Raw genomic sequence first — 144,179 nt, 5'->3', positions numbered from 1 at the left:
ATGGGGCAGAGGGGCGGGGTCAATCATGATATAATTACGAATATATGTAATTTTCCAGACAATATTGAAACTAAATATACTACTCCGATAATACTCCGATAATGAGCAGGTATAAAAAAACATGTTAAATATATATTTATTTATGTATACCTATGTTTTTGTTTATAGGCAAAACGTGGATACTGTATAGCCAGATAATTATAAGTTAAAATGTATAATGGATTCATATCAGTTCAACATATAAAGTTCCTTGATTTAGATCAGTTGATATTGATTTGAATTTGATTTGAATTTGGATCCCTCAATATCACTCCCACACAAGCCATTCGTAGTGACCGAGCAGTACCATAACGTCCATAGTGTTACCAATGAGTACTGGTCCTAGTTATTTTCAGGAATGTCCAGAGAAAGAGCCATACTGAGGGAGTATATTAAAGCATATGCATATGAATTAATTTCAACATTGGAGAAAATGGGTTTATAATATAAAAATATGAGTGTTATAAGGGTTTACCTACGATCTACTCCTGTCAAAGAACTTGGTACAGACAACAGATAAAACTTGTAATATTATATCTAGGTAATTCATTATAATAAAATGTAATATCAATAGTTTAATACAAATTTGAGAATTAAATTATGCTAGATAATGAAAGAAAATAATAACGCTTATGATTCACTAAATCCTCCAATACTCTTCATTCTTCATATTTTATGAAACAGTTAGTAGATTATGTTGTATAAGACGTTATAAACATGTTAATATTAATATAATATTGGATAGTACAATATGGCTTATTTTGCAAACTTTTATTATATACTTTTATATGAATAGATCACAGTTTACACATAACAAATATTAAAGTGACTTGAACTTGTGTAATGACTGTTCACGACTTTTACAGTATGAAAACACTGAAGGAGTCGTCATATCATATACATTTACACACACATATATATACCAGTGTATTCAAATTGTATGTATATTTATGTTTTCTATATTTGTACTTGATGTTTTACAAATACTTGAAGTATGACTGTTTTTATGTTTATATAATAGTTATGGTGGGCTCAAAGTCTGCCAGATGATTCAATAAAGGTTTGGACACAGGCACACAGGTTTGAATCTATGTCATGGCTAAGGTGATTACTTCCCTTTGTTAGAATATCAACATTAATATGTAAATGTTGAGAAAGATTCAGGTCTAGATTCAGATTAAGATTTAATTAAATGTCAAGTTGTAAATGAAAGTAGCTGTTAATAGGGCGTTACTTAATCAAACAAACAAACAGAAAAGTTACCAAGCTCTGTCGTTGGACTGCATATCTAGGACGGAAGAGAAAGAAGTGATCAACATCTCCAGTAGAGTATCCACAAATACAGGATGGACTATTAGAAAGATTGTCTTTATAGAGATCAGAATTTAGGTGACTTGCTCGATTACGAAGTTGACACATACAAAATGTAATAATATTAAAATACCTAGTTCCATCATACTTAAAAACATCAATACATTTATTATCAACATTGACGGGGATGGCATGACGGGTCAGGCTCCTTTTGAGTTCGCTTATTGAACCCATATCATAGAAGACACAGTCAGGTTTATTCCACCAAGACATCATATAAGGATAAAAACTACATGCAAGATCTACAAATGGCCTCTTGTAAAAATTGAACTTCAATGAGTTATCTTCTTACACAATCTTTACCACTTTACAAAACGTGCAGAACTTGCGTGTGTTGTAGTCCTAGCTTATCACTAGTACCAAAGGGGGCATAAGGGGTAGAGCCAAAATAGATTTTATTATTTCACCAAAACATTCGATCTTAATATGATTTCAATCAAGGAGACAACAAGTGATAACACATGTTTGTGTCATTCTGTGCCATAACTCAGGTGGCGTTGGTATGACAATAACCAACTAATATATTCCAAAGTACAATAAAGCTGAAATCATCGTAAATTATTATGATTATTTGTTTTATTCCATAGCCTCCTCAATCAGTATACACCATACCCTTCATTTATTATAAATGGCGGTTTTATTCAAATGTACGATATTCATAAAAAATATGGTTTTATCAAATACCCTTTATTCATCATAAATAAACGTTACTCAACAAAAGTAATTGATTTTAATACTTGTATTGCAGATAATTTCTAACCATGCTCTTATTACTCGCACCAGTAATGATATTTATAATGCTTATTTCACAGCCAATCATTAAGTCTTGAAGATATCCAAACAAAGAATGCTATCTTCATACGAAATCTTCGTGAGGCATGGAAAAATAAGTTCAGTGAATATGAAGTCCGCGATTGCACAGACGAGGAAAAAACCGCAATATACAGATCCATTGATGGTTCATGCAACAACCTCGATCATCTTGACTGGGGCCAATCTGTAACTGCCAGGCCTAGGTTTATGCCAGCTGCCTACAGTGACCGATTTGGTGAATATAACTAGTTTAAAGATGAAGCCTTCGTATGTTACTTAATTAAGACACTCATAACCATTTCGCCATTAGTATGTTTAGGCACTAGAAACCATTTTGTCATTACTAAGTTTAGGCACTAGAAACCATTTCGCCATTACTTAGTTTAGACACAAGTAATCATTTTGCCCTTACTAAGTTTACACACTTTAAACCATTTTGCAATTACTTAGTTTAGACAGAAGTAAGCAATTTGCCATTACTTAGTTTAAACACAAGTAACCGTTTTGCCAATACTTAGTTTAAATAGTAGTAACCATTTTACCATTTCTTAATTTAGACACTAGTAAGTATTTTGCCATTACGTAGTTTAGACACTTGTAACCATTTTACCATTTCTTAATTTAGACACTAGTTACCATTTTGCCATTACTCAACTAAAACAATTATTACCAGTTTGGCATAACTTAGTTTTAGACACTAGTTACCATTGTGCCATTACTTCTTTTACACACTTCTGACCATGGCTACTTGATAAAAGTAAGGTCTGCACCTGCAGCATGTTTATTTAGATATTTGTTAGGAAAACAGTACTTGTCTCAGGTTTGCCTTTGCATGTATCAAGAATTTATTTGTAATCATGATTATAATTACTTTATTTAAATATGTATGATTATCGCTTGGATATGTAATGAGTGTTATACGAATATAACAAACCAAACAACAATTTACCTCACTGTAACTAACCAGTTTATGATATGAGATTATTGATGGTAACACTTACAATGTACTCATAACTATGATGTGAATAACATGATAATGATATCCATTTACCAACACAGGCGTGCAGCGATACGCCTATATTATCAGTGCTAAAAAGATAAATCAGAATATTATCATAACACGTACACAAGGATAATGACATACATATTAATTACCGCACCTGTTATTGATCATGACCAAAGGTTGAGACGTTGGCTAAACAGCTCATGTTGTGGAAAATCATAGTTGTTACAATTATATCTTACATGAATAAAGAGTTCCACAAAATTATTTTAAGAAACGATAACTCTAGACATGTAACTCGACCATAGCTGTTAATAGGATGTTAATAAATCAAACAAACAAATCAAACTTCGAATGTTCTAGCTTGAAAAAATAATTGACAGTGGTACCGAAGTACTTATAGACTCTGGTAAAAAACCAGACATCGCAGTATGAGAAAAATATTTCAAGAGTAAATGTACTAAAAAGCCATTGCCAGCCTTGGACTTTACCATATATTGTGATCCTCGCTTATACCAACCTATCATTCATATTTAGATATTATAGAACGTTATACAATTTTATGTCAATAGGTCTAAGCGAGATACGGAAGGGTGAGAACAGTAGAGACCTACCATCCCCCAGACTTATTAGCATCGTTATGAGTCGGTTCAATGGAACAGAAGAAACGCCCAATGACGATGTCAGAACTGTAGCACTGACTGGCTTTGGTCAATTTCTTGATCATGAATTCACCGACACAGCTTTATCTATAGGTATGTATTTAAATAGATGACATGCATTATGGGGAAAGTGTTTAGACATGTTCTCTGTTCTCTAACAATAAAATGATTCATGAGAAATATTTAAGCATTTGAATCACGGAAACCCTCGTAAATACTAGCAGCAGAATACCTTTCGGCTTGAGAGAACTTCTCTTGATTAATCTCGATTGGTTGAGCATCAGACTAGTAATCCAGAGGTTCAGAGTGCGATCCATGGCGGCGACAATATAATTGTTTATATAAAATCATATGCTCTGATACATTTTTGTAAAGGTAAAAAATATGGTGTAATCATTAAGCCATTGCTATATGAAATTACCCGCTGAAAAAGGTAAATGAAGGAGGAGTGGATTTTTTAAAATCTGAAAATGACCAAAATTTAATGTTTCATAGCAATGTTTAAAGGTCGATTGTAAATGAGATTTTTGAGATCATTTTGTTATCGTAACAAGCTTACTTCATGATGGTGTTATGGAATGGCCAAAACCTCAATTACCTTTGGATCATTGGTGTTTAAATATAACACATTGATATAACAAAGTTCTAAATGTGATAAATCACGTGTCACAAAAAGTGTTACCATGGAAACAGTCTTTGTGTATGGATCGATGGATAGTATGTTTACTTATGAGGAATTTCAGGTACAACAGTTCTTTTTTTAAAGATAATAACATTTGATAGCCATCGTCTCGAACGAGAGATAGTGGATGGTATTAGTAAACCACAGTCCTAATACTGTAAACGTGGGAAGTTAAGCGAGGACAGATTTTACGCTAATTATTCGATTCGACGGATAGAAACGAATTTTACCTTTGAAAGAACGATTTGTCCATTACCTGATTTATCAAAAAAATATGTGTATGTAATCAAGACTAAATCACAGCCTATATACGTTGATTTCTATTAATTGACATCCAAACAAAAATACAATAATAACAGTTCGTAGGGAAACACTTTTGCATTGGCAAACAATCAATTGATGTACGGATAATACCTTGACTGATAAACAAAAGACTGGTAATTTTACCTTCCCCGTCAAATGTAAATCTTTCAGTTAGAAAACAAAATATCGACAGTCTGTCTCGTGTTCACGGGTCACTGCACGGCAGGTATGTATGCACGGGTGACATTGGTCAGAACGGACAACGTTAATTAATAGTAGCCAGATTGTATGATATGATTATATGTATTCATTTTACAATCATACCGTCCGTGGAAATCTAAGTCAAACAGGAATCAAGGGAGGCAACTAACGGATTTGTATATCGCCAAAAAGTCCCATGTGTAAATTTACTGAAGGAAATCGCGAAATCAACAACCCACGGAAATGTCAACGTCAGTAGTGAAATGATAATCGGTCGCTAGGTAGAATCATTGTTAAAAGTAGCATTCATTGAAATATATTAATTAATTAGATTCTTGCTCAATGTTTTAGTCAATAAAACATGGTGTAACTAATTATAACAGGATATATTAGTTGTATGTACGAATATTAAAATAACCAAATTTATTTTATATCTTATTTTAAGCACCATGCCATCAGATGACCACCAATAGTTCAACCCACAAAGTGAGCTTACAAACCACGAACTAATGTATCCACGAAAATACCTGAATACAGTTACCATATCTCTAAGGCAAATATTTTCTTGTTTTTCTTATAACTACAATATCTACAATATACTTTTTTCTACATTTCAGGATATTTAGGCGCTACAATTGAATGCTGTAACCTTTCCAGGGCTGAGCGAAATCAAAGGTTAACGTTTCATTCTATTAAAGCTAGTCTTAATATTAATACATATGCCAAATGACTATTTTTTCACTTATGCTAAGAAAATCCTTACATCATCAGAACCTGGCTGACGCCATCAGGACGTCATTGGGTAAACAATTTCAAAATGTCGAACAGGAAGGTTTATACCTAATTTATATTACCATTTTAAGTCGTTTCTAGGTGAAGTGTATTACATGTACAATGTATGATGCACTGATTTGTAGTATATTTCATTACATATCTCTTGTTGTTCGTAAACAATCTGTACAATGCAGTATGAAATGAATATTTCTTCATAAGGATAAATGTATTGATATTCTAGTCCAAAGTTGCAAATTTAAGAAGACATACTTAGACTAAAATCAGCCTATGGCATTATGATAAGCCTATGGCATTATGATAATGATTCAGAAGCGCGCACTATTTCAGACTTAAGAGTCATTTCACGGTTTTAAATCATTTGCTTGTCATACAGTCTTATTCAATCTCGCCCAGAATTGGGATGCATCACCTTGCACGGGTCTAACATGCTAACTTTAAAGGTTACAATGCTATTCAGATATAGCTTGACAAAATTAGAATTTTAAATATATGGCTAAATAAAACGTAATAAAATTGGAATAATCATTTTGTTTCTTTACAACAGACCGGAGTGTATTGATATTGATATCCCTCCAAACGATCCAGCATTCCAAGGCCGGAATTGCATTGAGTGTGTACGCACAGCAGGGACATTGAGCAATTTCCAAGAACCGGGTAAAATGTTAAATAAAGTTCTGTATCTAAAGCTGATTATGTGTGTGATATTACACTAAAATACTTAAATGTCTTAAGAGGCGAACAGAACTTTAACAAAACCGAAGTCGGAAACGTAATAATTCATTACAATTTCAAATCCTCATAAAAACAACGTCGACACTATTAGAATATTAACATAAGAGTTGACAGATTTGTGACGTCAAAAGCTCGATTGTATACCGTCAATAAAATACACCTCAGTAACTGATCACATTTCTTAATAACTTTTAATTCCCCAATTGACACAATAACATGGCAGTGCATTCAGTACTTTGATCATATTAGTGAACATTATTATGCATTGCAAATCTTATAACATAGCGATAACGGGTCATACTTCTAAGTTATGCTTTGGTCACATCGGTCATAAAAAAATGTCACACATCATTTGCATAAAATGGAGGCCGTGTTGTAATTGTACGGCGTCTGTTTAGAAAGAGAATGTTTTGGGGACCGGTGAGGCAGTTAATATCGACCGAACATATAATGCTTATCAGCCGTTTATCATATGATGTCCGGGCGAAAACTGGCCTGTTCAACGGACTTCGTACGAATATCGCCATAGTATCTTACGGGCAACGAACAAGAGTTGTACCAGTCCCGGTTGAATGTCGGACGGTGTGATTACAGTTCGATTCCCGGCCGAATATCGGACGATACCTTAACGATGTGTGAAGAATAAGTAGCCGATTATGAAAATCTACGGGACATCGGAGAGATTTTAACTTCGAGTCGAAACTCTTCGGGCATCTCTCTGATGCTTCCTGAGAGCCCCGGCCACAGGCCAGCCATGTCTGGTGTCCGGCCGGGGACCAGGCAAAAATGGCTAACAACCATGCCGGGAGTACATAATATGCCTAATCGGAAGGGATTGTGACCTAAGTATTACAGTCCGTTCCAGTTGTGCTGTATACAAAGCTTCATTAAGACCAATTAATATTTACTCGGCTAACAGTGTTTAAATCTGTCAAAATATTAGATTATTTAATAGGTAATGTTGCTTAAAAGTTTCACTAATAATTATTATTGCGAAGGGCAATCCTTAAGTTATTGTTAAGTTACCGAACTTATTTCAAAATGGCGGGATACGTCGAGGTATAAAAGATGAATATTCTTTCACATGTTGATATGAATAATAGGAATGTTCTACCTTCGATATTACAAAAGACGAGTTTTACATTTTGTGACCCGAGGGTCAAATATCACTACAATTCTATCTTCCATATCTTACAAGTCGTTGGCGATCTTACCGATGGAATTCTTATTAAAATTCTTCAATAAATTTGGTATATCATGATCACTATATGTAAACAATCCTAATATTCCGAAGCGCATTAAATGTCAGTTAAATGAGATTTTCAAATCCATTCAAAATCTAACCAAGCTCAAGTTACAAATGTCTCGTGTTCACAACGTACATCAATAATTATTATTACAAATAAAAATATCTCGGTAAGTAACTGTCGGATAAGTCAGATGTTGGGAATATTACTTATGTTAGGATGCTTGCAGAGTTTCATATTGATTATGGTCAGTCGATATTAATGAAACCTTCATGTCCAACGGAAAAGTTAATGCAGTGTACGACGATTTTCGCAAGTCAAGCTGTCATATACAAAACGGCATCGAAATAAGTGTTGTTTCTTCTTGTGAATCACAATATAACGAAGCAACGATAACGGATAATTTGTACCCATGGCGATAATAGTGCAGTCTATAAGCGATAAACATAATTATTTCAGTAAGATTAATGTTATCGGCTGCGTTTCTTTTACACTCAAACGTTAGGTCGAAGAGAACAACTGAATGACATCACAGCCTATATTGACGCCTCTGCTGTTTACGGCAGCGAAGAAGAAAGAGCAGAAGAACTGTGGGACCACATGACAGGTACAGTATTTTCCATTTGTACTTCAGACTAAATACCGACAGTCTTACAGCCGCTCTGCTATTCTGTAGAACTGTTTTACATAGCAAAACGACAATCGTTTTACTATAATTCGGTTTCCTAATATACTTGTTATGTACGTGTAGCTACATGCATTATTGAGGTAGGCTTACTCAAGCTAAAAAAGGTTACAGCACAAACATATACCAAAATATACCAAAATCTTCCTAAAGATATGTGCTCTGACCACACTGATATACAATTACACAAAGAGGAGGAGAGGTTGACCTTCAATGTAATGTGACCAGAAGCTAACTGCACTTTCAAATTGACATGAATACCTTAGAAACAACCTAGTATTCATATTTTCAAATAATATTCCTACTACAAAGTCAACTTGGAAATGAACAATGAATAAAAAAATAGCTGCATTATGGATTATATTTAAATGCGTTGTAACTTTGCGGAATTTTTGACATGTATTTTTTTCATTCAAATGGACAAACAAACAAGCACGATACATTATAAACATAAAGTTAAAATTTGTTTGTTTGTTTGATTAGTTTAACGTCCTAATAACAGCTCATGTTAGGACGGCCTCCCATGTATGCAGTGTGTAGCATGTGTAAAGTGCGAGGTGCGTGTTTTGGGAGACTGCGGTATGTTCGTGTTGTGTCTTCAATGAAGCATGCCGCCGAAGACACCAAGCAACACACCCCATCCGGTCACATTATACTGACAACGGTCAAACCAGTCGTCCCACTCCCTGTAAGATTATTGCTTTTGTGTTTTTAGATGAAAACATAGCTACAGAAATCACTTTACAATTACTTATAACAGTGTAAAAATGTGAAATGAAATTATAGACCACAAATTGGCTTCATGGTGTGTCCGTATGTACTCAATTTAGTGCACTGAATATGTATATATAATGATTTTGAGCAGTAATGTCAAAACAATTTTCAGCTCTTATCTGTACTTGAAAACTAAATCTATGCATTGTAAGTGTTGTAATTCTCAAATTGTTGGTGATTTTTCATGGTGAATAACATATTAAAAGCTCTTCTGGATTCGTGAGTATGAAACTTACGGCACATACATGTTTAACTTTAAACTATCAGTTAATACAGGTTTGTTAAATTCTCACAGCTAATCTCTTTTGTAAATAATGATTTCAGGCAAACTGCTTGAGAAAAAAGCTGGTTTTCCTCCCGAGGATACTGATGCCGAAGCATGTGTAACGAATTTCGATCACTTTGAGTATTACTGTCCAAAGGCCGGTACGACATTTACACCTTTTTGTCATAGTCAAAAATACATTGTACACGTATGCATTTTTTTATTGTCCTACCCATTTAATGGTGTGGTTTTCAAATGGGAATAACTCATAATACTTGTAAATCGTAAAATGCATGGATTAAATAAATAGGGTTTTCCTGCTAAAAGATTGTTTAAAAATGACTGGCCACTAAGATTCATTGATCTCGATTGCGTTGACTATCCAAATTAGATTAATAATATATGTATAGCAATTGTGTTTCCAAATGCTCAATCTTGGTAGCTTTCATGTATTTAGATAATAATACAATTTGTTATAGCGTACAACATTTTTGATTTTGCAGGTGACAGAAGATCGAGTGACATCTCCCATCTGACTGTTTTTCATATTCTTTTTTTAAGAATGCACAATGATCTTGTTTTGAAATTATCCGATATGAATCCAACGTGGGATAGTGAGAGATTGTATCAGGAAACAAGGAAAATTATAGGAGCTGTCCTTCAACAAGTTACATTCCAAGAATGGCTTCCTCTTTTCATCGGAGATGACTTAATGAGAAATAACAATCTATACCCCGGCAAAAGATACACCTACGACAATACCGTGAATAGCGGTATCAGTAACGAGTTTAGTATTTGTCTTCGTATAGGACATTCACTGGTTACCCCAGTTATGGGAAGGATGGATAGTGAATATCAACTGGTGGAAGAAGTGATAAATAGCGACGCATTTCTCGACCCGTATCTGGTATTCAACAACGTAGTTGAGGTGGCACGGTGGATGTCAGTAACCCCGTCCAAATCAAGTGACAGGTACACACAGGTTTATACGTCTCTATCCTTTAGAAATAGTTTCCATAAGAGAATGTAAATAAAGTTTGCTGCTAGAATTAATAGCAAATTATGTCTTAACTTTTTAACGGATGTTCCTCTAGGCTGCACGAAAGAAATTTAACTTTAGTTTTACGAATCGAAGATATTGATTGAAGAGCCCAAACATAAAAGTGCATACACTGTTGCATCAGCTCGTTTTAGACGTCATGTTAAAATGCTACTTTCATACCTTGTAATTTCTTTATGTTATAAAAGTCTTTCAAGTGAAACTTATTTCAATTATTGATTTTCAGATTTGTCAACAACCCTTTTCTCGATTCCCTGTTTGCAAATATGGGCGTTCCTCTTGATCTGATAGCAATAAATATCCAAAGAGAACGAGAGCTTGGACTACGGCCTTATGCTGACTACCATGAGAAGTGTCAACTTGGACAAATTAACGACTGGGGTGATCTGGTGAATCATGACGCTGAGACAAGACAAAAGTTACGGGAAGCTTACAGGTATAGAGATGTCATTGTTAGTCTCAGTAGGAAAGGTGTTGATACACCCTGAAATAACAAAACCAAACTTCTTTAATCGCTGCCCATTTGAATTGTTGAAAATTCACTGTTTAAATGTTAAAATGCATGTTCGTGTATATTTAAAACGGTTGTTGATTTATACGAAACAATATTAGAATTCTGTAATGTAACTGATTCAGAATGATACATACTTAAAGATGCTCCACCGCTGACAAATGGTATTTTTTCACTGTAAAAACAGCAGCAGACGATTTGGTATTTTTCTTCAGTTACAAAAGTTACTTACTTTACACCATTACCACCGTTGAAAAGTTTGAGCTCCTAATTTTACTTCAAGTTAAAAATATGAAAAATAATTAATTGCATCCCGAAAAAAATCAGTACCACTATATCCTATATGAAATGAACTACTGAACGCGCATGTACCAAAGGCAAAATAAATTATTTTATATTATTTTTTGTGTTAATTAGACTATTATATACACGATTAAACACTAATTATTGTTCAAATGATGAATATCATTTTTGGTCTGTCGGCGGTGGAGCATCTTTAACACTAATACTGAATGAATACAGGTCGTATTAAGATATTTGTAAAACAAACGATAATGTTTGTATCTGTTGATAACCGACATGCTTAAAGTAACTTTAATAGAGTTTTCTGATATTTAAAAGTCCCCTTAAATTTACAAGAAAATTATGGTAAATTACGTAATATTTACATTTTCACTGCAGTTCCACTATGTAACTTCACCAAGCGCCAACTGAACAGAGGCAAAATCAACATCGCGCTTCATGGAATTTGCCTCTGTCCAATTAGCATTCATATTGGCTACGAATGCCAACTGAAAGACGTTCAATGCTTAAATAAGGCAACAGATTCAGACGGTCATTCAATGTTTCAAATATAGAATTCAAATACTGTATGAATTATCCTAATATCAATAGGAATTCGTTCTTAATGAATTGATGTGAGATTGCAATCACTGAAATGTTAAATTAAGATTAGACAGAACTTGAGGAGAGCTTCGTGTGTTAATCTGATAAACAGATGTGCTCAAATATTGTCATGATTAACTCACCAAAACAGCTGAATTATAAAAAGAAACGTTGATCGTGTTGCTAGCTGTTTTCAATTACAGGACACCACTATTTATTTTCTTTAAAGGACACCAAGGGAGGTTGATCTGTTCATTGGCGGCATCTCAGAGAGAAAAATGGAAGGTGCTAACATGGGTCCAACCTTTGCCTGTATTTTTGTCGATCAATTCACTCGTACTAAATTTGGAGATCGGTTTTGGTTTGAAAACCAGAACAACGGCGTAGGTTTCACTCAAGGTAATGTATTTGAATATATGTCTTAGAGGGATACATGTATTAAATCACAATATATGTTGAAAAATCGCGTTATGCTAAAATTTATGTTTTTCCTTTCAACTTTTAATTATGAGCATATATAAATGATTATTCGCCTTGGCTACTCATCTCATCTATCACTTGAGCATAGATATATAATGAAAGATGTTTAATGCTTACATGTATATCGTACGCGTTTATCATTATGCCTAATGATCACTGATTAAAATCTGTTAGTGACATTGACTGTATCTAATGCAAAATTCGGATTTGCTTTCTTTTGTATATGTATGTAACTGACGCATTTGATTGTATTTTTGACAGAGCAAATAATGGCTATCCGGAATGTGACGCTGTCCTCGATATACTGCAGATACTATAATCTAAAACAAATACAGGAAAACGTGTTTAAAATTCCGGACCTCGACAGGTATGTTAACATTGACTTTAAGATGCTCCACCGCCGACAGAGCATAAATGATACTCACCAATTTAACAATAATTGGTGTTTAATAGTGTATATGTATATATCTAATTAACACGAAAAATAATATAGATAATGTATTTTGCGTTTTATGCATACGCAATCAGTACTTCATTCCATATAGAACATAGTGCCACGGAACTTTTCGGGATTAATTATTTTAAATACATATATATAGAAGTAAAAGGAGAAGCTCATAACTTTTCAATGGTGGTAACGGTGTAAAGAAAGAAACTTTTGTACTGAAGAAAAATACTAAATCGTCTGTTCCTGTTTTTGATAGAGAAAAAATACCACGTCAGCGGTGGTGCATCTTTAAGTAATAGATGAAAATCAGGTGACAATGAGAACTATACTCTTTCTACACTTTTGATACATTGTGTTTATTAAAAAACCAATAAAAATCTAGTTTAAAATTATCCATTTTCTTTATAAAGAATAGAATCTTTTACCCAACGGACCATTGTTTAATTCCATGGCGATAAATCTACCTAAGATATATGTTTACTAACAATTTATTAAACCTTCAATCACTCGAACCATACTGAACGTTTTATGATCTTAAATGTAACACAATTCGTAATATTTAAATCAGTTAAACTAAAAGATAAGTGTTCGTGTCGTTCTCAACGTCTAACCGAAATGTTGACACTTACATCTACACATAACCGTTATATAAGTAACCGTTACATACGTAACCTAGTGGCATTATGCATAATGTATTATATTATTTGATACACTCTAAGTAAATTGTAATTAAACTTTTGACATATTACTCATCATAATAACCGTTGCCATGCATTATATATCGTATATACACTGTGGTAGATAAGGTATTAAGCGGATTGTTGACTTTTATCTTTTTCAGTGATCTTCGCGACTGTTTTGGTCTGCCATTTCTTGATATAAGTCTATGGAATGATAACGACGACTGAGCACTTGTAAGACCAAACGATGGAAAACTATGACTTGTAATCCTATGGACTTGAATTCCTAAAAACACTTTTCTATGCTGCATATATGTTATTGTTTTACCCCATTTATTATAAAGGGGATATTTCGTATTAACATTTCCATGCGTGTATATGTTTGTGTGATTGATTCTCCACGTGTGCATGTGTAACACAGCAACAAGATGTGAACGTGTGTGCGTTCAGTGGCCACAATGGTTAAATCGTTAAGATGTCCAAAGACCAAGGCATTATTAAAATATTCCATGCAACCAGCCGTCTTCAAAAATGGATCGACCATAAACATAGGACGTCATTTTAAAATATCAAAACCTGATCTAGTTTAAATTGTTGTATCCCCTTTTTTGGATGGATGCAGGGTTATATATATTGTAGAATGTCGATGAAATAGCTTGAGGTTGATTTACACAACATATTAGACATTCGAATAATGACACGTGAAGAAGGGGGACTTATTTTTATACACTAGTATATAAAACAAGGTTAGAACCGGTTGTCCTGAAGGAGTGATGGTTATCGCTGTGTCATTTGGTGAACAATGAGGGTCACGACAAACAAAAACAAAACAAAAACATTCAGTCCCAACACAACCATCTTGGTATTTGCTAAATTGAATGATTAAGCTGCTTCTATGTGAGAGTGGTTGATTACTATACTAACTTCTATAATCTGCTTTTGTTTCTCAAGCATGTAAATGATTTTGAATAAATTTTATTTAAAATCACAACAGAAGTATTGTTATGACAAAGAAATATGTTTGTAATCCAAGTCGATATAACATGTTGCTGTTACAACTAGGAAAGTGTCACAATTAGAATGGATATAGATGTTGCTGTGGAGATGGTGTTGACCGTTTGTATGTTCACAGAGCTAAGCTGGTTGGTTAAAATTTGCCATTCGTCGGCGGTGTAGCATTTGTAATGAAACTTTAAAAACAATATCATGAGTTGTTTGTTTGTAATAAGGCTAGACGTTATCTCTTTTTAAGACACCATGCAATATGGAATACCATTATTCCTTTTTGCACATGAACTAAATCTGGTTTACAAATAAATGTTCCCTGTATAGAACCAAGGCATTCAGTGCGTATCCGTATTGACGTGATTTTTGTGACGTCACAACCACTAAACCGTAAGACAAATCGGCTGTAAATCACGTCACGTGCGAGTGTACATAAGGCAATTAAGATATAAAAGCGTATGAACAAAACACAATGATTACATGTATTTTTGACTCAATTTCTGTCTTTTAGTTTCTGTGAACATCTTTGTCAGTTCTTTCTTATACTGGCACCAGACTACATCTAGGTCATGGCTGTTACGCCGTGTCGCTGGGACGGTGATAGCATGCAGTAAAGTGTCTACATGTAGCATTACGATTCTGCGCATTGATCACGGCGAGGAAATGAAAATAAACCCATGAATCCTCCTGTTCATTACCATTGGAGATACTTGTATGGATTTTAGTGCTTAGCAATGGCCGTTAATCGGACGATAAACATCTCAACATCCAGACGACTTCTTCTATATCTTGTTATAGTAACATGATCGCCGGTATACACTGGTGGGTTCGTGGGATAACGCCAATCCACGATTTAAAGTCAGCTTGACATGATGAAACCTTGGGGGATAGGGCATAGCTTCGCAATTAACCGGCCACCGTAGAAATCTTACATGATTACATGTGGCTACAACATCGTAATGATACTGGTAAATTATAGGATGTAACTCACTATATAACTAATACTTGTATGTCTGAGAGTGAAATAAAATCTGAATACCGCTATTGGGTGATTGTAGGTATAAGGGATTACGTTAAGTTTTGCTATAACTTTTAAATCTCCATTTACATGAATATGCAAACAAACTTTCACGTCGCTTAAATTCCTAATTATTTAGTGGTGTGATGTCTTTTATGAAGATATGTACAATATAATAAACCATAGCAACTCGTCTTAATTAACTTTGATAATGGTTTAATAAAATGAATAGTTAAATATAATAATTAAAAGTCTGATCTAATTAACCAATAATTAACAAATAAAGATATTCGAAAGCTATAGATAGAATGTAGAAAGCAAAATAAATGCATAGAATGATATTAATTTCAAGCATAAAGCAAAATGGTATTTGTATAATCAAAATGATATGAAATAGCCAGACGTAACAAGACATTATTTTGAAGAAGCTGTTTCGGATGTACATGTATATTACCAAGAACACAGTGTTTTATCCGAGTACATTAGTGACTTAACGAGGGACACGTGAGGAAGTTATCACATACTCGCTATTACATATATCTGGATGTTATGCAATATAACAATAATACCAGTGTTGACATTTTTGTAAGTATTTCTGATTTACTAAGGCTATTGTGATGATACAATTGTAGCAATGGCTGGAAAAACAGGAATCAGTTATAATCACCCCCAGAACTATCATTGCTATTTTGAATAGTTAAAAAAAGTTGTTGTCACGTACAAATTCAAAAGGAGAATCGGAAGTTAGTAACTGATAGAGACCAACGACTATCTGTCAGTTGTTAAATTATCAATCCGCCTGTTATCTTAATGTAATAATTATAGCATCTTTGTACGTGGCTACAATATATATATACATTTACGGTGCCAGATGATGGTTAAGAGATATCCGGTGATTCTCTCTTACCTTTAATATGAACCTTTCTCGTATAAAATGCAAACCAAGGAATGTAAAAAGTTGTAATAATATAGTGTAGGTAGTTCCGCTATTTTTATATTTTGGTATTTTTATATTCTACTGCAGTTTTATGATTTATGGCAAAGTCAATTCAAAACTTCCCTCTGCTGTCATTCTAATTAACCTCTGTACCATTCGGTTATATGTAATCACATAGTTTAATTTTGAGGCACCATCAATGTCGAAACTGTGCATTTGAAAAAAATAATAATAAAGTGACATTATGTTTCAAGTAAGCATTCATATTGCTTAGGTATAGTGATGAACAAAGCAGAGATTTTAAACTATTTTAATCACAAATCAAAGATATCAGCTCTACAATTCGTGACACACATCCATTTGATTACGTTCAAACCAAAATGAAGTGTATAAATGAAATCCAAATTCAAAACAATAACCCATTTCAAGATTGTCCAAATTTTAGAGACGTAACGAGCGTCGTTATTGCTTACTTATGAATATTATCTTTAGCTTTCTATAGTGTTGATTGACTGATTGTGATATTTTATCTGCGGTAATAATAAAAACAAGACTTTGATATTAAACACATGCATATACCACTGATTCCAATGTGATATTTTCGTGCGAAATAAACACACACGTGGTTATTGATTAGATCGACCGGAAGTCGACCATTACATGGCTCCTTAATGACTGGAATAAAACCGTTATATTAACATTTTTATTACAACTTGCCGGTACATTTGAAAATAAATCCATCCTTGTTAATGCTGCAAGAACACGGGAAACATCCACCTGTCAGAAATATGATGAAGTATGCTGGTTATTACTTGTCTGCACGGCAATCCGAGAGACACAGAGCACAATGATGAGAATACTTTAATATCATAACATGGCAGGTTGGTCTTAATAAAGTAACAACCGAAAGTTTTGTTTTTAGGTTTACATAAACTTGCAGCTTAAATGACTCACCAACACTTTCGTTTTACACACACTAGAAGAAGTAATCAAATATAAGCCGATTTTTTTATTTTCTTTGATGATGTTACCGGTTTTAGCCATAAAAGGTCAGCCCCTTCGTTGTGACCGATTGTTCAAGATAATTTTTTGAACCTGAAGTACAAAATAATATCGTGACATTATTAATTTATGCGGCTCATATTGATGACGCACCCTTGATGAAACCACGATGCCTTTTTATCAATAGTAGATAAATGATAATTTACCACCTTGAGGCGTGGCAACTGAAACACAACTCTCGGGGACATTAAGCAGGATTTTTTACGACTGCTTGCCGGTTATTATAAAGGGACTACTATGCCTGATGTAAGTATAATGTGGACCGGGTGGGACTTGTTTGTTTGTTTGGTGTATTTGGCGTTTCCACATTTGCATCCTTACACTAAATTGACTTGGTTGGTAATTGTAGATATTGATGATATTAGATAAACACTCCTAATTCGTAACTCTCTTAGGAAACAACGTACGATAACCATTCCCTCCTGACGTCACAAAGTGTGTTACTAAAGGAAACGAAAAGCGAACAAAACACAAAAACAGGATACTATATTGGTCGATACATAATGGCAGACCATAAGACTATAATGGATACATCGCAATTTAATCTCCAGTTTATTGGATCATGCTATAATGTCGGAGTTGTTTCCCTTTCATCGCTATGAACCGCAAGTTGGGAATTCTTTCTGTCTTATTTTGAAACGGTAGATACAAGAAGGTCGCTAGGATGTCGCATTGAATTGCACTCAGGCAAATAGCCAAACAACCAGTTTGATTGCTTTAAAGACCAATAAAGCCTTTTCACTAACAGTGGTCTCAAGAGAGAAAAATGATTCTTATTGTCCTGGAAAAATAAGATGTAAGTTACGGAATTCATTTAGAGAAGACGTGCTTTTGAGACTGTTTAACTGCATTGATCCTAAGTCCAGTCACATTGCTTCAATTTTGTGTTTACTAACAGGTTCTTTTCAGTATTTCAATAACACATTATATAGAAACATTTATCTTTATTTACCCAAACCACAACCCTTACTGTTTTGTAAAAGGAAATGTGTCTCAATACAACCAAATGCCTAGACGACTTCCCTTGAATATAGTCAAAACAAAACAACGTGACGTTTACGGTAACTTTGATGGATACCATTTGCATCACAAGATCAAGTGATGTCGATGTCAGTGTCCATTAGCCACAATTACCAAACATTTGTACGAAACACTGTGCATGTATCAGATAAGCTTTTCGACCCCACAGGTCTCTATACGTAACCTATATCAGCGTAAATTTGCACAAGGATAAACAAAGTTGGAAACACTAAAGGAACACCAATAGCTACTTAAAGAAATTTCTTCATCAAATACAGCAAAGACTTTCTCTTAGACAATATAACTATATCGACAACGGGAACAGATCGCTTCAACGTGCATAAACTGTTACATCGACAGTACTTAGAAAATAGAGGTAATGATGTTAACCCCAGTACTGATATTCCGTTTATGTATGTTACAGAGTTACCTCCCTTGCGGAAAGTTATCCATTGTGACGTCATTATTTTGTGAGCGATGGCTGGGTTGTTTTCTTCGAAAAGTATGACGTTACAGGCCTAAACATGACGATACAACCAATACCTACCCGCAAGGGCACATATCTCTGTATTATGCAGATACAGAATAGATCTACCAAGTTAATGGACGATGTACAGACACGTGATACACTTAAACATTCCTGTCATATATATACGTCTATGATAATACGTCCAGCTAAATAGTTGTTTTCGCTAGCAACGCATTGACCACGCACTGACCACTCACTGACCCTTTTAATGGCAAGGACCACCAGACGCAACCTGGAGTTGAGAGCTACACATTGATACGTAGACAAGCAATCCATACTCAATATACTATACGCACCTAGGACTGTTCGCGGCTTCATTTTTAGCAGTGCTTTATAGTCAACACTTGAATATATCCATGGAGATAATGGTTGGTCACCGGCTTTATCCTGGTCACGTCACACACGATACACATACACATGTCCATACTGAATGGACTCACTTCATGAACAACTGACTAATAGTCAGAATTGCGCAGTAATGATGAAAAACGTTCTGAATTCCTTGACAGTTTACTCATACACATACCAAGTACCTTCCAAAATCATCAAGCTTAAAATACACCAGGTATCAGATCTCTAGACCGATTTTACAACCGCAACACCGATTTTAGACCCATTTATGATATGGGATAGGAGCTGGTTCTCTTTCTGAGCTCGGGTATAATGACTGTTCCCCGAGACGAAATATCATCTAACATTATACTGCCAAAATCTAGAATGATACGCTGTAAAAGTGAACGAATAATGGATATGTCTGATTTTTTTTTTTTAATTCCAATTAAAAAATATATTCTAAATATATTATATATATTTAGATGTTAATATATTTAGATGTTTTAGTTCAAACAAATGAAGCTGGTACAATTACTACGGACTTATATTGTAAAGCAACAGATGCACACAATTACTTTTTTTTATTCTAATCACAGTAGACATACTAAGTGGATATTAATTTTTATCTCGCCTCAAGGATTTACAAGATATTAGACTTGGTCAGTTACAACAATATCTTAAGGCTCAATGTTATCCTGTTGAGGTAATAGAGCATGGCATTAGAAAGACAATTGAAAAAGGATCTTTTATATCCCGTATACATGAACAAAAGTTAATACGGCTTTGATTCCTTTTGTTTCTACATTCAATACCAAAAAAATCAATATTTTTCCAGTGATTAAAAATAAATGTAATAAGTTAATGCAAAGTAGTGATCGTATGAGAAAGATTTTTGAAAACCATACAGTTTTGCGGAGTAGAAGACAGACAACCTCAAAATTTAAAACAAATGTTTACAAGTTCCAGGTTCAATATCTCTATTGCTGACTCCGTGGTGTCGAAATGTAAGACACCTAGATGCGGTACATGTCCAATTATTATTAAATGTAGTACATATGTGTTTAAAAATGGTTTGCATCATACTGTAAAAGCAAACATGAATTGCAAATCGAAGTGTGTGATATATGCTTTAATTTGTTCTCGATGTGATGATTTTTTCATCGGACAAACTAGTAATGAACTTAGAACAAATATGACTGTTCATAGGAAACAAACAAGAACGTAATTTGAATGTTAATTAGCATAGACATGATTGTGCAGGTGGTCAATTTAATGTTATATCTTTTTATCAATTACATTCTTGAGACACTTTTTGTTGGAAAATCAGCTTAAAAAATGTTAAAACCAACTCTCAATAGGCCATAATACACAAATATAGCAATTTGATGAGGTCGATACATGATTATATCGACCAAATAAAAAATATTAACCGAGGACGTAGTGGTTGATATAATCATATATTGACCGAAATTTTTCTGGATTTTTTTACATTTTGAAATGAGTGTGAAACTAAATAAGCATCGCATAGTAATTTCTGTTTCGTGATGACAGTTAAAATCTTTTGATTTTGTAACAAGTTTAATTTAAAACAAAATATGAAAACAGTATCAATTGATGCACTTCACGCTTTTATTACATGCACCCGGTGCGTGCGTGTTTGTAAATTGCATACATGTACAGGTACTCCATTATACATGTAGCTCCATGTCTTAAGGACACAGTCAATTGAATGTATAGTTTGTTCTTCGTTGAAATAATCCACTTTGACGTCAAACATATATTTACAGATTCAGATTGACATTAAGATACATTCTCTCAAGCTTAGTACTCCATTCCGTAAAATAAAAATCGTATATATACAGTAGGATTAGCCTATATGCCTAATGTTGTTACTAGCCTAGGTGGAATTTTAGAAATAAACATCAAACGTATTCACTATTCAATGGCTCCAGATGCTTAATGAATGTTATTCGATTATTTCTTACACTCCTACCGTGTTTATTTTGAAAATTCAAAAGTTAAAATTGTAGTCATCATTATCTTTGATAGAAACCCAAACAATCAACGTCGTCTGTCACATTTTGAACTAAGGTCATCAAAGCTTTTGTTTCAAAGCGTCAAGAACACGAAGCGTTTCGGTAACGTAGAGGATACCGTTATCTAAAATAACCGTGCAATATACTTTTTTTATAAACTACTTCCGGAAAAATTGTGCAATATAGTTTTTATCGGTGATCACGTGGAATATTTTTGACCAATGAGAAGTGACAAAAATCCAGAAAAATGATAAACATTTATATTCCTGAAAAGCCATCATGAAATAGTGAATGTACAAGAGGAAGGTGTTAATGAAAACGTTGTCGGTTCTTTGTCATTTCGATCGATAGCTTTCTTTATCGCACAGGTTATATAATAGATTCATATATATTGAAAACGTTAAACAAAGCCAACCGAGAAACGTATACTTTTGATTAACAAATCCCAGTTTTAGCAACGACAGCACTTTCACGCCTTGAGCAGTCTTGATATATGGCTAGATTAAAGGGAGAAATGAGCAATTTATTTGACATCAATGACGAAAGGATATTTTCCCTGTAAGAACACGTCATCTATCCATTCTTCAGATTGATTTGCTTTTAGTATTACGTTTGATTTCTACAAATTTTTATTCATCGGCATTCGAAACGCATACTATAGCTACATGTACCTATTTTTCACTATGTGGTATTTTTCTGTTAAAAATAGGAAACACCAAAGGACATGACCTCGATTAACATATTTTAATATACTTTTTTTTATTTGATATCATGATATCGGGGATTATTTCTATATAAAAAATGGCTAATATCTTCCATCACATGCATCGCGATACCTTGGTCGAATGGCGTATTGAATTTTTACGTTCTCTTTTCTGAAGCACGAATGTACTATTTGTAAGGATATGTCTAGCCATTCCGCCCCTCAGTGACGTACAGACGGTGTCGGATTGTATCTCAAGTTTAATCTGACCACCAAGCTGATTTTGTTGTTGTATCTCAGCAAAACTGCACCAATTAATTGGATTTTATTTTCTTTGTTGTCGTGCAGCAAGCCTACCAGACAGATTGTATGTCGTTACTGTAAATACTTCAATTTCGATGTACATGAACATACTTTGAGGTAGTAATATGCTGATCAGCTTTGTTTAGGATGTTGACCTGTAACTGAAGCATGTTTAAAGATACTTAAGCTTTAAATGTAGATCCGCCATGTAACATTTAAGACGCCTAGCTTTTTAACAACACAATACAGGAAGAGGAGTTATTTACTAGGTGATTAGTTTACTGATGCCTATGATTGAAGCCTTCAACGTGGCATGACTAAGCGATATAACAGACTGTTCCAAATAATAAGAAAATGACACAAATTACAATTATTTGAGTAACTGTATCAATTAAAAGTAATATAAGAAATAATCATGAATTTATTAGTATGTAAACATATCCCTTCATGGCTTCGTTACAATAGTGTATCGTTATTGATGGGCCGGAGTTTAAACAAGTTCTGGGCGAGTTTTGAAGACAAGAAATTATTCGACAATTGTCAGTACTGGAAGTGGTCTGTCTGTCACGGAACCGTGTCCTGCCAAGGGAGTGCAACATAATTAAAACATCAATAGCAGCTGTGAGGCAACATAACATAGACGGAGTTAATATAACCCTGGCCGGCCGTAGGACGACTAATCACGATTGTAACACAATCACGCAACACTCTCTATGGTTTATGTTAGAACTCTCACCAGGGATTTACTCATCTGTAGCCTGAAATCATGCTCATTCTATCGGCGTGATGATTACACTCTAATATAACTGTCAAAATGTACACACAGGAGCTATATACAAGAATACTGAATACTCATGGGTATGCTTCATCCCTGGCGCTTGCGTAACAAAACAAAATCACGATTTATATATTGTCGCTTATGATAGACAAAAAAACGTATGTATGGCCATGAAACGATCGTTGCTGTTTATTGCTAGTAAGACGTTTGGTTTGCCTCTACTACCTTACGTGCTAGCTTCTGCGTGTTTGACGGAACAACAAATAGTAGACGCGCTCTAAATTGATTATGTAATGATCGCGGAAATGGTAGACCTTCAATACGAGTTTGGAAATACCAGTATTTTCTTAAATGAGATCAAGTCACAGCTTTAAGTATATGAATGTTAATACGAACATCTCTAATTACACCTACTATTATCCCCGAAGGGGAACGTTATCAACCGATTCGTGATTGGAAATATAAAAGCTTTTCCTACCGGCCTATGATTACCCATAGGTATACAATCGTAGCAGTTTCCTTCATTTGGTTCAAAATGTTAACATTGCATAAGTTGGGATGAACTTCCGGTTATGACGTCATCAAGATGGCCGCCATCTCGAATTTCACTAAAAAATGAAAAATAGTCATAACATTGACATTTTTCAACCAAAGTAGACAAATGAGGTATCAAAATGACCACAATAGAACAAGAAATACATATCGGGATCAAAACATCCAATATATGTAGTGATTTCCACGCAGGAAATGGAAAAATCTGATTTTAAGCTCAAAAGTGATGATTTTTCAGCAAATTTTTCATATTTGGCTTGACGTTATTTAAACTCCTATCAATCAGTAAAATCAATAACAACAACAACAACAATATATTGAAATGCAAAAAAGAATTATTGTTATTACAATCGTAGCAGTTTCCTTCATTTGGTTTCATTCCGTGGCACATTTCATTTCCGTGGCACCATAAATGTGAGAATTGTGAAAGGGATCACCCGACGCTTGTATCATCGACAAGTATATAATGAACAGCAGGTGTGTGTTCATTCTATTGTTTGGTTCATCAATGTTAATATCTAGAGAACATGGCACGTGTTACCCGGATTATACAGTTCATATTACTTCTTTGACCCTTATCTACAGATCACATGGGCATATCGTATAAACACAAGGTCACTAATAATTAAAATTTAATTTTAATTCGATCACTTTAATCTATTTGGTGTTTGGTTGATCAGATAAACGTCCTATTAGCAGCCAGGAGCATTTGAGAACGGCCGCACGTGTTTGCAGTGTGTTGCGTGTGTGAAGCGCCTGTGTAGTTTGGAAGACTGCAGTACGTTAGGGCTTTGGCCCTTTGGGTTTTTGGTCACATACAATGGGCGAACAGTTAATTTTGTATGCTAAATCTTTACGTTTGGTAATTTTACTTACATAACCGATTTGATAATGAAATAAAACTCACCACCCATTGATATTAGATTCACATTTGAGTCTTAAAGATGTTCTATCGCCGACAGAGCATAAATGATACTCATCAGTTTAATAATAATTGGTGTTTAATCATGTATATATTTGTCTAATTAAAACAAAAAATAATATGAAATAATTTATTTTGCTTTTAGTGCATGCGCTATCAGTACTTCATTCAATATAGGACATAGTGCCTGGGAATTTTTTCGGGATGCAAATAATTATTTTCAATATTTTTTTAATCTTTTTGTAAAATTAGATGCTCAAACCTTTAATGGTGGTAGTGGTGTAAAGTATACGAAATCGTCTGCTCTTGTTTTTGATAGAGAAAAATACTATTTCTCAGCGATGGAGCATCTTAAATGTAAACATATGTACATGTACCATTATTTGGTAGTTCTTGACAAAACGGTAGTTCACCTTAAATTGTACTGATTCGTATTTAATGATCTGTAGCTTTGTTCCACCCAGATAACACTATTGCATTAATGACAATAAAATAATAGAATATTAAACTTCCCGATTCGGGGTCAAGGCTCTCACGATCCAGCTAACCACATAACAGATACACTAATTCCATTGAAAAAGTGCATAGGCGCATTTAGTAGCCATGATGATAGCTATTACATTTAAGATTCCATTGATATTATATTTTATATATTTTATATAAAATATTTAATAACATTACATAAATGTTTTGATAATGTTTTAAAACAGTTGGTCTCTGGTTGTGAATCTATGTAAAGGTATTAATGTGCGGAAAGAAAGAGTATTTCAACTATAAAGTTACTTTTCTTATGCCATGTATGTGTGTGTACCTAAAAGCCCTAGCAACACAGCTATTATTTACATGTGATAACTGTAAGTCAATCTTGAGTTTCGATGTGACAGTATACCAAACATAGACAAAAACAACTTGGTTTAGATAGGTTTGATTTTTTAGGTTTAATGTTCTTATCATAGCCAGGGTGTTATAATATAAGACTCTTTCATATGTGGATATGAAGGATAGGGATATTCTACCCGAGGGTCACAAAATGTAGTAAAACCCGAGGCTTGCCGAGGGTTTTGCAACATTTTGTGATCCCGAGGGTAGAATATCCCTATCCTTCATATCCACTTATGAAGGAGTATTTTTCTTTCATACCACGACGTTTTACTGCAATTTTACAACTATAATATCCCGCCATTTTGAAATAAATTCGAAGAAATCCACGACTGGAAGTCAATTTCCATACATGAAAAATTACGTGATATTTTCAACACAAATTCCGTTGCTTGCATCTTTTATAGTAAAACCAGTCAATTTTGTGAAAAAAAGTTAAAATTTTACCGAGGAAATAGAGATTTTGTTGACGCCGTGACGTCACGAGGCTTTATTGCATGGGTAGCCATGCAATACAGCCTCAGGCGACATGAGTGTATTGTCCTAGACCAGCCAGTATTACACGTGTAGGTATGAAAGAAATATATATATATATCCCTTTCAAGCTGGAGGAATACATTATTTGTACAGTAAACACATTATGTTTTCAGAGTAAATTATTCCGTCAAATTAAAATCGCTGATTGAATTTGAGTACCAAATTTTGGTCCTATTCTTACTGAATATCTTTTTATGATGCATAATTAGAAGATAAGATCATAATGCGGAAATTCAATCCGCAATTTTACCTCGACAGAAACATAATGTGTTAGTGATAAAAAGTAAACTTAATTACATCGTCCCATGTGTGGACCTCCAAAATCACGAGCATTGATATCGGTGTATTTACTTTGATTGATATAAACTTATATCGACTTCATCAAAATGATACGTTTGTACATTTGAAGTTGTAGTTGCGGATAACACAAACTATATCCTCGTAAATTCTTTATCTAATTATATCAAGTACATCATTGTACATATGTTGTTATGCAACGTCTGTCAAATTTTCAAAGAAATTGAACTGCCATTTGCTGTAGATAGATATTTAAATAGGTTGTTTTTTAACATCATCTGTGCATGAAAAACCAAATCTGTCCATGATAAATCGCCCCATAAAATATGATACATCAATGTCTTTTCAAGAAAAAAAAACCCTTTTTCTCTTCATCACTAATTTTCAGTTGTTATGAGGTAAAACGATGCTCGTAAATAACATTAACATACAATTGCAACAGACGTTCAATAAATATATATTTTACAAGAAATAATAATAAAAGGTTGATGGGATTATTAATGATGTTATCAACTAATCAACACTTTTTTTCAGAACTTTATAAGCCAAAATGTTAGAAACGAAGGTTAGATTGAATCACGGTTATTCAAATGCTTGAAGAGTTTGATGCATGTGTCATAATACAAGCAATGGTTTTTAAAGACGACCTTCCCTGTATGTAATGTGAGTCTATGTTTGTATGATGCTTTGTAGGAAAAACGTAATAATTCTACCTGCTGCACCAACATGTATTGCATGATCATAAAAAGCGACTAAATTTAGGACCTTTTAAAGTTTTCTTTATTCTTACCTTTCTTTCACCCTCTTAACGTCTCCATTTACACCACATACTTTTTGCCTTCTTTTGTTTGCTCACCCCTTTGAGGAAGGCTCTGGGTTCTGTCCCCTGGCCGAGACACACCATAGTCTTTAAAAAGTGTCAGTTTCTGCTCCTGCTTAGCACTTAGCATTCAGGGAGTAAATCTACTGGTTCGCCCGTTGTCAGTATAATGTGACCGGGTGAGGTGTGTTGCATGGTGTCTTTAACGGCATGCTTCAGTGATATAGCACTATAAAAAGGGCAACAGTTCCACTATAAAAGAGGACACACAACAGGATTATGTTAGTTGTAACACTATAATGTTAATAGGACGTTCAATAATCAAACAAACAAACGAAAAAGCACTGTGGTATTTCTACGTCTCCATATAATAATGAAAGGCCAGATAAACAACAGTTGAAGGTCCTTATATAAAATTTAAATTTTTACTAAAATTATCAGTAACGTTATCGTAACGAGATATAATCAGTAATGTTTCGATTTGCATTGTGGTCAGTGACCTTATTTTCTTCAAATGGCGGGTTGCATCCATAACGGAAGAGATCATTTCAGGATTTATATTAGGACATGTTAGTCTGGTCTCATCGGAACAATCTGACAGCAGAGTAGACACTGCAGCATGGCAGATCTATCTGCCCCAGCTAGTGTGGACGTTTCCTTGTATCCTTTAAACACAACAGGAGACTAGGTGGACACGGCATTAGGCAAGTTGACAGGTTATATATTACGTGTATATAAAATGTCGCCAGTCCCGGTCGATCATAATGACAAACAACGCAAAACAATCTTACTATTTGCTCTAGAGAAATACATATATTTTGAAGGGTTTTAGACACAAGAAGTGATAATTTGTCTATAGGATGTGTCTGTAATCCTGACCCAGGGGTGGCGTGTACACATACCGAGATATGGGGCAAAGCATATACAAAAATGATACTACAACAAAGAGGCATAACTGCTACTGCACGTCGAAGGTTCACTGGCGATAAGAAGGACCAGATGCACAGGCTGTATCCGAAACGCCTACATTGTAAAATACATACAGTCAAGTATGTTGTTATAACGATTATATAGCGGTTACATAATGAGTGGTAGTTGAATATTGAATTTATTCCACACGAGTGAGTTATCTTTTAAAAGTTACAAAAGACACGAGCTCTAGCAAGTGTCTTTTGTAACTTTTAAACAATAACTTACGAGTGTAGAATAAATTCAATATTCAACAACCACGAGTAGTGTTACCTGTTTCTACCACAATCATATTCTTTTTTAGCCGATAGAAATACGGCAGGGATACGGTAACGTGTATTTACCGAAGTATGATTGATGACGGTGACATTGATGACACGACACTGAGAAATAAGTAGTTCGGTCAAAGTTCACCGAGTCAGCCATCAGAAAGCGTACAAAGTTTATAGGTGTATATTTAATTTTGAACAATGAACAACAGAAAAATAATCAACACATGTATCAACTTTATTGAAGTTAAGTTGGTGGTGCGAAATATATCTTAATTTTCCATTTCTTACATTATAGATATAAAGTGTCAATTAGGACAATTGGTCTGTATTGTTTATATAGTTCCTTATGGCTAATGATGTCAGTTTATGATCAGCTACTGTAAACGACTCGTCTCGAAAAACAACAGTTACAAAGTAACATTAAAATCAAAAGGTACATGTAGCGTTATCTTATTTCATCATATCGACTACATTCTAACAACAAAATGATTTTCATTTTTGAATACTCAACATATACATAATGAGGATGGCATGCTTTTGTTTTGGCAAATAAATGACTATACTGAGATTCACAGAGCTGCACTCCATCCGTAACCGTGCATGATATATATCTTACCCTTGCGGATGCCACCACTGTAAAAGACAGGCGTGATCAAGCAGACGTAGAAGAAATTGAACGATTGCATTATGGTAGACTATTCCATTGGTCTATAACAGACGGAACAACAGTCTGCTTATAATAGGGGTTTTATGTGATATAGGTGTACTTTTAAAAAGAATGGTTTGAGCTTATATGGATAACCTTCAGTATATGTGATCAGGATATGCAGAAAAATGTTTTCTGATTCACAGTTGGCATACGCGCTATTTCCTTTTGATGTTTAACGTAAGGAAAGAACAAAAGCAAAAGTTTTTGATAAATTTTTATTTGAAACCGATTTTTAAGCAGAGAAACCATTATATACATACATGTATTATATATATCAACCTTCAAATATGTCTAATATTTCGTGCGCAAAGAATATAATATTATTTAGATACACATTATAGAACATATTAAGGTTTGAGAAAACAAAATGACCATAAATCTAAGTATTGATTATTAATTGGGTTGTTATTTAAGTAGTTAAATCTAAAACTGTTGATCAATATATAAAAAGTATCTGAATCACCCTGTGACAACAGCATTTTTGTATCAACATCTTACTCGTGGGATTTTTATTATTTTTTTGTTTCATTTCTTCCGTTTACAAAAGTTAACACAATAGTGTCGCTCTGTTTGAAGTATTTCTCTATATAACACATAGTATAAACAGATGACGCGATCGTACCACGTGACCTAGCTAATTCAATTAAAACAGGTTGCCCCTTATTAAGTGTCGGAAAAGCTGTATCAGTCAACATTTATGAGGTTAACCTACCAGAAAAAGTTTAAATAACAAGGTATGTCACAAACCCTTCCAAACGCTTTGATTACGTATTCCTGTCATTATAACAACGTATACAACAATGGTTTTTATGTAAAATTTCCGATGAAATATGCTTCCCATGGTTGCTTGAAAAAAAACCCATTTAAATCGAAAGGGAAACATAGTAGTGTTCGATATATATTTATATATATATATATATTTTACATTTTCAAGTTTTATTTAATAATGTTTCGTCACATATATATTTTAGTTCATACATTCTCAATCAATTGTTTTGTCATTCTAAAGGAGTCTCCAAAAGGCAATAATAATGATACACTGTGCTTATCTTTTAGATCTATACGGGTTAAATAAACATCGGTATATGTTTAATGATGTTGGATTAGAGAATAAACATGAAACGGTACTTAAAAAGCCCGATTAATCCGTACAACGATGCAGGTATTATTTAATCGAGGGATTTCATCAATATGTAGTCTAAAGATTTAAAAACCACCAAAGGAAAAAGTAATCAAACAATAACATGTTTACGTGTTATAGTCGAATACTATATAGAGATATTTTTAAATCCGATGATTGTACACTGTGGTTTATTTTTATTTTTAAATTCAATTTCAAATATTTTTTTAATTTTCATATGAAGGGAAGATAATCTTATTTGGATCTTATGACTATGTTTGCTAAAGAAAATTTATTTATTTCCAACATTTTATTTTATTTCTGATATATTACCAAATATCAGAATTAGTTGTTAAGCTTTGTTGTCCTGTTAGGGGACATTATACAAATATAGCATTTTGATGAGGTAGATACATGGTTATATCGACCAAGAAAAAATATTGACCAAGGACGTAGTCCGAGGTCGATATTTTTTTTCTGTGGTCGATATAAACCATGTATTGACCGAAATCAAAATGCTATAATTGTTTTATTATTTTTCTGGATTTTTTACATTTTGAAATGAGCGTGAAACTAAATAAGCACGCATTGTAAATTCTGCTTCGTGAAGACAGTTACAATCTAACAAGTTTAGTTTTAAAAAAAACCATATGAACACAGTACCAATTGACGCACTTCACATACAGACAACAGGCGAACCAGTCGTCCTACTCCCTTAATACTTAGCAGGAGCAGTAACTACCACTTTTAAAAACTTTGGTGTGTCTCGCCCAGGAGACAACCTTTAACGCTGCAAAATGCATTTAACTATTCATTTAAAAGAAATAGGAGCATGGGCGGATTTCTCATTAAACATTTTCCCTCAAGTTTACACAATTTACCTTTATCTCTATAAAAAAATCTTTTCGAGCATATCTAACAAAATGATGAGTCACTAAAGACCTACATACTTACTCAAAGTCACGGTATATGTCCGCTTTCCTTATATATTTCCTTCAAAGACCAACGCAAGGTCGTCATACCCATGATGGTTCTTTTGTGATTCCTAATGGTTCCTTGTTTAGTCCTTATATTAAAACATCCATCAATGGCATCTATCTAAGTAATTAAATTCAAAATCAGTAAAGATAAACGAAACGGATAAAAATGTTTGAGCGTCTACATCAATTACATCAGGTCTATAGAGGCGATGCCTCTATTCGATCACGAATCTGGTTGTATACTTTGAATTATTGAGGGTCGCGTATCGTTTCTTGATGTAAAAGTAACTATATGGCCCCTCTGCCATGCAAGGTATGGCGTAAGAATTTTACCTGCTGCCCCTATTGCATGATTGTAAAATGCGACTAAATTTAGAATAATATTTTTGCTCTTCTTCCTAACGTCTTCCGCAACACCGCTTGACTTTTGGCCTTTCTGTTGAGCCGTCCCTGCGTGGTAGTTTCTGCTCCTGCTAAGTGTTCAGCGTACAGGGAGTAAAACGACTGGTTCGCCCGCATATTGTGACTGGTGTGGTGTGGTGCTTGGTGTAAGAATTGTTCCTGCTTCCCCTATTGCATGATCGCAAAAGGCAAATATTTTTAAAACTGCTTATGGCTGAGCCAAGCGGCTTTTATTAAGATAGGTGCGTGTTGGAACCATCTCCGGTTGATGCGTGCGCATCTGCTGACTTCTGGTTTTTACAGTTCGACAGCGATATCCATGTTACCATCCTGTTCATGTTATTATAATCATTACTTGATGCTTTTGCAAATTACAAATAGAAAAGGGATTTTCCTGATGCTTTTCTGTATTATTAGTGTGTTTCCCGGTCGGTATGTGACTTCAGACGATGATGTAGATTTTGTCGCTGGCAGTACCCTGAAAAATGGCGTCGGGTTGAAGCCATACTTTCACATTTTCACACCGGGTCGTGTTTTGAAATTCGATCGGTATTGTTATTGATACGTCAACAGTTTGACAATATTTCAGAGATTAATGCAAGTACTAACGGCATTAAAACATCGTGGCAAGTATTTTTGTATTCAGAAAAAAATACGAAAATATCCGGCTAATCAAATTATACTGAGTGCGTAAACAAAACATGGCGGTCGAAAAGTAGAGTATTGTTTCTTTAACTGGTCGTGAACTACAGGTACGTTACGTTCACAAATAAATAAATTTGAAACTGTAAATGCCTTTCGAAGATGTTTTAGTAAATCATTGTATTAAATTAGAAACAACGACTGCAGAAACGATGTGCGTCAATGACGAATATGTGCCGATTCATGTAAAAAATGACAAGCCGTGTGAACACTAAAACATGTTGACCATGCCGGGTTGAAGTGAATACGGTGTACATGAAAACAGATGTCGGCATATCTGGTCGAAAATAACCTTCAGTTAAATATGAACACTGTCCACAATTCCTAATTCTTAATAATTAAAATAAAGTAAACACAAACAGTTGCAATGTATTCAACACATGTGTTTCGTAGCTCATCGGATCTGTAGAATAGATTGTTTATAAAATGAATAAGCAATAAAAATTGTTGTGTTGCAGCGACTTTTCATGTTATACTGCCATAATTCCGGTTTTGTCTTTCTTCCTACCTTACTTCATAACGTCTCCCTTGATACCACCTCACTATTGGCCTTCTTTTGAGCGTTCGCCCCTGTAAGGAAAGCTTTTGGTTTTGTCTCCTGGCCGAGACACACAATGGTCTGTAAAATTCGCAGTCTCTGCTCCTGCTTATTGCTCAGCTGAAAGAGAGGGGGACGACTGGTTCGGCTGTTATTAGTATAATGTGACCGGATGAGGTGTGTTGCTTGGTATGTTCAGCGGCATGCTTCATTGATATAGCCGGCGAGGCAGTGAATACTGACCGAACATCTAATACGAAGTGGCCGATTAACATATGATGTCCGGGCGCTAACTGGCTTATTCATGGAACATCGTACTAATATCGCCCAAATATCTTACGGACAACGCACGATAGTTGTACCTTGCCTAATGTCGGGTGGTGTGATTACCGCTAGATGCCCGGCCAGATATCGGACGATACTTAACGAGGTTGGATGTGTGATTGATGATGAAAATCTACGAGACAACAGGATTTTAACCTCGAGTAAAAACTGTTCGGGCACCTCCTGATGCTGCTTGAGGTCCCGGGCCAACGGCCGGTCATGTCTTATATCCTGCCGAGGACCAGATGAAAATGGCTAAAACTCATGTCGGGAGTAGATCCTTAGCCTAATCGGAAAGGATTGTGACCAAAGCCTTAAAAGGGACGTTACTTAATCAAACCAAAAAAACTCCTTGTTGTTAAAATGATTTAATAATTTTGTCTATAAATACTAGAAACCGACAAGTCATGTCATCTCCCTCTGTCAGAATAAATTTTAGTGATTTTTCTATACACCACTATGGACATATTTAAGATGGTGTTGTGCTCCCTATATTGTGGGTGTTATCGCCCTTCATCAGATTTGAAGATGAAAAAGAACACGCTGAACGCTGAAGCAGGGCAGCGTTAGTTGGGAGAGTGACAAGAACGAGTGTCGGAGACAACGGCTCAAGGAGCGGTGTATCCATGAACTGTATGTGTATGTGTCTTAGAAATGAACTGAAGGAGGTTGCCTAACGTCATGAACGTGTGTATCAACTTTAATGTCGGAGTAGTAATACGCGTGGAACTTTTGTGACGGCTGTGTGTACACCGTGTGGAAATTCGGTCACAGCGCGGGCGGCATGGAGGCCTATAGACTGCTGGTATAATTATAAAATCATTGTGTAAAATCGACACCCCCTATTGTTTTGTTATTATGTCTAATTAAATGTTAAATTATCTCAACGTCTCTGTCGTTATTTCATAGTCCACAAATAGTTAACAAATATCTTCCAATATACCCAAAGATTGATCCCAAAATAAATTAGTCTAGGGAGAAGGTGAGCGGAATCGTCTTTGGACATTGTCTGTTTCGTCTCCGCCCCATTCTAGATATGTATCTAGATCTTTTTCTCCTGACACCCTCACTTTATGCAGGTACTACGTTAGAATTGTACCTGTTGTCCACATTGCATAAAATCGGAAAAGGCGACTACATTTCTCCTTCCCTAATCACCGCTTGCCCATGTGAGAAAGGGTCTAGGTTCTGCCCCTTGTAGGAACACATCCTGTTTATAAAAATCCTGCTTACCGCTCAACATAGAGGTGATTGACTGGTTTGTCCATAGTCAGAAGAATGTTTCCTGGCGTTGCGTATCTTTGACGCCATGCTTCAGCGAGATAGCTCTCTTACTCGGACTACACCCACTATTATACAGTATGTCAAGTATACATACATTATCTGGTATGACTTGTTTAAAAGGGCGTTTGGACCAATCAACGCTTGAAATATCTACAAAACTGGACTTTAATACTAAATCTCTGTGATGTATAGAAATGTATCTATAAAATGCATATGCCTATTTGACAGTACAATATGACCGTACATATGTTTTCCTTTAGTCAGTCTCAACATTTGACCTGTATAATGACTTATATGCTTCCTTACACTATTTCTTAGTTATTCATAAGCTTCTTTAGTACCCCTGTGAACAAAACTTATTTTAGGTAAGTCCTTGTATGACGCGAACAAGGTTATCGTGGTGACGAATTAGGACACTGACAACACGAATCGTTTAAAAACCATATAAGTAACAGTTGTTTTCAGTGTAGTCTCATGAATGTATAAGTGTTGATGTCGTTGTTTTTTTTTAAACAAACTGGCAGATTTCTTCTTAACTACCGGAGAAATAATGAGAGTTAATTGTTTACGATAGACGGACGTACAATCGACTTGATACCAATAAATATGTTATGCTTAAGAATCATTTCCACTTTATATTATATGGGTTTGTCAAATTGATTCAACTGCATAACTTTATTGTCGTATGTTTCCTGTAATTACTTAACATCACAGTTGATTTCCAGAACTGATGCGGGATTCAACATGATATTAGAAAGTAATGTTGTGCAAAAAGGAAAAATGGAGAATCCATCATATTTAAATCATTCTTTATTTTTTACCTAGTCCCAGGACTTCCAAAACCATCAACACATATACAAAATGATTACAAATATACATTTAAAGTAACAAATTACAAAATGAAAAGAGCCAGCCTTTTACTAAAAGCATTTAAAACCAATACCGATATACCGTTGACGACCTAGTGTTGCTTCTATGTTCCAATCATCTCGACACAATGCATGTCGTTGTATGTTTTGTCTCCCGGTACGATCCTTAAACCCACCTATCTTTGTAATAATACACACGCTAAATATTGGTACAAACATAACGTTTGATAATATCGTAAAACATAGCCAAATTATAACAACAGGGCTACTGATCAAAACGTACGCGTTACTGCCTCGGGCTGTGCAACTGGTGTATAGGGCATTCATACAGCATGTCGTTTTTTCTCCAGTACATACCTCATCCCTACAGGGATTCAATTTACAAAACTGTTTTAAACATACGCTAGTGATTAAATGTCGATCATGACGCTACCAGCGAAATCTGTACAATTATTCGACCTTTAGATACCAACCTCAGCCAAGATAAGCATGTTATCTGTGTCTTTTGTATCCTCAAACCAAGTCATGAACCATTCAAAGTATTACACAAACGTCATGACACCTACATACAACTGAAGGTCATGTATCGAGAAAAGTACAAATAATGATCGAGTGCTTTGTTTTGTATGTCTCATGTCCACAGCTTTTGGGATTGGACACACATAGACACTTAAAAACAGGTACATGAATTCAGTAGCAGGTGGTTTTAGAGAAGGGTATATATAGCGAAAACGAGAACCCCTCCTGTATTGTACCAGACCGCCGAATCGTACTCTGGGAGACTAGCATCACAGTTATATTGTACCGACATCTGGCAAATCACTTGCCCAATGTCTTAAAACTGATTGTTATATTGTAGCTAAAATTGTAAGATGCTTTGCTAATGACTCAAAGTATTAATCCCTGGTTTGTCAAAATGTGGCGGGGTCAAAGGGTACGTTACGATGAACTATATCGTGAATATATCAGCTACTTAGCACGTTGTGGTATGAAAGCAGCAGGTACGATTCCTATATGCTGACAAGAAGAAGGTGCAGGACGCCAGTAAACAGGTTGAAAAGTATATTCAAATATTACGCTTATTAACTATTCTGTTATAGAATATAAAGCGACTTAACAACAAATTTCAGATTTACGGTATGTACTGCCTGTAATTTCAAAGAAACGTGATATAAGGTACACAATTTACTATACCCTTTTTAGAAATGAAATATTCGAAAAGTTTAATTGCTCTGTTTTGTACAATTTATGCAGGTTTTTACCGTCAATTCTTTTAATTGTCAGATTTATTGCGAGTCGAAATTATAGCTTTTTCCTTGGTGATTTGCCATGGTCAGACTCTTCCATGTCAATAACCGACTACCTCTATTCTGTTTCTACAGTGTTTCCTCCTATGTTGAAATGCATATATTGTTACGTTTTTATTTTGTGAGCGAAAATAGCGTCTGCTTCGAAGAAAACAGACGTTATGCTTGCGAACACTTGACGTCACAATCAATGCCCACCCTACGCGATCGGCCCTGTAAGTAAGCCGGAGTTTATGTTCCATAGTTTGACCGTGGTATACCATAGTGTGTAACATTAATATAAAAGTTTTTGCTTCTGCTTAGCGTTCGCCATAAAGATCAGTATAATGTGACCGGTTGAGCTGTGCTTGACCGGTGTCTTCGACGGAAGTCTTCAGTGATACAAAAAGGCAAGAGTTCCTATACCACAAGGTTACACAACACGTAACACGGTAGCTTCTCAAAACATACAGACATGCACACACCGCAACACGCTGCACAAATATGAGAACATTCTTAAATGACCATCGTTGTAAATAGGACCTTAAACATAAAAAAACAAACAATTAACAGAATAAATGTTAATGTGCTTCGTTTTACGGTCCATCGAAAGCTAAGGTAATTTAGGGCCAAACTAGAAGTCATGGATTCGTTTTCTATATTCAAATGAAAAATGCATAATGACTGCATCTAAAAATAAAGAATAAGACATGGGCAAATAAGAACTAAAACACAGATTGTAAATTTGAATTTTTAAAAAAGAATGTTAAAATAACAGGTTCGTTCAACCATGACGGGACACAGATTTTATGGTTATACTTCTTATCTTAGTGAAGATCGGTCTGCGTTAAAATAGGATTGACGATTACCAATTACCCTTGTGTCACACATTGCGCGCAACAAAATGTTGCCAATGCTTTGTTTGTGGCTAACCACCGCTGTGATCGGTCACCATGAGATTGACCTGTGGTATCACAGCGAGTAGGAAGTCAGCATCACACTAGCCCATAGCTGCTGGAAAATGCCTACTAGCAGAGAGCAGCCTACATATATATAACCACTGCTGTAGCAGCTTGCACGAGTTTAGTGTGGGCCAGCGCTTAGGATGGAGTTCCTTAAGATTTATGTTACGTAGTTAGACGGACATGTAATGGTACCCAGTCGATGACATGTTTGGATCACGAAATAACAATAGAGTTAAATAGCTGTGGAGGAAAGCCTATAACTTGGGTGTTGCTTCACATAGAACCTATTTTACATCGCGTGGGTATATATCCAGCATGTACTCTTAAAGGATACCACAAACTGGAGCTGTCTTCAATGTACTCACATACAACCGTCGTTTTCCATAACGAAATATTTGTGTTTTACCAATGTGTGTTATACAATGTGAATCATTTACTCGATGTCGCAAAAACAGACAAACATTCAAAATTATTAAGTTTATATTGCACTAAAATTATTGCGAATACCATCAAGGCTAATAAACTTTTAATGACTTTGTGTTCATAACATTTCTTCATACTCCTTATGAAATTAGATAATAACAAATAAGAGTTGTGTAAATCACTCGTTTAACAATTCATCATTTCAAATCATAAAACAGATCATCGCTCTTTCTCGTTGAACAAAAACGTTGTGACACTCCTTAGAGACAATAGAGATTGGATAGATGTGTTAGACATGAATACAATAACTAAGGCTTTTACCTGGACAGTTTGCTTGTGATTAAATCAACCACATTTTCGCTTCGGCCAAACAAGGTATGTATACTTTTACACAATTTTCACTGCTTATATCCTTAAGACTTCTGTTTCACTCATTCTGTTGATATTTTACAAATATGAAACCTAAATAGAATAAAACCTTGAGAAAAGCAAAACGCTAGTGTTGGAAAAAAAATAATAAAACAAACATTCAGTAATCACGACAGTGCATCTAGAAGGCAATTTGCTCATTTTGATAACGAAAGCAGCCACCGATAAGATGTCTATCAGAACTCTGGGTACTATGGATTTTTCACAACAGACGGTTATTAAACCAAGTGCAAATATCGTCCATGAATGAATATGATACAAGTGTTTTTCAAATAAAACGCCCTTAACAATATTTTTCGATTATGTTTCTATGCGTTCGATACAATTTGAACCTTATTTACATACGATTGTTAGTAATTAACTGGTATAAGACATTAAGAGGACGCAGAACTCGTAGTTGTAGTGCGATAGCTAATGGCAGTTCTAGTCTATCACCGTATCATCCGTGAGTTAATGTTATACTCATCACTTAATGACTTTTATCTATACATAGGTCTGTTACCTGTGTGTTTAATCAGGTAAATGCAAACACGTCCACTGAAGTGTACCTAAATCAAACACTGGCAACAGTATCTGATGTTTGATACCCTATTGATTCGATAATGAGACCGGAAAGGTTGGAATCCAGTACATCGTACCATTGTAATTTGTATATTTGTATATAAATATTTCATTGACACGAATACATACCACGACATCTAAACAACATGAACTTTATTCAAAATGAAAAACGAGAAATTACGAAAACATTGCTAGCCGTTTCCGTTATCAGTTTGACATGCTACATATATTCAGCCGCCATATGTTCTTATTTAAAATATTTACCTTTTTATTCGAAAATAAGCTTTTCAATGCTAAGACATTCGTTAATATAAAGGGAAAGAAAATCAAATTACTAAAACCATGTAATATGTATGGAGAGTAGATATGGGAATGCTTTTTACTGAGCCTTATGAAGATCGAAGCAGACAATTTTCTAGAGGCCAGAATCATTATTCAGACCTAGCAATTACGTTTGATTGTGTTAGTACATGTATCGCAGACATAATTCAGTATTTTCAAAAACGTAAAAAACAAGAAGCATCGCTTGATGTAGATATATTTTCTAAATTTACTATCTAATGATTTTAATAGTTTATACGAATTGACAGAAAAGCACAGAAATTGGTATTAATTGTAAACCTGGTTTGGCGAACTATGACGTCTGCAAAATTCATCCATAGATGAACACTGATTAATGTTTGAGTTGAAAATAATTTCGGATTAACGACTCGTGGTTTGGCTGTTTCTTTATTTGTATCGAATCTGCTGAAATATTGCAAATAAAGAAACTTCTGTTAATTGATATTTTTCAAAATAATTTTATTTGATTTTTTTTTTTTGCAACAGTAAATGCGATCAGCAATCCGTGTATTATTACACACGTCAGAGTTGATTTAAAATGTCGGCGCAACCTTTCCGACGGTTGTACAAATGATACCAATCATAGGTAACGCTACACCTTCTGCGTGTAAACTTTGAGGAATTTCTCTAAGGGTCACGATATTTCGATCTGATTAGTAGTGTGCTATTTCGGTGTTTTGTCTGTATCCTATATATGTATAACTATGGCCTGGAATGAGGCGTTTTTGCTGTATCATTTTGACATTGATCAGAATACTCTCTATGAATATGGACCAACACGGCTCCGGAGAAATGAAAACCAGTTCTGGAGTATCTTTTTCCGGTCAACGCTTTTAATCGAAATTGCTTCTAGGTTCACGGGAACAATACTTGAGATTTTATGTCTACATAGTCCGTTATTAGTGTGTAGCCTAGACTATCTACCGCACTTTAACATCGCAGGGCGAAATGAACGTGTATGTAAACACTACAAGGGTACAAGAACGCTCAAGAGTCGCCAATTTATGTCCACACACGATGGTCTGCCTGGTCACCAATCACTGTAAGTCATGGTTTAATAACACTGGATGACGACCTAATTCACAGTATTACCCATGTGCATCCTCGTAGTAATCGCTGTCCGTTGATTCATGTCCAAACACCGGTCGTCACCCAGTCAATAAGGTTAACAATCTTGTTCGTATTACTATTCATTCTTCTCATTCGGCGGGCGTCATTTTCTGATATACGAACAACTGTTAGCCGTAAACAGAAATCATACAATGATTGCCATTGGTGCTTGTAATTAAATATAGATTTACCGCAATCCATCGCGAAATAGGTCGACTTGAAACAGAGCATTTATATTCATAAATATTTCATGTGAGGAAATGTGATGCTACATTCTGTTTCGGTCGATCAGTGAGTAAGAACATACTACTCATGATAAAAATACAAAATTAAAAGACTCTGTTATATCACTAGCATTACACATACATATATATACGATATAAAAACATTTTTGCCTTTTACTTACAATATATAGATTCCGAATTATATATTGACACATTTTGGAAAATGTTGTTTGTTACAGCCAAATGTGTATTCTACATAAATTATTGATATGTATCTAACGATATTGTAGGATCATCTGTCAAAAGACGAGAGTGGTTTCTTTCCTCTTTTCTTCACGAAACGTCTTTAAGATGTGTTGATATGTTACTTAGTTTGCGAAACCCTTCTGTCTGGGGTATCTCTGTTTAAATATTGTACATTTTGTTCTGTTTTAATGTGTATCGACGAAAGCTTGAGGAGTAACGAGAAACCAGATCGATACTCCATAACACATCGCTTATAACTAATGTTCATCACCCATTTTCTATTTGCAATAAATCAAAACGGTAATATTTTATGTGTACGGAAATAATGTCTGTATTATATTTCCAACTCGCCGTTATTATACTAACTTTGTATATTGAGTTGAGTTCCAAACAAGAGATACTCGAGTGTCTAGAAAAGGATATATTTGACTTATGCCGATTAGTATATTAATCTGCTCAAAGTTCTAGCTTTCAGTATTAAGATCATTTTTAAGTATGGTCTACACGCAATCCTCCCTTAACCTCATGTGCTTGTAATAAGTATATATTTTTTTAAAAATAAAGACTATGACAACCTTAAGCTTTTCGATAAACTTATCTGGTCATGGGAAATTTACTTTAATTCATAATCTGCAATTAAATCTATATAACAACGGATACATTGAAGTCAATGAAAGCTGCAAAAGGAGAAGATATAAATATTGGTTCTAAAAGAGTAAAATTGGTATATTTTCCCTAGCGACACCCACCATATCGATGAGGTTCGAATCCGGTACTTACAATATCTCCCTTACCAATAATGCTGCCGATAAAGTGCAGTTCATGTGAAAGGACAACTCCCATTTGCGTTGTGGCTCAATCATGTTAAGTCACATGAGGCGAAATTTTAACGGATATATTTTAATCGATATTTGTTCGTTTATCTCTCCGAAATCGGTAGACCTTATTCGAAAAATTATTGTTTTGCCAGTGCCAAAAGTTACATAAAAAGTGGTTGCCTTCACCCGTCTCCTTTGTACAAGGTATCTACGTCACCTAGCGTCAGTCATTGATATGCCCGAGATCAGTAGATTTAAACCTTGGATGTATCGTGAGTAGTTCCAACTTTAAAAAATAAAACCATTTTAATTTTGAAACTCAATTCGACTTTCTGATTGGTACATTATTTTTCTTCATGCCTCTATGAAACAATCCGAGAATGGCGCAAAATCCCGACGTAATCATGACATCAAAATATGTATATACATTTATGTATGTTTTTGATAACAAATGCATAGAAAAATCAATGGAATCGTGCGCTTATATGTATTTCATTTTATCAGGGAGTCTGCAAAAGAACTTAAAATCATTGGAGTCACTATTTTGTTAATTTCAAGGGGTTATGAAATAAATTCTGTTAGAGTTGTAATTCATTTTGTTTTTCATTTTTAGCATAACAAACTGTCATAAAACATACTATTTGTGATAATGGATGTTTATGTATGATTGTTCAGATCCATAAAATGCATAAAATATAACACGTTTTGAAAAAACGCCACAGTCAAGGCCATTTTTCAAAATTGGGTTTGTTATCGGAAAACCGAGTTGCATCACGTGACTGACATGGGTGATACCCGTATAGATCGGAACCTCCCGAGTCGTAGAACGTGGAAAACATCGGCAATACCCGTACAGATCGTAACAGTTCGGAGACTTCCGATCTATTTTAAACTCATACACGTTAAATAGGGAAAGTGTAAAACTTAGAGAGGTGGAGAAAAATATGTAGAGCACTTCAAATACTTTTGCTATGCCAAAAATACAACATGTCACAGACCATACAACTGTAAATTTTGCAAACCTTTGTGAAAATCCGCTACGCGGATTCACGCAGTTGGCATACAAAATGTCTTCCATGCTCCAAGAAATAATAAAAAAAATGGTGGCATAAATTCTTCTATAAAATAATATTCGGATATTAATAATTTAATTTGATGATGAATCTTTTAAATGTTATTGTAATCAAACATCCACAATTCTTTTTATTATAAATTATTATAATAGTCATCATTTATCCTAATGTGGAACGAGGGTCAAATTTATTATTAGTTTTTTAAGGAAAAGAGAACAATTTCTACTCATCTGAGTGTTGTTGGATTACAGACGTACTAATGCAACCAAACACAATGTTTAATTCCATTAACAAGTTCAAATTACGTAGGGATAACGTAATCAAACGTGGTTTGGAGAAACTGCAATACCGTTCCGTGTAGAATGTAAAACACAAGGGAGAATTGATCACGAAAACCGAAGTACAAGCATATTCCATATGAGTCTCATCTCAGTTCACTATTTAATTGTAAGAAACTCCTCCATTGAAAACCGATTCAAAACCAATTTAACGTGTAACAATGCCTGCTGTCGTTTTGTTATTTGTATCGTTCAAACTTTGACATTCCTTTGTGTAAGGTCGTTACAATCGATCATACTACTGGCCTATATTAATGGCACTTCAAGGAAAATATCTCTCAATTTGGCTGATGATAACGCCGACAAGTGAATGCAATTTTAGTAGCATCATTAAATTGTGACTTATTTCTACGGAAGACTAATACGGTTATATGGTGGCCAATACAACTTGTTATTGGTTTTGCTTGATTTCAATCTAACTTTATTTAGCCTATGGTTTATGTACACAATCTCTGCTAATATGGATTTCGGAATGATTATGCGATTTAATGTTATGGCCATGGTCGGGATTACAATTACAATGAAGGGGAACTGGAACTACACCCTATGGATCAGTTTGACCTCAGATTGATAAGACTTTGCGGACAAGTACCTGTCTCTGTAAATCACTGTTACTATAAATACTAGTTCTACACGATAAGCCGTCTGTGGATATCGGTAATTTAGAAACACGTTATTAGCTGTAAATTGGTCAAATTCAGGAAGACGTCTGAGTTGACGAGGAATGGCAGTATAGGGACAAGTTTAACGGAAAAACAACCGGATATTTAGGTTAATGGATTTTAAGATTTTAAAATAAGGCTTCGTCATAAACTCTCTTATTGGAACAGAAATATAAAAAACATACCAGAATAGCACAAAATACTACGGAAGTTCCTTTAACTCTTTGCTTGGCATGTGCAATGACTACAGGGACGGTCATCGTTCACTGACGCTTGTCCTGATGTTAGATAACGTAAACAGAATCATTACACTTTAATTTATTACTGCAGAAATATTTAGAATCTTATTCAGATCCGGACATGCTATTGTTTGTTTAGATGTTGGGTTTTGTAATACACTTATGCACGAAATGACGTTAAAAATGCAAATGATGCAAAAATACAGATTTATTATAAATGGTGTACTCCAGGAAAATGAAGCTCGTCTGATAATTTATTAAAAGCAAAACGCAAGAAGGGATATGACATCAGATATTTCTGGGATAGTTTTTTTTTAATTATTTGGAAGCGACATAAAATTGGTTGTTGAATGTCATCACAGTAGGTCATTTAGATGATTCCATGGAGGTTGTCATTTAGTATAACCAATTGTAGTATACTTTCGTTCACAACATTTTCGTAACGTATTTTATAGCTTGAAATATAGCGTCATTTATGACCTTGAAACATAAACAGACCACGATATGAAATCGGAAATAAATGATTGACTTGGTTGGAGCGGAAATGTTTTTACAGAGAACGTCTCGTGACAGAAGCTTATTGAGTGGAACTACGGATGCGATTGCAGGATTTACGATCACGTTCTTCTCTCATAATTTTCTCCATTTCTTTGTCATCAATCAGGTCTATTTTTTGATATTTGAATTTTATCTAAAATATTTTGCTGTTTCGAAAACTCATTGTGGTAAACCCAAAAATTGTTATATCTATTGATATTTATCAAGGCATTGTGAAAGTGGTAATGACTGCTTTAGTGCATGTCAACATTCAGACGGATAAATATATAAATAAGCATTTCGATTTTATACGATATTCTTTTAGATTCCAAACTGATACCTTTGTATTACAAACTCTTATATTAATGTGTCAAATTAATGTGGTTAATGAACTCAGATTAAACAGGGAATAACAACAACCGACGATCGCAACATTGACGTGGAGGGCTAGTGAAAATATATCGGGACACCACCAGAGCTACGCTTTCATCTTGGTTCTCAATGTTATGAGGAGGCGACTAACTAAACATATTAAGCAAAATAGAAACGTTAATGGTACATAATTAGGATTTTGTATTGTAACACTTTTCATTTGCAGCCCCACTATATAACCTTACCAAACGCATTTGGCATTTATCAGTCTTGGAATTGACATACGCTTATTATGATATTATTATCATAATTGTCACAATTGGCATGCGTACGATCACAGATGGCTAATTATATGACTATTCCGTCTTTGACGATAATTAAACCTTAATTCCTTTAGATGCATATTCTTTTGCGATTTCATCATAAAATGGTTATCAAATATAAATATAAGGATTTAACTGCATTCAGTTGTCATTAATGGTTTGGTTTGTTTATTTTTACGTCCTATTAACAGTCAGGGTCATGTAAGGACGTGCCAGGTTTGTTGGTGGAGGAAAGCCTGAGTACCCGGAGAAAAACTACCGGCCAACGGTCAGTACCTGGCAACTGCCCCACATGGGATTCGAACCCGCTTCCCAGAGGTGGAGGGCTTGTGGTAATATGTCGGGACATCTTAACCACTCGGCCACCGGAAGTATAAATGCCAACAGGATAGCGGTAAATTCAACATGATTGTTTTTTATTATTAATTAACGTGCTATTGACAACCATGGTCATGTGACACGGCCTCCCGTGAATGAATTGCCGGTGTTTGTTTTAGAAGACAGCGATATATTTATGTTATGTCTTCTTATATAGTGTAATTATTGCCCTTTGTTTAGTGCTATATCAATGAAGCATATCGCCAAAGATACCAATCAACCCAACCCGGTCACATTATACTGACAACGGGCGAACCATCCGTCACACTCACTCCCCTAATGCTGAGTGCTAAGCAGGAGCAGAAACCATCACTTTTATAGACTTTGGTGTGTCTCGACCAGGGGACAGAACTCAGAGCCTTCCTCACAGGGGATATATGTAGAAAAAGATGAGGAAGGCGTTAGGAGGAGTAAAAATATTTAGGAGCAGGGGCAGCAGATACAATTCTAACGCCTTACCTGCAAGGCTCAAATTTATCATGAAGTGCTCGCGTGCTTAATTTGCCTCTGTCCGGTTGACATTCTTGCTCCATAAATGCCAACTCAATGTAATGCAATGCTCGTTCACATGTGTAATGACAATGCCAATGGTTAATATATAGTAGCCAATGTTATACATTTTCTTTTTATTCCTATTACTCTATATTTGAGTCCAAGAAATGTTGACCGGTCAATATTAAAATATTGACTGCTAACGTCACAGTTAATTTATATCGATGGTTATCGGTTATTACGTTTGTTCTTAAGCTGCAATCAATTGATACACTCGTCAAGTCTGGGCAAATTCCCTACATACATGTAGGATGCCGGACGCAGCCGTAGTTATCCAAATACGATGAATTCTTAAAGAAGAATTACTTGAGTTCCGTCAACTGCCGTGTCTGAAGAGAAATATGTACAATTCGCAATTTATTGTTCATTATTGTTAATAAAACATTGTTAATAAAACTTATAAGAAAACCGTTTATCTTTGTGTGGCAGTACACATCAACTAAGATATCATACCGTGGACTCCCAAATAGGCGCGTATGCATCATTCTTCCGGTCTGCCTGATCACATGCTGACAGCATCTAAACACATGTACCTCGAGAGTACAACCAAGTGTTTCCTGGAATGAAAACCACGTCGGTCGCTTATAATACTAAAGAAATCGAAAACTAATATTTAACTTGCCACAATTAAACTATTTGTCACTCCAATGAAAAAACATCCATCCTTTCCTATATATTTAGGATATTGTCAGTTGCAAATGAGAAAGGTAAAAAATTAAACTGATTCTGAAAGAGTGGTCACAAAGATCTGAATGGCAGATTATGTTCATGAGAGTGTTGAAGTCTATTTCTAAAATAGGGATAAATTAAAGAAGATTGTCAAAAGGAATTTGAGAAATGTATCATTAGATTTGGCAAAGGAAAGTTACAACAATTGATTGATGACAGTCGGATGGATGTGAATTCGAGTAAACCATCATCTGTTGATGTCTGACTAAATATCATTTCTGAAGAAATTACCTGAATGTGCATAAATGCTATAGCCTGGCACTGAAATAAACCTAGGTATGTGTTTGCAGTTATTTCTAGAAGTCTTCTTGTATTTTTTAATCAGTTACGACTCCTTTATTATTTACGTAAACCTATTACATAATGTTACACGCACATAACATGCCAGGACTCCGTCATTTACCTACATCATAGCGACTAACTACATTACCTAAATTAATACATTAACTACGAATCGGAAAACAAATAAATCTATCTACTGAAATTAAGATCATAATTGCTATATTACGCACAGACTTGATATCGTGACGTCTCCTGATCTATCCGACAGACGTCGTATACAATACTATTGTAGTTGATAATAATTTGTCATATAGTGCGGGAGTATTGATTAACGTTCACAACAAAATTAAAACACGTTCTGGAAAAACATGTATGGTGGATCTATGTCATTGTAATCTATAACTTAGATTTAACATCCTGTATGTTTATATTAAATACTGCTTGATAGAAGAACGTGAAGAGAATATTACGTTAATGATTTGATTCGTTGCATGACTGATTTTAAAAAAAGTTTCCATAATGAGTATGACGGAATGAATCATCAGGTAATTGTCCACGATAATATAACCCTAATACAAATGGTTTTGATATTTTAATTATACTATTATTAATATATATTCTTTTTATCATGAATATCCTTGACATGGTGTATATAACATAGCCAGTCTGCGAGAGTCATTTTTATTAAAAAGTTAACATATTCTTTTGTTTAAATACATCGATGTAGAAATACTGATTTGTTTACAAAAAAACAAAAAATCTAAAAACTGTTATAAGTTGGTTGGTCGTTTTCATCAGAAAATTTACTCATTATTCATTGACATCACCATCAGTAGAACATAAAGTAAACTTGTCCATTCACATTCGATTGATGCGATTTAGGATGAATAGAAACATTCATCCTTCACATATCGTTTCATGGACAGCCTAATGTTAATCTTATAAATACAGCAATGTTTGGCTCATTCTGAGTGTCAACACTGACTCCATTTATACGCCGGGGTGTTTCTTGTATTACTTCAAGCTTTATAATGAAGGATCAATGAAAGGCTTACGTTCCCGGGGTTATCGTTCCATGTAACACTCGATACAGTTTTAGAGCTCATTTAAACACTGCAAATATTGTTCTTCTGAAAACATTTTTAGCAGCACATATTTTGTTTTCAAATCCGGCTTAGTTTTCTAAAATATATAGAATCAGTTTTCGTTTAGAAGAAAAGACTCTTTGTTTGTACCTAAACAGAACAAGTGATGATGCAGTATAAATATATATATTTAAAGTACAAATGGCGCTCCATTGCCAACATACTTAACAAAGGTATTGGTATCATATTATTGCCGTATTTCCCCATACGATTCCTGCTCTGTTGTGTTTTTATAAGTTTTCCAGACTCTTGGTGATTTCAGGTTGCTTTTGTTGATGTTTTATACCCTTAGCTAGGTGCTGATGGCGGAATAACCGATAGTTCACGAAAAGGGATAAAAGTTTTTACATGTATTTATTGTATAGTTGAATATGATTATTTTTGGCAATCCTGCTTATTGTATACCACATAAAGGTTATCGATTTCGACATTGAGAGATCAGGTAAAAACACAACTTTAACTGCCTGTTAACACCGTGTTACACTCGTCATGATTTGATTGTTTCTGGATGTCATGTCAACATTTAAAGCACCTAATATGTAATTTCAATATACATGTATGACTATTGTTGGTTTTTGAGAAATGCTGAACAAGATACAAATGAAAGAAAGCACATCGAAGTACAACAGCACTGATAAAACACATCTTAGTTTTTCATCAAAATTATTGGTGTCTGATTAAGAATGCATTCTAATGATAAAATGGGAAATATAGAATCATTGCTTGTCATGTCATCATTTGATTACAGTAAACCTATAACATGTCTGTTATAATGACGATATGAAGCACAGTATTGAATTCGAAATATTATTATTCAAAAGAGACAGCTCCAAGGCTATTGAATGACCCTATTTCAGTCGTTTTGTTCCATGTAAATCACATCAAATTATATTTCAACTAATCAATTATACAACAGAATCCTATACATATAGAGCTGAAGTATTGAAACTGTGTTTAGCATACACAGTTTCAAACATGAATATGAGTGTATTCGGAATATATTAATATTTAACTTGAAACATGTGCTCTCGGGAACAATAATCGATATCAATATTAAATGTACCTGTATCAAGTTAAACTAGCAATTAATTTAATACATTTCCCTTTATTTGCATGTCATACATAGATTAAAACTGTGAAATTTATAGCTGTGTTTCATGCGATAAAACAAAGTATTTTTTTTCAAATTCATCTGCTTTCCTAATCTCCCACCATAATATACTTGTACTGCAAAATACAAAATATGTCATAGCCATTACGTGCGGCTCTGCGTTGTATTTATGTGTTATTTTGCTGGTGTGGTAGGGTTCCCATATGGGAGAGAAGAACTTGTGTCGTGTCAGTGCTCTCTATGCATACTCTTATAATGGAGTTGTTTTATTTTAGATTTTCTTGGAGAAAGCATGGTGACTTGTTTGTGTTGAATATGCGTTTGTCCCAGCTTGGGTTTTGTTGTTGTTTGTGTGAAGCATTTATTAATAATGTGTGACTTATAACAGTTTCTTATTATGGGATGATTTCTATGGTTTTGGTGTTTTACTAATGATGAATGACATAAGCCAGTGTAAAAGTGCTGTTGTGATTACGTCTTGCTGTAACTACCGCGCATTGTGTCTGTTGCGTATTTACTTGTATATGATGTTGTTATCGTCACAAAGTAGTATTGTGATATGTTTGAAGTATTCTGGGAAGTCTATGTAGATGAGAAGTAATATTGGTTTCAAACAGGTTCCTTCGAGGACCCCCAGTGTTACGGAATTAATTCTGAGAAAAGAATAAATCCATTAATTTCATGTAAATGTAAACATTATATACTGACGGTTGTGAAGATTTTAATTATAACATCAAAAATTGATAGATTTCCTTTTGATATTTCTTTTTCTCGAAATTGCCAATTACTGGGTACAACTGTAGATTTCATAAAATGTGATTGAAAATCAGTCAACCAATTTAATAATTCCGATTTAATTATAAAACTGGCAATTTCGCGATTAAAGGTTTATTGTCCTAGAAGACTAGTTTGCTGAAAACCTATTACATTTGTAAAAATAACTAGAAACCTCACGTATAGATTCTACCCTCGCGCAAACGGACATACTGATTCGAGTATACCCGTTAATTACTTATAATAAAATGAGTAGTTAGAAAAATTGCTTTGTACTTTGATCACGTGTCTTTGCCAGTTACACTTAAGGGGTTTACAGTGGTCATATCTCCGTTCTTGTATAAGCTCTTTTGAAAAGTTAAACACATTACTTAATTAGTTGTTAGTGTAACTCTTGAGTCTGTCCCTTGGCTGAGACAGGCCATATTTTTAAAAAGAGGTAGTTTCTGCTTCGGCGTAACGTGGCACCCGGTCATGTTTTTTCCCTTAGTATAAAAGGAATACAATATGACCGGGCGGGTGCGCGTGTTGGGTGTCATCAACCGCATGCTTTAGTACGGTAACACTATAAAAGAAGGAAAAGTTTCAATATGACAATGAGACACAACACTCGAATATATCACAGCCTCCCAAAACATATTCCTCACAAGACTTCCGTCCTTACATGACAACAGCTGTTACCAGAACGTTAATATAAACAAACCAAATTACCAAGATAATAACTGAAAGATAAAAAGGGAAGATACAATTGGTAACGTAACACCCGGTTTTATGCCCACATCATATAAACACCTTTATTGTTGGTTAGACGATAACATTTTAGATTTTAAGAGATGCACATCGGATATGTGTAAAAGCCGATTGAAGTGTAATTTGAACTTGTGTAAAAAGACAGGCACCTTAAATTATAAAATAAGAATATAGACGTACAGTTTGCAAGTACAACGGTAACGATTTATTAGAGATTAAACAAATTATGCCAAACATCTTTACAACCCGTTAATCTGAACAAAATCTGGGTAGCGTAGAACCAGTAACAAATGCTCACGACAGGTTTTATATCAATATCAAAGGCGCATGCATTTATCGTATTATGAAATCAAATCAGTTAATAATCCTTTACTCTCCATGTATATGCGAGTTCATATCGTAATTTCGATGTTATTGTGAAGTTTGTCGGGACGTTTTGATGAGTGGCTGTTGACTGCATGTTTTATGCACAGGGACGCATTAGGCTCTTTTTATCAGATTAACGTAACACTAAGGACTACATCACACCAAATTAACCGATGTGGAATCACTGAGGCAGATGTATGGTTTATAGGTTGAGGGTATTAAACTGATGTACTTAGATAAAAGTAAGATTTGTTCGTTATTCCCTCTGTGTTCTGTGCTTCTGACGCTGTGCTATGATATTATGTAATATTTACAGACATACATGTTTCTGTGCTTCTGACGCTGTGCTATGATATTATGTAATATTTACAGACATACATGTTTCTGTGCTTCTGACGCTGTGCTATGATATTATGTAATATTTACAGACATACATGTTTCTGTGCTTCTGACGCTGTGCTATGATACTATGTAATATTTACAGACATACATGTTTACGCCACATTATATTAATGTCAAAGCTTTTATATTATTGTGCTATCTCTTGCATTTAAGTCACCAATTCTCAATCCGTATTTGAATCTTGTTTTGTAGATGGATGACGTGACAAAAAGCTGTATGATGTCATGTTCAATCGTATGACAGCATATAAATCATAGTAAAAGCAAGTTAGTGTATTGAGTCGGGTATTCTAGGCCTAAAAATTTGGCGATGATAAGGCACGGTAAGAGAAATCATTCCATAAACCCTTTAATGTAATCAGATTGTACAAAGGCTATTCTATATTTGCGTGGTACAATTTGTCACTTAGACGGCCAGCTAACTTTAGCTGCGTGTAACCACGGCCAGATTTTGAGTTCCACACAGAATTTACCGACAGCTAAAGCACCGAATGGGATCCCATGGCGTATTGGTCAGGTAATAGAACCGTACGCTCTGTAACATTAGTTAACGAGCACAATATGACGCGAAAAGATAAGAAACCATCATACTTAGAATAAATTAAGCTGTTATTTAAAGATATGTTTTTTTCTACAGATTAATGCGAAGATCGGACAAGAGATCCATTGGACCTTAACAGTCATCTGACTTCATACAATAAACATATAGTTGAACAAAATTGAATGAAGGTCAAGGTCATCCTTTAAACAGTCCTTTACCCCAGTATGATATGTTATAGTCCCACATGTCTTCTTTCTAATTGACAAAAAGATGTTAATTTTTTTATCCTTTTTTACCCATAATCTTGAATAATGGTCAATGCTATTTTTGAGACCAACATACCACCATGCTACAGGTCCAATGTTTCTTGGGCATATTACCACATAAAGGTCAAGATAATTTGAACAAACTCGGTAGAAGCCATTCATGCCAGCATTCAGCATTCTGCAGTCCCATTATGAGTACCCTAGGCCTTTTGGGTATCCAGAAATCGTTTGAATGAAAAGGTAACGGACGGCGCAAGACACGGATGAGGCATCATGACTATAAAACATGGTACCTTGAAGAAAATATGTGGTAATTTAAAAAATGTGTTTCTCAAACAGATAGATGCCTTCTCATATACAAACTTATGTTCTGTCATGATATTTGAGGTTACTTGATACCGTTAATGGTCCTACAAATTGACATACTCCAGTATGATCTATGTAACTGCCTTGTTTAATTAAGCAACTATCACACGAACGCCTCGGGACAGCATACATTTGTAATATGCTGTCAAAAGTATAATACAATTTCATCTGGGTACAGTTTGATTGATGAAGAAATCAACAAGTACAATGTATGAAGAATAAAAAAAAACATCTACATCATGAATATTGCAAAGGTTGTCGTATCTTTCTGTCTTAAATATTTTGCCGGTTGCCTAAAACAAAGAAGTAGCATTTGAAAGTGAATGGCATTCTACAACCTATTACATTAAAAACTTGTTGTACAGCATGTATATCTTATATTCATCATTGTCCATTATTAAAACATTAGACCAGGAAGAAAGATACCCCCGAGGGCTTGCACGTCTTTCATTAACCTTGCAATGTGTGGTTCAATAGATTGCAACATACATCTTGCAGCAAGTCGGATAAAAGCCTAGTATATATATGTAATGCTACTGGGTATCGTTTAGGCTGTGCTCGCCGGTTGATTTAAGACTACACGATATTTCCATGTGTGTTTAGTTGCCATTGACCACAGAACTAATGTAATTGTGTAAGGTGTGTCCATGTCCACATACCACTGATAAGGATGATCTAAGTATCGATCCTTTGTTTCAGTGTTACAGCTATATGGGTTGTGATATCCACCCAATACATTTTGTTCAGGAAGTGAAGATAAAACAAAGTCTGATATGACTCAACTGAGCAATTCAGCAATTTTCTACGTCATTTGTGATAATTATTGTGCCTAGCATCAGGTGGAAATCTTTAATATCAGACTTTCGTTTTATTTCAATTGAATTGTGTAATGATGTAAGACTGCCCGCTTCCATACATAAAGTATCTGTACTGTTCCATATGCGTTTATTTTGACGTTTCCCTCGACACCACGCGCCATTCTGTACTACACAATATACGGGACGAGACCTTAGGAACGACACCCGATTAAATTTTCTGTATTAAACTCGTTGAATATTTGGTATAATTTCACCTATTTAGATTGTCATAGTCCATCGTTATATTGTTATACGGGCTGGGTTAAATTAGGTTTGCGCAATCATGCAGGTATCGAGTAATCAAAAGACAGCGCCGAGCTGTGATATATGACGACGTCAATTGTATATTGACCTTTTCACAGTCCTAAAACCTTGCTCATTGACAAAATATCGACATTGTCCATATGTCAGCAGTTAACAGTTTTAATAGGAATTATTCAAGTGAAGCAATTCTCATGGTTATCTACCATTTTGCATTAAGGTGAAACCTAATACACAGCGTATTTCCCTCCATTGCTAGCTCTGTACATGTCTTAAATAGGATAAATTGATCTTGTACCAAATGTAGGCCATATTTCATCCGCGGTAATGTCCAATGTTTCTAGTACTAGATCCTGTATTCATGATGAGGTTAGAACGGTTGATCCGTAACCCAATCATAATTACCTAGAGCGACTACCAACACGCCGCGGAAACATTTCTAATTGAGCGGGCACCTGTCTTATAAAAATGTCGAGTCTTCAAAGAAGGTTAGAAGATGTGGTCCGCTCGCTTTAATTTAAATGGGCCATAATAACATCATAACAAGACATTTTGGTCGCAAACAGACGTAAATTAAACTGTATATATATATAAAACCAGACATCGGAGTAAATCAATCACTACCAACATTTATAATAACAAGTCCTAGTAAACACAAAACCAAGGTAAGATGTGAGCTTCGATGGATGCCGGTTCTGTGCCCGTTGTTTTTATTACATAGAGCCAAATGTAATTTGCGATATGATACATATATCGTTTGATTGCAATAACTTTATTTATTTGATATCCACTTCCAGCCACCGTAGTTTTCAAAATATCTTCTGTATATTTTCGTTCAAACATACCGACATTTGAGTATTGGAATAAGTGACATTTTAGTCTGTAATACAATGGTAGAAAGATAAAAAAATATGCATAAACGTATGGAAATTAACATAACAATACTGAGCAGAGGTCTTGTCTTTGAATTTAAAGTTTAACGTTCTAACGTTTTACATATACTTCCAATGTTGAATGGTTTTAAAAAAAACGCCTGAAATTTAATTCCACCTTGTTGCCGTATCAAACAGAAAACTCGGTATAATTAGAAGCCATCAATTTGTTTATTGCATTGACCATTCAGAGTCCACTTGGTAAAGATCTTCACCAATGTGTCAGCCCTCTCGCGCTTTAATAGTAATGAAATGGTATTAACTACTGAGTCAGTTGATGCCGTCTATTATCAAATCAATCGCGAACTGTCGGCACTTTCCGTATATGCCGACGCTTCTCCCTACGTCATGGAAAGCGACGTCAATAGATATGTCACTGATTCCTGCTTATTCACCATACCTTGTTTGAGCAACTCCCAATTAACAATGTTTCGCCGTATGCTATATCCTTCTAATATGGATGTTTGATAAATATATCTAGTCCGTCGCGTTCGTATAAAACAGTAAGGTTTAAAGACGAAGTTAGTATCGTGTTATCATTGCGCATAGCTGTCAGCGGTAGCCGTGATGTAATACAATTACCTGATCCGTGTAAATAATTCCTCCCGGATAGATGCACACCCTTGATAGGCTGGCTGTCTGACTTGATGTCTGTAATTGCATCTTCTGAGTAAGATATACGTACGCCTATCTCACCATGTCTGTCGTGTCCAATAACGCAGGGTGTAGCAGTTAATCTTTTAATTGAGATGCACATTAGTTCAACACAGACTCAGTTGTCAGTCGTAAATCATCTAATGATATCTGCGATGTTATTCAAATACGACCAGATTTAATTCTTGTGTAGTATTGAAATTATTGATAATGAAATAATACTTTTAATACATATCAGATTTTACCATGTCTGCGATAGAGTCGAGTGACAAGCGATAACAATCAAACTTTAGGTTGGTTTGATGTAATTCAACGTCCTACAGAGCCATGGTCATTTACATTGTTAAGATGTGCTACGTTTAGAAAGTGGAAGAAAGCCATAGTATTCGGAGAAAAATCAAATAAAAACAAACTATTCAGTCAGTACCTGGCAATGATTTGTGGTAACATGTTAAGACATCTTAGGAACTTGGTCTCTCCATCAAACTATAACAAAAACAATATATGCCAATGACCTTCTAATTACTACTATGTTTACATGCACTTCAGATTGTTTTAATATCTATCTTTCGAAGATTATTGATGTAAATACTCCACAAATACATCATTCCGTCTTTCTTTTATATGTTCAAACACCTTACTCAAATGCATTCAAAGTACTTAAGTGTCTACCGAAATTACAACAAAATGTCTCCGGAAAACTGGACAAAACTAATATAACCAGTTTCAATTTCTTCAGTGCCCTCGGATAGAGGTCATTTTTGCAATTATGCCATTTTGCAATTATGTTCTTATATTTATCATTCTAAGATAACAAAATAATGGATGTAAATATTCCACAACTTGACTGACTTGATGTCTGTAATTGCATCTTCTGAGTAAGATATACGTACGCCTATCTCACCATGTCTGTCGTGTCCAATAACGCGGGGTGTAGCAGTTAATCTTTTAATTGAGATGCACATTAGTTCAACACAGACTCAGTTGTCAGTCGTAAATCATCTAATGATATCTGCGATGTTATTCAAATACGACCAGATTTAATTCTTGTGTAGTATTGAAATTATTGATAATGAAATAATACTTTTAATACATATCAGATTTTACCATGTCTGCGATAGCGTCAGTCGAGTGACAAGCGATAACAATCAAACTTTAGGTTGGTTTGATGTGATTAAACGTCCTACAGAGCCATGGTCATTTACATTGTTAAGATGTGCTACGTTTAGAAAGTGGAAGGAAAGCCATAGTATTCGGAGAAAAATCAAATAAAAACAAACTATTCAGTCAGTACCTGGCAATGATTTGTGGTAACATGTTGGGACATCTTAGGAACTTGGTCTCTCCATCAAACTATAATAAAAAACAATATATGCCAATGACCTTCTAATTACTACTATGTTTACATGCACTTCAGATTGTTTTAATATCTATCTTTCCAAGATTATTGATGTAAATACTCCACAAATACATCATTCCGTCTTTCTTTTATATGTTCAAACACCTTACTCAAATGCATTCAAAGTACTTAAGTGTCTACCGAAATTACAACAAAATGTCTCCGGAAAACTGGACAAAACTAATATAACCAGTTTCAATTTCTTCAGTGCCCTCGGATAGAGGTCATTTTTGCAATTATGCATTTTGGTACTCTTCATTTTGCAATTATGTTCTTATATTTATCATTCTAAGATAACAAAATAATGGATGTAAATATTCCACAAATACATTGCTAAGTGTCTGTGACTTCTTGTCCATATAAAATGATATATGAGATTGTGTGCTATCACTGAAATGTTCTAACATCTACATGATACAAAAATAGCACAGATATTATTAACCGTGCCATGTACATATACTTAGGTCCCCAGACATCCTCAAAGCGACAACCTGTTACATCAAATGACAACAGGCAGACTTATCGAAGTTGATCTACAAATTCCATTAAGAAAATGGTTTTCCTTGTTCCTCCGTGGATTTCCGTGTGTGCAAAGTCAGTTAAATGTTCTCATTCGTTGAGTAGGATTATTTAGTCTGCACCAGACGAAGTCTGTAAGTTGAGGGTCTGCCTGTCGTGTTCGGTCAATTCAAACCACGACGACAAAGATAGCTTGGATGATTAGGCTTACACAGTATCTCGTAAAGTGTCACAACTATGTGCTCTACGTCTTCTGAGGCGGCCAATAATGGCATCTCTTATATGTGCAGAACTGTTGTCAAACTTACCAGAATAATATGTATGTCCTTTGTTTTCATTTGTTTAGGAAAATGTATTGCTTAAATTGTCAGGGAAATACATATTAATGAATTTTCTTACACCAATGTTTATCAAAAGTAAGATATTTTTTTTAAATAAATATAAATCAAAATGTGTTTTTATTATTCAAATGTGCTTCATTATTATCTTGTGTTATTGTCGACTATTCCAATTGCAATTTATTTTAATCCCACTTTCCAAATAGTTTAACCCTGCTATCTTCTTCATGGTATTAATTTGAGGTCATGATAACTTTCAAATTTGACAAGTCGAATTTTCTTTTTGTCACTCTACCCTATATAAAACATCTCCGATTACACTTCCCCTTTAAAATATCGTAATAATCCACTAGGGTTTACCACAGAAAACATGACCGCACTGAACTCGTACATGCTTCCAAGACACTACTGTTAAAGTATGTTGAGTACATATACATCAGCGAACACACCGAACTTGTCAGAGTTCCGTGTAGGCAATCCAATTACAGTGAAGATTTTTTGCAAACAGTATAATCACTGATTGAATTATACCACCAAAGGTTAGCTCTACTTCAGCAAAACTTAAGTTGATTGACATTAGCAAGAAACCAACGCAATAACTTTTTCAAATTTGATTTAATTGAGAAAACCATTGTGTGATAATAACACAGATCAGCAACATAATACATGTATTTATGAAACTTTCCAAAAATAGTTCAATTTGAAATATTACCTTTTCTTAACTAATTTTCCATTTCTTTCCGTCTCGCCGACGTATCATATTAGCCTTGAGTGTTCATGTTAGTGAATAAGCCGTTGGATATGGCTCCATAGATGATACATAACATAGTATTTATTCATTAGTGTTTCAAGCTAAACACCTACCACAAAGAACTTAGGAAGCGTGACAGATTAGGACATTCTGTTGGGAGCCATAGGTAGTATAATTCAGTTAGATAGCACTATAAAATGGGCAGATGTTCCATCGTTACACGTCACTCCCACTGCAACAATATAACACATTATCTCACTCAATACATGGGTTGCCTTTCTTCGATACTGTTTTAATGAAAGTCAAACATCATTATGGAGCTGTTCGGTACTCAGGGTTACGGGGTAAGCAGATTAGATTTATCACAAGGCGACAATACACAGGTTTCTTTCGAGTCTGGATTTATATTGCATTTTGTCAAGACCTGATCAAGCAGTCAAGAATACTGCAAAAATTATAAATTTAGAATCTTAGATAAGTTTTCATTTCATATGATATTTTTTGAAACGAGTCTTTGAAGTTTTATGTTTGCGAGCCTTGGCGAGAAATTTAAGATACTTGTCATCAAATAAATACAAGCTGCATTTCAGATAATCTCTACGCGAAAATGAGAAACACATAAGCTATAGAGCCATTTCCATCGGTTTATTCACTTGGATGAACACTCAAGGCTAATATAAGATGAAACTCAACCGCGATTGTATTACACTAGTGATCTATGTAAAAAGGTATATGCAAATGTTTTAAGAAGCGAAGTCGCGGTATTGTATGACATTTATGAGATCCTCGGTGATTCTCAAGTTAATGTAATGTGGTCGGCATGCAATCGTAAAAATGAGGAAAAAAATTGGTTTAATATTTTAGTTGTAAGCTCAAAATTATGAACATCTTGAAGCTAATTAGTAGTACATTGAAAGTGAGACTTGATGGCAGATTTAGTAAACAAGAAAAATTGAAAAATTAAGGTTTAATGGTTCTGACATATAGTTACTTGTACCTGCAGGCATATCACAGGTCGTTTGGCATTAAACGCTACGATTTGTATATGGATATTTACTTATATAGAGGTTTGATGAACTCTGCTGACGTTATCAGATTGTATATAACAAATACTCCAATACGAACACTTATATATGTGACAGGCGAATACGAACAGTACCATTTAAGCGAACAGTTTTCGCTAACGCTATTGTTTTAAGTTTGCGATAATTGTACATGTATTATTCTGATGATGTATTTTACCAATCATGAGATTTATCGCATAGTCCGCCCCGTATATAGTGACTTGGCCCATGCAATTTACGTTTTGCATATTGTACTAGTATGATATAACTTTTCATTTAGAACCTTACCCTCCAAACTGACTTTTTTCTTCATACCGTCTCTTGTCTCCGTCTCATTTTGACTTTCTGCTGACACACCATAGTTTATAAGAAGGATAGCTTCTGTTCCTGCTTAACGACTAGTACGAAGAAAGTGGATTTTCCCATTGACAGTATATTAAATGTTCGTTATCTCTGAATGCATGTTTCAGTGAAATAGCACTAGATCTATTCCAAGATTTTCACTGATAACAACATACCATAGCCTCCCAACATATTCACACTCACATGTTGCACACATGGAAGGCCGTCATAAATGACCACTCAATAGCTTGATATTCATTGTGACGCCCAGACGTGTCTTGACGTCACTTAACAATGAAATGATGTCAAGATTAGTAGTGGCAAAATGGCGGCCTCTGCTGCAACACAGGATGACGTTGAGGTACTTCGGAATTCAGATCGATAAATTAATTTGATAAAAAGTTTAATGTTCTTGTTCATTTCATACGACACTCGTCAAGGCTCGGAAACAAGAGTTTTTAAGATCTTATATGAAATGAACATTTACTTAAAATCCTTTATTTCATAATTGGTAAATAGCAGTATTAATTTATTTTAAGCATAAGTCCATTATTATATAGTTGCTCAGATAGCCAAATACAACAGTTACTTAAAATTTTCTAACCACAAAAAATCAATTAAGTTTTACAGATACTTTTAGCACACCCTCATGTTTATAGCAGAACCATTTGATATATCAATCAAGCTTTATTGTTATATGACACGGACACGTGGGTGAAACCTCAAGGTTTCATGCTGTTTTATTACAGATAAAATGACGTGAGAGGTTTTTGTCCAGTGATGCATGACGCCAATGTCCGCTGGATGGCGGATCATGTAATTGATGATTCCAAACTATAACACAGATTTAATGGCGCTATGGAATGTAAGCGCGTTCCAATACTCGTTATTAATTTGCCGTAATATCGATCATTAGTTTAAATATCAAACCTAATTGTATGTGTAGATCAGAAGCGTTCCTGTAGTAATTGATTCGGTGCACAAAGCCATCAACCAGTGATTAATATGAACAGCTTTTTACATAAACCTTATTAGATATACATGGAACTACTCGGTTGGCGAGTCGAATTTTAGAGGAATCCGTCATTCCCCAAATATTGGTAGTTTGTGAGATTCATTTTTAAATGTCATAGTGTGACAATTTACCAGATCTGATATATGAAGCGTTTCTCTGCCATTTATGTTACTGAAAGTTCGCTGTCATTAATTTTAATATATACTTTACACAATCATCCGTATTAATATAAACTAGTCATCGAGACAAACACTAACGTTCTAATGCCTAAGATGTTGCAAGGGAACAAACATCCACAAATCTGAATTTCTTTATGATTTTAGTAAGTATAAGAATTTCTAAAATATGTAGGGATGGTCTGGTGCTTGAAAATCTACCGAATTGTCAGAAAGGCAAACGTTTCTAAACAAGATTAAATTGGAAGCACGTTGTGTTAAAGGTGAATCAGTCTCAGACCGGGACGTTTCCTGAACAGAAAGAATGTATTTCTCCTCTGACGATAGTGCCCCTTTAGGAAGAAATGTATCGATAATCCGATAAAAATGGCTAACGAATCTGGTGAAAAGGCTATCGCAGAGAAACTGGTTGGGAAAGGATTGAATGATGTTGATCAAATCTCATTGTAGATATATCATTGTCTGTTGGATGTACCCTTGTATTAACATGTCACATCAATCCATATGGAGTTTAAATATAAAATGGCTAAATCATTATTTCTGGTTTTCGTATTGATTTGTATCTACGAACAGCTACAAATTTATGCCAAACACAGCGCCCGCTTCATCAGAGATTCATCAGAGATTGAAAAAGCATGCGATTTAACCGTCAAATACATGTTATGCAAATATGTATGGTTAATCAAGCGCTTTTAAATTCACAAATAATATAGTTCATTTGAGCAGTGTATTATTACGTTAGCGTAAAACATTTGTACATGTCTAGGCATATTATACAGCTCAGTAATTTTTCCTTGGGGTCCGATACAACATGTAATAGTAATTATACGATAATCAAGAGTTGTCGTTTTTTCAGCTTAAGGATTCAAATGTTTCATAACACCATGCATTTCTATGCATTTAGGAAGTATGCGCGAATGATTAGGAGAGGTAAAATGCATAATTGACACAATGTTGGCACGGTCTGTTTTTAGAATTCCTATCCGCATATCCACATCCGTCCTGTCATTGAGATGGAAAATATGTAGATGTGCTTTTTGCTGTTGTAATTACAATCGTTAGTTCTAGGAAACACAGCGGATTTGGCTATATTTAATGCATACACTTCAACTACAAAAATTCTTTAACGTCTACATTACCATTCATGGGGGGATTGCTTGGAGAAGGCACTGTAAATCGATCACGACTGACACTTACGTCGTCAATGGGGATCTTTTAAATTAGACGGTGTTACGCAACGGTCCGGTCGATTTGAGATAAAGCTTCGTTTCGTGATACGATAATGCGGGAGATCTACTTAAAAAAGATAAAATCCTCAAGTTATGTTCGCAAACGTCTAAATTCGGTTATATTGATCCTTAAAATTGCCCTTAATTAGCGATGAAATGTCTCTGAAATGTTCTTTGTACACACAAGTACAGGCGCCTTATGTTTTAATGACATACTTAATTTTGGAAGTAATTAGGTAAAACTGGAACATCGTAGGGCAAATTATCTATTTCAATTACTAATCCTGGGGATTTAATTTGTCTAAACATCAATTAATTTTCCGGTAAGGCTCTTGTTAATAAAACGAGATCATTTGAATAGGCAATATGGCGTGTAATCTGGTTATAATATATAGAACGACATTATATAAAACTTCGTGATACCATACAAACTAGAAAACACAAATTACGATTTCTTACTGAAGAGGATTGCAGCTTGATTAAATCCAACCTTTTCGTCATTTTCTGTCCCAGGTGAAAGAAATCGCACAGACGTTAATTTACCCCTGGGCACATAGACTATTGGATGTGGTATCGTGAATAATTCATCACTCAAATCCTCATTTGATAGGCTCCACAAGAAGGTGAGGCGGAAATCTTCTCCAGTCAGCTCTTGGAGCAGATACCATATGCGACAATAGACGCAGTTATCTTTTCTGTTGATATCGCATGCTGGTTTAAAATTGATGAATATTTATTAGAAATGCAGCCTGTGTACCCCGGGTTTTAAGCAATGTTCAACCTAACGAAAATCATGGTTCAAAATTGAAGCAATAACTAATGATGTATTTCACAATTAATTTGAATTTTGCTATTATTATTTATTAGTGAAACTTGAGTAATCAAAAACGTGAATGAAAGACTTATTTGTCGATAAATGGATATATCGAGATCCTCTATATAGGAAACGAAGACGGTGGATGAAGATTTTTTAAATGCAACAACAATACTGTCATCTGACCAATAGCTCCACAATTACTATGAGACACATCGCCACCTTCTCAAAGTCTGTAAAACCCCACAGTATCCCCACTACATAGCAACTCCATTGATAAGACCTTACGTAAGAATTTTGGTCGTACTCAGGATAAGCAATTCACATAAAAGACAATTCTTATCACTTATCATGCTATTTGTCGCTTGAGACCTGAGTGTATATTAGTTTCACTCCTGATTATCATGTGTATTGTGGCCACAGTGAATTACGATAATAACATAACAAGTCCTTCGTATTGGTATTATAGTCCTATCATTTAGGTCTGGCAGAGAAGCTAATGGTATTTTGCCATCATGTCGTATCAAATCACGGATATCCTTAAACTGCTCCTCTAAACCTCGTCGGCTCATACTGCCGTCAGAACGGATAATCTATAATCAATCGTCCCCGTCGAGAAGGAACGGAGAGTTTTATGTAACATTTATATTGGCTGATACACTTCTACGTTTATAGAAAGCATGGGAAAGCTTAACGATATGTATACTTGGTCTATTTCTATCCTTACATTGTCCTGGTGATACACATGGAGGATTTCCTCAGACTGGTAGCTTTATCATTAGTGTGACCCGCATGCATTGTCGTTATAGCTTCTTTGGTATCGGACGGACGGACGGATTTATTTTTCCTATGTAATGTTAACTCATACAGGATAAAGTATTCAATACAAATAACGTAAAGTAAATCCTTCTCTATGGTAATTATACATTGAATTACAATGTTCTTATGGGATAAAATTTAAGGATGGGACGATATTTAGAGGCAATGTCAGGTGAATCAGTTGTGGGTGTTCGATAATGTAGTAGAGCTCCATTGAAATAAACGTCGCTAACGTTTGTCGTTACAGCTGACAGTATGCCATGATATGTCGTAAGGCAGCCATTATCTTGTTAGGGAACATCACTTATAATAAAGCTCTCTGTCGTTACATCCACAAATAGATTTAAATGACTGCAATTTGTAGTGATTCGACACGGACATATGTCGTTCCCCAATTCAGTATGGTCGACGTAATCTATGATCTGTCTATAACGATAAGCCTATTTTCTGTTTTGGTGTTCGTTGTTCGCATCCGGATGTTATCTGGGACATTTTCAGAGATCCTATGCATTTGCAGCAGTTTATTTGTATCATTGAATACATTTTATGCGCGTTTGTTATTGTCTAGATGTCATAACACGAAGCCATGGGAAATTAATGTGTATTAGATGTACGGATACTGTAATAATAAGATAAATAGGTTATGCGCGCGCAGCATACATAAAACTGCCATTGATGATAAACGGATAAAAAATTTAAATTCAAAATACATACATAACGTATATTTTTGTTGTATGATATAATGTGTTTTTACTATCTTAATTTTTTCTCAATTTCCTCCAGTTTTTGTCGAGCATTCCCAGTAGTTCCTGTGTGAAGTCCACTTCATATTATCAATTTCCTTTCTAAAGGTTAAGTTATCAAAATCCATGTAACATTACAACATAATTTCGAGTGGGTGTTGCATACACGTTTAGAATTGATTGAATTATTCTAAGAACTGTACACTGATGAGATGGGTTGTCTGTATATACAGATATACATAATAAATACCTAAGTGATGACTGAAATAGCCAACCAGATCAATCGCCAAGGAACACGTCTTCATAACACCCGGCACAAATGATGTCGATGGACTGGTCATACTGTCTAGTCTATTATTAATTGTTATATCCTCCAAGATACTATAGTAATTCTGTTCCGTACTTCTGTACAATCACAACGAAACAAATGTTTGATTTTTGGAATGGACAGAACGTAAACTAACGAGAGGCCAATGGGCCTTAACGCCCACCTGAGTTCGGATACAGAATGAAACAAAGACATATAAACACTACATATTAGCTCACCAGGCCCTTGAAGTCAGTTAGTGATATTATGAATTTGACTTTTTAGTCTATGAAGAGTAACTGGTTCAATCTAATCCGTGAATTGAGAAGATTTTTGAAATTTTAGCCATTTTTGACCTCATTTGGCATTGCCCATCTGGACCCTGGGGGTCCACCAGGATCAATATGGATATTATATTAAAATGCTATCTCAGGCTAATAATGCTAACCAAAATTGACTCATTTCTTGTAAAAGCTGAGCAATTATATAATGTTCATAAATGTGTTTCCCAATTTAAATTATAGTAAGTTGACCCCCATCCCAGAGGGAAACGTCAGGCCCGAGGGTAATACAATGCACAATTTTTATAAAGGACCTGATGAACTTTCCATCTTTGTTAATAAGATTAAATGGCCATCTCATACTGATAATTCTGACAACCTTTGGCTCTTACCTATTACAAATTATCAAATAATGCTCAGCAATGTGTTTTTACTTTATAAGCAATAGTTAAATGTGAAAACGTGAGACCCCAGGGTCATATAATTCACATTTTCGTAAAGGACCTTACAACTTTACCTAAAAACTATCTATGAAAAGTATTAGATTTTATCACATCTGTGAGTGGAGAAAAAGAATTTTGAAATCATAATCAATATAACCCCTGTGGGTCCCTTCCACGAACTTAGAATGTTTGTGCAAATCTCATTGACATTGCTTCAGAGCACAGTCTTCGTCTCATGTGACCTAAAATCAATTAAACTTCTAAAGTCACAATAAACATGTGTAAAGTTGATACAATACATTTGCGACTTTGGTTTTATTTTTTCAAATTTTCCTCTCCAAAAGTGATAATTTCCGTGTTTAAACGATCATCATATAAGGAATAGGGCCACTGATTTCCCCGGTGTTCTATGAAAAGGGAACAGAATACAGCTATCCCAAAACACTTGTCCTTTCACAGGACGTTAAGGGGTCTACATCACAGAGGTTAGGTTAGATATAAATCTGCAAAGCGTAACTTTTATTAATCATATTGAAAGCAATAACGTCATCCTTGGATTTCTATCTATTTAAACGTATGCCTTGTAAAAAACGGAAGGCAGAAATTGGTGCCCCACTTTGGTCACTGTTACCATAACGTGTACACACCCCTGCAGGCGAGTAAACTAGGTTGAAAACGCCAGGAGGGACTGCTAGAATAATCATTGTTGCACGACATGGGCGCCTGTCATTAACTTTGTTTTACTTCATTACTAGAACAGGGACCACAAAAGGTCTATTGTCTTTTACATCTTCGCAAGCAAACCCCGTGATAGTGAGGAATCAGACTAAAATGAGATAGCAATTCAGCAAAGTAATTTGTTAGACGTCGCTAGAGGACCTGTTTTGCGTGGTAGGCAAAACGTCAATTGTTCTTGCTGATAATACCCTTGTGCATTTAGCGTAATGTAACGAGATAAAAGAATATGTTTTCCTATTTTGTAATGAGGTTCCATGTTCTGAATTAGACCTACTACAACTTTAATACAATTACAATCACTTAATCTATTTCCGTTGGGACTATTTTTTCATTACTATATATTGTATTTGCGGCGATATGATAACCCTTTATTGTTTTTTACAATGGACCTCACGGTATAGTGTGGTGGTATCGCCATGCACTGTTTTCAACACAACTGGTACGTACTACATATCTAAATGTACATTAGTAAATGTCTTCGTTCTTCAGTAATTGGTTTAATGCGTTTAGTTAACAGCGCTAAAACGATATTAAGCATAATGCAACGAAAGTAATAAATTGACGGTTCCAAAACAAAATAAGACTAAAGTCATAATACAATGGCTAACGGTTTTAGGAGAGCGTGGTAGTCAGATAGTACTGGTTTTTGTTTCCGAGGTGACCGTAGTTAAAGCATGTGACACGTCATATTATAGACAAGCATATGTGCACGAAATTTGGACAAAAAGATTACTTAACTATAAAAAGATCACTTTAGGATACCTGGGTAAAATGATCTGGTTACTATGGCAACCAAAATTTCTGCAAACATTATCTACATGCACATCTACACATAGACATGAACATTGCTGCCAAGTTTCAATGAAATGTCTCCATAGTTGAGGACAATTTTCTGCGGACAGACGGATTCCAATATACCCACTAATTGCTGGGGTATAGTGTATAGGGTAGTGTATGCATAATGGTACATGTTAACGGAGTACATCACTCCTTAGCTTTACATTGAAACATAACATGCATTTTCAAACTTTAATTATATTTCAAGTAAATGCTACTTAAAATTATCTTAAACTGCAGCACATGAATGTATTTTTTTGTTCTGTATGCAACCTTAATTAAAGGATTTTGATATATTGTAGCAGTTCATGCTTGAAACAAATAGAAAACATAATTAGTTCTGTACAATTTGTCTAGAAACGACCTTGGATGTACGTAACAAATAAGGTAAATGGTTAGACTCAGAGGACAACTTTGGAATAACATGCTATAGAGCAATAGCTACCTAAAAGTAATTCTGCAGACATTCTGAGAAGTTTCCTGACGTTCTTCCGTCACTTAAAATTCATTTTAATTACACATTCAATTGATTTGCCTGTTTCTGGTATATAATCATATAGGTAGCAGTCAAATGCGTACGTACTCCACTAATCCTATAACCGGCTTGACGTGCTTTCATGAAATTCAAACACGTCATTACTGTCAGGCATGTAAAAACAGACTAAGATGTTGTTTTCTTTATTAGATTTACATTTCACCGTTACTCGAAACATTGTTTTCCTTTGTATATATCAATTACTTTTCATATTTTCCTCAGTCGCTTGTGTCACTGAGAAGTGTTCAAAGAGAGAAATCCATCCCTGAATAGAGACGAGGTATGGACCTATCATCTGTGTACAATCTTCTTCTGGTGTCACGTGACTGTCCATGTACACATGACACTACACTGGCCACTTCTCAGTAACGAAATATGATGACGACTGGGAGAAACAATCGTAATCACATTACTCATTCACATAGGATACTGTAATTCAATTTCAATGACAGTGTCAGCATGAAGGGAGTAGGTAACTAGTATACTCATTGCCAGTATGATGTGTCCAGTTCAGAAGTGACGATTTGACAAATGACAACAAATCAAAATATAGATATGAACTTGTTGTTATGAAGGAGTATTAGAATACATAATGAATCGTATCGGACCTACGAAGGCAATTCGTTAAATTACTTGTTTAACGAATTGCCTTCGTAATATAATTATTGCGTATTGAGATATTCAAACATTCAAACATTTAGTTATATAGATGAAATATTGAATGTTTCTCCAAACATTACATTGAGGATTGTTTGTGGCGTATTTCTGAATAATCGATTGCAATTTCCTATTATTATCTAAATTGTAAATAGTAAAATAAAATAATGAATTAAGGGAACATATAGAGGAATGGAACAGTCTAAAGTTGTCACCCTGTTCTGGAGTTAGATATATATACGAGCAAAATTTTTAGCATACTCAAATGGGACACCTTTTCCTCCAGGCTGAATAAGTATCTTTTATGGCTTGCTTAAGAGGTCACTATTGCCTCATAGCATTGTCGAATGATAGAATTCCGCTCGGGCACTATCCCATCACGAGACAATACTATGAGGCAATAGTGCCCTCAAAATGCAACCAGGCCGTAATCGGTTAGTACATGTACATCACCCTAAAAAAGACTCGTTTTATATCATCGTAACAGAAGCTAATCAAGCGACATCTCGTGGCGCTATCTTCATTTCCACGTACCGCGTGATACCCGATAACGTTTATGCGGGTCTAGTGCTTCTTTTGGTGATGGAATGACGTCAAAAGATGATATCCCACGCTAACGTCATTTTAGCGGGAAGATTTCAATGAGATACGTTCCATTTCTACTTGGGATGCTAGTCTCGCGCAAAACGTAATCGGGTATCACGTGGTACGTGAATTAATACCATTGTCGCAGAAGTCCATGTTTCTTCTTTTAATGAAATTATATTGAGATCAATATAGATCATGAGTGAACTACATGCGGATTCTGTAGAAAAGCAGAATTTGCTTCCATGCCCGCACATCTGTCTGCCTGTCCGTCATCTTCATATCTTGGTCGAAGAGCAACGTAATGATGACGTCATGTAATGGTTTCGCGCCACTTCAATATTGCTTGCTTCCCCATACACTATTGCAAATTGTACCCATGTTTGTAGCCGATCAGAATTCAGTATTTTGTCACGTGATGTACTAATGGACAATAGTTTCTTTATTTATTAGAACTCGTCACTGCTTTTCTTAAGACAGTACAGTTAGTCGTTTTCAAATGCATTGCAGGCCAATCGATATAAATGATAGATATAGATAAAAATAGTTAATTATGCTCTTTTATTTAAAATGTACATCGAAACAAAATGAGCGAAATAGAGGTTGACGATATCGATTAATGCTAACACCCACGACGCAGTGGTCTATCGCCAACGCCTAGAATCAGGGTAGTGATGATTTGTAGCTGGAGAAATGGTGTGTCAATAGATTGAAGACGCTGAAATCCCTCTGATGGAATAAGTTCCGAGTCTCTCTACAGATGAAGCTTTTAAAACGACTTCCGAAAGCGAAAAACAAATTGGTAATAAAATCGTAGCGGCGGGTATTTGGCCTTGTAGCACCCGATCGTGTTATCTTGATCAGACCATACCAGAGCAATGCGGAGCAGAACTTAAATCTTTGGCATTTGTAATATGGAGTGCACATGTGCTATGCCAACCATATCCAAATTGACTTCACTTAATTTAAGGTACATTTTGGTAGTGCCAGTTATTTTCGATGATGTTCGTTTTCATGAAATATTGACGTGGTCGTGAAAAGTTTTATATGACCTATCTTTTGGTGTTTCTTCGTCTTCATTTAAAAATTTAAAGTGAAAAATACGACTTCCACTATCCGCGAAAATAAGCAGCTAAATAGCATATGACAGAATAGAAAGCGATAACGCGATAGGGGCAATTAAACTGCCAACTATGGAAGCATGAAGGAGATATTGAGATTACTTGAGTTTTCATTTGCGTATATGTTCACCAAGTTGTAAGGAACAAAACATGTCAACTCTTTACATCTGCACGTACTTTATTTTGTTGAACGTCAGCTTCACCATGTGCGTTTTTCTCGTTGTGTCAAGTTTTATGATGATACAAATCAGTTATGATGGATTTTAATGAGACGTTCAGCAATATTAACGAGAATTTTATTTCATATTATTCAACTGGCAATGACAGTATATAGCATTAATGACGTCAATTTATGTTATCCAGTGTTCAATTTAATGCTAAAAACATGTCTTACGACAGCCGTGCAAAATTCGAAGCGATTACGATGTTACTTAAGTCAGTAAATCAACTGAAAAAAATGTTGGTTGTCTTTGTGTTTCAAATAGGCGGATAATTACATGAAAAATGGAAATTGTTTTTAGATTTCCGTATACAGTTCTCTAGAAAATAAAGTACAAGTTTCATTAACGACATATTCAAAATACGTTTCTTCCGAAATAACACGAAACACTAAACCTTTTAGTCATTTTAATTGTGTACCGGACAACACACATATCCATGGTGACCTATTAATTAGGTATGCGTGAATGTAGGACAATAAGAAGATATTTTCTATTTTGTTGATTTATCAGTTGAGATGATTTTGTACATAATACAAACCAGTGTTATCTAAAAGTATCTCTTTTTCCTATCAAACTTTGTTCTTTCTAATGTTTCTCTTGACACCGCCACTCATTTGGACTTAGAGCTGAAAAAGCTATGGATTCTGCCATCTGACCAAGAGAGCACGATGGCAATGGAATTCCTTTTTTGCAAACAATCAGTGTCTTCTATTTTTACAAACAAGTTTGATGGACCTTCCGACTGATATTGGTGTGTCTGCTTTCCTCTTCTGGACTCTTATCACAAATATTGAGGTTTCTTAGATAAGTAAGTCCGCAAAATAATAATCAGTTTTCAGAAAGTTAGTGACATGGCTTTATTCTGGACACAATATACGCAAGTAGCACTTGAAACTACCAAATTATGCAGTAAAATAACAAGTTGCGATTCACAATACATATAATGATTTATTAAATCATGACGTGTCCGACATTTGTTAGGAAGACAGAAAGTCGTATTATACAAATTCAAAAGGATTTAAAACTGCTTGTTGAACCCACAGGGACTTGTAACGTATGTTGTGAGAAAATCTGCTGTGTATACATGTGTACTATATACTATATAAAAGGACAAGGGAACCAACGGCTCGCTTGGAAGAGGTACACCTGCCTCTACAAAAGTCGCCCGTATTCCGTCAAACATTGATAAATATGTACATATTTATTACCAATATATTCTTAAATAAATTTTCGACATGGAAAACACAACTTCAAACACGAAATAATATATTAACATACCTTTATTTCACTATGAACGTCGAAAATGCAGTCAGATATCACCGATGTCGTTTTGCCTGTCCACTGAAATCTAGGTTAAACACGTTTGTGTGGATATTATGTACCCCATACCCGGACCCGGACTGGAAACACCATATACCCGGTGTCTGTACACTAAACGCTACAATATCAATGTGGTAACGGTCAAGTACAACATTAGAGTCTCCATTTAAGTTAGATTCTTCAATTAATGATATATGTATCTCAAATAAAGGTTCTTCTAAGAACCTAAACCATGAAACTTAATTTATACAGAGTCTGAGTACAGAATTTCAGTGTAGTATCGGGTAAGGGCGAGTACACCAAAAAGGTACCCATCATCAATTACAATATGGCGGATTATACGAACAAGAGTCGAGTGCTGGATAAAAAAGTGTGATTCCTCGCTTAGCTGTTGGATTGAATTAATGAAAGAGCAATCAGAGATAGCCTATTTGTATTTGCAATGGAAAAATATCACCAGAAAGTGAAATGAATGCATACAAAATCTGTTACAAGGGAATATGAGTGCTTTTGACCTAGATTTTACTGGACAGGCAAAACGACATCGGTGATATCTGACTGCATTTTCCACGTTCATAGTGAAATAAAGGTATGTTAATATATTATTTCGTGTTTGAAGTTGTGTTTTCCATGTCGAAAATTTATTTAAGAATATATTGGTATTAAATATGTACATATTTATCAATGTTTGACGGAATTCGGGCTATTTTTGTAGAGGCAGGTGTACCTCTTCCAAGCGAGCTGTTGGTTCCCTTGTCCTTTTATATAGTATATAGTACACATGTATACACAGCAGACTTTCTCACAACCTACGTTACAAGTCCCTGTGGTTGAACCTTTGCGGATAGATTACAGGTAACTATTAGAATCGTTTATGTTTGAAGTAGAGTTAAATTGCTGTTAATGCAAATTAAAGTTAATGAGGAAAAGCATATGCCATAATTCCTAAGATAATATATCTGTTGTTTGCTGTTTGGTTGTTATTTGCCAGACGTTCAAATACTGAATTGCCAAACCACATGTTGCCAATGTCTATACATTGCTGCTTAAACGTCGTTATCGTAACACGATTTCGATATGTAATTATAACCTTATGCTGAAGTCCCATTTAACCAATTTTAAATGGAATACATTTAGTGATTCAATGTTTAACATCTGTAAACAATATCACGAACGTCAGAACTTTGCATGAAACATTTAAATCAAAGAATACCGTTATTAACCTATCGGGGTTTAGCTCTATAAACCATTGTTTTGTTTAGATTTGTGTAACGTTAAAAAGGGCGGGGGCGTATCTAACCGATATTAACATATGAAAGGAAACACTATTAATGAATACCAGACTATTTTAGAAATCAGTAATGTGAAATATTTCTTAAAATTATAAGTTATCATTATTATTATATAACAGTAAATATTTACCAATGATAGTTTAAAACCAGTTTTTGTATGCCTCTCTTCTAATCAACAGGCAATATACTAAGTTAATGGTTTGATTAGATTTAATGTCTTACTAACAGCTAGTGTAATTGAAGGACGGCCTCCCCAATGTTCTGCGCATGTGGATGTTTGTATGTTTTAAAAGGCTGTGAATTAAACATGTTGTGCCTTGTAATATTGGAACTATTTGAACTTTTTTATAGTGCTCAATGAAACATGGCACCGAAAGACATCGGACAATACATAATACTAACAACAGATTAACCAGATAGTAGATAACCTAGATATTTTGCTTTTACATGTTGATATGCAATAATGATTTTGTAAGTATTTCAAATCTTAATTGTCGCAGAAAATAGTAATATTTGAGCCAGTTTGTCTACCATCTGATCAAACGCAAAACATTTATTGGTTTTTAAAGTTGTGTTGAATAAAATTCTGCTCCCTCTATCTCCCTAATTCCATCCCAATAACTTTATTACGCAAATATATAACTTAATGCAATATACATGTAATATGATATACAACTGTATTTACTTATTCAAACGTTTTAAGCAATCGGTTATAATGATTTAATATATATCGCGGATATTTCTTTTAAGTATGATAATTTTGTTGTGTATTATATAATAATCTTAGCAAGAAGACATAATAGATTGAAATACCACTTTGCTCGATGTTTGTATTTTTGAACGGGATAGTTTTTATAGGATTGAAATATTGTCCGATTTTTGTGGTCATAAAATCAGACACATAATACATTTTTATGATCTGAAATATTTTTAAGGATACATATACAATTATCCGGCTATTTCGATTAAGAATGTTTGACTCAAAAACATAAACGGTCAATTCAAAGACATTCATGCAATTTAATCTCGAATATCCTTGTCATGAATTGTCGTGCTATAATATCATATATACCTGATAATAGTTTAACACGCACTAGGAGACCCTATAAATACCGACGAGTACACACAGATCGCCATGTAAAGTTATTTCTGTGTTTAACAGCGGACAATAAGCCGGATGATGTTGATGGTGTGTCGTCCCTTGCCAAGGGTTTCAGACACTGTCACATCTGAGGGACAGGTTCACTGGTCCGAATCGATGGCGTGATAGGTTCTACAGATAGTGTTTGATATCACTCCACCTTAATGACGTGGCAGGGAATTAATTATCGCCGGTCTTCAAAGACACCAAAACATCATTTGTAGATTTATTTCCACGCCAAGACTTTGACATGGACACTAATGTGTCAATTGTAGGTCTGCATCTCCAGCATACCCTACAAAAAGCTCGCTTCATTAACAATCGATAATACGTCTCGTGATGTTATGACCTTAGTGGACTGCGCCGAATCTATTAGTGATCTCTCCGAGAACTACTGGAACAAGACACAAACTCTAATGTATATCACTGACGCTGAAAACATATTCATTAATATTTGTATGTCATTTTAGCATTGCATTTATTTGTTGCAAAAAATAATTTTGTATCACAGGCATGCCTTGGGTAATTCAAAAATAACGTTAATTCAGTGTAATACATTACAATAGTAATTGAGGTAATTGAGGCAAATTTTAAAATACAATGTTATGGTAATTCAATCAATTACATTACAAACAACGCATGTAATACGCTATTATTTTCAATTAGATATATTATTACTTTATTATCATTCTCAATAGAATAAGTGTATCATTCGACTACATTTTCGAAATTTCAATTTGTTTTATTTTAGATGTTATTTGTGTTTAGTTTTCTAGTATACCTTTTCTGTAACATGTTAAAGTTAACTTTGCGCTATGCCATGTATACATGTATGTACGCGCATTTATGAGACATTTCGACTTGATCGATGTCGCATTTGAAGGAGTGTCATTTTGGGCCATATAGTGGCTATGAACGGTACATTTAGGGCCATATAGTGGCTATGAACGGTACATTTTGTTTACAGATATCAGGTTAAGACATCATGATATGACATACGATTATGGTCAGGCATTCATAAGGTCTGTTTGGTATCTTGATTTCTTTGAAAAAATGTCGTATTTAGAAAGTAACAAAACCAGAATATTGAGTAAAAGAGGTAATTTCAATAATATAACACTATAAAAAGGACCGGAGATCCAATATACCACATTTACCGTGCACCGAGATAAGACCGCCCTTAAAGATGGCCCACCGCTAACAAATGGTAGTTTTCTCTGTCAAAAACAGGAGCAAATGTTTTAGTTACTTTATTCAGTACAAAAGTTACTTACTTTACACCATTTCTACTATTGAATAGTTTGAACTTCTAATTTTACGTCAATATAGAAATATTAAAAATGATAAAAAAAAATATAAAAAAAAAAAAACGAAAAAAAAAAAAAAAACAACTCGTAGCACTATGTCCAACACGGAATGAAGTATTGATTGCGCATTCAACAAAAAAGCAAAATAATTCATTTCACATTATTTTTGTGTTGAACACATATATACATGATTAAACATGTTAAAATGATGAGTATTGTTATGCGCTGTCGGTGATGGAGCATCTTTAAATGACTTTAACTGTAGAATGTTAACAAACTAAACATAATTCAGTTAGTTTTCACGGGTTTAGTGTCGATGACGGTTGATTGGACATGACTAGGTTACAAAATAAAACATTGTGACACGTGTTAAAAGGAAGTATTTAAAGGTCATACGGTAATACCGTGTGTTAAGTCTGTAGTGTATTTGTGTAACGTTTATATAATAATACAATGTGACACGTGTATAGGACAAGTGTATAAAGGTAATAAAATAATACAATGTGACACGTATATAGGGCAAATGTATGAAGGTTATAAAATAATGATTTGTGACACGTGTGTAGTTTATTGAAGTTTTGAAATAATACACTGTGACACGTGTATAGTGGAGTTGTATAAAGGTCAAACAAAAATATAATTTTAAGTGTATAAAAGTCATATAATAATACAATGTGGTATGTGTGTATTCCAAGTGTATAAAAGGTCATACTACAATACAAGTGTTTAGGAGAATTGTGTAAAGGTTATAAAATGATGCAATGTGACGAGTGTGTAGTGTATAGAGGTCAAACAATAATACAATGTGGTACGTGTGTATTGGAAGTGTATAAAAGGTCATACTACAATACAAGTGTTTAGGCGAATTGTATAAAGGTTATAAAATAATACAATGTGACATGTTTGTAGTGAATACTAAGGTTATAAAATAATTCATTGTGACACGTGTAATGTATACAATATTTAATCCATAGGGGGGCGGACCCGGCGTACGCCCCCCCTAAAATAGGAGAGAGAAAAAAAGAGAAAAGGGAAAAAGAAAGAGGGGAGGGAAGGAAAAGAAGGAAGAAAGAAAAAATAGAGGGAGAAAGGAAAAGGGGAAAAAATAAGGAATTAGATAAAGAGTGAGAATTAGACAGAAAGCTCCATTTCCTACCTTTACCGTTTGATGTTATCATTTTAAAATCTAAATGTATTCGACTTTGTGGTACATACATGCATGAACATAAGATTTTATCTCCATCGCTTAAAAGGTACAATGTAAATTCCTTCAAGTGTTTACTTTTTCCTAAAAAAAAACCCGATAAAATCCCAATATATTAGATAATTTATTGTCATTAATATTCAATATTGACAGGTTATATCTCGATATCCTTAGCAAAGAAAAGAAAAGGGGGAGGGGATGGGTATAAGGAATTGTAGCTGGCCATGAGTCTTCGCTAGTTGACTATATGTCATGCCCTTCGTTTTCCAGGTTGTAAATGATATAATACACATTTTTGATTCAGCATTAAAGTCATGTATTAAATCCGACTATCAATTCACAAATGTGTGCGTACTTTCAAAACGCCAGTTACAAGATTTTACTGACGTCGAATGCTTCTAGAAGCTTTTTATTTGTCCTAAGAAAATGTGTGTAAAGAAAAAAGTGGAAAATCAAAACAAATGGAGAACCAAATGCGACAGAAAATGAGAGCTTCTAGGGGTCTGGGTGCACACCATGGCCAGATGCCTTCTTTTTTTGTTTCAACAAAAACATATCTTACCGATAATGTTATAAGATGGGACAAACGTTGTTAAAAAATTAATGCACATGACAAAAGGCTCCCTATTAGAAAACAGGATGATAGTAATAATTCCAGGCAGCGTCTGGCCATAGACAGACCACTAGCCTACTTTTCTGTCATTGTCCAATACACGAATTATGAAGATTGTGTATGTTAGTGAAAATAAATTATCTAATCCGACAAATAATGTATAAAAGTAAAAGCTTATATCGTTAAAAAAGTTCACATACATTTTTATTAGTCCTATAAAAAACTAAAAAAATAGGCGACCCCTAGCTGCAATATTGTAGCTCAAAAGTATTTTAGACTGAAAATGGTGTCTTCTTTAGAGCTACAATTGTTCCTTATTACTGCAAATGGAGCAAAGTGATGATTATGTAAACCATTATAAAACGTTTGTTTTACATTTTATCGTACTTGTTTGATATAGTTTACCTACTAGGCAATAAAAACGAACCACATAAAATATCAAATTCTCATCGAGGCATTATTTGTTTACATTATACATATGAAGGTCTTTCAGAAGGGAATTTATACGGCAAGTTCACAAAATGTGATTTTGACGTTTTATGAGCGGTACGGTAGATAGTAAGCATGGTATTTATGTTTGTTTTGGACAAAAATAATATGTAAATGCATAGTAGGCCGGGTACGTATATTCGTTCTAGGCGGCCCCCAGACCCCCATCCTTTTCTTTGCTTCGTGCCTCTATAAATATTTAGATTTTAGGCAGTGCAATTCTGTAACTTTATATTCAAAATATGACATTAGACGTCAAAAATAATAAACGAATATTTTTACATGGCTTCAAATATTTTTTGGGAAAAGTGTACATGAAGTCCTCAGAAAGCAGGATTTATTAGCATTTATTCGAGGGCTTCTGGGGGCCTAGGCGGCCCCCAGACCCGCACCCTTCATCGCTTTATGTCCATATAAATATTAAGATTTTGATATTGCAATTCTGTAAGTAAAAATTTAAATCAAAACTTTAAATAAAAAATATGACACTTGACACGAAAACCATAAATTATTTTCTGGAAAATGTGTTCATGAAATCCTCAGAATGCAGGATTTTGCACCATTTATTCTAGAGCTTCTGGGGGCCTAGGCGGCCCCCAGACCCCTCGCCTGATTTGCTTGGTCACACGCCCCCTCTAACCTCAAAACCTGAATCCGCCCCTGTAATGTATACAATAAATAATACAATGTGAAATCTCCCCTGGTTTCAATGTTTACTGTCATTTATCCACATGGTACTCCTACACTAAACTATAGTTAAGTTCTATCCGTGGATTGATATTACTTTAACCTACTGTATCTCTGCTTGTTAAGAAACCGAATGTACTATACCTTTACAACTACTTTTACACTATTATTTGTCCATGAAAATAGTCAGCACTTCTTGTATAAACGTTGTAGTTGTCTTTTCAGATACGAGATACCATTGATATGTATAACACATTACTTTAAACCTATTGTCAATTTATAGCCTTTTGATAGCGAGCTGCTACCATACATCAATAATCTATTGATGTTAATACTAAATCGTAACATTAATATGTGGAAGTTTATTATTTTATGGTCACTGATCGACTTTTAATGCAATGTAATGATATAACAGATGTTTACAAGACACCGCAACTTATATGTTTATCAAGAAATATCGGCTATCACAAGGGCATTTGTGTGATACTATGTTTAATATAATCTTATTATTATTATTTTAGATCTTAACTCCACGATGACGACAATAGATTTCGGATACCCGACCAGTACTTTTCAGCCCCCAAACATGACAACATCATCAAGTGGAGAGGACAATATGACACAACCGGAAGAGGCTCTTACAGCTGACGGCATCATTGTACCGGTGATCTGGGCTCTTCTGGTGATTATAGGGACGATTGGAAATGGCATAGTGATATATATACTTAGTCGATACGGCGAACGAACTGTGACTAATATATACGTTGTCAACCTTGCCTTCTCCGATCTCACCTTCATTGTAATAGTGCTGCCGATCACCGCCATTCACTTCGTTATACCGACGTACATGTTCGGCGAGGTGGTCTGTAGGATCAGTATCTATCTTATATACGTAAGTAACTTTCATATAAAAAGTCCTCTTACCCAGTTTTACTACTTACGTTCATGGAATATATGCAGGTAATTCGTGTTTATAACGAACTTGCTCTTATGCATCCTCCATCTTGTCACATAAACAACAAAAATGATTTGTGTAAAATGGCCATCTGGTGATGACATTTAATATTACATGAAATATATTGTAAATGAATAATATGTCATACTGACTTAGGCATAGCATTATTTCATATCGGAGACACTTAGTAAAATATAGAAAAGCATTAGCGAGTTTTACCAAACCTCTGCTGTGACAAATTCAAAAACATAAAAACACAACAAAGAAAAAAGCATAAGATAATAATTAAACAACCAGAGTAAAATAATAGAGCATGGGTGGAAATATAAATTTATATAAGAGAAATTATTATCAATAAAAGGATGAATTCAGGTTGGAAGAGGGTGTGCTATTGCCAAAATCATAGATTTGAGCTCGCACTTTATCAACAAAATGGCGCCTGAAAATTTTTTGTACCCATGATCCTTTATTCCTATCGGTAAAGGGAAGTAATCCCTTCAATAAATTCGGCTACTAGAAGAAAGGGAGAAAACTCCTACAAAGTATTTATGAAAGTATCAATTATGCATAAATTAAGCTAAGTGCTAAGCTCCCTTTTATGCACCCTCCATCTTGTCACATAAACAACAAAAATGGCTACCGGATGGTGACATTGCATGTGTATTCTCGCGAATTCGTCTGATGTTAACGCTACCACTGTTCTCTCCAATACTTAACCGTTAGACAAAATAACACAGCAATAACAATGACATTATTTAATGATATAAATAGTTGTTGACGGGTTCACATGTACCCATCAGGTATCACACTCTCATTCAGAAAACGTATTAGCTATTCTACACGACCTTCATTATTATTAAGATAATTATTGTTTGTATAGTTTGATGCACTAACGCTGAAAGACAGTCACACGTACCCAACGATTGTTTTTGATGCCCCATTTCGCATGATCGTAGATATTGACTAAATTTAGAATCTGAGTTTTTTTCGTCAGCCTAACGTCTCCCTTGACATCGTCACCACACTTTTGGATTGACGTTAAGCACTGTGTCCTGCCTCCTCGAAAAGACGAATCCTGTTGCATCAAAGTGGTAGTTTCTGCTCCTGCGTAAAACTCAACATTACTGGAGTTTGACAATTGTTTCTCACGGTTTTATTACATGTGATACACAATCGTACACATCGCACCCACACAATGTAGAAACGTATGACTATGAATGGATTATGATAATATGCTAACTCTGTTTCATTAAACTCCTACATTGATATCTATATTTTTTTCGTGTTCTTGTAATAGTGAAACCAAACTGTTCAAACAACAACAATCTGGCAATAAACAAATCAAACTATCATTATTGCATGCAAGTCGCAGCCTATAAATGCTGAACAAAATGCATAAGGCCTGCGTATTAACAGAATACCGGCGTATTTTCAAAGATTAGCATGCTGCATGGTATATATTTGACCTAAGCATTAACGAAAGCAAGTGGCGACTGGTTCCTATCACATACTACTGTATAGATAAACACTGCAAACTATACAGTGCACGTCGTATAGATAAATACTGCAGACTATACAGTGCACGTTGTAAAGATAAACAGACTATACAGTGCACGTCGTATAGATAAACAGACTATACAGTGCACGTCGTATAGATAAACAGACTATACAGTGCACGTCGTATAGATAAACAGACTATACAGTGCACGTCGTATAGATAAACAGACTATAACAATACAGACTATACAGTGCACGTCGTATAGATAAACAGACTATACAGTGCACGTCGTATAGGTAAACAATACAGACTATACAGTGCACGTCGTATAGATAAACAATAGACTATACAGTGCACGTCGTATAGATAAACACTACAGACTATACAGTGCACGTCGTATAGATAAACACTACAGACTATACAGTGCACGTCGTATAGATAAACACTGCAGAATATACAGTGCACGTCGTATAGATAAACACTGCAGAATATACAGTGCACGTCGTATAGATAAACACTACAGAATATACAGTGCACGTCGTATAGATAAACACTGCAGAATATACAGTGCACGTCGTATAGATAAACACTACAGAGACTATACAGTGCACGTCGTATAGATAAACACTGCAGACTATAGAGTGCACGTCGTATAGATAAACACTACAGACTATAGAGTGCACGTCGTATAGATAAACACTACAGACTATAGAGTGCTAGTCGTATAGATAAACACTACGATATAAGTGCTATCGTATAGATAAACACTACAGACTATACAGTGCACGTCGTATAGATAAACACTACAGACTATAGAGTGCTTGTCGTATAGATAAACACTACAGACTATACAGTGCACGTCGTATAGATAAACACTACAGACTATAGAGTGCTAGTCGTATAGATAAACACTACAGACTATAGAGTGCTAGTCGTATAGATAAACACTACAGACTATAGAGTGCACGTCGTATAGATAAACACTACAGACTATACAGTGCACGTCGTATAGATAAACACTACAGACTATACAGTGCACGTCGTATAGATAAACACTACAGACTATAAGTGTACGTCGTATAGATAAACACTACAGACTATACAGTGCACGTCGTATAGATAAACACTGCAGACTATAGAGTGCTAGTCGTATAGATAAACACTACAGACTATACAGTGCACGTCGTATAGATAAACACTACAGACTATACAGTGCACGTCGTATAGATAAACACTGCAGACTATAGAGTGCTAGTCGTATAGATAAACACTACAGACTATACAGTGCACGTCGTATAGATAAACACTACAGACTATACAGTGCACGTCGTATAGATAAACACTACAGACTATAGAGTGCACGTCGTATAGATAAACACTACAGACTATAGAGTGCTAGTCGTATAGATAAACACTACAGACTATACAGTGCACGTCGTATAGATAAACACTACAGACTATACAGTGCACGTCGTATAGATAAACACTACAGACTATACAGTGCACGTCGTATAGATAAACACTACAGACTATAGAGTGCACGTCGTATAGATAAACACTACAGACTATAGAGTGCTAGTCGTATAGATAAACACTACAGACTATACAGTGCACGTCGTATAGATAAACACTACAGACTATACAGTGCACGTCGTATAGATAAACACTACAGACTATACAGTGCACGTCGTATAGACATAAACTACACTACAGACTATACAGTGCACGTCGTATAGATAAACACTACAGACTATACAGTGCACGTCGTATAGATAAACACTACAGACTATACAGTGCACGTCGTATAGATAAACACTACAGACTATACAGTGCACGTCGTATAGATAAACACTACAGACTATAGAGTGCAGTCGTATAGATAAACACTCAGACTATAAGTGCACGTCGTATAGATAAACACTACAGACTATACAGTGCACGTCGTATAGATAAACACTACAGACTATACAGTGCACGTCGTATAGATAAACACTACAGACTATACAGTGCACGTCGTATAGATAAACACTACAGACTATACAGTGCACGTCGTATAGATAAACACTACAGACTATACAGTGCACGTCGTATAGATAAACACTACAGACTATACAGTGCACGTCGTATAGATAAACACTACAGACTATACAGTGCACGTCGTATAGATAAACACTACAGACTATACAGTGCACGTCGTAGAGTGCACGTCGTATAGATAAACACTGCAGACTATAGAGTGCTAGTCGTATAGATAAACACTACAGACTATACAGTGCACGTCGTATAGATAAACACTACAGACTATACAGTGCACGTCGTATAGATAAACACTACAGACTATACAGTGCTACGTCGTATAGATAAACACTACAGACTATACAGTGCACGTCTGTATAGATAAACACTACAGACTATACAGTGCACGTCGTATAGATAAACACTACAGACTATACAGTGCACGTCGTATAGATAAACACTACAGACTATACAGTGCACGTCGTATAGATAAACACTACAGACTATACAGTGCACGTCGTATAGATAAAACACTACAGACTATACAGTGCACGTCGTATAGATAAACACTACAGACTATACAGTGCACGTCGTATAGATAAACACTCAGACTATAAGTGCACGTCGTATAGATAAACACTACAGACTATAAGTGCACGTCGTATAGATAAACACTACAGACTATAAGTGCACGTCGTATAGATAAACACTACAGACTATACAGTGCAGTCGTATAGATAAACACTACAGACTATAGCAGTGCACGTCGTATAGATAAACACTACAGACTATAGAGTGCACGTCGTATAGATAAACACTACAGACTATACAGTGCACGTCGTATAGATAAACACTACAGACTATACAGTGCACGTCGTATAGATAAACACTACAGACTATACAGTGCACGTCGTATAGATAAACACTACAGACTATACAGTGCACGTCGTATAGATAAACACTACAGACTATAGAGTGCACGTCGTATAGATAAACACTACAGACTATACAGTGCACGTCGTATAGATAAACACTACAGACTATAGAGTGCACGTCGTATAGATAAACACTACAGACTATAGAGTGCACGTCGTATAGATAAACACTGCAGACTATAGAGTGCTAGTCGTATAGATAAACACTACAGACTATACAGTGCACGTCGTATAGATAAACACTACAGACTATACAGTGCACGTCGTATAGATAAACACTACAGACTATACAGTGCACGTCGTATAGATAAACACTACAGACTATACAGTGCACGTCGTATAGATAAACACTACAGACTATACAGTGCACGTCGTATAGATAAACACTACAGACTATACAGTGCACGTCGTATAGATAAACACTACAGACTATACAGTGCACGTCGTATAGATAAACACTACAGACTATACAGTGCACGTCGTATAGATAAACACTACAGACTATACAGTGCACGTCGTATAGATAAACACTACAGACTATACAGTGCACGTCGTATAGATAAACACTACAGACTATACAGTGCACGTCGTATAGATAAACACTACAGACTATACAGTGCACGTCGTATAGATAAACACTACAGACTATACAGTGCACGTCGTATAGATAAACACTACAGACTATACAGTGCACGTCGTATAGATAAAACACTACAGACTATAGAGTGCAGTATAGATAAACACTACAGACTATAGAGCAGTCGTATAGATAAACACTACAGACTATACAGTGCACGTCGTATAGATAAACACTACAGACTATACAGTGCACGTCGTATAGATAAACACTACAGACTATACAGTGCACGTCGTATAGATAAACACTACAGACTATACAGTGCACGTCGTATAGATAAACACTACAGATATACAGTGCACGTCGTATAGATAAACACTACAGACTATACAGTGCACGTCGTATAGATAAACACTACAGACTATAAACAGTACGTCGTATAGATAAACACTACAGACTATACAGTGCACGTCGTATAGATAAACACTACAGACTATACAGTGCACGTCGTATAGATAAACACTACAGACTATACAGTGCACGTCGTATAGATAAACACTACAGACTATAGAGTGCACGTCGTATAGATAAACACTACAGACTATACAGTGCACGTCGTATAGATAAACACTACAGACTATACAGTGCACGTCGTATAGATAAACACTACAGACTATAAGTGCACGTCGTATATATAAAACACTACAGACTATACAGTGCAGTCGTACGTCGTATAGATAAACACTACAGACTATACAGTGCACGTCGTATAGATAAACACTACAGACTATACAGTGCACGTCGTATAGATAAACACTACAGACTATACAGTGCACGTCGTATAGATAAACACTACAGACTATACAGTGCACGTCGTATAGATAAACACTACAGACTATACAGTGCACGTCGTATAGATAAACACTACAGACTATACAGTGCACGTCGTATAGATAAACACTACAGACTATACAGTGCACGTCGTATAGATAAACACTACAGACTATAAGTGCAGTCGTATAGATAAACACTACAGACTATAGAGTGCACGTCGTATAGATAAACACTACAGACTATAGAGTGCACGTCGTATAGATAAACACTACAGACTATACAGTGCACGTCGTATAGATAAAAACACTACAGACTATACAGTGCACGTCGTATAGATAAACACTACAGACTATACAGTGCACGTCGTATAGATAAACACTACAGACTATACAGTGCACGTCGTATAGATAAACACTACAGACTATACAGTGCACGTCGTATAGATAAACACTACAGATATAGATTACATGCTAGTCGTATAGATAAACACTACAGACTATAGAGTGCACGTCGTATAGATAAACACTACAGACTATACAGTGCACGTCGTATAGATAAACACTACAGACTATACAGTGCACGTCGTATAGATAAACACTACAGACTATACAGTGCTAGTCGTATAGATAAACACTACAGACTATACAGTGCACGTCGTATAGATAAACACTACAGACTATACAGTGCACGTCGTATAGATAAACACTACAGACTATACAGTGCACGTCGTATAGATAAACACTACAGACTATACAGTGCACGTCGTATAGATAAACACTACAGACTATAAGTGCACGTCGTATAGATAAACACTACAGACTATACAGTGCTAGTGTCGTATAGATAAACACTACAGACTATACAGTGCACGTCGTATAGATAAACACTACAGACTATACAGTGCACGTCGTATAGATAAACACTACAGACTATACAGTGCACGTCGTATAGATAAACACTACAGACTATACAGTGCACGTCGTATAGATAAACACTGCAGACTATACAGTGCACGTCGTATAGATAAACACTGCAGACTATACAGTGCACGTCGTATAGATAAACACTACAGACTATACAGTGCACGTCGTATAGATAAACACTACAGACTATACAGTGCACGTCGTATAGATAAACACTACAGACTATACAGTGCACGTCGTATAGATAAACACTACAGACTATAAGTGCACGTCGTATAGATAAACACTACAGACTATAAGTGCACGTCGTATAGATAAACACTACAGACTATACAGTGCACGTCGTATAGATAAACACTGCACGACTATACAGTGCACGTCGTATAGATAAACTCAGACTATAAGTGCATCGTATAGAAACACTGCAGACTATACAGTATCGTATAGTAAACACGACTCGTATAGATAAACACGCAGACTATACAGTGCAGTCGTATAGATAAACACTCAGACTATACAGTGCACGTCGTATAGATAAACACTGCAGACTATACAGTGCTCGTATAGATAAACACTGCACGACTATACAGTACACGTCGTATAGATAAACACTGCAGACTATACAGTGCACGTCGTATAGATAAACACTGCAGACTATACAGTACACGTCGTATAGATAAACACTGCAGACTATACAGTGCACGTCGTATAGATAAACACTGCAGACTATACAGTGCACGTCGTATAGATAAACACTGCAGACTATACAGTACACGTCGTATAGATAAACACTGCAGACTATACAGTGCACGTCGTATAGATAAACACTGCAGACTATACAGTGCACGTCGTATAGATAAACACTGCAGACTATACAGTGCACGTCGTATAGATAAACACTGCAGACTATACAGTGCACGTCGTATAGATAAACACTGCAGACTATACAGTGCACGTCGTATAGATAAACACTGCAGACTATACAGTGCACGTCGTATAGATAAACACTGCAGACTATACAGTGCACGTCGTATAGATAAACACTGCAGACTATACAGTGTACGTCGTATAGATAAACACTACAGAATATACAGTGCACGTCGTATAGATAAACACTACAGACTATAGAGTCCACGTCGTATAGATAAACACTACAGACTATACAGTGCACGTCGTATAGATAAACACTACAGACTATACAGTGCACGTCGTATAGATGAACACTACAGACTATAGAGTCCACGTCGTATAGATAAACACTACAGACTATACAGTGCACGTCGTATAGATAAACACTGCAGACTATACATAGTGCACGTCGTATAGATAAACAGACTATACAGTGCACGTCGTATAGATAAACAGACTATACAGTGCACGTCGTATAGATAAACAGACATACAGTGCACGTCGTATAGATGAACACTACAGCATACAGTGCACGTCGTAACACTGCAGAATATACAGTGCACTTTTTGAAATGATAAACGTGCCCGCAGTGTATGTTTGATTTCAAAGTTAACATATATACACGCTATTTGGAAAAGGAGGAGTGTCAATATGGGTCCTCTGATGGTCATGACCGATAAGCATTATTATACGTTTATAGATACTCGGGGGTTAGGACAAAATGATATGAAATAGGATTAAAGTCAGGTCTGAGTCCTTTGTGAGTTATGGTGGGGGTTTAAACAGGAGAGGCATTTTCCTGTTTTGTCCAGTTTTATTGGAAACAAATATATTTTTGAATGATTTTTAATGACTTATAATGCATTTATATGTTTGAAATAAAACATTTTGGAAAATATAACTTAGGGACTAAAAATAAATCAGTGACCTTATGTTGTAAAATGTCAATTATGTAAGAAAAAAGTTTATCTGTCAGTTTTAAGACGACCCATCCTACATACCATGTATAGTGTGTGTGTGTGTGTGTGTGTGTGTGTGTAGTGGGAGTCTTCGGTATATTAAGTGTTGTGTTCCAATGTGAGAATGGGACTATTTCCCTTTTTATAGCTTGCTGATGAAAATGCTGTCAAAGTTTGTCGAGTTTATAACCGGTCACATTACACTGCCAACGGGTAAACCAGTCGTCCCAATCCTTTAATACTGAGCGATAAGCAGGAGCAGAAACTACCACATTTATAGACAATGTTGTGTCTCGGATGTAACTGATTCTAGTACCCTGTACCCTGTACCCTGTACCCTGTACCCTGTACCCTGTACCCTGTACCCTGTACCCTGTACCCTGTACCCCCTACCCACTACATGAGTTGCTATTACGGACTATCGGCTTGCGCATGCGCGGGTTATGACGCCTTAGATGTTTGAGTGAATTACAATAGATTATGAAGGAATCTTATTACTTGATATAAAAGCAATTTTTCAATTACTTTCATACCAATGGCAGTCGGTAAATATATTCCGAGTCATACTTGCATACCCTGTACCCTGTACCCTGTACCTTGTACCCTGTACCCTGTACCCTCTACCCTGTACCCTCTACCCTGTACCCTGTACCCTCTACCCTGTACCCTCTACCCTGTACCCTGTACCCTCTACCCTCTACCCTCTACCCTCTACCCCCTACCCACTACATGAATTGCTATTACGGACTATCGGCTTGCGCATGCGCGGGTTATGACGCCTTAGATGTTTGAGTGAATTACAATAGATTATGAAGGAATCTTATTACTTGATATAAAAGCAATTTTTCAATTACTTTCATACCAATGGCAGTCGGTAAATATATTCCGAGTCATACTTGCATACCTTGTACCCTGTACCCTGTACCCTGTACCCTGTACCCCCTACCCACTACATTAGTTGCTATTACGGACTATCGGCTTGCTCATGCGCGGGTTATGACGCCTTAGATGTTCCGAGTGAATTACAATAGATTATAAAGGAATCGTTTCAAGGAACATCTTATTAATCAAAATCAAGATATTTCTCAATTACTTTCCTGACAATGGCAGTCAGTCATTAGATGTATTGTCATGTTGTATAGCACGAGTTGGAAGGGGTGACCGCATTTTGATGTTGATCGAAAATTCAATACGGCTGCCATAACGTCATACCACAAAAGTTTGAAATAACTATAAATAAAAAAATGATTGAGATACAGGAAAAAATTTTCATGATGAATGTAAATATGATTAAAGACTTACTTTTTTTCTAATATATCGTTATTAGATCAAATAAAAAAGTTCGCTATCGGGTCAAAGTTCACCTTTTTTCATTTTTGAAAAATATAGCCTGTATGCGGGGCAACTTCACCCAATATAAAAATGTACGTTTATACACACGCGCATGCGAGCGTCATTGATGTTTCAATACCAATACTGCTGTATTTAGCACTTTGCTTGTTAAATTCATCGAAGACAGCAAATAATAAAAACATGCTTTATTTGACTTAATATCATTAATTACAATTGTACATAGGTACATGTAATATGTAATATTGCTCTCACATCTTCAAACTCAAGAACATGTAATCATTAACGGATGACGAAACGTCCGCAATGCACTTTCCCAATTTAGCATTTACATTAACTTTGTCAAAATTACACCATGCACGCATTTTTACACAGATTCCAAATCATCATATTCTATATCCATACAGTTACAAGCTTAAAGATATAATGTAATGATCTACAGAATGTTAAATCAAATACATTGCACAACTTTTATTGTATGTCGTTCAGCAGGTAAATATATTTTCGCGACTGTATATGTTACAATTTACATTTGTTAAGAAAGATTTAGCTCTTGCAATATGTATTTTGAACAACAAGAGGCCCATGGACCTTAACAGGAATGTGACAAGATGTTTTAAAAAGTTTTCCCTGGGGGTCAATCATGGACGATATGTGTATAGCGTGAAACTGCCATTGCATACTGATAGTTTAAATAAAGTATGTGCTAATTCGAGATGCAATTATAATAAACCATGCTCAAAAGTGTTCATGTATTTTACATATCCTTTAACAAATAACAACCTTATTCTATGAAAGGCAATAGGAGTGTAGGTCTTGAAAATATTCCGAAATAAACCAAAGTAGCTTTGTAAATTGGTTATAAAACAAAAATATTTTCAAAGCTTTTTAAAGGCCAACACTTCTTGGAATAACTTGAATTGTTTGGTAATTTAACTAACTACAAAATCAAATGTTTTGAAATTAACCAAATTAGATGTGTACATTGATAATGAAACAACAAGTTATACAAAGCTTCTTTAAGGCCAACATTTCTTGGAATAAATACAATTATTAAATAATCTAAACAAACCACAAAACCAAATGTTTTGATAGAGTATGTGAAACAAACATTAAATCTTGATACAAGTATGCATAACCACATGACATAATCTCTCACTTTTATTATTATTCCAGATGCAATTCTTATTGCAAAGTTATCAAAATATCATATGTATTTAGTAAATATAAAGGTATATTGTAGAATATGTCCTATAAACATTTTCTTATACATGTTTTATGTACATCCAACTAAAACGTGTGAGGCCCATTATATAAGTATGCCTCTTATAATAATATTATAGCAAGGAATGACTACAGGGATCTGAGAAACAATTACAGATTATAGTTATATTTGAACCACTGGAGTGTCTATATGTAATTGTGGAAGATTTAAATTCGTTAAAGCATGCTCTAGATGTTGCATAGTAATCTATGATAAACATTTACAGCATGGTTTTGAAGATTGTTTTATCTAGACCAGAAATACTTCAAACAAGAAGTGCAGTCCTATGACATAATGTTTTTTTCAATGTGGTAATTTTAGTGAATGTGGTATCAATCATGGATTTTAATAACTGCACTGCTTGAGCTGCCTTCTTTCACATTAAACCAATTTTAATCATTAGTGATTAGAACACCTTTAGATGTGCTTTTAAAATGGCACCATGACGGTTATTTTAATTTCAGATTGTACTGTAAACATAGCAACACTGGGTCTATGTTATATCAGGATCATTCCAGGCAAGCTTGAGAAGAGGTTCAAAATACGTTTTCAAAATAGTGGCCATCCTGGCTTTAGGATAAATCGAAAACAATAACACTACTTGGTCATGACCAGGTCAGGATTTCAGGCAAAGTTTAGCTTAATGAGAAAAAAAAGTATAAAAAAAGATATGATAACTCACAACTAAGCATTCAAAAATTAAAATCTAATTATTGATCAGACTATACAATTATAACAAAAACCGACACACAACCCATGTTTACATTATACTTGTCGCACAGTATCTACAGAACAGAACCATCGTCAGTAACCAATGTAATTAGCCTATACTATGACGTCGCGCACAATGTTCGGTCACTTTTATGTAACGTTATTGAATGTAAAAGACGTCATTATCTTATAACATGATGAGCGCAATTAATGTCATTTCCGACATTCGGCAAACCTGCAAGACAAAGAAAAAACGCAATTTTTCGAATACTTTTTTGAATTTTCAGTAGAGATTTCGCACACGTGTATTTGAGCAAAAACGTATTTTTTTTATTCTGAATAGAAAACATAATTCCTAATATAAAGTCATTTTTCAACGTCGTGAACTTGCGTGACAGAACAGTCAATCTAAAAATTTCATTTTGTGTCATTTCTGCAAGACAAAGGTTTTGTTCGATAAAAAAGTATGACGACGTCGCAGTCTATATTTTTCTGACATGTTATTAAAATAGAAGAAAAACGTATTTTTATATTAACAATTCATGTCTCTATCTCATGAATTAGTACCGTTTTGTACTGTGTGTATTTGTGTTTTTTTCACTTTTTTATCTTTTCTCTTCGGATCTGTCGATCGGCAAGTCTACAAACAAAGTCCACCATTTTGAAGTATGACGTCACAATTAATTATAACGAAATGACATCATGATAGTTCGTTTTTGGGGAATCTTCTTTGTCAAATTTTACCGCCATGTGGTGTTCAGTATGACCACAGTGACACTTTAACTGAAACCGCATACAGGTGCGTGTTACATCTGTCGCGCCAAAAAACGTCATTTTCTCAACAAAAACACATCAATAGAAAAATATATATTACAAATATTTTGATAAAAGTCCTCCCGTAATTGAATAAATATATCCTTTCTGTTTTTCAATTAAAAAAATAGTATTGCGCTTATATTATTTTACTGTTCAACGCTTTTTCCAATGAAATTCCGGCGTGACGTAAAAGTGACCGAACATTGTGCGTTATGTCTATGTACGTTGCCGTCTGGTTCCGGGTGTAAACGGAGCAAGATATATCACTACGATAAGTTTGGTTAGTAATGGAATGTATTCGTTCGAAAAATTATATCCTGGAAAAAGAGGTCCATGTGTATTAACGGTAATCTTATTATTGACACAAAACACAGAAAGACTATAGTTGAACTGTGACCTCAACTGATGGTAAAGGTCATTGATTTGAACACATTTGGTAGCCCGTCCTCTATCATGCTACATAGGAAATGAAATATCTCTATGGCTCTTACATATTGACAAGAAGTCGTTTTAAAAAACCTTTTCGACCCTTGTGCTTCGAATGAAGGTCAAGGTCATTTATTTGAACATATTTTTTAATGGAAAAATTATCCACGGTGGACTGCACACGTCGATTGATGACGCATTGCCTAAAAACGCGACTTTGTTCCCAAATAAATATGCAAAACTTCTGACAAAAAAAAAGACACTAAAAGTTAAATTTGAGGAAGCTAGACCTTTTCAGTACTTTCTGACAAAGTGGCAAAATTCAAGATGGCTGCTAATCAGTCTTATTGTTTACTTTTAATATTCAAAATATAATTACAATGTCTTAGGACAAATATAAACCCTAAATTTGAAATTTCAGAAAGATGGCTTTATCATGTTTTAAGAAAAAGCAGTAACAAACTCCTAATATCAAAATTCAAGATGTCCAACTACCGGCCTTCTTGTCCGATTCTTCCAAAATTGCAATATGCAATATTGCCTATTAGAGCGGACTGAAGGGTGGACAGGAGACCACGGACTGAAGGGTGGACGGGAGACCCTGGACTGAAGGGTAGACTGGAGACCACGGATTGAAAGGTGGAGGGGAGACCACGGACTGAAGGGTGGACGGGAGACTCTGGACTGAAGGGTGGACAGGAAACCACGGACTGAAGGGTGGACAGGAGACCCTTGACTGAAGGATAGACGGGATACCACGGACTGAAAGGTGGAAGGGGGACCACGGACTGAAAGGTGGAGGGGAGACCACGGACTGAAGGATAGACGGGATACCACGGACTGAAAGGTGGAAGGGAGACCACGGACTGAAGGGTGGACAGGAGACCACGGACTGAAGGGTGGACGGGAGACTCTGGACTGAAGGGTGGACAGGAAACCACGGACTGAAGGGTGGACGGGAGACCCTGGACTGAAGGGTAGACTGGAGACCACGGACTCAAAGGTGGACGGGATTTTATTCCGAATGCAAACAGCATATAGGATTACAATAAACATACATATGACAACATATTAAATATTTGCAAGATGGCGGAGAACACAGCCAATGTAATACAACACAAAATATGATATACATTACAAAAAGCATGTGTGAATATTAATAAGTTTGCCATAAGAAAACAAGAAACAAAATATATGCGTATCATGCAGTTACAGTTAATTTACAATTGCAGTTTTCAAACTACATGAATTATAGAAAAGACAATAAGCATTGGTAAAGATAAATTTGTGTTCCATACATGTATTATATAATTAAACTGCTTAACAATTTAATAGTACCTTTCTTCTAGTCGTGGCCTGAATTAGATATTTACCAAAATTTCTTAAAGTTTTTACATGGGTACTACAAAACAATTCAATCATCTTGAAAACAGAAGGTCGACGATAAAAGTATGGTTTTAAATATTTTACCCTTAAATCTAAAAATCTTGGACAAAATAAAATAAAATGGACTTCATCTTCAACCTCATGACTATCACAACAAGTACACAACCTTTGTAGTCTAGGGATACCGGTGTATCTACCAGTTTCAATGTTTAAAGAATGGGCACTTAATCTGTATTTGGATATTATTCGCTTTATTTTGAAAGTCAATGGTTTACTGAGATAATCCTGTATCATAAGCTTATCAACGATATGTTTGTATATAATGCACTTTGAAGAACTTTCTAAACTAGATCTCATTTCTTGAATAAAAATGTCTTGCGAACGTTGTTTATACAATAACAAAAAATACGTTTCATTTTTAACGTTCTGTGCATACCATATATCACCAAAACCAAATGAACATAAACTTTTTTCAAATGATATACCCAATTATCTTTGCAATTAGGCTTTTTAATATTAAGTTCAACTAATTCATCATAACAAGCCCTCAATATGCAGTTTTCGGTCTTTAATAAATGAAGCCAATATTTCGCAATATTAATCTTTCTCGTAATGTGAAAAGGAAAACGTCCCAATTCAAAATAAACCATGGGATTGTTAACAGAGATAGCAGATGGATAGAGATATAGGAGATATAGATAGGGTGGGTCAATTTTTTAAGGATAGAGATATAGGAGATATAAAAAGGGTGGGTCAATATTTTATGGGTAGAGATATTGGAGAAATAAATAGGGTGGGTCAATATTTTATGGGTAGAGATATAGGAGATATAGATAGGGTGGGTCAATATTTTATGGATAGAGATATAGGAGATATAGATAGGCAGTGTAAAATCATAAAGGTATATACACATATAGCTAATCATATAGCCCCAGGGGGTCATCCCCACACTTACAGGTAAGTGTGACACCTTGTGTATTACCTGAGCAAACTCATAGGTACTGATGATATTATACTTCTAAGGACTACAATGTATATATTTAGGGTGCAGTATATCAATAATTATACTGCATAAAGGGGGGATCATTATTTTACAGGGGGGGGGGGTCAATATTTTATGCATTAAATATTCATCCGGGTAAGTATTCTATGGGGATCAAAATTTTATAGGACACCTGTCAGGTTACGTCACAGTTCTCGTTTACGGAAAGTGCCGAAGGTTCCCGATTGACCTCGAAGTTGAATAAATTTCGGCACGTGTGCTTGTGACCATATTTTTCAAGCCACCATTCAAAACCATCTTTAAATGTGTCTTTAGAGAGTGTTTAGATGTGAGTGTGTGTTATTTTTAAGATAAATAATCAGCATATAACAATGATGAAACACGGAAATAAAATGCATTATAAAAATAACCTTGAATACCCTGTTTGCATGCTTCAGTGATCTACCGACATCTGAAATATGGAATACTATATATATATATTACAGATGTTCCATTTAAGAATATTCAACTTTCTACATTGTTAAATATGGTTCGAATTGATGAATTCTGACAAATGTATTCTAAGCGAGACTTACAAATCACTGTACATTATAGATGCCGAGAAAGACAATCCAAGGCAGATATTTTATTCTGCAGTCAGATAAATAATTATTGATCCACGATTAACTTGCCGGTAAACCACGTAACTGTTATGCAGAAATACGTATTCATTTGATATCAATAAAATGGCTACGTCAATAACCATAACAATGTTGAATAAGTACCTTCGATTTTTTGTTAAAGATTTGTGACAGATTTGGATTTATATATGAACAATGCTACGTCATCCCAATCTACCCCCCACCTCCCGTCAATAACCTGCTATTATTGTATATATTTGCCTTTCATAAAAGAAAGAATTAAAGATCAGGCCTGTCAGACAGTTTTTAACTCATTACATACATGTATGTCGAGTAAATGTGATCTATAAAAGTATATGATAAAGCATCTCTAAATGATTATTACCAGGATTTCCCTAATTTCTGTATGTTGACTTGTGTATTTACAAGTATAAGTACTATGAATGAACGCATAGTTTAACGTCTGTAGTGAAAGTATATAAAACTTTCTAGTAATACACTGTAAGTATATATAATAAATTAACTTTTTGCAATCTAAATTATGTTATAATGAATGTAAAAAATATGTATACAATGTATATGTATATATTTTTGTACAGATGGGTCATTGACCCAAAGTCAATCAAGAATTGAAATGAATTGATAAATTGAAAAACCGAGTAATGAGAGGTTCATTCAAATGATTCCTTTATAATATTTTGTAATTCATTGGAACAAATAAGGCGTCATAACCCACGCATGCGCATGTCGCAATAGCAAATCATGTACAGGGAGTATGGGGTACAGGGTACAGGGTACGGGGTAGAGGGTACGGGGTACAGGGTACGGGGTACAGGGTACAGGGTACAGGGTACAGGGTACAGGGTATAGGGTATAGGGTACAGGGTACAAGGTATGCAAGTATGACTCGGAATAAAATTACCGTTTGCCATTGGCATGAAAGTAATTGAAAAAATTGCTTTTATATCAAGTAATAAGATGTTCCTTGAAACGATTCCTTCATAATCTATTGTAATTCACTCGAACATCTAAGGCGTCATAACCCGCGCATGCGCAAGCCGATAGTCCGTAATAGCAACTCATGTAGTGGGTAGGGGGTAGAGGGTAGAGGGTAGAGGGTACAGGATACAGGGTACAGGGTAGAGGGTAGAGGGTACAGGGTACAGGGTACAGGGTACAGGGTACAGGGTACAGGGTACAGGGTACAGGGTACAGGGTACAGGGTACAAGGTACAGGGTACAGGGTACAGGGTATGCAAGTATGACTCGGAATATATTTACCGACTGCCATTGGTATGAAAGTAATTGAAAAATTGCTTTTATATCAAGTAATAAGATTCCTTCATAATCTATTGTAGTTCACTCAAACATCTAAGGCGTCATAACCCGCGCATGCGCAAGCCGATAGTCCGTAATAGCAACTCATGTAGTGGGTAGGGGGTACAGGGTACAGGGTACAGGGTACAGGGTACAGGGTACAGGGTACAGGGTATGCAAGTATGACTCGGAATATATTTACCGACTGCCATTGGTATATTACAGGTAATAGCAATATATTACAGGTAATAGCAACTCATGTAGTGGGTAGGGGGTACAGGGTACAGGGTACAGGGTACAGGGTACAGGGTACAGGGTAGAGGGTACAGGGTACAGGGTACAGGGTACAGGGTAGAGGGTAGAGGGTACAGGGTACAGGGTACAGGGTACAGGGTACAGGGTACAGGGTACAGGGTACAGGGTACAGGGTACTAGAATCAGTTACATGTGTCTCGGACAGAGCCCAGAGACTGAAATCAAGTTAATATCAAAAGAGACATATGGCGAAGAATAAGTTAGGAAGAAGACAAAAGATAATATATCAGATTTAGTCTCCTTTTACATCATACGATGGAGGCATCAGGTACAATAATTACATCTCGATGCATAACGATTCCCATTTGACAACCAAAAGAAGCTAGAACGTGAAAAACCAACGCATGTTAATCGATTTTCTTCTGAAGTTCAGTTAACACTTATCTTATCTAGACAGTGGGTTTTTGCAATCTCACGCTTCTTGGTGTGTAATACATCGCCGCTTTGAACAATTAGTCCCTTCCCAGAGGAGCTGTAGCTTCACAAGAGTACATGTTCTGTAAGAAATTACTACTTTTTATTATCTCGTTGATTTGTATGTCCTTTCATTTAATTAACACAACTTCAAGAAAAACCGACGCCCATTTATCTGAATTATTGGGGTTAATTCTTATTAAATGCGTTAACACTGCTGCCGAGTACCGACTCCCTAGTTAGCCGTAACTAAACTTAATAGTCTCTGTTCGACGATGAGCCGAAGTCGTTCTAGTCAAATGTGTCGGAAATTATTGTTCTATTGATCACAAAGGTGTTTATTACCTTTACTCAAGGAATGATTCTAACTATAATAAGTGGATAAATGTATTAAGTATCACTCGAATTGAGTAATAAGAATTGTAGAAATAAAAAATTAAAATTAATTAAAACTATTCGATATTTGTCCTCTTTTAACCTTTTTTGTGTTTAGGAATTTCAGACCAAGGTTACGTATCGGTGTATTTTTAATTTTGTATCAGTGTTACCTTATTGCTTTGTCTTTTTCTCATTCGGTTTTTTGTCGAATCGTGAATTTCGCGAAGACAAAAAGGGAAGAAAATAATGCTGATTTAAAATCGACAAGAACTACTATGAAAACAAAATTTCTTTGATTTTGTGTATTACTTAACGATGTTACCATGTATTTATATTAATCAAATTTGGATAACTTATATATGTTGGTTCCATCCTTCTAATTACATTAAACATATTGCAGCCTTATTTGTACATTGTATTTGAGGCTTTATTTTACGTTGTCTCTCCATCTCTTTAATGTCATTATACATTATACTACCATATAATGTAAATAGTTTGAGACTTTATACATTCTACAGCAGTGTCATTGTATCTACTTGATATGTACTGTAACGTTCTATTGATGAACGGGTTGAGTTTTTTCTTTGTTAAGTTGGTACTCCGTTTCAATCACAGAGGAGTTGGTACTCCGTTTCAATCACATATTTGACAGTGATTTGTATAACTACTGCGTTAGACTTGCTACAATATATCGATGTGCATTCACTAAATTTTTGTTCACAACACTTTAATCAATATGAATAGCATTTTCGCAACTCAGTTAGGCATTGCATCATATGGCGTTGCATCTTACAGTGGCGCGTAATGATTGCTTCACCACTCTCAGCCAAATAAATTCCAATCAAGTGTTCTCTGATTCCTTGTTTGACTTTAATTATTAAGATTACAGAGCGCATCAGCATTGCATTCCAACACTTATTACATCATGTAAAGCACCCAGATTATACCGCGTTATAGCACTTCATTAATAACGAATTTATCATAGATCCTCAAATAGCGTTAACGGATAATTAAACTAGCAAACGTTTACAGGAATGCCGACCCAATAACAAGGTCACAAAAAAAGCGTTTATAAATCTAAATTCCGTGTGTATGTTAGAAGCAGAAAGTCACACTAATCTAGTAATTCTCCAATTTTTGAACTTAATATTGTTGTTAACTATAGGGGTATATTCTGTTTCCGTTTTCATGAGTAAAATGAAATAAGAAATAAATAATAAGGAAACACATTAAATCACAGAAATACATACGTTGATCGATTGTAGAAATTTCTTGAACACAATGAGTTCTTCGTAACTACAGCATAGAAGTTAAACAAACGTATTGAATGATGCACAAAGTATAAACATAACGTATATGAGACCCTCATCGTATTACAGAATTTATAATTTATTACTTAATTTATACAATTCCTATTGCTACATTCCGAGTTCATTCAAAACCATTCTTGATCTTGTTTTACTTTTTTTGGCAGCGGACATTCCTGGGGCAATCTGCTCTAAGTAATATCGCATTTCCATGTTAAATGACGGGGAAAATAAAGTTCAATAAAATTACCATACTGTATATGTTAATTTCTATTTTATATTTACATTTTCACTTCGCTCCGCCTCAATGAAACTTGTAAACTCCGATCATTTCATTACCCAATGAGGATGCTTGGTCACGCGCTGACCTCTGACCGGCGTAAGAATACATTTTGACGTTGTTAACATTGTGATCTAGTTTTACGACGCTTCAGTATTGAACTTTGTATGATATGGCCTATAGTAATATCTTGCTTAATATCTTGCCTAATATCTAGAAACACAGATATTTTGTTTGTTTGTGGTATTATTTTAACGTCCTATTAACAGCCAGGGTCATGTAAGGACGGCCTCCCATGTATGCAGTGTGTAGCGTGTGTGAAGAGCGAGGTGCGTGTTTTGGGAGACTGCGGTATGTTCGTGTTGTGTCTTCTTGTATAGTGGAACTGTTGCCCTTTTTATAGTGCTATATTACTGAAGCTTGCCGTCGAAGACACCAGGCAACACACCCCACCCGGTCACATCTCGATAAAGTGACATTATAAATTGTCAGTTATGTAACATTATACAGATAATTTTCACCACTTTGATAAAACGCCGACTTAATTTTTATTTGATATTATCAGTTTAATAAGGACATATTTACTCTTTTCAAAAATAATTTTGAAAGTGATTGGCAGTTAGATATCAGTTAAATAAGATTATTCTAAAGTGAAGACTTATGAAGCCGATATCATAAATACCGTCCCACATTGTACTGTACTTAGTGACAATACGATCCCAGTATTCTCCCGATTCCAAGTCGCTCTTTTAAAAAAAGTGCATACGTTGATGTATTTCCTAGGTCAGGATCAATACCAAACAGTTGAGCACAGATAAATCCTCTAATTTTTATCCGGATTTAGACGAATCCCTCCGTGTTCAGCTGTACTATTATCACGAAGAGTGCTTCAATATATGATTCAAACAAACTTGTAAGGTGCACACTGAGCAAGACGTAGAACAACAATAAAAATCTTAACATGTCAGTTGTTATTTTTTTCTTATTTAAATGTTGGTCATAGTTAATTTGTTATGAACTATTATCGGATATTTTAGCAAGCGATTTTGACAGATTGGTTGGTGTTGACTTCGTCAAAAACAAAAGTCAGTTAGGAAGAAAAGCAAGGATAAAATTAGAAATTTACTCGCCTTTCCAAGACATGCCATAGGGACAGCAATTACAAATACACAGCGAACTATGGGGGCCAACTAAGTCGAAACAAAATAACTTATATTAATAGTACTTATTACAAACCGAAATTTAATCATGCATTACTCTTAGAAGTATATTTATGTCTATATATATATGTACCTGATAGTACAATCCCACAAAATCTCCCGGAACGTTAAATCAGACATATCTTAATTGGAGTACAATTTATGGCTAAAGTGACACTCCTCGGATCATTATATGAACAACTATTAGATATGAGTTAAATTGAAAATACTTTCCTAAATCTGGTTGATCCTATGGTGCTAACACAACTCTTCAAGTTTGAAGCGTGGGTCTAATTTACCGCCTGTACCAAGGAAAAATAGCTATCAGATGGCCTTATCAGAGTTAAGTGCTCAGCAACCAATGTCGATATTTGAATTCGATGTGTAATTTCTAAAACCATACTTGAACGTATCTAGGGCACTGCATTGTTAAAATTAAAGCTCATGTTAAATAATAAGATAATTATATACCTTAATTTGAAGGAACGGATTTCATACGCATTATCCACTGCTGCCATGGTATCAAAACAAAGCTTCTATTAAACTCATTCTTATACCAATGTAGCTAAATTGATTCTTCCTTTATTAGGAAAACGACTATCTATCATGCTTTCAATCTGTAGACAGAACGTATTCTATCTCTCTTTTTGATATTGTGAATATTAAATCTCGTGCAAGTATATATGTCGTCATCATGTCGTAGACAAAACCTAACCAGATAACCTAGATGATCTTACTTGTACAATTTCACTTTCCCAGAACCCCCTTCGTTTCTAAGAGAAATAGTGAATTGCTACACTTTTATCATAAAACATATATACCCCATTATTTCAAGAGTTTGGAATCACACTCTGATAGTAACTCGATACATATAACTTTTCGTTATCGTCGTAACTAAGCTATGTAATGGAGCATTAAATAAACGATCACCCGTGGTCTGCCCGTTAGCAATACGTTACTATGACAGTGTAGAGGGCGGTTAATGAAATTTAAAAGTCATTTCAGATTGACGTGTCACTCCTGTTAGAGCCGCTATTGCGTCATACGTGCATGAGCTACGGTAATTCGACGTATGTGATTGTTGTGTGTCGTTTTATGGTCCCTGTAGATGGCAGGGGTCCCAATTAAGAAAGAAAATGATCAAGTTACATCGTTACACAATATTAATAAAATATAACAAAAGCGTGTCCAGTAGCAACGCATATTGAAGACCGCACACAATTAGGTTTGTATCGGAAACACTTAAAAGCAAAATGAAAAGTTGGCTTAACCAAAACAACCTCTCGCTTGGAAGATATATGAGACGTATCAACATAACGTCGTTTGAAGATAATATTTTTAATAAAACCTGAAACGTTGTAACATACCTTGGATGGCTTATCCAAATTAAATCTTGAGATATAAAAAGACGTTACACACTCGTGAGTTATTTCAAAAAGTTACAAAAGACACGAGCTTTAGCGAGTGTCTTTAGTAACTTTTAAAAAATGACTCACGAGTGTTGAATAAATACCATATCCAACATCCACGATTCGTGTGACCTGTTTCACCACAATTATATCAGCTTTTAGCCCATTGAAATACGACAAGAATAAGATAACTTGTGTTTGCCGCAATATGCAAATAAGATGTAGTAATATTTTCATCAGTAGAAAGGCACTAATTAATTTCCAAAAAGTCATTTATATAAAAAAATCTTCTAATAGGGAACAATTTTAGGATAAAACATTTCTCATTTAACGTATTATTAAATTATTTTTTCAAAGTTATTCCAACAATATATCACTCACTGTCGGACTATATAAAAGCATTCGTACGGCAGAGCCGTGCCGTTTAATTTCCCGCAAAATTATCATCAAGCCATTGTTATCAAGTTCAAATCCATTACAGACTCGTTTAATCTACTAAGATCCTTTTCCGTCAAATCGAGTTACACAGATTATCATACTACACATACAAAACGTCACGTTTTTGACACAACAACCACGTCACATACGGTACGCTTTCCAACAGCAGTTTTGACGTCAAGCAGCGATCACAACATAGTATGACATCACTCGATTATTCATGACGTTGACAAATAATGACATGACACTGAGAAATGATTATATAAGTAGTTTGGTCAAAGCTCACCGTGTCATTCAATCAGAGTGCGTACAAATTTTATACCACGTGCTGTACATTTGTATACACAAATTGTTAATCAACAGCTGTATCGTTTATGTGATACCCTGGGAGTTAAATAACACTGCCTATTGTAGTAGAAAGTGATATAGACTTGATAATTACGCGATGTGCCCAAAGCGCGGAGTGTATCACTATGATTGTGTACGCTGTCCGTTAATCAACATTGTCTTCATACATCTAAATTACACATGTTATCAATCCGATGATACGAACACGTATGGCGATGTCTGCTGAGGTGCAGTCGTCATAGTCGTGATGGACGGTAACACAACTTTATAAGAAGTACTTGAACATAGCTACAGCAGTGTAGAATTTCAACACACGTCCCGCATCATCATTACTTTTAAACATGGGGATTGCTTTATGATTTCTATTGAACTGTCCAATCTTCCGTTATATATACAAATACTGCAGAACTTTCTGTTACTATTATCATAGAGAAGCAATACAACAATGAAAATCGTCTATCCTGTTAGGCGCTCTACAATAAAACATTAAACAGCGTGATGGTTGTAAAATGTACAATATTATACTTTGTTGACAATCTTAGAAGGGACAATACTGCGAAACATACAAGTGTGTCCGCTCTTTTCCATTCTAGCCAGCTCTAACTGTATTTCTTCGATATGAAAGGATTCATTTGGGTGTATTGATCACAAAGACGTCACTAACATGTCATCATGTTATTTTGTAGGGGAATATAATAATTAATTTTAATATTACCAGATATGAAATTCAAAACAAATTAAACAAAATATTACTTGACATGAAGAGAAGCAAGGACACTGAACCATCGGCACTGAATAATTTTATTTTATGTATTAATCGATGAGGACATTGCAGCAAGAAACCAATAAACTGCATCAAATATTTTATATCAATTACATTCTCGACAAAATATGGCTATAATTTACCTAGTGAACTCCTAGATGTCAGTCTGTTTTAAAATAAAAACAAGTCAACGACCCTAAAACAGCGTCATATGATATAAACCAATATTCTGTTTTATGTCATACAATACTAATTTGGCATTTTGGTATTGTTGAAAAAAAAAGATTGAAGATCACAAAGTTCCAGTAATGCCAATTTGTTTCAGACACATTTAGTCTTGAGACATAAACATAACACCGTAATGTTCCGCTATAAAATGTTGATGTAACTTTTCAAACAGTTTCAAACAATTTATATCGCGATCTTTTTTTAAAGAGACCCTTTTATACAACTTACGATCAACCTTATGTATTCGGTATTGTGTGTTGTATACGCTTTAATCATATGTCATAAACTACCCCATTATGTTGTTAAAGACATACTTCAATAACAGGTAACTAACGGCCTGAATATGTCTGATTTTGAAACTTATTACAAAATGATTAAAACATGTCTAACTCATGTGTTATTCCAACAATTAAATCAATTTCTTCAAAGCAAAGATGCTTCATTTACATGCACAGGTACGTCTAATCCTTTGATACCATTTCAATCAATTTGAATTACTTTTTGGTTTGCCCGTTGTTACATATGTAGAATAAAGTGACTGGGTTGGGTATGCTAGTTCTGTGTTTTTGGCGGTACGCTTCAGTATGATTGCGTTATGATGCAATTAAAGACAATAGTTTCACTATGACAAGGGGACCCACCACGAATATACCGCAGCATCCGAAAACACATTCAGAAACCACAACACATTATGTACACATGGGTGACACTGATTGTTCATTAACGTTAGTATCACAAACCAATCCATCCCAATTCTGTATATAAATCAAATTCATATAAATGTTTATAACACTAACTATTCTAAACGCCAAACACAACGAACAGCGTTGGCAATGGAAGACAAAGCATTCATAAAACAGTTAATGTCGACATTTTTCTCATGAGTTGGTTGGCACTACCAAACAAACACTATTTTATATTTGAAATTGTATTGTATATATGCATTTACAAATAATAATAATACGCCGGATGTTATGTAAGTAGCCTGTCTAATGACGTTATACCTATTGTTACAGGTTACCCTACACGCCACTTGTCTCACACTGATGGCCATGACAATAGACCGATACTTCGCCATCGTCTTTCCTATACAGTCTATGAACTGGCGGAACGCTCTCGTGGCAACCATTGTCAGCGTGGCTGTCTGGATAGGTAAGTTCTCTTGTTCTAGCTGAGTGGCAGGACACTGGTGCATGACCCTGTTGCGATAATTGAAGCATTTAATTGGGTGTCTATGTAGGTCTAGAACACCTACTCATCATACAATAAGTGAACGATAGTCATAGACATGGAAACCCTTCTTTATGTTTAGAGTGTACGATTGGTTATTGATATTTAGATGGTTGTCAATAAAACATATTTGTCTTCATATTTCCCTACATTCTAACTTCATACTTGCAATATATCTATAAACGCTGTAAAAGTTAGATTTTTGCCCTGGTCAATATTATATGCAAACCTGCAAGAGATTTGTTAGTTATGTATGTGTTTTCTTAGTTTAAAGTCAATTTGTATGTGATGCTGAAGTTCGATATGGATTCCTCCTGTAATGGAGATGACGTTTTGTAAGTCTAGATACGAAATATAAGTTTGTGCATGGGGCGGGAGTCAATGCTTAGGGGGAGTGTTAGTACATGTAACATTAGTGTACCGTTTTACTGTCAGCGTTTGTTCCGATATGTAAACAGAGGGATGACCACACATTCATGCAATGCTTCGCATGTTACGATGGTATTTGAATATCTAAACAATGCCGAGTTGAAGACAAAACTGAAATGTACGTTTCTTTATCCAAATGTTATTTTAAATTATCATACAGGTATTTACTTTAGAGTGCACAAAAATTGGTTTCTAATTACAATTTTCCTATTGATCACAGTGTAATACGCCATGCAATAAAGAGGTCATTTTGTATAAAACACATAGGACACTAATATGTCTTTAGTTTTTAATCGTCGTTTCTCTCCCCCCCCCCCCCCAAAGTTTTTGGAGTGGTCCATTCACTTTGATCCGACAAACGTTTGAATACGCCACAGTACCACAGATAACGCGTGCTAATGACTCCAGTAGGTGGTATCCGATCAATATAGGCTATCTATAAATGTATGTTACGGTGTAGCGTCTAACCTGTCCGACACACGTAATATCGACTACGTAACACGGCCCAGAAAAAAACATAACGCATATAAATATACATGTCGAAGGTGAAGGTCATTTATAAGCTCATTAAAATCGTTATGTAGGAAACCTATGTTTTCCGTAAAGCAGATAAATGTCAGTTTTCAGTACGAGACACACTCACTAAAACATGTCGATTACGTTTTAAAAGCATGTATCCGCAGACATTGACATTCTGTTTCTCCGCTGGGAAACATCAGCTTCACAACCAAAGTGTCTGGGTGTCAGTGGTAACCTAGTTAAATGTCTAGGTTAACATGCAGATATGGTTTGATCGCGATTACAAATTATTGCTTAAAACAAAAATAAGATATGACAAACATTAAAGAAGAGAAAATAAAACTCTGACAATAATACACTTTTGAATATCAAATGCTCTAATTCAGCTGTGTGCTGTTTTAAGTATTAAGAGTGGTGAGCAATCATTCAAAACGGGTTTTTGAAATTGGAAAACAGCTTTCTAGCCCACCATCATCAGATATTACAGGACTTTGCGTCCGTAGTCCGTCCTTCCGTTAACATTTCTTGTTACCGCTATTTTTCAGAAAGGGCTAAAGGGATATTTCTTAAATTTCATATGTAGGTTCCCCTAGGGCTCTAGTTGTGCATATCACATTTTGAGACCGATCGGCCAACAAGATGGCCGACAGGTCACCATCTTGGTTTTTATATTTTAAGTTCGTTACTGTTAAATATCTCAGAAAGTACTGAAAGTATTTTTCTTAAATTTCATATGAAGTAATATGTAGCAAAGGTTTGAAATGTAGAGAAAAGATTCCTCTTTCCATTGTCTGACTTAGATCATTTTTTGATGGGCGCCAAGATAATAATATGCATGCGATTCGATTCTGCGGCATGCTTCAGTGATATAGCAGTATAAAAAGGATAAGAGTTCCACTATACAAAGAGACACAACATTAATACTGTATACTACAGGCCACACACTTCATCCACGCATCAAACCGCATACATGGGAAGACGTCCTTACATGACACTGGCTGTTAAAAAGACGTAAATTAATCAAACAAACAGACGAACGATTCTTCCATAACTAGTGTGTTGGTATGACGTTTAAAGAAATATACACCGAATAACCTGGCATCGCATGAGCAGATGGGTCCTTTTTGATAATGGCTTATAATTGCAGCATTCCGAGACATCCTGGCGACGACACTTAGTCAACGACATATAATGAAACTTCGTATGGCAAATAAATGCCCGAGAGTTTCAAGATCGTGAATTAAGATGTCTCATTCCTTATTTAGTTCTTAATATTTCATTTTCTCTCCAAATACCATAGACGGACTGTACCTTACCGATTATGTAAATGGTGTGAATAAAACTGCTCTTTGTATGTGTATCTTACTGATGTTGTCCATCAGTGCGACGCCAGAACACTACCCTGGCTACTGTGTGGTTCTGATGACCCTATCCCTAGACAGTGTTACGATTTCTCACATCATTACGCGTGGGGCAGACCTATCCGTCTTTCAAACAATCATTGACAGTTTACCGAGAGGCATTGACGAGCTATTCGGTTCACTTAATATCCTAGCTTTCATCGTCTGCCCTGGTGATTTATTACACAGTGAGCTGGTATTTTGTCGAGTGATAATATGCATTCAACGTGTTTTGTCCTCCTGTATTGATGTCATTATCTAACCAACATTTCTTTTACAAATATATTCGTTTCGTCACTAATACTTTCAGTGTGACGACATTACCACGACCATAAAAAGGACACCTATCAAATTCTATTTTAAAATTTAAATGTACACATTGTCATTTGTTGCTTCCTAGATATACACATTTAAACAAAATACTCCGGCTGAAAACTCAATGAAAAACTCTCTAACAAAAACAAGCATGTCGTAAAGGGTAAAAGTACATTGATATAGAGTCGTCATCAAGCCTGAATGTATAGTTTTTTCTCAGCAACTCTTCGTACAAAAGTTAAATGTAACTAAACACAAATGATAAAAGACTTGGTCTGTGAACGAATAATTATTCTACACATTCTGGGTGCACTTCTAATCACCTTAACCAATACTAGACGAACATATGAAATATTCATAGTTGCCCTTCTCTGATAGCACCTACTATATTGAGTATGACGAGTAAATTTATCCAACTTCTTATACTAGCAGAAGTTGTACAAAGAGGTCTTACTTCCACGTTTGAGATTACCAATCGGTAATGTCAAGCTGAATCCCCTTTCATATATATGTAATTGTATGTTGTTCAATTATAAATCAAAGGCATGGACTACCTTATCCAATTGCTGTCCATCGCAAACTTTGCAAACTTCCAGTATATATTCCTTAAAGTTGTATGGTCTGTGCCTTGTTGTATTTTTTAGAAAAAAAATATTTAAAGTGTTCTACATGTTTTTCTCTGCCTCTATAAGGTTTAAACTTTCGACATTTACCAACTTTTGTAAGTTCGCATTCGCCACGTTTAAAAAAACTCGGAAGTATCCGAACTGTTCCGATCTGTACATGTATTCCCAATAAAGACCTCGAGATACGGCTCGGGAGGTTCCGATCTATTCAGGTATCGCCGATGTCGGTCACGTGATGCAACTCGGTTTTCCGAATTTACCCGAAAGGTTGAAACATGGCGTTGACTGTGACGGCTCTTTCAAAACCTTTTTCAAGCGAACTTTACCACTATGTCAACAGTATATTGGTGCTTTCATGGATCTGAAACATCATGTATAAGCATCCATATTCACACATTGTGTGTTTTATGGGAGTTTGTGATGGTGAAAATTACCAGAAATACAACTCAATGCTCAATTTTATTTCATACCAAAATGTTAATAAATTATTTAAAACAAACGCAATGGGCATACTTGATTATATGTTTTAAAACCATATTTTTCACTCTAGAACGCAAAGGAAAAGACTATAAACATTAGATAATATGTTATGAAGCCTTCGACATATTTTTAAAATACTATAACTCAAAATTGTCTTTTATTAATCTCCAAACTGCTTACGAAATCTTGAATAAAACATCATTGGCAGACGAAAAGACGTCGAGATAATCGTGTTAACATAGATTGTGTAGGGGTGTAACCGATAGTGATACACACGCTGGCGATGATAAAAACACACACCAAGTCGTTAAAACACATGTATCGTATCTACAACAACAATAAATAGTTGCACTAGTGAGTAATACCTCTGGAATACTCACGTATACATGGATAAAAGTTCACACTACGCAAAAACAGAAACCAGTATACTTTTGTCTTCATGTATTCATGTTAATGACATTATTCTAAGTTTAAATGTAAACTGTATGAGGGTAGTCTCATCCTAGATGATTTCCCTGAAGCTCTTTATCATCCGCTAAACACTGTTTGATTAGGTTTGTGCTTAATGAGTGTGCCTAAAAAGACTCATTTCTCTGAATTGTTTAGCAGGATGATCTTAGTGACCTCACGAATAATCCGGTAATGTGAAATGGTGCTGCCAGGATTGTTGATAAATGTATCAGGTTCACTACTTTTAAGCTCCAGTACAATACTTACAAAAACCACCTGTATTGACTCACTAACTTGCTTTCTACATTGTAGTTCCGTGAAGCAAATCAACCTCACATGTATTGAATGCGGGATTAAATCTAAATTGTCTTTAGTTTGTTTTAGAAAATGAAGTTGTCTGATAAATTTTATACAATGTATCAACACAAAAGACACGATATTTGCTCAAAAGTACTGATTTGTAAAACAAAATGAATCGGCTTAGGAAAATATGGATCAATCACAGTCGGATATGACTGTGGATACAGCTAAATGAACATTTGTGATATAGCAGAATATGTGTGTTGCGTGTCCTTGAGATATCGATGTTGTACAGAATGTTTATGGTGTGTGTCCTTGTGATAGCGGGATTATATGTACCAACCGTACGATATGATGCGGTTTATGTGTTTGATATTATAGTCCACTATTGTCAGCAGATTTGCAAGTACATTACAGTGTTTCGGACGGATATTTTAAACTCTTATTTCCTAGTTTAAACTTTTATTTCCTAGTTTAAAAGCGTGTAAGGACCCCCCTTGTGTGGCAATAATAAGTTTGATCTCGTTTAATTTTGGCTACAAACTATGATACATTTTGGATTGAATAAAGCATTAATGTAAGTGGTACTAATATCATACCACCAACACGTATTGAATATTTCTAAAAGTACAGTATCGAGAAAACACCGCCAAATAATAAGTATGTATGATCACAAAATAAGCTTCATACGTTAAATACGCGTAGCATTAATCAATATCTTTATTAAATTTAGAATTAAAAATCTATATTTAACATATTTGGTGTTACATTTACAGATGCGTTGATGTGACTTTGCCTTCATTCATCATGCGTTAAATACCAGTCCCCATGTAATTCGTTAGCATGCTACGTTGAACAAATGTTGAATGTGTAGGCGTGTAGTTAAAACCCGTATTTTATAATTTATATGTGCACTGCTGCGTTGTACCGTTACTAAACTCATCAATTAAAATTAACACTGCCAATTAATTCAAATGCATAACTAATATGTTTATGCGAAGTTTTCCTAATATGGTCCTTTCAGTACTCCGGATAGCCTTATTAATAAGGGAATTCATTAATACTCGTTAGTTATCCATTAATTTCAACTAAGATTTGATTTGGGTGGTCGGTTAGTTTGATTTATGTCATATTAACGACTTCCTCGGTATGTTATGTGATGTGTTAAGTCTATGAATGTGTATATATTGGAAGACTATGATATATTTCAAGTTGTCTCGTGATAGTGGAACATATGTCTTTTATAGTGATATCGTACCGAAACATGCCACCGAAGACACCGAAAACACACTTCACCCAGCTATTTTCAAAAATTAGTAATTTTGTTATTTCACGATGAAATGATATAACTTTGGGTGTTAGACATTATCATGTGATATTATCATTATAGGAATAATGTGACCCAAGGTAATCAGCAGCTGAGTTTCACAAGTACGGCATTGACTGACTGTAGGTTCATTCGTTCAAACTACTATCGTAAACTCTCGTAAATTTATGACTTCAACATCAAACTCATTAATTCAACAGATGTTAAAATAAATGAATATTTGATAACATATAATATTTTGCATATATATATACACTTGAAATATATTTCATATGAAAGCATCTTTCAATCGAAGTTTACATGAAATCCCTTTTACATGTGCATAACTTGAAATTTTGGTAAATATTTTCTCTATAACTTTAAAGATCTTCAAGCTAATGGAAATATATACTTAATAGTTTATACATAACAATTTGCACAGTACGGCATTTTGATACCAGACAGCGATTCTGCAGAATTTGGCGTTATCAGATCATGTACCAAAGGTGTGCTTACCCAAATGGATGAAGTATTTGCCAATTTTTCGGTGGTGAGTTCAGGAGGTGTTTTAGTGAATAGCACAACCTCGATAGCGTCCTCAATAATTGATGAAGTCGTTCCTAACAAGTTAAGTGTATACGCTGTTCAAAAATAGCAAAAGCTGTGAAAATACTTAAACCCTATGCAAACATTGATTATAAAATAGACTTTGATAAATTGAGCATAGTTAATTGCGAAAGCGTTTGGTACGTTACAGCTGTTGGTCGGAGCACCCTGGTATTAACATAAGCTCAAACAAGTTCATGTTTATCTCACCAGATAATCGCTAAACAACTTAATGAATCTATGACAACAGTGTGATAAGCCATCTATTTGAATATACAGTAAAGTAAGGATGTTTTTAATAAGGTTGAAATGATATGCATATTCGTATAAGAGAAATGTGGATATCAGACGATATAAGTGTTGGCATTGTGACAAAGTTGAGTGTACATTTAGATGATTATAAAATATGCGCTCGATTCTACAGACATTAAGATATGATAGGTCATTCGACAGTGTCTCGTGTGATTGATTAAAAACACTATGAGAGAAACTCACCATAATTATTTTTGAAGATCTGATACATAGTTTGAAAGCGCTTCTGTACATTGTAATATAATCTTACTCTGGTCGATGTACTGATATTCGATCCCCCCAAAAATGAATAAGAAACCTAATAACTGATGTATGAACATTAGAGTAATCCACATGTTATAGCATGAAGCACATCACACCACCAACGTTACAGTATGGTGTTTGATATTGCTTTTATTTAGAATTTAGTTAAAATAAATAATAGCTACATATCATTCATAGATTGCAGTTTGTTTAATCCCAATGATCATAACGGCCAGCTAAGTCGGTGTCTTGGTTGTATGGATCACACCAGAATAACACTGACGTACACGTAAGCCGCTCAACCATTACAGTCAAATGTCATCAATTTGTAGCTGACGATTTCGGGAACCTTTCAAACGAAGATCATTCCGGGGTTCACTAGACTCAAGTTCAATCAAATTCGGTAATATTAAAGTCCTTAAGCAATCGAAAAATATTGAAAATTACCCAAGTTTCACTACCAAGCAAGAAAACATAACCCTTCCAAAGTAAGCAGTTTTATACAAATTAAAATTAAATTAAGAAACAATTTCTCTAATGCTATTTTCAAAACAAGCATATAATCGGAACTCAGCTTACTACCAACATATGTGGCGTGACGTTAACACCATGTATTTTGCATTTAGTAAATGAAAAGGTCCAACTGTAAAATGATCATTGAAAATAGGTGGTCAATGTATACATCGTCGGGATATTAGGGGATAAGTGCGTATAGTTCACTTACCCCAAGCTGTGTACCTCATTACACATGATGCTAATATATCAGAATCACTGCCAATACTCATTTCAAAGTTAGGTATCGGATCCAGCTAGACTGCCACTTATAAAGATTTGAACCATATCCCTAGTAATCTATACTCTAGTTCATGACCTCTGCTTCACTAATCTGTCCACAACATGGATCATTTGAGTCAATGTTATTTGCAAAATGTATAGGTTTGTCGTGTAAACTAGTCTGAATATCGAAATGATATCAACAAAAAGCAGGAAATCATTTCCTGGTCAGTTATATTAGTAAGCGTAGTAACCAAGCATACCCAATAGGGTTCCTTTGGGCCAATTGCCGTACAAGAGAATAACATTAAATCTGACAGACTCCTGTAACAGGATACAACATATACCAGGCACTGCATCATGATTTTTTCTGTGTCAAAGTTGTGAAAACAAAGATACACATTCTAACATGTTGATGATCAAGTTATCTCTATTGTACCAAGTGACAGTATGAATGATGCACAGTATTTACGATTTTATACTTTAATGTATGATTATGAATTTGAAACATTTGTCTGCTTTTCATAATATGTTTTATTGAATACCGTATATGTTCTTTTAAAAAAATATTTAAGTTTGTCTAGTCTTTACCATAAAACACTGATATACTTTAAGTAGATCCACTTTTTATAAGCCTGAACATGATTGTATATAATAGCAATGTCTGGTAGCTTTTGATGAAATATGCCATTACTAGTATAGTGTTATATCACTGCGGCATTCTATGAATATAGATATATCACTTACATTACTTTCGGAATGCAACAAGAAGACAAAACACAGGTCAAACAAGCGTTAGTAAAAATGACAAAGTGCGAACTAAGAGGAATCCCCCAGACGAACATCAAGGCATATATTTAAGTTTTCTTTTGCGATCCGTATTGTCAGCAAAGCTCTATGCTCTTTTCAATTTCCATTGTGTTGGTTTTCACAACTTGTGTTGTTAAAGATATAGCAACATCGTACCACCAGTCCAGTCCTCAATATCTAGGTTACAATTATGAAACATACGTAGGGCAACAGTGAGCTAGTGACCGTCATGAGGCGTTTTTCTCCAGACATTCCGAATGTCTTCATGTCGTGTTAATAAATGAACTTCAGTATTGATAGGAAACCAATCCAAATTACGTATGTTAAGCAAGGGTACCTTATTTGTCGAAATTTGAAATAAAATGTCATTATTTCCTTTGTTATCTGGCGTTTTTCCCTTTGCTCTGGTCTTCATTCATCATTAAATCCCGACCACTTTCTCTAATGTCACGTGAGAAAAAATTTAGTCGTCATGGTAACAACTGGTGTCCACGGCAAGTGTAGGAAGGCGTTACAATAAGACAGCATTTTTACTCAAATCTCAGGAGTGGTCTGTTGACGTGATTTTACTGTCGCTTCCTTTATAATGAACACTTTAATTCGTAATGTTCTCCGTTGACAATTCAAGCCTTTTGTGAAGAGGCTTTGGATATTTTCAAAGGCTGTCACTTACAGTTTTCAAATTTATATTTTCTGGGTTTAAGAGCAACAAGGCATTGAGAGTAACAGTTGCGTAGGGACTGATAGCCACTTCCGGTGCAGAAAAATACACCGGAATAGGAGGAAGCAGGCATGGCTGCCACAGGATATTACAGTAAAGTGGCTTTACATAAATAGTTCCTACTTTCCGAACAACAGAAGGTCAATAGTTGCCAACTTAGCCATAGCTTTGTATGACAGGTATTATCCGCTCATTACTTAATTTCCCATGGACATAGCGTTGATCTTTAGCGTCAAACCATCAGAGTGACATGGTTCCTGTAAGTAAACAATAAGGAGGACATAGTTATAGATTATGGGAATCAGACTTCAAACCAATATCATTGAACACACCGACGCCAGGGTGCTAGAGGAAACATATGTTCTGATCATTTTGCTACACAACTTATAAGCAATATTTTCTATAAAGTTGCTCGGCATTTTATCCTAGTTGATGCTTTGTACTCTAACTTACATGAAGTCCAAACTGTATAGAGTTCATACACAATTCGCTGTGCCATTAATAGGTCTGATGTCATTCATTTGTTTCCGTCACTTTAGATATCCATTACTTGTCCATACGAAAGATAATTATGTGCCGTCACGTCTCCTGTCACTATAGGGAATCCTAGGTTAAGAACAGTGTAATTTAATTACAGATATAGAACACCTACTGCAAGCAGTAATGTCACATATTGATAAAGTATATCCTATGATTAATATATCGTTACATAAGAATATTTATAATGTTCAAAAGGCAAGACAATTGCTTAGTGATGCGTTGATATTTCATCCCGATTGTGCCTTAACATTAATTTTTGATGGAGAGGAGGGATATCAATTAGGTTGGTCTGCGCTCAGTCAGTGATAAGCATATCTTGGATGAAGATTGTTATTCTACTGACTATACTGAGATACAAGTGGATGGTAATAAAGTGGTGGAGTGCAGGATAATCAGATATGAAAATGCTGAATTGATATTTCATACGTATACAGGTATAACAATAGAGTGCGTATCCTATTAAAAATATCTTCTGAACATCAATTCTCACAAAAGTTTGGAAACAAAATTATCCAAGATTAAACGTATGATTCCGTTGATTTTTCAAAGGACAACTTTTCCAAATCAAAACGCAACGTCGATGTCTCCATTGTGATGTCATGATTACGCCGGCTTTCCTCCATTATCGGGGTTTTTCTTCATAGATGTATGAAGAATAAAAATCATAAAATATTAGCAGCTTAACCACTTATTTGAATTTTGTAAACAATGGTTCCCCGAGGAAACTACCCACCACATGTTGCGTCATATATATTTTCCCGCCAAAGTGTTGTTAAAATTTAGATAAACAATTACCTTTTAGAAGTGGAAGTGGAAAGAAATTGGGACATAAAAGTAACCAAAGTCAAAAGCTATAAGCAAACTATCGGAATCAAGACAAGATGGAGATGACCAACTGTCATTGAGTTTATCACCTGATTTTGTTCAAATCAAATATACATAGCTATTGCATCAAGGGTTTTAAACATTCTTTTGTTGTTATAGGTTTATTGTTCTTAAGTTCCCTAGCAAGGTGTTGTTGTTGTATCGTAACAGCAGCGACTGTTTATATCGTGCTCACTTTCTAAATGCGAACTGGAGACCTTGAGTTGAATGGTGTTCCAATTGTAGTACAATTAGGACTGTTACCTTTTATAAGCTTTAACCTTTAAATCGCTGATTGATTATTTTGTTGATGTCTCCCTTACATCGCCTATATGCAGTGCCATTGTAAACAACTCAAGGGACAAATAGCATATAAATTCAAATGTCATATGCTCAAAGTTTTAATGACATCTTTTCTATCATTATTTTTCATTATTTGACATTGAATATCGCTCTCTTACTCTACTGGATTGTATCGCTGGTATAAACACTAATAGCAATTATAAGAAAAAAAACACCGCATTATTTTCGACAGTGATGTACGAAAGGGAAATAGACATGTAACATTGTATCGCATCTTTTTCAATGTCAAAAGTGTGGAACTAAATATGTAAACGTGAAAACTTCTTGCCAGTTGATTGAAATACATGTACTAGTATCAGTTTGATTTGGTTTCTTATACTTACGCTCTATTATCAGGTTTTTTTAGGACGTCCTCCAGTATATGTGGTGTCTCACGTTTGTGAAGTGCGAGGTACATGTTTTGGGAGACTGTGGTATATTCGTTATATGTCTTGTATAGTGTCCCTTACAGAGTGCTACATCACTGAAGCAATGTCATCGGAGACGCCAAGCAACAAACCTCACCCGGCCACAATATACTGTAAATGGGCTACTTACCACTCGTGAGGTGGTAACTTTGATATGCATCACTCGTGAAAAATGTCAGTTTCCATCTCATCACTGCCATATCATCTGTATATTATAATGAAAAATATGACGAACGATAAACTTCATACATACAACAAAAAAAGTTCTACTTGCGTATGTACACTAAATGTGCCTTTTGATGTGCTTAGAACGGTATCTTTATATGTATGACTATTGACAGTTTTCCCGTTGTCTATGGCATTCTAGCGATTGAGTTATCAATCATCAGGCGATATACGGATTAATGGTATCTATGTCTGCAGACATGGTCTTCCGTCGTGAAAGGCGACTTTTGAAATAAAGAATTTCGATATTGCAGATTTGGGTTTCCTATTGTGAACAATACATTATCCTAAGATTTTTAAATGTTTTTTTAATGAAGCCATTGCACTGATGCATGATGACGTCCAAAACGAATAATAATAGGAATATACAAATAACATAGTAATACAAGTAAATAGGGAAGTTATTGTTGTCGGACAGTATTGGCTTATGTAAATGGGGACATGGTTATATTACATTGTCATAAACGTTATCTTATCCGCACATGCATTGGTCACAAGAGAAGCCGTCCTGGAATGACCCTAGCCGTCAATATGACGTTACGCCCAATCCAACAAACCTTACCACCAGTTATGTAGTTCATCGTCTTTGTTTACATAGAAGTATATATGATCTGTGTCGTTTGTATTGGCTATATTAATGCATAAGACACTTCCCCTTGAACACATTATGTATTTTATTTTTTCATTAAATGTTCATCGTCTCATAGTCAAGATTTAGATCCAAAAACATATTTGCAATAGCGATAACAGGATACCATGTTGTTCTCTATCGACACAGTTAAATGGGCATCATCTGTGTAATTGACATTAGAGCATTGAAATGTAAACCTAAACGTCCCTTTGATCTTTGACAAATTGTTAATTGCGTCTGGAAATAGTTGATATCAATTCCATCGAATATCTCAATAACAGAAACATCTAATAACTCACTATACGCCCGCGGCTCAGTAAAAAGAATAAATATTGCTCATGAAAGAGCAATTCTACCTACGAATAATCCTACTGAGCCTGTTTGACGCCGCCTCGGGATGACCTTTGTAATAAACCCACGCTGATTAATATCAAGATATCAAAGTGTATCAATATGATCATAGGAACACATTGAAACCTGAAGTCAGATATAACCATCAGAAATGACAACATCACTTGTATGGACTAAGATTGCTATACTTGTATCGTATAGTTTTCATTCTATAAAATTACTGGATGGCTTTCTCGTGATAGACTTCCAAAATTATCTTATTGAGGACACGGACAGCCTTATATACCATATGTTTAAGATAAACGGACCAATCCGTAAATCATTCACAGGAATATCGTTATCTCCAGATTAGATTAGCAAGACTAACCAGGGATTAACGTTAATACCCTAATATCACAGCTAGACATTAATTAGTTTTGGGTAAAACATGCATACATATGGGTACTCTATTGATGTAGTTACATTTATGTGTGTCAGTACTAAACTGATTTACTCTCATCATGTTAGCTCTGCTGAAGTCAGAATTTTAGAACTTAATCACTTGAAATATTTATAATGATCTAGTCTAGTTATCAATTTGTTACTGATTGATGTACCGTTAAAGACATGTTCAAACCACCGGATTTCGGCGTTATAGTTATATGACCCTTTCATATATGTGTAATAAATGATATTATACATTTGTATATATATATGTGTCTGCATTACTAAAAGATCTGAATCACTTGTTTTTGCTAAAGCTGCTTTTTAACAGTGTTCTAAATAACAAGCAATTTCAATTTATAACCAAGTGTTTTCTTTATATTTGAGTACAGAATTTCAAACAAAAGTTGTTGGTTTTTTTTCCCTGCAGAAATTAACTATTCATCAAGAAAAATATATATGGGATATTAAATGATTGTTTATTTCATATGAAGTTATGGATTACACAAATATAAGGTACCTTTACCATATAACTACACCAACCTACGTTTCAAGAATTTCAACGCCAAAATGTACTGCAAATCCAGCGGAGGCAGCCATTTTGTATTGCTGTCCTCGAAATCCTGACGTCACGTCGTTTCTTCCATAGGCTCGGTGCACTCAATGAATATCGCTCCAGGTTTTATAACACGAGCTAAATGACTGGATATCGGGCGAATTATGTGATACAAAATATATTTGTACCTTTATAAATACGAAAGTGCTCGCAATATTTATACTTGATCCGTGATTTTCTAATCGCTGTTAATCAAGGCAATTCGGCTTTTTGCAAAATAAGGGAGGTAACTCTAGTATCGTCAAACCCACGTGTCTTGGTTGTATATTTTGTTTATGTTGTAGTTCACAAGTTTAGATTATTCTATTGCATGTTGACCATTTTCAATTTATCAAGTTACTTATAATACCTTTTATCAATTGCACTGCGTTTTAACAATGCAATTTGTCAAATGAAAAATACGTCAATAGTATTATCATATACATGTAGGTCATTTAGCGTAACGGAAACAAAGACGATTGTTTTGATTTGAAATTGTATAGAAATGATGCGAGGCTTTCTTTTCTAATCTAAAGCAGATTTCAAAGCACATATGACTGTTACGAACAACAGAATGGACAAAACAGATATTGAAAGCATGCTTGGTGATAGAAATTAGATTATTACCATTGATAGAGATAGTTCCTGGCTCCGTATTTGGCGCTGAGTGAATCTTAATGATTATTGTGTTACCTGTGACCACTTAAGACGACACGTAATGGACCTGTCTCGTAGCTGAAAGGCATGCAGTGCACAGGGGGTGATGATGACGCCAGTAAACACATTTTCTCCAAATTCATTATACAATGTGATTCAGTTGTTCTTACGCATAGTAATGGCATTGATTGAAAGAACACGAATGCATTGCAATCCGACGACTTCCCAGCAATATGCTGTAAATCATTAAATCATTGTTGCTTCATTTTACTTATGTGCGAAAACAATAAAAGTGTTTAACATCATCCGCCTAATTTTTACAACACTGTTACCTAATGCTTCTCTAACAAAAGTATGCTGACGTCCATTTATCTAATGTAGTTTTACCAATACATAATTAATAGCTGAGGTAAATCAGAAAGCAAAGCACGAAAATGGTAAAGAAATAAAAATAAAAACAAAATAACTTTAAGGTTATAGATACACAGTTTTAACACGTTTAAAGTTATGCGTGATAATTTTATTATCAGGCTTCATGTAACAAATCGTATATTCCAACAACGGAAATAATACGTTCAGCTATTGTCTGATATCCTTAGGCTCCGAAGAGTGAGGACGTAACCTATCGAAATTGACAAATAGATACACCGCGAGAAAATGAAAGCTATGAGGAACTGTGTTAGACCAGAAAACAGTTATGTTACATAATCTGATATTGATCAGGTGAAAACACTCACTGAGCGCCGTTGCAATATTAAATAGATTTACATCCTCGCGTCCTCAAGGTATCTGTGCTGAACTTTTTCTTTAGCATGTTATGTACGAAGAGAAACAGCATTTTTTTATTTCATATAGCAAAATACATTGATTAGTTCCGTAAATTTAAAATCTATTTCTCTCAATAAGACCTATTCTCAAGTTTGCTTTCTTTTGGGTATTTGCAATTATATCAAGGAATCCGTGATTTGTTTGCGGCAAGGCAAATTCTGTCAAACTTCAATGTCCTTCTTCTGTTTATTTGATATCCAAGGTCCCCAAAAATATCTTTAGAAATTGAACTCCCTATTGCGCCTGAAATCAATAATCTCATTATGAAAACAATGTATGTGTAAAGGTTTGAAAAGCCCCAAATAATATCTTATTTTGGCAATACATAAAGCACCAACGTGAATTGATCACTGCAATTTATTGTATCACCAATAAGCGTAGCCATAAAGTTATAGCTGAGACACAATTCCATGTTGTACTGTATAAGATATGATTGTTGCAAAGGTATTTAATCAATGAAACAAGGGAAGACACAAAGGCACCCGGGCTAACCAACATAAAATTTGAAGTGTTGACCAGTTACGTTGTTTTTTATAGCATTGAAAAATGAACTGATATTATATGTTTCACAATGACCGTGAATAATGTTTTCTGTTATTATTTTCCTCTAAGGAAGTGTCACCTTAATTGTCTGATAGATTCTAGTCTGCTGTGATATTTTCTGATCCCTGCATCTGTTAATATATGTAATTAAGACGAAAGCCTTATGAACCAAACATTAATATTCCCCTTTCTATACTCTCGATTCACTTACAAAACGCTCCTTGCAATCAACTCGTACATACCAATACATGACGATTACGTCTTCATTATTTCTTTGTATTACCCTTCAAAAGATCATTATTTCGCAGTCTCCTTACTTTCCCGATCTCTCTTGATATGTCACTACTGTATCCGGTCACATTGACATACCGTGTTATGGGTAATCTTCTTGAATCTTGTTCTGTCATCACTATTTTAATCTCCCCTTATTTATTCGTCACTTTTTTAGTTTGAGACATGTCATTGACAGTCTCTCATGATATGTCTCTGTCATTGACAGACTCTCATGATATGCCTCTGTCATTGGCAGTCTCTCATGATATGTCTCTGTCATTGACAGTCTCTCATGATATGCCTCTGTCATTGGCAGTCTCTTGATATGTCTCTTATTGACCATCTCTCGTGATACGTCTCTTTCTAAAGCTTCTCGTGATATGTCTCTGTCATTGACCATTTCTCGTGATATGTCTCTGACATTTACGGTCTCTCGTTATATGTCTGCCATATGCAATCTCTTGATGCTGCAATAGTATCATTTGCTATGTCTTTGTCTTGTTTTAAATTACTATTTTGTTTTTACTTTCAGTGTCCTGTTTGATATCACTGCCGTACGTTCTATTCACGAAGCTCCTAGAAGAAAATGGCGTTAGCGTGTGCACTCAACAATGGCCGTTGGAGGGTATGAACAAAGGCATGGCCCTTGGCGTGGTAATAACGTCTTACATCCTGCCACTGGGCGTTATACTCGGATGTTATGGCAAGATTCTCCAGTACTTATGGTGGGGAAGCAAATTAAAGAAAAGTGACGTGAGTCTTCTTACTTCATCTTAAGACATTTAACATTTTCGATTAGGACACATAACAACGTAGGTAACATTTCTTCACATTTACAGAAATCTCCGCGAAAAAAAAAAGTATTTTGCCGCCCACGTCTTTCAAAAGATGGTGCAATTTTGACAAGCAATAAATGTCATGCCTTGCTATTGCAACAACTGAAAAGTAGCAGGGTATAATTATCAACCAAACTATATATATCATCTATGTGATGATATTCCATGTCATTTTAACTATTCGACATTTACACGCTCATTCAACTTGTACTTTCTTGAATACACAATGCCATACGCAACGTGAAGTGGTCATGTTAAATGCTAAAATAAGCATAGCGGCTTTCAAAGCATTTCCTTTTGCGGAAAATGTGCTTATCAATGTGGTTCAAATTATTTAACGAGTATGTCAAAGAAGAAAATAAGAGCTTCATTACATTTTTATGATATTAAACAAAACAACTTAACCAATTAATGTTCCAGTTAACATTAACGAGCGATGTCGTTAAAAGTGACAATTTCCGAACCTTTCGTATGGGTTGCTAATGTATACGTAGGGTGAATGCAGATGTACAATCACGCATACACTCCACAGTATGTAGAATTCGAGTTAACAAATAATTCATGGTTATCTTCAATATAACAATGCCATCTTTTCTGAATGAAAAATTATAGAATAATTGGAGAACATGTGTAATTTATCAATTAGTTTAATATGACTGAGAAATGATATACCATACGTGGTAATGCTTTTTGATCGATTTTGGCAATGACATAAATATACATTACAAAATACAGTGATGGTTTTAAATCCATATCCTGATATTGTAAATCATACTTGATTGATTAATATGTTCGTTTATCGTACAACCGAAGATGCTTATCTAAATATTAATACTACATTTAGTATCATTCCAAGATGAAAGCTTAAATCCAAATAGAAAGTTACATTAGGAAATATACCAAAACCTAATTAGGAAATATATGGGCAGCTTTGATCATCATTTACAACAAGTTATGTTTCAAGATTGCATCGTATTTCTTGCAAAACAATGTATCAAATAAATTACAACTTTCAGATATGTAATCTAATACCGATATTACTATCAATGTAAATCATGCGTCACACCATGTTACATCCAAAATACTTACTGGTCATATATGTCATTAGTCGGCATTGACATGCTACACTTTTTCGAATACAAAACAATATCATTGACAAAATGACAAAATTCACGCCTTTAGAATATATGTGGACATGGAAAAATACCAAGAGTTCGTTTAAGGTTATAAACCGTATTTAGAAATGTAATACAATCAACCTTTGTGACAAAGACACGTGTGTGCTCGACAACACGATAGAAACAATGTGTTATTGTATTTGTTGTACTGTTTCCATTGACTCCGATTTCCACTTAGAACCCTTATTATATCCTCTGTCCCCCATGTGCTGATTCTATGGGCAGCACTTCCATCCATTTCTTATTAATGTTGCCCGTATATGTAGTTTCTGGTTGCCTTATTTGATTGTATAGTGACCCACAAGGCCAACAGAAAGCCCGCTATTGAATTTTATTTTCCTTTCATATTCATGTAGGTCAAACGTGTAAATGTAGGATTAGTTGATAGTAGACTGGCGTAAGATAACTTCGGTCCAAATTTCGGTTCTTCGCCCTTCATGTAACCCCGAGGCATCAAACCATTTTAATGACCTTGTCAGTCCCGAGAAAATGTCAAGGGTTCCCTTGTGATCAGGAATGATGTGTTGCCGTATTAGCACAGGGCCAGAACAACACGGTCTGTTTGAATTTATTGCAATATTGTGCTTCTATTCTACGTTATATCAGCAGAAACTGTCTTGTCGCACCATCAAACAGTTTATTAATCACACGCGTTTTGTTTTATTAACGGAAATTGTTTTGTATATTAAACAAAACAATTATATATGTCTTAATCTGTAATAAGAAAAGATACATGAGATCAAAGTATTTAACAATATCATTTTTCAACAGGAAAACGTTTGGTGTCTGAAATAATAAACGATGTCGATCTAAACTTCACAGAAACTAAGTTGTTCATTTTACCTTTATTTTTTTTTAATTTACAGACCTCCGTTCAAACATGTATTTGTTCATCCTTTGCTAATTTGGACTAAGGCTTTTTGAATATAGTGTTTCGGTATTTTAACATACATCTTTTAACTATTTTAAACATGATCATTTTATTTGACACACAAGATAATAAACTACCAAATTTGGCGTTAGAGTTGTATTAACTGCTTTCATTACATTATGGTCAATGGAGAGGTCGACTTTTACATTAGACATTCTCCCTTGAAAGTGCTTAAACATACTAAAATAACGATAACACGATAGCATATTTTCAAAGAGAACGACAACGATACGTACACAACACGGGTATACCGCAGTCTCCCAATACATGCAGCCACACGTAAGGCTGGCCCGAATTTCCCTGGCTGTGAATAGGACGTTTAGTCTAACCAACCTGCCTCATGTTCCTGTGTGATATTCAGGATAAACAAACGGGCTGAGGATACGTATGTAACTGGTGATGTGTATTATTAGGTGTCTTTTTGTCATTTTGTATTTTTGAGATTGCATAATGCGCAAACGTTCCGCTATAAAAAGGAAACACATCAAGAGTTTTATTAGTCTCTTATATGCACCATAAGGCCTACTGGAAAAGTCATACTTAAATAAACCTTAATAACGTACTTACCAACAAAAGGTCGCGTTATTATCCTTACACTCCAAATCATTGGCAAGTGGAGGCAACGGTCTCTACGTCATTGAAACATACGGAAATACTGGATAACGTATATTAGAAATCGTCCTTAGGTTGATATTGTTTCTCGTATCTACTAAGTGTATGTTGAGAGTTTTCCACGACCGTCATATCGCCTTAATAGGGAGAAATGGAAGGGTAAAGTGGTATACGACACACTAGGGTTATTGACTTAGCTATTGTTAAGAGATAACGGAAATTCATCCATGGCTAGGAAAGGAAGGCAGCACCTAGTCTTTTTATGGATTTAAGAAGGTATTAATAAATCAATGATATATGCCCATCGTACGTCGAAGATTTATATTTTTAAGCAGTAACTGTTTCCTTACTAGTATTACTTTGTCTTACATACAGTGTTAACGATGTACGAATATTGGTGACTGTCTGTGTGAATATCATCTCGCTTATAAGATTTGTAATTCACGTTACTTAATGTACTAAATGCATAGAGTTGCACAGCGTTCGAAATGACCTATTCGACCTGCCCAAACATCAAATCTATATAAAGGCATTGCTGCTTTATAAATTTCTACTTCGATTACGGAGACCTTCGCGACGATACTGAAATCAAATCATCATTGTCATATTTTCTTAATAAAAATGATATCCTAAAGTCGGCGATTCAAATACGTAAAATGAAATCACACCAAATATTAAGTTAACTTTTTTCAAAAATTTTCAAATTACGAAATTATTATATTCAAACCAATATTTGTTTTCAGCGAAAATGTTTCGGATTCGTGTTTTATTAGATGAATTGACGTGAACTCTTCAGGCACAACTCTATCTACGTACATCTGAAAACTAATGCTTTCCTAATGTGATGTTTGAACTTAATGCACCAACACAATGGGTCTAATACAGGCTGTATTCCATCGTATTGATTTAAAAGCAGTCATTGTTAAATGATAGAAGACAATGCATCTCATTTTAAAATGCATTGTAGAAGTTATGTGAGTAGGAGCAGGCTGGTACAGATAGGATATGACAGATATTGTTTGATTACACGTTATCCGCAATTTCAATATTTTTTATCAAAATATCAACGTGTCGATGGAAATAGAAAATGAGTAAATCCGTACATGACTGTCTATATTATCTGTCCTGTTGATTACAATCAATATAAAGATAAAATACAACCGAAAACTCTACGACATTAGCTTAGGCCAGAAAAGGTTTAAATGAATAAATTGAACCTCCTTGTCACCATGAATCGTGTTTTCATCGTTATGTATAGAGTGGTAGTATCATTACTTATTAATATTTTCAGTTTTATATTTTTGAGTATTGATACAGATGTTAATAGATTAACTTACGTGGAGACTAAGAATTTGAATGAATTTGAGGCGACAGTGACACCATTTAAAACAAACTTGCTGTTATCACAAAACTAAGGAATGAGTAATGGTCTGGATCATCATATCGTTCTTATTGTACATTCCGACATCAGTAATCCGCAGTGATAGACATTCCCATTCTAGAACACGTGTCTAAAAGGATCAGCATAATGTCCACCATACACGTGTTTGATTTATTCATCGATGGCGGGAAGTTATGAGCTATTATCAAATAACTATAAGTTGATTTTAACGACATGCCACGCCAATGACATGGCCTAATTGCTATTTTCCGAAATACCATTTATAGACGCATTTTTATTTCATTTCGTCAAGTTCATACTTGCACCTTAGGTTTAAGAGATTTAGAACAGCATATATACATTGTTTCATGTTTTCTGTGTGCATAAGCGTACTATTCTTTAACATGTATCAGTTGGGTGCTGAACAACAGTTTTTATATCTACGATACTATAGGATATTATGTACGTATAGTAGAATGTCTCGAGATCTGTACGTAGTAAAATATATCAGTCCTGTCGTGAATCTGAAATTGTTTCGGTTACACATTACGTGACTTTTAGACCTTAAGTTATTTCTCTAGATGAAAACAAATTATATTTATCACTAGTCACGTTTTGCTGTCTGTGGGGACACAGAGTTAGACGTCAATGTCTGTCTCTGCTAGTCAAGCTCCTCTCTCCCAATATCGTCTTTCCGTTGGAATCAGCTGTACAAATACGTAATATGTTTTGTTTTTATTTGTTTTCGGCCAACTACACGTACAGTGTAAATAAGGACATCCTCTACCGAGACTATAGCAGCCAGGGTCATATGAGGACGTAAATGTAACGAACTGACCTATACAAGTGCGGGGGTCAAAGGGATACCGAAATATTAGTATCAATGTACTGATCTATATTTAATCAGAATCGTATGGACATCAGTGTCTAGTCAATGCACAATTGGTCGCATATGACGACAGGTGTCATGGGTAAATCCACAACCAAAGTCATTCGTCGGGAATAGTGGCAGCCAAACCCATACGTCATAGTGGCATCTGGGAGGCAGACACGTAGGGAGTTAGGAACAGCAAAGAAAGAGACGGGCGAATTTAGTGTTTGTATTATCAGAGGCAAAGTTCAAATTCAAATGTCACATGAAATCACGTCTTTGCTACAAAGGCCTTATAGGTTCCGACTCACTCATCTACTGCCTATGTTGAATAAACGTTGTGGTCAATTTTCCATATCTAACAAAAGATATCTGATTTTAAAGTTTCTTTAAAGTAATTTCATGAAATGTTTGACGACGAACGGATGATGGGCGTACGTCGCACATCGGCGTAATATCACTTGTCCTTCTGCCATGAGTGCTAAAACTATGTTATTGTTATTTTTTAACTAGATGTTTGAAATTGTCTGAACAACATATGGAGATTTACAAATTATGTTTTATTATTTTTTTTTATTTTTTTTTTTTATTATTTGTTAATGTTAATCCTCATGTATAATCATTGTTGCACCAGGTTATTATATGTAAGTCAACTTCCTGCTACCAGTCGTTCATGAGTTAATACTTTATTTACGCACTAAAACATATTATATATCAATGCTCTCATTGTGGACGTTGCATTACAAATTAAATAGAAAATGCAAATAAGAATGTAAGAGTAAAGGATTTTTAGCCAACTATCAATATCATAAGATACAGGGGAAGGACGCTTTGCATATAAATTCTAACCATAAACGAAAAAACCTGTCATTTTGAAATGAAAATTATATGTATATTGGCTTCTAAATCGTCGAAAGTATTCTTATGTCAGATATTTACAGTCCGAAACGACTGCGGTATTCAAAACGGTGTTTAATGTATATGTAAATCTACACAAAAGAAAAACTGCGAAGGGTATACTGGTCTGTGAGGCGTAAAGGAGACGGTTTGGCGCGTCTAGACCTCTATTGAAATTCAGGAAATGACTGGTTATTCTCACCATCTCTCAGTCGTGATGTTTGACCGCTTTGACGAATGGGTGTACGCATAGTAAAAATCGCACTTGCACTTCAAACAGACATACCTCCGAATAGAATAAAGCAGTTTTGTCACTGAATTTATTTGATATAATTGCAATAGATAAGACTTAATGTGTAGCTTACATAATTATATCCTCTGGCGAATTTAAGGTTCTGTACTTCAGAAACAGAGGTGAGGCGTTTGTAGGCCGTGTTCAACAGTAAATATCACCCGTGATGTTTGATAGGATCTCCCACTACTGTCACAGTCGGCATCTATCACACGGCTGGTGGGAATACTTGCAATTGACAGTTTAGGTCCACCACTGTGTCGTAGGAAACTAAGGATCTCTCACGCCAGCGGAGCGGAGTAGGTAATTCAATAGCTGTACATCGGGAGGTTGATCAGCCAGAATACTAATACGTACAAATCATATCAGAGGCTAATCTCTCAGGGATTACTATGTTAATCTAGGAGAGCCAGATCACGTTGTCTCCGTCCAGACACCAGAAATATCGGGATTCCGTCCGACATTTATCGTTTAGGACAAGGACCAGTGCGACTTTATCGGATTCATGGACTGTTAACATTTTACTGACACAAATACGTTCTGTTTTTATAAAATTCCTTCAATATATGACATTATGGATACAAGTATTTTACACTCTACAAAAAGAAAAATGACAACGACAAAATATCTAATGTCAAAATAAATTGTGATAAATATCGAATTAGTAACATCACTTTAACACATTGCTTAATACAATGTATATTTATTTACGTATTGGATCTCACAGATGTACACTACACGCGTATTATATAAACGAGTTTTATTCAAGAAAACGTAAGATACACTGTATGACTGTTTTGGAAGAATGTTAGATTCATATAGGCCAATTTCATCACATATAACTGTGTGACTTCTATAAGGATCCGTCAAAAACACTGCAGGAGAGGTATATTATTACTAAAAGAATAATTATGTCGACCGTGAAACTATACTGAATTCAAACTTTACCACCTGAACTATTGCAGACGTTATCGTTTAACAGCTGTTAACATATTCTGTGTTCGACATGAAGTGATTATCTTGGATGTATACTCCACAGGTCTGGAAAAAGTGGTAAAATAGTTCAATGAATTGGAGAATTGGAGCATGTGTGAAAAGCTCCAAAACCTTACTGAGGACGCTATCTGTTAATGAGTTGTCAAGTTGAAATTGGTACATCTTTACGTAGAGCGTACTGCATCAATAAATTGAAGCTGTTGTAGTTCTTCCAAAAGTATTCGTCGTTAAGAAAATTCTTATTTAACATTTTTTCCTTATTGAACATAATGAGTATACATATTGATAAAAATACAAGCATGTCAATTGCTATCGTTTTCTCGAAGTATCAGTTCCACAATTCTGGTCAAACTATCAAATGACTTAATGCATTTAAATAACACTCACTCAACACTTTGCCACAATGGTTACCGGTGTTAATGTTGTATTTAGTGATTGACGCCTCTGGCAGTGATCTGAGCTAATTGATGACCATAGAGTATCATTTGCGCTGGCCTGTCGACCCGAGACACAAAGTGCGTAGTTCACATTGCGAATTGATTATCATTGTTTCTCATGTGACACGGCTCACGACTGATTAACCGGCATGAGACAAGGGTCATTGTCCATGGAGGATATTGCTTTGTCGAAACATTTTTGATTTATCAGATTTCGCCAAGACAACGCTTGACCTCTGTCAAAACGTGCAGAGATTTTTTGAGACTTTTCTTTCATGGAAAGCTAAACGAGCCGTAAAATAAGAAGCGTCGCGACATCATGATGTATCATCAGTGTAGATTTAAGCCCTCGTAGGAAGTTGATGGATAAGGCGCCATCTTTGTATTTTCCCTGATGCGGCTCAGTATTTATCGTTGACATCGCAATGCATCTTATTAATTGTAATATTGCAAGAGGAGCAGAAAACTGTAATATCACATCACAATGTGCCTTAACATAGGACACAGCATTTACCCTGATTGTTATTTGATCAATAAGTACCCACATTTTAAGTTATTTAGATACAAAATATTTTCCTTTTTTAATCATTGTAAAAACATACATGTAGCATTACTGTGCACGTAGTTAGAAACAATGTTGTTGTTCTCAAAATAAGAGGATAGAATGGTGTAGAGTGTAGCTAAAATCTACATTTAGTCTGGAGATGATGTGTGTCCTTATGTGATACAATATCGTCAATATTCGGTTAAAAGTAAAGGTCTTTGTAAACGACATTGCGTTTGAATGAAGCAATGTAACAGTGAAATTGGCACGGAAAAGACACGTCCATCTTACTGCCAGTACTACATGCCCCTGAGGCTGCCTTGTCTAGTTTTAAATTCCTAGAATGATGGCAATTCCTTCCGTCAGTGGCCTAGAATTAGTATATACCGAACGTATGTGGTGCGTGGGCGTAAATATTTTTAGCGACAAAACATGGGACAACACAAAGCACTAACGGAAAGTAAACGATTGGGTTTGGAGAAAAAAGTACATGTCGATTTCAGTTTGTTATCTGTTGGCCAATCCTTTGTTCAGTAGAAGTAACCTTGATATTGACTATGACTTAATGATTGCTTAAAGTAAACCATTGTATTCATTCGTGGGCCTGCCTACCGTTTTAGGTTTTCTAAAAACTGTTTTATTTCTGCTTTTATTGCTGTAAGGCATTTGCCTTGTACCATTTATACGAGTCAGTGAGGCTAGCTTTAGATATAAAAGTTGACATAATCCGACTTTTTAAGGTACCGTACAGCCAGTTATTTTCTCGGTGATGATATTTTCACAATTTCGCGGGCCATCGCCATGGTTACGAAATTTTGATTAGTGAAATATTACGAACTAGTTAAAGTACATAAAGACACTCTTTATGCTAAAACACGGATTTGGATTATCTCAAATTTAATTATCAGTTTAGCAGCCAACTTACGATGAATTTGACGTGCACCAATAAACGCATGTACTCTATAAATGCAAATAAAATATCTCAGCATACATAATATGTAATACAAGGCAGCAGTAGAACATGATTATTTACGAAGATTAGCTACAACCGCACTGAAGAGGAAGTTACCTCTGAGACAAAACTTAAACATAATGATTAATAAAATATGTTACCTGTAAGTGATCGAGTTTGGGTTATCTCAGTCGAGGGCAAAGATTTTGTAACATAATCCCAACCGAGGCTTCTTGGTCCTCCTGGTTCAAAGCCGATTGACCATTTCATCTGCGCTTTGAATTTAGTCATTCCGCGTAAAATTATAGTTCGGTTATATCAAAGAAAAACGATGATCAATCGGTACATACTGTTTTAATTAAAAATATCAACCAAACATTTTAAATGACTGATGTACATATTTCTAATAATATTGATTGCCTGAAGCGTGTGACGTTACCGATTCGAGAGTATGACGTCATATGCGCGGACTGTTACATGAATGGCGTAAAATTCCGGCAAAAATAGTGTAAAGGTACCAGACAGATCGGACGAGATAGAAAAATCTAGCACGAGGTATCATATGAGATTTCCCTGTCCGAGGTGCGAGAAAAATACATTCCATCGGGATAGTTTGACTATACACTTGAATTGATGTCAACATTTGCCTCACTGCAGAAATTAATAGCTTGTATCATTTTACCAACTGACATCTTTCAAAACAGATCAATTTGTTTTGACGAAGGACACGCATGCTGTTCTGTGTTCGTCCTCAAAATCCTGCATAGTTTCCATTTACATTGATTAATAGAACTGTTCCGAATGAAATGTCAAAGATTAAACCAAGAATGTTGCGAGCTACGTTGCGGACATTTACATATAGACGCAGATTTTTGTAATTTATCATATCACTATGGCAATGGTTTCCTTGAATACCGTGCCGCCTCTGATGATGACAGATGTTTCTGGGACAAAGCATTGCACAAATGGACATATCAAGGACATGTGAGAAATGGCGAAAAGCACGTTGATTTTCCATCTATAAGCTTTTCATCGTTTTGACAATAACAATATCACATTGACACTTCTTGGAACAATACTTTACTTTCCTTATTTCTTCAATATAAGTTATTATATTGTACTTCTATACCTGAGATGGGGATAATGTCATTTGGTGATGTGACTAATCTCAGACCCATTAATAACCAAATTTTAATTCGACATTTGGTGATAGTAAATATTTCGTACAAATATTTGAACCATGATAACCATATAAGATGCAATAATCAATTACACGCCTGGGTAAGCATTTTCTTTGTTTTAAACAAGAATAGGATTTTGCTTTACGGAAATTAGCAATAAAGTCATTTATAAAATTAACGTAACTTATTCTACATTGTTCTGGTGTTAGCTGATTACCATAAAACAGGTAAGGCATTGCTTCTCATCAATAACAAGTTAGGGGGACGAAAATTGTATAATATAGCTATGCTTTCAGGATTTCTCACGTTTTTCTTTGTGTTTCAGCATGAATGTAATGGGGCGCCTATGTCACTAAAGAGCAAAGCACAGCAAAACCGGAAGCGCCGAGTGACGAGAATGGTGGCGGTGGTTGTTCTACTATTCGCAGCCTGCTGGCTTCCAATACACGTTATAACGCTTTGGATGGCGTTTGATCCAAACTTTCCATTAATTGATCCCCTTCTCATATTTAAGATATTTTCACATACATTGTCATATGCTAACTCCTGTGTAAACCCGTTTGTGTATGCGTTTTTGAACGACGGATTTCGAAAGGCATTTCAGAGGGGTTTCCCGGGCTTTAGTAGGTGGTGTACCTGCCTGTGTCGTAACACGAAAGACTGTCCAGAAACTAGTATGATAGACAAGGCTGTGGAGGCCCGGCCGGGACTAGAGCAGTCGGAACTCCTCACCACCACCCAGACACTGTGAGTCTCCATAGTAACACTGTATATACATGTAAACATATTGGATTTGTTTATATAACTGATTTAGAAATATATTCTTAAGAACATATTGTATAATGAATATTGAGGCAGACCTATAACGTTTGAATTTGCTGATAGTTAATTAGTCTACTACTCTAATAGTGTGTTTAAATCGTATTTGTCATTAACCTGATTATATGTACGACAAATCGGCATTATTGCATATGTTTCAGTATGTAATGTTGAACTTTCGTATTTGTCTTCATTTACAGTAAACGTACGTGTACATGATGACGGCTTGTTGTTATAGCGACAACTCAAACTGGGCGGCATGATGCCATAACAGCAATTTAACATTTGCGGCATGTTGCCATAGCGACAACTATATAACTTGACGGCATATTGTCATAACAGCAATGTAGCCTTGCGACATGTTGCCTTAGCGACAACTATAACTGGGCTGCATGTTATCAAAAGACAAAAGCTGCTGCGATTTATGTTGTCATAGAGACAAATAACAACCAGGTATGGGTATCTTTATGTGCAGGGCTTATTATTCTTTGTGAATGACTGTAATGTTTGTTCAGTAGGTTGTTACACTTTGTACGAGACAAATATGGATCGAATAACTGCGACCCATGGTATATGCTTTACTTCATCTCGGCCATCAAATTATCCTCCTATGCCATAGGTATCAAACACAAACAACTCAAACGTAAGGTATTGCTAACCAGATAATAAAATGATCATGGATCAATTTAACTGTCACAATCGCATCATCGTTATTTTACAATTTGAATATGCATTTTATAAATGATTAGAAATTCTACACACCATGGCATAGCACGTACAATAAGCCAGCCTATGAATCATCAAACTTTCAATTGTAGCAGGGTACAGGATATAATGATAATTAAATATGAATATGTTTTTATAGGATATGATGAATGGCCGTGATGTCCTAAAACATAACCCATGATATTACCATTTAGAACTGGCTGAGCATAAAGACATTTTCACGTGAAAAGTGTAAGAGTTCATCTGAACAGCATACAGATGAGGGCATTTATATAATCTTGTACTTCAGTTTTGCGTGTAAGGTATTATTAGAAAGCAGCATGTACTGGAACTACTTTTAAGAAAGTGATAAAGTTTGAAAGAGTGCAGAATTAAGTTACCAAATATTATAGCTGTACATATAGATAAGATAATTGAATATACGAATATCAGTGTAGAGCTTTGCCTCCACTCACTGATACTCGTTATATTACTCGAGCTATCAATGTTTGTTTATTTGATATACATTTCACGCTGTGTTGTGCATGTCGGTAACAGGAGTCGGAGTAACATTGAACAGATGAGCACGCGAACCGCAGGACGGATTCGCTAAGCTAAGAGAAATATTTATGATGTGACATTTACATTATAATATTATATGGTATTCGTTATCAAGAAAATATTGTACATAATCGTATATTTAATTCAGATTCTGTTGGATAACGCATGTATTTCATATGTTAAAGCATGCAATTCGCTTATGCTTTCATAATATTGCTATTTTCATACATATTTAATATATATAGAAAGCATGGCATAATTTTAACATGAAATACCAACATCAGTGCATCTGTTATAATAAAATATATTTGATGTGGAGACTTCTAATAAAAGTATAGATTTTGATGGTCAAGATCTTTAAGACGGTCTGTTTAAGAAAATTGACATAAAGGCACTATTCCATGTTTTATATAAAATGTATGTCAGAACGTTTCATCAAATAGACAAATTTTCCTTGTCCAATATTTTGTCAATAGCGTGATGATTTAACTGCTTTATTTGCGCGGAACTGTGCGGAGGTTAATATGTGATAAAAGTGTTTTATATAGATGTTTGGCTAAATTTCTTTACATAATGCAATTGTAATATATCTACATTTTGTGTTTCGCTGAGTGTATGTTAGTCGTTGTGTTCGAGAAAGGCAACCCGAAAAGAGCTATTTTTGACAATTTGTTCTGTGTAACATATAAATCGTTTGACGTGGCGTGTGGAGACGTACATTAACACAAGGAATCTGTAATGTTAATGTATGTGTTAAAGACTTGCATTCTAATTACAATAGAATATAACAGGTCCTTTAAACATCTACATCATTTATGTATAAACCATAACGTACTACAAACTGTGAAACTGTATTAATTTGATCAATGTCAATAGTATTGGTGTTTACCACACAAAGTAAAGTGCACCTGTCCATAAGTATATTCTCCAAGAACAATCCTCACTATTCAAGGCCAAGATATCACGGGCGACGTATTGATATATTTTACTGTTAAAACATGAGAATGTTTAGTCACGTGTCACTGTTGAGCGACGCACATTATTAAGCATTGCATCAATATTCAGTGGTTTGAGATAATTTAAAATACAGCAATGTGATGAACTACAGCTTATAAACTTCGGTGGTATTTAATTAAAAAGATACAGTAATTGCTACATATAGACAAAAAGATAACTTGATTTTTATTTCGCTGTTTCTATTTTGCCATTACTTGTACATATTAATGTGTAAAATACATATTGCTGACCTAAAGCGTGTTTCCTTTTTTTGAATTGTTACAAACATATACATTATAATCACCTTTGACTGTCTCAGGCGCTATATGGGTGGAAGTCTTTGTAGTCAACATAAAGTTCTGCGGATTGAAATCATGTGTATCTATTTGTACTGTTATATTATCAAGTCTTAGTATCGCATTCATAATTTACGTCATTTATTGGTGGATATTTTAACACTTATTATTATTTTTTTCTCACACAATACGTTTGTGAATATCATTTGGCCTACTTAAGTGTTTGTAAATATGATATGTTCTCTGTACATACTAGTAATTAATCATCTATGTACATCTGTAAGCCTATTCATGAATACGTATAACTATTGTTCGCCATTGATACATTATATTTGTCCTTGCTACCATACGTAACAACACTACCTATATGTGCCGTATGCCGCTTTACATCCATGTCCGAAATATCGTTATGTTTGTTATAGCTAGAACTCTGGCACTGGTTTGGTCACGTGGTGTGTTTCACAATACATAATGGCTTCCCTTGAATGTAATAAACAGTACTTGCCAAATCTGTCTTGGTTTTACTCCACATTAGAACATATTCAAATGACGTTGGTTTTTGTACTGCTCGATAATTATATAGAAACATAACACTGAACCAATTAACCTCACTGTAACGTGACCCACTGACCTATTCAAATGAAAGGATAGCATACCTGTGTGAAACGGACGAGTTTTCAAAGATAGTATGCATGGACAAATTTATCATACAATATCTAAATGAATAGTATGGTTACCATTGAGGCAATCGAGACGTTAAAAACAATGTCACACAAAACTTATTGTGTAAGCAGTAATTAATATCTAAATCCAATTACACTGCTATTGTCCAGTTATTTACGAAAAACCATTACTTTTTTAAAACAAAAAATCGCGCTGTTATTTTTTTTTACAAATATATAAAGTGTAGGGTTCTCTATAGTTGAATCCCTTGTCCATTTAATAGTTCTAGCTAATTGACGTGTACAAATGTACAATACACACCGGACAGCACATCAAACTGGTCACATTATGCCGACAACGGGTAAACCAGTCGTTCAAATCCCTTTATGCTGAACGTTAAGGTGGAGAAAACACTACCGCTTTCATAGGCTATGGTGTGTCGCGACAAGGGAAGAGAGTTTAGATCATTCCTCATAAGGGCGAACGCTCAACTGAATGTGAGGTGGTGTCAAGGGAAACGTTAAGGATCAGCAAGTAAGTTAGAAAGAATGAAAACAGGAAAATGCGTTAACTATGTATATACTTAACAGCAAGGAACAGCAAACCACAAACTAAATATTGCTAAACGCATTGTGAAGTGATTTTTTTCTGACGTAGCATTAGAGAGATTCATTATTAATAATTTTAATGTAGATGATCACGTTTCACAGAACATAGCGCTAAGAACTCTGCGGCTTGAAGCAACCTTTTTATATAGGGCAGGCTATTTTAATATCTAATCATTGTTCTCGATAACATTAAACCATCCCTGCCTGCATCTATGCATATTAGATTTAAATTCAGGTTATACATGGTAGTAGGCTCGGAGAATTTTCTGCCTAATGGTTATGCCGTAATGAACTAGAAAACTGTATTCTGTACCGTGAATGTATAACCTCTCCAAAAGACATGACACAAAACAAGCGTGGTACGAATTATTTCGTCTGATAAGAATCTAAAAAGGCCAGAAAAGTTTTCTGATTTTTTTTAAAGATTAGCGCTTAAAAGACAATTTGGGGAAAAAAATGTATATTTTCTATTTTGCAGGAATTATCAGAATTACAGAGAGAAAAAAAACATTCACGAATCATTAGAGAGAGAGAAAAAAGCGTAATAAGGGCCAATTTTTTTTTTATGAAAATCAAATCACAAATGATATAGACAGCATTTAAAAAAAGATCAAAATCAATAACTGACAGGAAGGAGATAGAGGGCAGTGAATTAATCAGAATAGCATATTACATCAATCTACATAAACAATAACATTGTAAACTAAGGAGTTTTTGACATACAATAAACAAAATATCTGAATTGGTTTTCAATATTATCATTTTATTTTTGTATATCTAGGTTTGAGTTATGTCGTCTATATTTCTTATTTGACATTTAAAAGTCGCATGCACTTCTTTAGTCACACCCAATTACAGTAACCTGGTTTAAAAACCGATATCATATATCTTTCCATTCATTTTGATAGCCGCATGAGATTACACAAAACAGAAAAGAAAATTAGATTGGAAAGCCACACTTACACAACACGTAAAGAAAATAAATATACATATATGTCTAATATGATTTAGTAAAGATTGAAACAAATTACTCCAATTTAACATTGATACTACTTGCCTGTATTGATTGAATAATTAATCCTATATACTTGATTGGCATCAACTCTATAACAGAAACCTCTTCATATTTATACTGCTTTACACGGATAGCCAACCTTGATACAGGAATTCCTTTGAACCGTTTACATGAAACCTGTTCTCTTACCTGAAATACCTATTTTGTTTACCTAAACTCTACCGGACGAGGTTTCTGATCAGTAGAACAAACAACTTGCACTTCGCTACAGTGGCGGTTCACATGTTATGATGACAGAAGAGTGTATCGGATTCAGTCGGTCGTCAAATGCCATGTGCTACACACTTATAAATCGTATGAGGATGAAGCATTCGGCCGTGCATACGTGGGCTGCATATATTTACTGATCGATTTGGCAGGTTTGGGTTTAAGTCGTCATAACACATCTGATAGATAGCTTGGCAATGACGATAACGTAAGTACGGAACACATGCTTATCTAGCATATCTTTTGACAAAAGCTTCCAGTGTATAGATAGGCAAGAGTAAGTTGCCTTTCAATTTATAATATCTATCCCATTTATTTGTTGTAAAACCGGTCTATCGGGATTCTCTTTATGTGGTAAGAACTTATCCCAAGAGAATGGGACACATAGAACACGATAAAATTATTCTTTACGGTACGGCCAAAACCGACACATGAAGCCATCCAACGGAACACCATTAATATAGGATGGAGGTGCGGTGGGGTGGGGGTTGGAGAAAAGACAGCTCGGATCTTCAGAAATTCATCATACAATTTTAAAGAATTCCATAGTCTATTTTATACATAGAGGTTACATAACGAGTGGTTATTGAATATATAAAGTATTTCACAGGTGTGAGTTATTCTATCGATATCAGATAACCTTGAGTTGTATGATCTGTTTCTACCACAATCAAATCATATGCATACAGGCAATAATAAGATAAATAAGATAAAGCTAGCCCTACGTATGATAATACAATCGACATCATCCTCAGGGTCATTGTACAGCAAGATTTAACACTGACAAAAAGAAAATTTCGAATTTTGAGTCGATAGAATACGCTACGAAATGGAAAAGCACCTTCACACATCCGGTTTAAACATCGATTTGTTCTGCAAGCAGCGATCGTAGTACAACAACACGCCGTTAACAATTTATGATATGACATCGACAAAAATGTCTAAAAGTTAAAATGTTGACCAAATAAAAGTCATGGTGGTCAATATCCACTAGTGTTATATCAATATATTTATCCAACACCCAACACAGTGCTGCTTTACAATGGCCTGAGAGTGGAATAACACGTCATATTGTGGTAGAAACGGAGATTCACCCGTTTCTCATAACGAATGATAGGGATATTCCTACCGAAAGTAACTGAGGAGAGGAATACTGCACTTGAGGGTAAATGAATTCGTATATACTAACGTTGTATAGAAGGATAACGATATTTTACCCGGCACTAACCTGAAACATTTGAAATTCGGCATTTAATGCAGCATGGTGCTTCATGGCGAAAGCACTGGAATGGGGAAATGATCATTCAACAATTTTTTATGTTAAATAACGATATTTTCGTGTCAATTTATTCGTAAATGATATTACCAGTGCTCCTGATGACGGGGTGTTTTTATTTAAGGTCTACAACTTGTCACAAAGCATATGATCCCTTGTGTTAATTCTTTATCTATCGATAATACCAAATGAAATATATGTACTGCAAGTTGCATTTATAAGATTGGGTTTGGAATATAAAATGTCATCATTTATAAGTTATATGCAAAGATCCCTGTGTTCTTGTTTTCTCCGCAAACACATTTCAATTGAAATCAATACTCTTAAGATATCCAATGCTAAATGTATGTTATCTGGTAACACATCCTCCACAAAACCCTCCATCATACAAACATATTCTATGATAAAAGTGTATAACAACATCAGCTAGCCTTATAATTATAAAAAAAAAGGTCAATGTGATTCTCGTGATTGTCTAGATTATTTTTTAAACAAATTTTCTTATGAATCAAAGTATACTTTAGTGTATCTAAGAATTATTTTCAAATACAAAATAGTGCATTACGATTATATTTCTTCTACTACAATTCACTTAACAAGTTTTGTATTAACGTAGATATCAAAACACTAGCATAAACAGCATTTAATTTTGTATAGTGCCAAGCAAAAGTACTTCGTTTTTTATTGATTATGAGAACACAAAAGATAAGCAAGATCGACATTTGGAAATAACATCCATTCATTCAGATAAAATCCTATTTCCAGTGTCAGTAAGTAAGTTAGTGTTTTAAGTGTCCTCGGTGTGATCGTTGCCCTTTTCTTTAAATGACTTATTCTATAGTCTCTGGCATTTTGAAAGGAACTCCTGTTATTTGGTTTACCAGCGGTCATCTATGTAACTATTTTATATGTACAATCCTGTGGGGTTTCCATTACAAAGTTGGCAAATGTCAAACTACATAAACGGACAAAGTGCCAGTATACAGAACATCTGACAAAGGTTATAGTAATATGACAAAAGGAAACATTGTCTTTGATTCCCCTTATCTGCTATGGTATGACAGTTACCCGATGATGTCGACAGTACGTGTGCGTATAAACGTTTATTTTTTGTTTGATTTTGTTTTATTTGCCTAATATCTATTAAAATACTTATATACAGCAGATTTGAGCTTCCATCCATCTGATTAGTATTTCCCGTCAGGTAACATTATACGTAAGTTGTCCAACACCAGCACCAAACAGAAGCCAACTGTCTCTGTAAAGGGAGAAAACCTTCTTCAAGTTAAGCCTCCAACACAACTGTAACAAATGTAAACAAGAGTTCTGATTACCTCCCTTTACCAACATTATCTTATGAGGAATACATATTGCAAAACCATGAAGGGGCAAGTGTTATCGCTTAGAATTAATAAACAGAGAAAGTCAATTGGCTAGGTACAATACTTCGAAATGGGATTTGAATTAAGGCGTACATAGGGATTCATAAGGGACAGTGTTTCAATTCCCGTGATTGACAGACAATCAGGAACTCGTTAAATCTAAAAATTAGAAATATCACATTAGAAGTATTATACGGTCGTCAGCATCATGATAAAATCAATTTCTCCCGAGAAAATCTTATTACAATGCCATTGGAGATCCGACCTGTCGACGGCTAACAGTGTCTTATTGGTTTATATCATCAAAATATGTAGTACATTGTTTGTATGTGCAATGTAAAATATACTGAAATTGTACTTTCAGAAACAGGTTTTTTCGCTACCCTTCCGATACGACGATACAGATTGTAAACGGCGACTAAATGTAAGAAATTAATTTCGTCGTCACAATATTAAAAGAGCCGCCAAATTATACTGCAACCTCCAAACACATTGCATACATGGGAGGCCGACCATATCTGTAACATAGAACCGCTGATGAATCAACATTTTTTGTGGATTGCAGCATGTTGGTATCGGTGGAGAAAAACCAGAGCTTGTTTCACAAAGCCAAAATATATTGTCTTTTTAAGATAGAAGTGTACGAAATTGAAATTACAGGGAAAGGTGACACTGTTGCCTATCTACAAAGTCTACATACTTAACATCCAGTAAAGGTTATACTATTGAAAAATATATTTTTGAATATAAAGTTATTAAAGTATCAAATAACTAAATCTTACCAATTTGTAATGTTTCTTTTATATTTATCAGCCTTCAAAGAAATTTTAGGATTTTGACATAATTTGCATTCTGTGAACACCATTCAAGACATGGATTCTTCTGATTTTGAAAAAAATGGCCCTTATAAGTTGAAAGCTGTATGGTGTTGGATTTAGTTATATAACTGTAACACCATTCAAGACATGGATTCTTCTGATTTTGGAAAAAAAGTAGCCACTGCGAAGAGAAAAAGTGGAAAAAGTTAATACATACATCCTGGGACCCAATCAACACTTGGAATTTAAGATAATTGAACACAAATTATAACAGCAACTAAAAGATCCGTCACGTGCACCACATATGTTGAAACATGCTAGTTAAATCCGGAAAGGGTTCCCGTGGTTATAATTGACAGATAATTGAATGTGTAATTTGATAATGCCAACCTATTATCTCATTTGTTTTCATCACGCTAGACTAATAATTTACATGAACACTCTGGAGAGCCTAGTGCTATCTGGAGAAGCACCTTGTCATTTGATTAATCAAATATCAAGGTAATACAATATTTGATGACTGTAGGGCCTCGCGCAAGGTCACTTGTCGAAGAAGTCACAGGAGATGGAGAGAAGAACATAATTACATAATAATATTTGACATCTGACAATGGTAAGATATCCGTCTCTGTCCTACTTTCAACAGTGAAAGTAACTATTGGAAAAGGAAAATGGAGCCCTTTCTAATTTTATCACATTATGAATCAGTGTCTAATCCCAACTTTACACTGTCATCCTCACTCCCTTGTCAAATATACGAATGAATGCTGCATAAACTGGTGTCTCTGACTTGCTATCACACGTGATATTCCTGTTAATAATTCTAATTAATTTGAAACAAGGTCATAGCAAACTCTACAGATACTCCGTTAAAGTTGTTCATCTGGCATGTGTGATTTTCGGGTTACTCGTATTCTAGACAAACGGTTATAAATTCAATACAATAAACAATTTCCATTAGTTAAACCGAGTCAAACAAATATAAGTGGAATATAGTTTGAAAATAGCCATTATCATTTGCGATTTCTCTCTCTCTCTATTTATTAAAGGATTAAAGTCTCTTTCTGGTGGTTCTATCGAAGGATAAAGTTGAATAGGTTATCGATATTTGAAATGGACCGCGAAGCGTAAAGGCGGTCCATGAAACAAATATCGATACCCTACTCAACTTTATCCTTCGATAGTACTACCAGAAAGATACTTTAATCCTTATATTTACAGTCTTAGATATTCTTTCATAGCTCAAAATTTACCATATTTGGTGTTTATGGCATTTATAAGACTAAAATTGAATAATATCGTTTGGTTCCGACAGGGATTTGGAACAGCCACTCGAAGTGGCGGAAATTCCTGCCAATTTATCAATGAACATACAAATAAAAAAAGAATTCCATCTAATGGAGCATATATCCTGGTTTTCCTGATAAGAAACTATAAATCGTTTTATTTATATGATTTTAAAATCTCAATATGGCAATTAAGCATTGATGTCACTATTTTTTAATTTTATCGGGGTATGAAAAAAAAATTGTTTGCAAACTGTGTGAATCCGCGTAGCGGATTCTCACAAAAGTTTGCAAACAATTTTTTTTTTCATAACCCGATAAAATTAAAAAATAGTGACATCAATACTTATAATTAATTTTATACTCTATTTGATAAAATGAAGTATGTTTAAATGTAACATTATAGTGTTTTTTCAAGGGATTCTTTTTTCCGAATCAATACGCAACGTCAATGTCTCTATTGTGACGTCACGTTAACGTCGGGGTTTCGCGCCATTCTCGGATTTTTTTTTCATAGTGGTATGCAAAAAAAATATTGGCCAATCAGAAAGCCAGATTTGGTATGAAAACAAAGAAAAATTAATTATAACAGTTTGATATTATTCTTTTGCTTTGTATGATTACACACGCATACACAATTCATGTATCGTGGCAGGGTATTTAACCTAGTTGTGACGCTGCGTCCTATTCAAACCGCCTTCGTCAAGGAAGTGTGACGAACAGAGTTTCTTCAGTTTTGTGATC

General features: G+C 35.1%; 2 protein-coding genes across 2 annotated transcripts in view; both read left to right on the top strand.

Annotated features, from left to right (window-relative positions):
• Window positions 1-14,553, top strand: part of LOC138316559 (peroxidasin-like) — a 19,214-nt gene extending 4,661 nt beyond the window's left edge. The window contains exons 3-13 of the mRNA XM_069258240.1: window positions 2,223-2,458; window positions 3,799-3,981; window positions 5,692-5,749; window positions 6,414-6,523; window positions 8,354-8,455; window positions 9,632-9,733; window positions 10,076-10,544; window positions 10,859-11,068; window positions 12,258-12,427; window positions 12,770-12,875; window positions 13,798-14,553. Of these exons, the coding sequence (XP_069114341.1) occupies window positions 2,223-2,458; window positions 3,799-3,981; window positions 5,692-5,749; window positions 6,414-6,523; window positions 8,354-8,455; window positions 9,632-9,733; window positions 10,076-10,544; window positions 10,859-11,068; window positions 12,258-12,427; window positions 12,770-12,875; window positions 13,798-13,864 (1,813 nt within the window). The 3' untranslated portion in view covers window positions 13,865-14,553. The remainder of the gene's footprint in view (window positions 1-2,222; window positions 2,459-3,798; window positions 3,982-5,691; window positions 5,750-6,413; window positions 6,524-8,353; window positions 8,456-9,631; window positions 9,734-10,075; window positions 10,545-10,858; window positions 11,069-12,257; window positions 12,428-12,769; window positions 12,876-13,797) is intronic.
• A 23,213-nt stretch (window positions 14,554-37,766) lies between these two features.
• On the top strand, window positions 37,767-136,847 carry LOC138315005 (galanin receptor 2a-like). The gene is made up of 6 exons (XM_069255711.1): window positions 37,767-38,585; window positions 79,358-79,728; window positions 105,431-105,566; window positions 122,168-122,388; window positions 133,069-133,490; window positions 133,763-136,847. The coding sequence occupies exons 2-6, from the start codon at window positions 79,372-79,374 to the stop codon at window positions 133,779-133,781; spliced, it is 1,155 nt and encodes a 384-aa protein (XP_069111812.1). The 5' UTR covers window positions 37,767-38,585; window positions 79,358-79,371; the 3' UTR covers window positions 133,782-136,847.
• Window positions 136,848-144,179: the final 7,332 nt, after the last annotated feature.

This window comes from Argopecten irradians, chromosome 2 (assembly GCF_041381155.1).
Source record: "Argopecten irradians isolate NY chromosome 2, Ai_NY, whole genome shotgun sequence".
Taxonomy (NCBI): Eukaryota; Metazoa; Mollusca; class Bivalvia; order Pectinida; family Pectinidae; genus Argopecten; species Argopecten irradians.
Note: the sequence above shows the minus strand (reverse complement) of the source record. Positions and strands in the feature narration are given on the sequence as shown.

Excerpts from the sequence above, each read along its gene's own strand:
- LOC138315005 (XM_069255711.1), top strand. The coding sequence starts at position 79,372 with ATGACGACAATAGATTTCGGATACCCGACCAGTACTTTTCAGCCCCCA. Across the intron at positions 105,567-122,167 it reads CAGCGTGGCTGTCTGGATAG|TGTCCTGTTTGATATCACTG; the intron begins GTAAGTTCTCTT and ends TTTTACTTTCAG. Across the intron at positions 122,389-133,068 it reads GCAAATTAAAGAAAAGTGAC|CATGAATGTAATGGGGCGCC; the intron begins GTGAGTCTTCTT and ends TTTGTGTTTCAG.